Below are 126115 nucleotides of genomic sequence, written 5' to 3'. Positions count from 1 at the left end.
TTGTGTCATTCATATTTTTTTAATTTATTTTATCATGAAGTGACGTGTTTGTTTACCTTTTAATCTTTTTAATTGTCACGAAGTTTACTTCAATACTTTTAAATGTTATGGTCTTTTTTATTTACTTTACTACATATTTTTAAGAGCTACGTGAGTAGTTAATTACTAGATAACATTGGTAAACTAAAAGACTGATAAATGGATTATATAAAAATTACAAAGACCACTATAGCTTAGAGAAGACACTTATTCCTACATTTAATTTATTATTATTAGCTTTCAATTTCTTTTATTTTCTTGATATTTTTTTCACTATCACGTCGACTTGGAATGTGAACAATGTAAAAAATGTTAGCGTGTTGCTACATTATCTATCAACGAATTTAAAACTATCTAGCTAGCAAGCAAAACTTACATATAAAATGTCGGTGGTAAACTAAAGAAATTGATCGCAATTCAAATCAAAATCGTGATAATAGAGTATATTGAGATTTTTTTTATATGGTAGTAGAATTAGAAATTTTTTTTATTATATTATTGATTCATAATATTCATAATTTTTATTTATAATTATATTATTAATGTAAAATATTTATTAATTTTATCGATGATTAATTTTTATTAAAATATTTAATTTATTATTTTTAATAAGAGTTTTTTCTTTGCATTTATATTTTTTTATATCTACAAAGTTGAAATTCAAAATCTTGTTTAAGTGGATGAATGATTTTCTAGTGAATTAGATAAGTATCACTTAGACGAAGTGACTTTTTAGATAGTTTTATATAGGGCTTGGAAGACTAATAATCTTAGATATTGATTTAAGTAAAAAAGAATTTGTAAAGTGTAAAGGCAAAAACATAGAATATTATAGTTTTCTGGTTAACTGCCACCGCCCACGCAATAGGATATCATCACCGACTGGCCCTACTACCCCTACGTAATTAGGGGATTCATTTTGTCCCACCTCATGCTCAGCCACGTCGACCGTTATCGACACGTGTCTTTCTATTAAACGACTGTTCTTAATCAACATCTTAGGTTAAGTGGGTCCACAATTACACTGAGGCCACGTCGACGTTCATTCCACATGGCCACTCTCTTACCCCACGTTATTTTCTTATTAATAGTTTTAATTGCGTATGCTTTATTTTTTGTGGGGTCCATAATATCCATTGCGTGTCTAGCACCCAGTATGTTTCTCTACGGTGGGACACGTGTCAGCATTACCTTGAAGGGGTGCCCTAGTAGCGCCACGTTGCGATTAGTGTACCTCCTTCGACCAACCCTGGCTCGGCGCATAGGCGTTTTTTTCTGGTTTGGTTAGTTTGGTCTAAAAGCTAGACACGCTCAAATATAATTAGGTCATCATCGTACACTTAACCCAATTTTTGAGGATAATGAAAGTGAAATATACCATTAATCTATTCTTTTGTAATATTTAGGATAATGTTTATGAACTTTTCGCCCCCAACCGACCATTAAAATATTTGGATATCTATGCTTTGGTTTTTGTGCTAAAAATGAAAAGTCTACCATTTTTTTTTTCCGGTTATCCTCTTTTGAGTGTAGATTGTATGGTTAAGTTGGACCAACAGAATAACTATATCTGGCTTCGAAAAATTGACTGGTAAGAAAGCAAAAGAATTTGACTAACCGAAAATATTCGTTTGAGAATATTCGTAGTATTTCTTTGTCTTCTCCAATAACTAGCAATCGATAATATATTCCGACAAGTTTCGGTAAATTTTATTCTTTTATTTCCTTTGTTTTTGGGAGCTTTACGGCCCCACTTATATCTTTCTTTGATCTTGGAGTGATTTAGGGAAATTAAAGCAAGATTTTCTTTGTTCTCTTTATAATATGATTACTTTGTTTTGGTCATGATCCGTGATGTAATGACTAAAATCTAATTTACGTATAAAAAATTAAAACAATTTAAATCAATTTTACATATGATAATTAACTTTGTACATGTAAACATTCATGAGTTGTTAAGATGAATATTAGTTCATATTAATATCTATTAATTTGGCGTAAATAGTTGGACACTTTGATTCTTTGATAAGATGAAAATTTGAAGTTGTTGGTTCCAAATTTGACTGATTAGTTGCGAAAATGACTGATTACCAACAAGTGATTTCCTTGTGGGCAGTTGAATTCTATATTTCTGGATTGGATTCCTAGTTTCCTTCAAAATTTTCTTGACACTCAGCGAACTGAAATTCGACTAACTTTTACTATTCCTATGCAATTATAATAAAAAACTGTAACGAAAGCGATAAATAAAATTGTAAACGAAGTAAAGTACTTGAAAATGATAAATTTTATTGAATTTAGTTTGCGGGCCTTGAATACATCATGAAAACTCCAATTTATAAAGGCATACATGTTGGTTAATTTTGAAAATCGAGATAATCCTGGATAAATCTGAAGTCGTGTATAAACACTTTCAGATTGAATCAAATTTCGGGGTTCAACCAAAATTGTTCAATCGGATAAAATCAGAAGATTATAATTCAAGAGTTTTGTTTTGGTCTTGTGAGTTTTTCACATGTTATGCTTTCTGAACCAGGATGATTATTTATAATCAAAGAACAGGTGGTTTTTGGCGGTTGATGGAAGTTATTTATTTTTAAAAAATTGTCGTTAATGGAAGTTTTAGTAACTTCCATGTAACTTCCAACCGTTGATGGAAGTTAGTAACTTCCATGTAACTTCCAACCTTTTGCCTAAACCGAACATCTCGTTATTACATTAAAACAAGCGTGCACTCTTATTTTAACATAATAAAGAGATCAATTACACTAAAATGTCCAACAAACCTCCCCCATTTTAGTGTAATTACCGATCAAATCACCAAAGTCATAACATACCACAAACTACTGCATAGATGAAATATCGTGACGATTGAATTTCATCTTAGCAAATTACACGTTTCAAATATTCGAATATCAGGGTGTCACTAAGGATTGAACCCTTTCTATTCATAATGAATACATGAAGATAATCTGCACAATAGTTTATAACATTACTCTTGCTCGACACTAGTTTTACTAGCCTGTGTCCCTATCCTTCATAAGCATATCAAAGCCAAGTCCCAGCTTCTTGAAGCGGCTAAACTTCATGCTTATATAGGTAGTCCTTTTCTTTCTTGCACCTGTAAATGCAATTTTTCAAAAGAACCATTGAGAAGTTATACTTCAACCTCCTTAACTTACAGAACCGAACACATTCCTTTTGGGATACTTTCGATGATGTGTTCCAATCTCTACATGTTAAGCTTTCCACATTGAATTCAGCACCTAATGTCATATTAGATGGGAATTGGGTATCTTAACATAAGAGATTTCAGATGGACTTTAATCCTAATCCCACAGTCGACCTTTTTACGAGATCTCTACTTAACCCTTTGGTTAAATGATCGGCCAAATTATGCTGAGTTCTCACAAACTCCACTGATATCACACCATGCATGATTAACTCCCGAACCATGTTGTGTCTAACACCCAAGTGTCTAGACTTCCCATTATACACTTGACTATATGCCTTAGCCAAAGTTGCCTGACTATCACACCTGATAGACATGGGAGGTATAGGTTTGGGCCACAATGGAATCTCATAGATTAGATTTCTTAGCCACTCAGCTTCTTTACCAGCTGCTGCTAAAGCTACAAATTCAGATTCCATTGTTGAATTTGTAATGCAGGTCTGTTTCTTGGATGCCCAAGAGATAGCACCTCCTCCAAGGAGGAATACCCAACCACTTGTGGATGAATAATCCTCCATATTGGTTATCCAACTTGCATCAGAGTAACCTTCAATAACCGAAGGAAATCCAGTATATGTCAAACCATAGTCAATGGTTCCCTTTAAGTACTTGAATACTCTATTCATAGCTTGCCAATGATGAGAACTAGGATTACTTGTAAACCTACTGAGTTTAGCAACAGCATAAGCTATATCAGGCCTAGTACTAATCATTGCATACATGAGTGATCCTATCGCCCTTGAGTATTCAAGTTGAGACACTGCTACACCTTTATTAGGTAATAGCTTCAGGTTAGGATCAATGGGAGTACTTACCGGAGAACAATCTTTAAAATTAAATTTCTCCAATATCTTCTCAATATAATGTGATTGAGAGATGGAAATACCATTGTTTCCATGTTTGATCTTTATTCCTAAGATCACATCCGCCTCCCCCATATCTTTCAAGGTTCTATTCTTCCTTTCGGCTACACCATTCTGTTGTGGTGTATAGGGAGCTGTAGTTTGATGTATTATTCCAGTAGATTGAAAATAAACCGGATCATAATACTCACCTCCCCTATCCGTACGAAGAGTTTTGATTAGCCCATTTTGATGAAGTTCTACCTCTTTCTTATAAATTTTAAATTTATCAAGAGCTTCATCTTTTGTATTTAATAAATATACATAACAATACCTTGATGCATCATCAATAAAAGTAACAAGATATTTTTTATGACCTAATGATGGAGTAGCATGCAAATCACACAAATCACTATGAATAAGGTCTAAGACTTTAGTCTCACTTTTAACATCCTTAAAAGGTTTCCTAGTGATCTTGGTCAACATGCAAGTTTTGCATTTTTCAATGTTCATATCAAAAGGAGGAATCATACTTGTTTTTGACATATCTTTTAATCTTTTGTAATGAACATGTCCTAATCTAGCATGCCAAATTTCTGAATTTGTCATATTAGTTATAGAACTACACGAGGCCATACAAACAGATTCATGAACAAAAGGAACATCAATGTTTAATTTAAACATTCCATTACAACGATAACCAAATCCAACAAACGAACCATGTCTTGACAAGATGTACTTGTCACTTTCAATTACTTGCTTGAAACCACAATTATTTAAAACCATACCAGACAATAAGTTCTTACGAATACCAGGTACAAATAAGACATTATCCAAATACAAACTTTTCCCGGAAGTAAAAACTAAATTAACACAACCTAATCCTAGGATTGGTTCAGTTGCAACATTGCCCATCTTCACAATAGAGCCATCATCGATTGGTCTAAATTCCTTGAACCAACGACGATCTTTGCACACATGGCTTGTTGCTCCCGAATCAAACCACCAAGCAACGTCATCATCCTGCACATAGAATGCATCAGATATTAGTGATACATAATTTGAATTCGTATTCGAATTAAAATTATTCACTACAATCTGACCTTGTTGCTTTTCAGGATCATTAGACCCACTTGGACCAGCCTTGTTCTTTCCTTTGAACACCCGGCAATCCCTCTTTAAATGACCAGGTTTCCCACACTTCCAACATGACAATTTTGTCTGTTTGTTTGGACCTTTGTTCTTATTTCCTTGAAATTTTCGTTTGTTACCTTTAGCATTGTAATTTTGCTTAACTGTTCCACTTTCCTCTACAATATTAACGGAAGAGGAACCTGCTACGGTTTTATTATTGACTTTGTCAATTTCCTGAGCCCTCAGCGACTCCTCAATCATGAAATGACTGCCGAGTTGAACCAGAGTCAACTCTTCCTTCATATGTTTCAAGGTATGCTTGAAGTCTTTCCAAGAAGAAGGCAGTTTATCAATTATAGATGAAACTGCAATGGATTCATCCATTTTCAAATCATGTTGAGTAAACTGACCCAAAATCCGCAGCAGTTCATTATATTGCTCCATAACAGGCCTCGAATCAATCATTTTGTAATTAAAGAAATTACTAACTAAGAATTTGTTACTTGAGGCATCTTCTGCCATATACTTGGATTCAAGAGAGTCCCATAATTCCTTAGCAGACTCAACATTTTGATAAATATCAAAGAGAGAGTCAGACATACCGTTCAGAATGTGTCCACGACAAATGTAATCGTCGTTCTCCCATTTCGAACGCTTCCTTGTTTGATCCAGAGTTTCGTCTTCCATATACACCGGCATCGGTGTACTCAGCACATACACCACATTCAATGTTGTCAAGAGAAAGTGCATCTTCTTCTGCCATCTTCTGAAATCCTGCCCTTCAAACTTGTCCAACTTCGCAAACTTGCTTGTCATCTTCGAACTATCGTTCGTCATCTCGAAAGATTTGATTCAATCTTTTGTTGGTTAATTTTGAAAATCGAGATAATCCTGGATAAATCTGAAGTCGTGTATAAACACTTTCAGATTGAATCAAATTTCGGGGTTCAACCAAAATTGTTCAATCGGATAAAATCAGAAGATTATAATTCAAGAGTTTTGTTTTGGTCTTGTGAGTTTTTCACATGTTATGCTTTCTGAACCAGGATGATTATTTATAATCAAAGAACAGGTGGTTTTTGGCGGTTGATGGAAGTTATTTATTTTTAAAAAATTGTCGTTAATGGAAGTTTTAGTAACTTCCATGTAACTTCCAACCGTTGATGGAAGTTAGTAACTTCCATGTAACTTCCAACCTTTTGCCTAAACCGAACATCTCGTTATTACATTAAAACAAGCGTGCACTCTTATTTTAACATAATAAAGAGATCAATTACACTAAAATGTCCAACAATACATTCATCAATCGTTTTTCCTATACAAAACTACTCACTACTACCAACATTTTCAGGAGATCACGGGGACTTGTGGTCTATGCCACTGTAGACCTGAAGCAATTGCCTCTAGCTGCTCCCACCTTCGATTCTTCAGCACATGATTGGGCTTTGTTCAAATTTTGGTCGTTTTGGGGCTCACTTGCATTGGGCACATGTCAGCCATTTTAAAATGGCTATTTTGATCGTCAACCATTTTTAGCGCTAACAAAAAACAGTTAAAGATTTTAATTTACAAAAAAAGTTAATAACAATTAATTACTTATCATATAGAGATTAGTTAAGAACATAATAATATGAACCATCTAATAATTTTTCAGAGGGAGAAGGACATTTTTTGAAAAAAAAGGGAGGATATCAAGATAATGCAAGTTAAATATTTCTCAAGAGTGAAGCACAATTTACCTCGCAAAAAAAAAAAAAACTTTAAATGGAATATGATGAATGGTGAAATGCTGGATGGCTGAAATTGGTTCTTCAAGGTGGCAGAAGCGGCAAGTAGCAGCCGGTGGTATACTTGCAAAGAAACTCTTGAGCTAAAGACAATTTTTGGTAAATATGAATGTGTTGTGAATGGGTTAGATAGTTAGATTCACCTATGAATGAGTTGCCAATTATATTTAGTAGTGGAGTGTGTATAATGGTGAACAGAGTGGCTAAGGATTGTGGATAGTAAGATAAGGACTCAAGCCATGTTGGGGCTGTCGGGTTTTATAATTTATTTTGTTTGAATCCACGGCCCATTTTCCATCATCAGCATAATATAAACTATTTTCTTTTTGGTACATATCAGCATAAGACAATTTATTATATATATATTTTAAAAATACTGAACGAAAAGCTCATGAATATTTCACAACTTCCTAATGTAGAAAATCCGAACAGCTTTTCTACATATAAGTGAAATACTGAAAATTGAAATAGAAAAGTTTATACACTAACAAGACTCTTTCCAAGAATTATGTCATCTGTTGAGAAATCAGCCTCTTTCCGGTATGTTCCTCTACCAAAGTCCAGGTTGTACGAGTCTGCAAGACCCTCTACAAGCCCAAATTCAGGTTCCCACCCAAGCACTCTCTTTGCTTTCTCAATTGATGCAAAGAAATGCTGCACAACAAAGAAAAATAAAATATCAATATTATTCATCATAATTTCACCAATGAAAAAAGAACACGCCATTCAGTTTTTTCTTTTGTTAATTAAATTATTTGGGCAAAGTGGTGTCCCAAACAAAATCACATATGTTTCAATATATCATTAGACTATATAGTATGTACTAGTCAATTTTAATAAACTATAAAAGTTACAAACACTTGCCCCCTCCCCTTTTCTAATTGTATCAGATTTGTGTGGTCGTTTTTATCACCTGGTCACGGAATGGAAATGATTTCTTTTTCCCAAAGTCAAAATCTTTAGGGTTGTAGTGAATGATCTCTGGCTCTGGGAACCCACCAGCCTGGAAAATGCCAAAACAAACAAAAATTACAATACTAAAATACATGTCTCAAATTTAATTGTTTCACTTATTAAGGCATTTTCCCACTGCTCTCTATTGGTCACCTTAAATATGACAAGGCAAGAATGACTTACCTTAGCACATGCTCTTGCTAATCCGTCAAACGTGACATACTTCTCTCCCGAGATGTTGAATACTTCCTTGCTGGCCTTCTCATTACCAAGAACTTGGATAAAAGCTGTCGCCAAATCCTGTCATAATTGAAGAATATTTTAGCCAAAATCACAAAACTCAATAAATGTACTTACTGTTCCATTCACAGGAAATCATTTATTAATCTTCAAAAGCTTCCAAGAAGGCAAGCAATTAAAACTTCCTGTTGATTAAGAAGTAACAGCAAGAAAAGAAGAAAGGTAGCTTTGAATCAAAATATTTCTGCCTCTAAATACTCAAATTACAAGATGGAACATAGTAGGCATGAATATGATACATTACTCTGGTAGAAAAATGAATATGATCCAGCTAAAGAAGAGTAACATTGCAAATTTCATACCTTAACATGACCAAGTTGGGTTATCTGTAGTCCTGAGCTGGGGATAGGAATTGGGCGTCCGGCTTTCAATCTATGGAAGAACCACTCTTCAACAGGGTTGTAGTTCAAGGGTCCATAGATATAGACTGGCCTTATAGAAGTCCAATTAACACCCCTTGCTTGCAGCAAACTCTCTGTCTCAAGCTTTCCCTTGTGTCTGCTCTTAGGATCAACTGCATCTGTCTATCACCAAGAAGCAGGAAGTTAAAAGAAAAGGGAAATTAATTATATAGGAAAGTGAGAAAATTTCAGAAAGGACATATTCATGTGCATAAAATTAATGTCTTCTCTTAGGATCAACTGCATCTGTCTATCACCAAGAAGCAGGAAGTTAAAAGAAAAGGGAAATTAATTATATAGGAAAGTGAGAAAATTTCAGAAAGGACATATTCATGTGCATAAAATTAATGTCTGCTCTTAGGATCAACTGCATCTGTCTATCACCAAGAAGCAGGAAGTTAAAAGAAAAGGGAAATTAATTATATAGGAAAGTGAGAAAATTTCAGAAAGGACATATTCATGTGCATAAAATTAAGTTTGAATAGTGCACCCTTCCCTTCAGTGAAACTATCGAAAGGTTCAAATAACTGAATATGACACTCCAATCACAATATTATGTTTAATGAATTAAATCATACTAATCTTTTGCAAGCACCATAGTAGTAATTTTGTGAAAAAAGTTACATAAATGGCATAATTCTGAAAAACTTAATGATATGAAGGATAGGACCCAATAATTGCATCATAAATACAAAATTCTGAAATCAAAGGAAAATAGGTGTAATAAAATGTAAACTGACCTCTGCATGAGGTAATAGATCAGATTTGAGATAGACACCAGCAGAAGAGCAGTAAATAAACCTGACATTGAGAAAATTATAAACAAGATGGAGATTGAAGGCATAGTACAAAATATTACCAGAGACTTTTTCTTTATATGCAATTAAAATTTTATAATTTAAGTATTTGTGAAGCTAAGATGTTTCACATGCTATGTTACAGAAGTCTTCCCTTTTTAAATGAAAGATTTAATATATAATCTTTTTTTATTAAAGCATCAATCGTCATACACTTTCTGACTAATCTTACCCTTGATACCATTGACTATAATTCCTCTTTGACTTTGAAAACAAAAGCCAATTCAATTTCACATTGATATTCATTTATACGCCTAAGGTCTAACCCTGTCTAATTAATAAAACATTTTAATATCTACATATCAAAGCAGATGAAGGGCAAGGCATAACAGTTGATAGCTTCATCTAGATTTCAAACACTATCTTGTTAAGCCAAGAATTGGAGAACTTTATAAATCATCCCCATTACAAATGATTATCTATATTGAATGTTAAATATGATGAACGAGAATTGTGCAATAATTTTTTTTAAAGAGTAATCAAATTCAATTGACTATGTAACTCATTAATGAATTGAACAATGACAATTTGCTTTTATTTTTTAGCTGATTAGACTTCTAAAATACATCAAAGACAGATTAGGAAGCTTACTGTTCCAGATTAGGCAGCGCATCCAGTATGGGCTCAACTTCATCTGCCTCACGTCCTGAAAAATATATTATGAAGAGAGATATGTTATGAAAAATGGTGATTTGAACCCGAAGAGTAACATATATTATGAAATTGTAGGTGAAAAATAAGCACAGAAGGTGTGAACAAGTAGGAATTTGCACACCATTTATGTCATAAACAACATCAAATCCCTCTGCCGAGAGACTGGATTTTACAAAGTCAAAGTCCTTCCTGTCTCCTTTCAAATGCAAGATCTGGGAAATTAAAAATACTACACAGAGTAAATGCTCCGGTTATAATAGTAACAAAGATGAAAAGTCATACATTCACATCATGCCTTACAAGGTTAGTCCAATGTTTTGTAGTTTACATTTACAATTAACATACCTTGGAAGAAAAATCAGCATAATCATTGTCTGATTCACCTGGCAACTGTTGAGTGACAGGCGCTTTACCTCTTGTGAATAAAGTCACCTGCCAAATTCACATGTTTTATCATCAAAATATTGAAACTATATAAAATTACCAAACATAGGTATAAAAGGTTTTAAAAAATATCACTCCTTGAAAAATTATTCTCCAAACAAACACAGGCATACACAGAGTTAATGAGAAATAAGTAAGTCATACCTGGTGACCCTCTTTAACAAGGAGCCTAGATAAAAACACACCAATAAACCTGGTGCCTCCCATTATTAGGATTTTCTTGGTGCTCGATGCCGAGACGTAGAAAGACCCTTTTGGATGGCATAGTTTTCTCTTGAACTGTACCCAAAATAAGCATGTTGGGAGTTAGGGACGAATATATGATCTCTATTCATCACTTGGATGCATAAATTTTTGTGGTTAACTCCATGTTTGTGGAAAGCATATAATTCAATTCAACTCAACAAGACAAGTACAAGAATTGTTCAAGTGAGATTACCAACCAAGTACTAGTAATAAATACATACATGAACATAGAATGTTGTTCACCATCTACTGCTAAATGCAGACATAGAATTGAATTTGGAATTAAAAAGAGACAAGAACTGCATGTAATGATAGTGATGATGAATATGAGGACCTGAAGTTGAGTTTGAAGTCTGGTTCCACTGAAGTCAGAAAGAGAGGAAGCTAAGGGAGAGAAAGATAGTTGGTTCTGTTGGAGTGCCACCACTCTTGCCATGCTTACTTTCCACACAGTGCAGTGTGTTGCTGTGTGTGTGTGAAATTGGAAGTGGCTTCTCTTTCCCTCACCCAACTAAACTAACTAACTCCCCACCTCTTCTTTGCTTATGATAAGAAAACGTCTCTCCATCCACAGCCTCTCATTTCCCTCCCTCTTTAACATTCATTCATTTTTTAGATAAAAAATTGCACCACTTATATTATTGCTCACCTCTACTCATGTGACGTCAATGTACCTAGACAAAACTTGTGCCTATGCAAGAAAAATTCCTGATTAAGATTCCAAGCCAAGAACAACACACACCAAATCATAATAAATTAGTGCAATAGCTTTCGGGTGCTGGTAAGTGAAGAACAGACCAAGCATTTATAGATGGGCCCGGCCTGTATGCAAGTTATCAGGAAAAATGTAAATTGGGCCTTGCTATTTGCACTCTCGGTTTTACTCTTCGCACTGTATCTTCTTTTGGCAAAAAATCCTTTACAAAAATGAATCTCTTTTTTTTTTTTAATATTGAGCGAAAATAATTTTGAGAAGGGTATTTTTGTGAAAAAAGTTAAAGCGGACATGTAAAATGGAAAAATGGAGGTGTAAATAAAAGGCGTCATTAAAATGGGCTTGCCATATGCATGGCCCAATAAAGCCTATAGAGAGCAGGAAAAAGAAAGGAAAAAAAAAAAAAGAAATACGTATTTGGACAGAAAAAAAAAATGAAAAAAGAACATTTATACGATCAGTTAGTTATGGCGCTCTCTTTCTCTTTCTTTCCGTAGTTAATAGTTTAGTGTGTAAACACTGTTTACCAAGATCTGTCTGTTGATGTGAATAGAAGTTAATAAAAGTTAATAGAAGTTAAGAAGTTAGTGGTAGTTTCTTGTAAATAGGAGTTATGTGAAGTAGTTATATGGAGTAGTTATGTGGAGTCATTTTAAATATATTGTAACTGCAGTAGTCTATATATTGTAACTTTGTAACTGCAGTAGTTGTATTTTTTTGAAGATTAAGAAAAAGAGCATTCTCTCTAAAACTTGTATGTCATTGTTCTTTTTAACAATTGGTATCAGAGCTCCATTGTAGGGGTCTGATATTGAGTGCATGTGAGGAAAACAGTGAGTGTGAGTCAAGAAAGAAACTGCAGTTTTTCTTTCTTTCGAGTAGAACGAGTTGAGAAGAATGGCAGAAGGTGGGAGTAGCAGTTTCGTGTAGCCTGCAATTCCAAGGTTTAATGGTCATTATGATCATTGGGCAATGTTGATGGAGAATTTTCTCCGCTCCAAAGAATATTATTGGGATCTCATTGAGAATGGGATATTAATGGTGGCAGATGGAATAGAGCCTACGGAGGCACAATGCAAATTGATCGAGGAGCAGAAGTTGAAGGACTTAAAGGTAAAGAATTACCTTTTCCAGGCAATAGATCGTGAAGTCCTTGAAACAATCCTCAAGAGGGACACGGCAAAAAATATATGGGATTCAATGAAGCAAAAATTCCAAGGTTCAACCAGGGTCAAAAGGGCTCAACTGCAAGCTTTACGCAAAGATTTTGAGATTCTTCAAATGAAGGAAGGAGAAACAGTGAATGCATATTTTTCTCGTACTTTAACCATAGCCAACAAAATGAAGGCTCATGGTGAAAGTATGAGTGAAACAGTCATTACTGCAAAGATTTTGAGATCAATGATCTCAAAATTTGATTATGTGGTATGCTCAATTGAAGAATCCAACAACTTAGACGTGATGACTATTGATGAGTTGCAAAGTAGTCTTCTTGTTCATGAGCAGAGGATGAGAAGTCGTGGAGAAGAAGAGCAGGTTCTGAAGATCTCCCATGAAGACAAAGCAAGTAGAGGTAGAGGTAGAGGTAATGGTTCATTCAGAGGAGGTCGAGGAAGGGGAAGACAATCATTCAATAAAGCTGTTATTGAATGTTTCAAATGTCACAAGTTAGGACACTATCAATATGAATGTCCTGATTGGGAGAAAAATGCCAATTATGTTGAATTAGAGAAGGAAAAAGATGAAGAATTGTTATTAATGTCTTATGTTGAATTGGAGCAAGACAAAATGGAAGAAGTGTGGTTCCTTGACTCCGGTTGCAGCAATCATATGACTGGAAACAAGGAGTGGTTCTCAGAACTGGATGAAAGCTTTAGCCAAACTGTAAAACTTGGCAATAATACCAGAATGGCTGTTGTGGGAAAAGGTATCATTCGTATGCAAGTGAATGGATTTACTTAGGCAATTTCTGGTGTCTATTATGTTCCTGAACTTAAGAATAATCTATTGAGCATAGGGCAACTCAAGAAAAAGGCTTAACTATTTTGATTCAACATGGGAAGTGTAGGGTATATCATTCTGAGAAAGGATTAATTATGCAGTCAGATATGAGTGGAAATAGAATGTTTTCTGTGTTGGCTACCATGATACCAAAAGCTTCCTCGTGTTTCCAAATTGTATCAGAAAATGAATCTCATCTTTGGCATTGCCGCTTTGGTCACTTAGGCTATAACGGATTGAGGACACTTTTTGATAAGAAGATGGTAATTGGGTTGCCTTCAGTCAAGATTCCAAAGAAGATATGCATAGAATGTTTAACTGGAAAGCAACACAGAAACTCTATGCCTAAGAAGAGTTTATGGAGAGCATCAAACAAGTTACAACTTGTGCATGCAGACATATGCGGGCCTATTAAACCAGAATCAAATAGCAACAAGAGGTACATCCTAAGTTTTATTGATGATTTCACTCGTAAAACTTGGATTTATTTCTTACATGAAAAATCAGAAGCTTTTTCCATGTTTAGAAATTTTAAAGCTCATGTTGAAAAGGAGATTGGTGCATATATTGCTTCTTTGAGAACAGATAGAGGTGGTGAATTTACCTCAAATGAGTTTGTAGAATTTTGCAAAAATCAAGGCATTAGTAGACAATTGACTGCAGCCTATACTCCTCAACAAAACGGAGTTGCAGAGAGGAAAAATAGAACGATAATGAACATGGTGCGTTCTATGTTAGCGGAGAAGCAGGTTCCTAAAATGTTTTGGCCCGAAGCTGTAAAATGGAGTGTGCATATCCTCAATAGATGTCCTACTGTGGCTGTGCAGAACAAAACTCTAGAAGAGGCATGGAGCAATGTGAAGCCAATGGTTGATTATTTTCGAGTTTTTGGGTGTGTAGCTCATGCACATGTCCCAGACCAGAAGAGAAGCAAATTAGATGAAAAAAGCAAGAAGTGTGTTTTCTTGGGAGTAAGTGATGAATCAAAGGCATACAGATTATATGATCCAGTTTCCAAGAAAATCATCATTAGCAAGGATGCGATTTTTCAAGAAGATGAATGCTGGAATTGGGGCAAAAGCAATGAAGAATGCAGATCAGATGTTTTAAAGTGGAACGATGATGGTGATGAGAATAACATGGAAGAAGGAATAGAAAACAATGAAGAAGAAGGTAACATTGAAGGAGAAGGCAGTGATGTTGATACAAGAAACTCAAGTGAAACTGGTGTTTCTTCTAGTGAATCAACTGAAAATGATTCACCAATTTTGAATGAAGGGAGGGTAAGAGGACCACCATCTTGGGCAATAGACTATGTAACAGGTGAAGGTTTGTCAGATGAAGATGGTCTGAATGCTATGATAATGCTCACTGAAGATGACCCACTTACATTTGAACAAGCTGTCAAGAGTAAGAAGTGGAGGGATGCAATGATGGCAGAGATAGAGTCAATAGAAAAGAACAAGACTTGGGAGTTAACTATTCTACCGAAAGGGGTGAAGCCAATTGGAGTTAAGTGGGTTTTCAAAACCAAACTTAATGAGAAAGGAGAGGTAGACAAGTACAAAGCAAGGCTAGTGGCGAAGGGGTATGCACAACAATATGGAGTTAATTATACTGAAGTTTTTGCTCCAGTTGCTAGACTTGACACCATTCGATTAATACTTGCTTTGGCAGCACAAAACAATTGGGATGTTTTTCAACTAGATGTAAAGAGTGCATTTCTTCACGGTGAACTCAATGAAGAAATCTTTGTGCAACAACCATTGAGATATGAGAAGAAAGGTGAAGAAGGCAAAGTTTACAAGCTAAGAAAGGCATTGTATGGCTTGAAGCAAGCACCAAGGGCGTGGTATAGCAAGATAGAGGCTTACTTTGTTCGAGAAGGCTTTGAAAGGTGTTTATGTGAACACACACTGTTCACAAAGTCGAAGGAAGTAGGTAAAATTTTAATAGTAAGTCTTTATGTTGATGATTTAATATATACTGGAAATGATAAAAGTATGTTTGATGATTTTAAGAATTCCATGATGTTGGAATTTGACATGACTGATTTGGGGAGGATGAGATATTTTCTCGGGATTGAAGTAATACAAAGTTTAGATGGGATTTTTGTGTGTCAAAGAAAGTATGCTCATGAAATTCTAGGAAGGTTTGGAATGGATAAAAGCAATCCAGTGAAGAATCCTATTGTTTCAGGCACGAAATTGTCAAAGGATGAAGCAGGAACCAAAGTTGATGAAACTTTGTTCAAACAGGTGGTTGGCAGTCTGATGTACTTGACTGCAACTCGACCTGATTTGATGTATGGAGTGAGTCTTATTAGTAGATTCATGTCTTGTCCAACTGAATCTCATTGGCTTGCAACAAAAAGAATATTAAGGTATTTGAAAGGTACAACTGAGCTTGGAATTTTCTACAAAAAGAATGGTTGCACAAATTTGGTGGCTTACACCGACAGTGATTTTGCTGGTGATTTGGATGATCGTAGGAGCACTTCTGGCTTTGCATTCTTACTTGGTTCTAGAGCAGTTTCATGGTCTTCTAAAAAACAGCCTATAGTGACATTGTCTACTACTGAGGTTGAGTACATAGCTGTTGCGTTTTGTGCCAGTCAATGTATTTGGTTAAGAAGAGTTTTAGAGAAACTTGGTCATAAGGAGGAAAATAGTACTTTGATTCAATGTGACAATAATTCTACTATACAGCTATCAAAGAATTTTGTTTTTCATGGCAGAAGCAAACATATTGATATAAGGTTTCATTTTCTTAGAGATTTGACCAAAGACAAAATTGTGGAGTTGAGTTACTGTAATTCTCAAGAACAAGTTGCAGACATAATGACAAAACCTCTCAAGTTAGAACAATTCTTGAAATTACGGAGTATGCTGGAAATGGTTGATGCGTCAGTTATAAACTAAATGTTTGTTTTTCTTTTTAGTTTAAGGGAGGGAATGTTGATGTGAATAGAAGTTAATAGAAGTTAAGAAGTTAGTGGTAGTTTCTTGTAAATAGGAGTTATGTGAAGTAGTTATATGGAGTAGTTATGTGGAGTCATTTTAAATATATTGTAACTACAGTAGTCTATATATTGTAACTTTGTAACTGCAGTAGTTGTATTTTTTTGAAGATTAAGAAAAAGAGCATTCTCTCTAAAACTTGTATGTCATTGTTCTTTTTAACACTGTCTCAGTCACCTGCTATTTCTCGGCCATGTATGTGTAGTTTCTATCATTTTTTCTGTATTTCGTTCCTATGGAGACTCATCTCTCATTTCGATGATCATAAGATCTAATTTGCTTGTTCAATTTTTTATTTCATTCTCCCGTGCTCTGTTAGTCACATTCTCTTTTTTTATTTTTTTCTCCCATTCATGTTGAAGAACAATGAAATTAAACTGTGGCTGGGCCTAATGAAATTGTGTGCCGGAAATATATTTTTTGTGCTAATTCAGTCTAATGTACGTACGACTAAATCATTTTAGGCTTCTGTTCACTGTCAATATGTGGGAGCAGCAAAGAAAACGGATTTCTTTGTGAATTCAATTTCCATGATGTGAGTATAGAGTTTTTTACATTGTCAAACAATCAGAAATCATCCCAAATATAACTTCTAATTTGTAGATATTATATTAGTGTTCCCTTTTTTTAGATAGCTAATTCATCAAATTGTACTCTACTAGCAGCCTGTAGGTGAAAACTACGCTAATCCAAACACTTGCTTCTTTCATGTTCTCTTCAAGGTTCACTTTATTTTATTCCACTGTTTGAATGTCTCGTATCTTTCTCTATAGGACAATTCTTTGTTCTTAAACGTAATGTTTTTCAGTTTTTGTATCTCGCAGGCTGCGGCTTTGGCATTTTACATTCTCTCCGCCCTCTTCATTAATAACTTTGTCATCATTTTTATGATGACTGTCCTTCTCGCCGCTCTTGATTTTTGGGTAGTCAAAAATCTGAGTGGGAGAATTTTAGTTGGTTTGAGGTGGTGGAATGAAATCAATGATCTGGGTGAGAGTGTTTGGAAATTTGAGTCTCTTGATCAGCAGGTGCAAATTGCTTGTTTTGCTCAGTTGCAACTTGCATGTTGTTATCTTACTTTTTGAATAATCTCTCTCTATCCTGTTATGTCTCTGCTGAGTTACATAAGATTGCAATCCAAATGCTATGAAGGTACTTCCATCTTACATATGGTGTTTGTTTTTCGTCTAGTCATTGGCTCGGATGAACAAGAAAGATTCATGGCTTTTCTGGTGGACGCTTTACCTTACAGTAAGAAAACATCGATTGGTCACACGTTAGAGCATGTGATGGCATTCCAATTTTTTCTTAATATCCTTTGATTATGTATGGTATTTTTTCAAAAATCAAAGAAGGGGATAGTACATAGAATCTGAGTTTTGCCTCTGCTTTACATTTTGCATAACCCCCCACCCAATAATTATGTTCTCTGATAAATCATCATTTTTTTTGTGTATTCTTCTATAGGCAGTTGCATGGACTATGCTGGCAATATTCTCTCTCATAAGGCTTCAAGCTGATTACCTCCTAGTTGTTGGAGTTTGTTTGACCCTCTGTATTGCAAATATTGTTGGTTTTACCGAATGCCAAAAGAGTATGCTAGTTTGTTGATGTTCTTGAAATCGTATTTTCTGATATGGCTAATAATATTGGTTTGATGGGGTCAATTGCTGGAAATAAAGAGATACTGGAATTTTCAGTTCCAAGTGAAGACTTGCTCACTCTAATTTGCCACTACCATTCTCCCAACATAAATTAATTCATTATATTATTAACATACAATAATATGTCATCTTCAAGAGTTGAAATCAAGGCAAATTATCTGATGGCATCTGTTTCTCTTATGGGGATTCTATGCAAATGCAACACATGTTTAGAATTCATTGTTTGTGTCAAACGAAAATTTAAGATTTTTCTTATCAATTCCCGGGCTGGTGCGATGGGCACTATTAGGCCTCAACATGACTTAATCACTTATCTGGTTGGGTTATGGTCAAACGCGGTAGATGCCACTATACCTATGTAGGATTTTATGATTATTGATGCTTTTTAAACTACATTCTTGTTTATTTTGCCTACAAATTACAACCTATAATTTGGGCGTTTTTGGGTTAACAGGGTCATTTCATAAGATCATAAGTATGCTCTCAGTCTATGTTGACCCCCAACCAAAGATATTCTTGTCATTGTCATCGTTAATCTAGTAGAAATGGTATTACACTTGCACTGGCAATGGTTAAATAAAAAGGAAAATTTATTTTGGCATGATTATGTAAATGTGAAAACGGAAAACAGAACGAATAACTTTTTGTAAATTGTAATAATGCCTCGCATTTATTTTTTTTTGTGAGGATGAACTTTCAGTTCTGTATTTATTTTCATCTGTTGCATCAAAGTTTTCTGCATTGCACTCCATGAACACATTTCATTTCAATTGATGTGGTCATGTACTCATGTGCATATGCATGAAACATACATGCCTTGGGAGTTCCTCATAGCCTAGTTTCATCTCATATCCTGGATTTAAATCAAGTTTCCTCAATTCATATCTCCTTCCTTGTAGTCCCTATGGAAAAATGACATACGTAGTTCAATGAAAGAGTTGCATTCTCTTTCTTGTTTGTCTGAGGTATCATTATTCTATTAAGGGAACAAGAAGGGGGACATACCCACGAGACAGATGGTTTTATGTTCCGCATAAATGTTCCTTTTTGTCCGGCAATCTTTTATATTTATTCAATGGACAAACATCTTGCAATGGATAACGCTGCTTAGTTATTTTCAGATGCTAAGAAGCGGATTCAACAATTTGCCTCTAGAACAATTGCCTCACGGGTCTCATCTACATTACAGTCAGCATTCAGTGTTGTCTGAGGTATCTATTACCAACATCAGCTGCAGAAGAAAACTCTGCAAATTAAATCGCTATCCCAAAACCACCTATCCTACATACAAAGAAAGTCTTGAGAAAAAGTTTTATTTTATAGGATATATACATGGATTAAGTGAACTCCCTATTCTAGTATATCTCCGAGGAAAAGTATATTAGACTATTTATAGTATGCAAGACCGAAAGAGGAGAGGCAGCTCTCGCCCAGTTCTGCAATCAGCTAGATGACTCAGCGGGAGAGTATGAGGCAAGTTGCATAGAGTATGAGGAACCACATGCAAAATTTTGTATCTTACAATGTTACTGCTTGAGTAAGACTATTATTCTCAAATTACATGGTAAAATACTTACTTTTTTAAAGTGTAAATCATATTTTTTCTTTGTTGTTTTGTTAGCATTGGAGGTTTAAGAAATCACATTATTCTCTATCCACTCTACCATTTCACATGTTGGATTTTTTTGGCTCTCTTCCTATGTGAAGTAAAGACCTAAATGAGAAGGTTCGTATGTCTTACGTATTTAAGTGGAGAGGGAGTCAAATTAGAGAGCGAGATATAGTGAGAGGGATTCATTTGAGAGAGAAAAACAATTACAAATCATTGAGAGAGAAAGAAGGAGAGAGAAAATCATTGTGATTTTTGCATACACACTAGAACAATTGCCTCACGGGTCTCATCTACATTACAGTCAGCATTCATATGTTTGTGACCCTTTGAAGGTGAAATCTTTTAATGGTGCTGATATGATGACTAAGACATTACTAAGAGGAAAGTTTGAAGCTTGCTCTAAGATTTTCAATTTGGCGATTACCTCCACACAGTTGTGACAGGATATTTGTTGGGTTTGTTGGACTCCCTTCTTATGTGGAGTAAAGGTCCAAATGAGAAGACTTGTATGTTTCACTTATTTAAGTGGAGAGGAGTCAAATTAGAAAGGGAGATAAAGTGAAAGAGACTTATTTGTATGTGATTTTCGTATACCTACTAAAGAACGTTTTTCAGATTGCAACTGCGTATTTGTTCACCGTTGGATTGGGATGATTTTTGGACAGCAGGTTCTACACGTGTGATAATTCAAATTGTTTGGTTGAATCGGGAAAAAGATATTTGTAGAGAGAGATAAGTTTTTCGCATTATTTGCTCTATAGTTTGAGATTTTATCTTCTTGTCTTTATCGTACCAATTGAGGGTTTGTTTTAATTTGACTGTTTGGAGCATGTTTTCCTGCACTTGTTGGAAGTTCTCTTATATCTTCATTGATTATAGTGAAGTTATTTCTTTAATTTGGACGACCCGTGATTTTTATCTTTGCATTGATGGATTTTTTACGTTAATGTCTCTGATTTCTTTAATTTTTATTTTGCGCTATTGATACTCTTGACATGAAAATTTATTTTTGTCGCGCTTATCATTTTATTATAGAGTTTGTTATCGTATTAGGTAATTTCTCATCATTACATGTTAGTGCTTATACTATCATATTGAAAAGTTGAAATTGTGGATAATGATCGACTCATTGACCAAAATTAATGTAAAACTAATAATCAAACGATTGCGATAAATAGTTTTGACTTGAAACAATGCGCGTATATTCATGCGCGTATATTCATCTTGCTAGGTACAGAAAGTTATATTAGAAGAAAACTTATGAAACGTGAGGAGGAGATTAGATAGCTCGTGTTTTTTCTTCAAAATTTATTTTCAAACAATGAGTCATGAAAATCTTGTGTGCATTGAAATTAACTAACACATATTCATTAAATTAACTAAAACATTCACACGAGTTCATGATGTTCCTTAATCCTTATGAACATAGAGGAAAAAAAATACTCTTACTGGTGTATATTAAACCCTTGTGCCTGTGTACTAAAAATCCTTCAACTCGGAGTCAACATGAACAACATGGTGAATTCAGGGAGTAAAAAGTTTTTCAAAACATATAATCTTTTTGTACATAACCAATATTTCGAGAGAAATTCTTAAACCACATTCGGAAAAGATATTAATTCTTTTTAAGTGCATGATTTGGTTGCCTGATTGCTCCCCTTTTGAAATCTTAGGGAAACAAATGCAAGATTATTTTCTGCTGTGCTTAGAGTTTAAGAAGTTCTTGTTGGAAAATCAATTCTTCCACTTTTTAATATATATATATATATATTAATGTAAATTTATAATTAGAATTAATAAAAACACATCTCAATTACGTTGACTGATTTAAAATTATTTTTTTTATCAAATCACAGCAAAAATATATATATTTTTATTATTAGATTATTATAAATGTTTATTATCTGATTAAAAAAGAACATTATTTGATTATAATTATGCATATTTATTTTTTATATAACTTTCACTTTTTTTATCACTTATAATTGAAGTATTTTAGTAGAGAAAATTGGTTTTTGGATGGGCAATGATCAGTGGTGTCTCAACTCCAGGACGAGGAAACTGACGTAGCTTGTATCGACCTTTGTGAATTGATGGAGATTCCATTTTCTTCACGACAAACTTTCACAAACCTTATTAAACATCACTTTCTCCCTTCCCTTCCTTCCCTTGTTTCCCAGCTTTGATTTAGAGAAAGAGAGCGAAAGATGTTGCAGTGCATATTTCTTCTGTCAGATTCCGGGTAAGATTCACGCATTCCCTTACTCTGTCTAGGTCATTCGAATTTCAAATGAACTTCATCCCAATTTACTCAATTCGCGATTCAATTCCCCATTTCCAATTTGAATTTTCATTGACTCTGAAAATTGGATTCCTCAGAGAGGTAATGCTAGAGAAACAGCTTAGTGGGCACCGCGTAGATCGCTCCATATGTGCCTGGTTCTGGGACCAAGCCATTTCTCAACCTGATTCCTTCAAGGTTTTCATTTTCATTCCTAAAAATTTCATTTTTTCTCTACCCTTTACTTTTATTTACCTTCTTCTCTTCTCTCTGTATAGCAACAGCCAGTTATTGCTTCTCCCACACATTATCTATTCCAAGTTTTTCGTGAGGGGATCACTTTTTTGGCCTGCACTCAAGTCGAAATGCCTCCATTGATGGCCATTGAGGTATGTGTGTTCCCAGTTATAATTGCAACTCAATCACCAATGCTACTGTGTTTGTTTTTTTAACCATCTGATTTTTAGTTCCTTTGTAGGGTAGCTGATGTTCTCAATGATTATCTTGGGGGGTTGAATGAAGACTTGATCAAAGACAACTTTGTCATTGTATATGAGGTATTAAGAGTTGCTAAAGTGTTTGTTTCGAGTTTTTGCCCCCATTGATTTGTTGTTTAGAGGCAAAATTTAATTGCGTTGTTTTTGTATTGTAGCTTCTGGATGAGATGATAGACAATGGCTTCCCGCTAACTACGGAACCTAATATCCTGCAAGAGATGATAGCTCCACCAAATATTGTTAGCAAAGTCTTGAGTGTTGTGACTGGAAGCAGCTCCAATGTGAGTGATACCCTTCCAGTTGCTACTGCATCTCTTGTTCCCTGGAGAACGGCAGACACAAAGTATGCCAACAATGAAGTTTATGTAGATCTTGTTGAAGAAATGGATGCAACAATAAACAGGTCTATCTGATCCAATTGTTGTCTTTCACTTCTTAACATTGATAATTTTATGGGTGATTCATTTATCCTTTTTTATTATGGTCCTATTGATTAGTTATAGTGGCAAACTTGAAAAGTTAAAGACTTCAAGCTATGAATCTAAGACTACATGCAAAAGAAATAATTATGTGCTGTACTCGTTTACCTTTAAAGAAGAAATTATTACTATAATTCATTAATGTTGAAAATGTATTAGTGGGATAGGCTATTGTATTACTTAGTAGTGTAGTTTTCTTTTTCTCCCCTCATCTGGGTTGGCACTAACCCAGTCTTCTTTTACCGGATTAGAGTTCATTGTTTCATTGCTTAACTTGCAAACTAAATATTCCTTGAAATAATACAACAACATGTATTACATTTCCAATAAAAATATTAAGCAAAGCGGCTAGATGAAATCATTCATTATGTTTAATGAATAGCTAGGTATCTGGCAGAGAAATGATCATAGGGTAGTGGATAACTCAAATTGATATACTTTTTTAAATTACGTGATCTCCATTTCTAACAAAGAAAGGAGTTGAAGAAACAGAGATCTTTGGATTCTTTTTCATCCCTTTATTGCCTCTCCATTTCCCTCCTTAGCCTTTTGCAACCTTTGTGAACAGCATATTACTGATTGCTGGAAGCCTGAACTTGTGGAACTTTATATGGCTGAACTTTTTCAATGATCCTGAGACTCCTCTATAGTAGTTGGTATCTTATGCACGATTTCTTTCAGCTTCTTTTATACTCATTGCTAAAAATTCTGTTGATTCAGGGATGGAGTTCTGGTGAAATGTGAGATCAATGGTGAGGTTCAAGTGAATTCCCATATCACAGGTCTTCCTGATTTGACTCTTTCATTTGCAAATCCTTCAATCCTTGATGATGTGAGGTTCCATCCCTGTGTTAGATATCAGCCCTGGGAATCCAATCAAATTCTTTCCTTTGTGCCTCCTGATGGACAATTTAAGCTTATGAGTTACAGGTACGGTGTCCGGCTTTTTGTTGATGTCTGAATTAGGATTTGGAACCTTCATTTGAGAAGTCAGTTTAGATAAAGATATAATTGTGAATGTTGAACCTAGTGGGATAAGGCGTTGTTGTTGTTGTTGTTGTTGAATTTCATTCAATAATATTCCCAATTTTCTATTTCTCTAAAAGTTTGAACATTTCACTTTTCTTTATTCAGAATTAGAAAATTGAAGAACACCCCGATATATGTAAAGCCACAATTGACTTCAGATGGTGGAGCATGCCGTGTGAGTATATTGGTTGGCATAAGAAATGATCCTGGAAAGACAATTGATAACGTAACTCTGCAGTTTCAACTTCCTTCTTGCATCTTATCAGCTGATCTGACTTCGAATTATGGAATAGTAAACATCCTTGCTAACAAGGTACCTAATATGCATCAATATCTCTTTTCTTTTCCTTTTTTATCTACTGTAGAAACCAGGGAGTCTAAATAGTCAGATATGAACTTCTTTGTACTACTTTTGCGATGTAATATGAAGCGTTCTTTGTTTCTATTAGACATGCTCTTGGTCAATTGGTCGGATCCCAAAGGATAAAGCCCCTTCAATGTCAGGAACATTGGTGCTGGAGACTGGATTGGATCGCCTTCATGTCTTTCCCACATTTCAAGTGGGTTTTAGGATTATGGGTGTTGCCCTCTCTGGTCTGCAAATAGATAAACTAGATCTGAAGACCGTACCTTACCGTTTTTATAAAGGTTTTCGAGCTCTTACTCGGGCAGGGGAATTTGAAGTCAGGTCATAATTTTGTATTTAACATTGAGTGATCTTAGACTTGTAATGATTCTGGACATGAAATTTTGTTGCATGTACACGGCTAGTTTCATTTGTAAAGAGTTGATAGTGTTCTCTTCTGATTTCAAATTATTTTCTTTTTAGGATTGATAAGTGTTTCGGTATTGGAATTATCCTGGATTTATGAGAGAATCGTGCGAGTTGTATTTTGAATCTGATTTCTTTTATTAACGGTTGGTATTATTGAGAACGATTTGTCGTTTTTAATGATCTTAGATGAATGAGTGATCCCTCACTGCTTCATTTTATCCAACAATCTACTTTGAATGTAGGCTAAATTTTAGTTATGAAGCATTCTCATTGAAGTATCAACTACAAAATGGAATCTATGGTTTCTGTAAAAAAAAAAATATAAAATGGAATTTATGGTACAGAAAACTTTCAGTTCCTTGTGTATAAAAGATCAGATGAATAATTATTATTGAGCACAATGCCAATGTTTGTTACGTATGAAGCACTGGAGTAGGGAGAAAAATAGATAGTCAAATGAAAATTTAAATAAAAAACATTATCATCATAAGTCAATCTTATATGAGCTTATGCCAATTAAACTATAAGCTTGTGGGCTATATTTTCTTATTTTATTTTACCAAAGTTTAATTTGGGTTTTTCTCTATTTCTATTATAATATTCATAGATTTTGCATTATTTTAACGATTCTTATTTTAGACGTGGCTTAAAATTTGATGAGACATGACACAATAGCTCACATGAACAGTTAAAAGTAATGTTATTTAACATGCACACTCACATTAATATGAAAGTGAAAACAATAATGTAACACTGGAGATGATAGTATAGCCAAAATTTAGCTAAAGAAAAAAAAAAGGAATAAATGCAATTAAGGCAAAAAAAAAAAAAAGGTTAGAGAAGGAGATCATTAGAATAAAGATCATTTCAACCATAGAACATCTTCATGTATCCAACATTCTAGTTCTAAGTGGCAATCTTGTTCACTCGAAACGAATCCATGATTCGACGAATATCATTTTCCTCCTCTGAAAACACACCTGCAATCTCAACTCATACAATTGGTTGTTTTCAACCCCAAGAACAGATAGGTACCTCGGATCCCATTCCAGACGTACCACTCGGTCTTCTGGCATAACAGCAAGCTCATTGTTATTGGCATATGACTTTATGTTTACCTTGCAACATAGAGACAACAAATTTAATTAGTCAATTACGTAATTTTGCAATCAGGAGTGAGAAGTTATATGATTTATGAATGCCTTCAAGATGCATTGCATTACTTATCCAGAGTGATTTCATTAGCAATTTTATTTATGTACTTCATTTATAATGGTATCAATTTATGCCAATCCAACCAACTAGTTTCATCTGGCAATACATGCCATGGTCATCATTGTGACTAAAGAAAAACTCATGCAACTGAATATTTGAATGTAATTGTTAGCCAACCTCAATTTGATAGTATAACCTTCCATCATCAGTTACTCTTGAAGATGTGGAAAGAATATTTGATTCACGTCTAACGCCGAGTCTAGTGGACATAAACTCAGTCAGATACTGTTTGAGCACTTTCTTTCCAGCTTCTTGAGGTGCACCCAAGTCTTCAACATTCTTGTATTGGGAAGATGAAGGTCACGAAATTTCAACAGATAGATTTTCATCAAGAACAAAAGGGTCCCTGAAGAATATGTCAGCCCCGGCACCTCGGACTTGAATCCAACTCCCCGGGTACTGGAATGAACAACCATCGAATGCGTCTATGTATTCACGGAACACAGGAGACTGTTGAGCCAATGCTAAACCAACCTCTGATAGAACGTAACTTGATAAGATCAATGACATTGCTTTCCTCCTTGGAACTGCAAAAGCTTTAGCCTGGTTATATATTAGCAGAGGTAGAATCAAAGCCAAGTTGTAGATGGACCATGCCAAGATAGTAAAAAAGAAAAGATTCACTCAGGATGGACTAAGATTCTATGCCAAGGCTCACAGTACTCGTTCTATGGAACATACAAGTTACAAGCACACAAATTATTAGAGTTAATGTGTGTCTGGTAACCCGTTTCAGACATGATTCTCTTTATCAACAGCCAAGTTACTCTCTGCAGCTTCCACATCTTTGATCTTTCTCTAATTTAATGTGAAGATAAGGGTGTATATAAATTGGAAATGCCACTCTAAAAGACACTTATTATTTTTTAGCTAGTTCTTATATTATGCCTTCTGAGTTGCACTCTCTCTTCCATTTGTACTCATTACCAAAAATATGAACCTAATCTCTCCCTCTGCTTTCCTTTGCATTTCAATGGCAGATTAACGTTAATTAACTCTCCTCTATATTTCTGGACTTTCGTGGGTTTGGAGTAACCAGTAAAGATGAGACACACAAGAAACTTAGCTTCTCTGTCCAAAGTAACCTAACCAAACACAAATTGGTTAGAACGTCACCTGGTACAATCCTGTGCTCCACTAACTAGTTAAAATATGTGTAAAGGAAAATGCTTACAAATAAATAAAATTATAAAGCATTGTTTTCATTCCCGTGGTATTGTGCAACCAAAATACTAATTTTAGTTGGAAGCCAAGCCAGGAAATCAACAACAAAATAACCGAATTGAATTCCCAAGGGGTTTTATTTTATTTGCAATGTCAAAATCCAGTGTCAGATGCTACTGTGAGTAAGCTATCATCAATTAAGATAAGACAGAACAATCTTAAAGCGTGAAAAATGAGTAGAATAGGATTACCGATTGGGAATGGGAGCAGCGAGGTGAGTGGAAGGAGTGAATGTGATTGGGCAACTGAAACGGCGTCGTATGGGTAATGGGTCGAAGCAGAAAACCCCATTAGCCATTGCCAAGACAAGAGATCACTCAACTGTAAAACCACACAGACAGTTCGATCCTAGTCCTGTTAGATTCTCTCCTTCATATCTTTAGTCTCTTTTTTTCTTCATAACAAAAACAAAAATATAATGCCTCTGAATTCTGAAATTTCATACTATTATATGATTACTCACTTATTAGTTTATTTTATTTTTAAAAAATATATTTCATCGTTTTTTATGGCATTCAGATGCTTACAAATCAAAATTCATTTTTGGCCATGTATATTAGAAAATACTGACTTTGGTGTCACGTTTTAGTTTAATAACACAAATCTTCAATTAAAGAATACATCACGTAGTTTTTACCATATAGAATATTAAGTAAAAATTATATAGAAAATTATTTTTCATATGTAAGTTTATTATTGTTATTATTATATTTTCAATTTCTCTTTTAGTTCAAGACAATTTAGGAAAATACTTATTTTTCACAAACTTTTTTTTATCATATTTATTATTTTCTCTTTCTCTCTCTCCCCTCTCTTTTTTCCACCTAAATCCATCCTATTTTAAGATGTACGTGTGTGTCTTAGGTAGTATTTGGTTTAATTTTTCTTGGGTAAATTTGAGATGAAAATTTTAAAAATTGATATAATCTCATATCTTTATACTTTACTTTAATTTAAATATTTTTCTTTTTTTATGTGTTTTTTTTTTTTTTTACTTTCACATTTCTCTTCATTCATTTAAACGAAACAGTGCCTTAAATAAGAAGTAATTCCATGCCATGCTATTGTTTAAAGACAATCTATAAGTAAAAATTTATGGAGGAAAACTAGAAAATCAATTCATCATCCATGCAGTAATAATTTATGTATGAGTAGTAGAATAATAAAGACATGTTTGGATAATTTTTTTTTTATAAATATCTATCTTATATGAAAAAAAATAAAAAAAAATTCACAAGATACAATTGTTTTATAAATAATCTTCTAGACCAAGACTTTTCCACCGGGAGGGGGGATGCTCCTTGCTCAATGCTTATCCGAAGACAATGGGGATTTGGAAGTCATAACAAAGTTAGAAGGAATTGTTGATATAAAAAACAATTTAAAAAACTAATTAACTAAATTAAAAATTTAAATTAAACACAGAAAATAAAAAGGTTAATTTTGTATAAATAGTATTTTCACTTACCATGTAAAAGACTTTTATACTATTATCATAATTGTCTTATACTAAATTTATTAGTTTTTATAATAATTATCTTAAAAATTATATATACGAATAATTTTGATTGATTTTTTTTTAAAAAAATTATACTCAGAGAAATTAAACTTTTTGCAAAAATATACTGTTCATACGAATTTGTTTTATTAAAAAATTCTTATATTGGTGGAGTGGCAGAATATTAACTAAACCCGATTTAATATATTTTCTTAAAAATTATGAATACTCCGATTTGCTTAATTTATAAGAAAGAAACAAATTATAATGATTTATAATAAGTTAATCCAAATGCATTAAAAATTGTTCAACAATCATCTTCCATTCCGAAGATAACGGAACTTCCCCAAATATAGCAAAAATGCACAACTTTACACTGATTTCGGAGTAAATACCACGGTTGAGAGTTGCCACTGCAAACTACAAACCCCAATGTTCAGGTTAGAAATAGAGACTAATCTAAATTTTGTAAGCAACTAATAGATCCACTCGCAGATATTTGACCATAAAAATCTAAAATAAGTCGTTTGCTAAAAGGGGATACAGAACCAATCTCTAACAATGGGGATTCTGTGGTGAGAAATATCTTGGTTTCCCAAGGTAGCCTTTTCCTTTCCTATATACTGTGCATAATAAAAAGGCCACATTCACATGAATGATATTCACCATTCTTGTTTCTTTTTCCAATTTTAAGTCGTCGTTTTCTTCAACATCTCTTTTTGCCATTACCAATTGCCGTTACTTCGATAGAATAGAACATTCAAAATCCATTTCACACACTTGCGCATTACCGTTCTTTTGGTATGATCGCCTTCAACCTTATTTGCAACTGCACCATGAAACCATCCCCTAAGATTCTCATTGGTTACAAGAATTCATCTTTGCTTGCAAGATGTCACCATTCTCTTGCCATGTCTATGTCTAACTACTCTAACCCTTGTAGCATCAATCTTGATCACAACACCATGCAGTGCCCTTTTCATACGCGCGAATTTGGACGCATAATGCATGGTAACCAACAAGTTTTTGGGTTACCCTCTTCGAGTTTTGGCCAATCAAGGTCCCTTAGTTTAAGTGCAACAAGAACCGCAAAACGGGGTGCCTCTGCCATTGCCCGAGTTGACTTCAACTTCAAGGCTCGTGACTTCTCGGGCTCGGTCGGGACACGCGCCAGTGGCAACAATGGTGAAATGGCTTACGTTAAGGGTGGCATGAATGTGAAGCCAATAGTGGTGGAAAGTGTTGATAATGTTGAGGAAGAGTCTCGGTTAGAAGTTGGTGAGGAAGACGAGAACACAGAGAATTTGGGTGGTGTAAAGAATGCAGATGATGAGGCTGAGAACGTAGAAGAGGAAACAGAAGTGGAGAAAGAGGCATGGAGGTTACTGCAGGAAGCACTTGTGACATATTTTGACTCCCCCGTGGGGACAGTGGCAGCAAATGATTCAGATAGTGAGCAATCTTTGAATTATGATCAGGTTTTCATTCGGGATTTTATCCCTTCGGCTCTTGCTTTCTTGCTCAAGGGAGAAAAGGAGATTGTCAAGAACTTTCTCCTTCACACCTTGCAACTCCAGGTAAATGTGGTTTGCCATGTTTACTAAGAAGCTAGTAGTTATAGCTTCCACATATCTTACAACAACAACAACAACGCCTTATTTCACTAGGTGGGGTCGGCTACATGGATCAACTTCCGCCATAATGTTCTATCAAGTACCATACTTCTATCCAAATCATTAAGTTCGAGATTCTTGATAACCTCTCTTATAGTCTTTTTGGGTCTTCCTCTGCCTCGAATTGTTTGCCTTCTCTCCATCTGGTCTACTCTCCTCACTACAGAGTCTACCGGTCTTCTCTCTACATGCCCAAACCACCTAAGTCTATTTTCCACCATCTTCTCTACAATAGGCGCTACTCCAACCCTCTCTCTAATAGCTCCGTTTCTAATTTTATCCTGTCGAGTCTTACCACACATCCACCGCAACATCCTCATCTCCGCTACACCTACTTTATTCTCATGTTGGCTCTTGACCGCCCAACATTCTGTTCCGTACAAAATCGCCGGTCTTACCGCAGTCCGATAAAACTTTTCCTTTAGCTTGATCGGTACCTTTGCATCACATAACACCCCCGATGTTTTTCTCCATTTCATCCATCCTGCTTGAATGCGATGATTCACATCCCCTTCAATAAAATTAGATTTGATTTTTTACTTTTCAACAAATTTTCAAACACGCATATACTCTTCAGGGTCTTGTTTGTTGTCTTGGGATGCATTTCATGAAGATGAAGTTGCTTGTTCTTGTTATTGGTCATGGATTTATATCACAAGTTAGATGACTCATTTTAATTAAACAAATAAACCACTAATTTCATCCCCCAAGTATTACCCCCCTGCCTAAGTAATCTCCCAAGTATTGAATATTCATCAGTTTAGTCCCTAAGTTGATATATTTTAGTAAAGTTTAAGGACCAATTTAAATGATTTTTTTAACATTTGGGGAACAACTTAACTTAATTTCTTATACTCGAAGGATTAGTCATATAATTCTTTTACTTTAGGAACTCAACTTCGGAGGGAGCGTAATACTTCAAGGATAAATTGATGATTTATTCTTAATTAAACTGTAAATAAATGTGATACTATTACTTATTTGCCATCATGTCATGCTTTCTTTTTATTGATGCTTAATATCTTGCATCCTTCTCTTGTTCAATTGCAAGAGTTGGGAGAAAACAGTGGACTGCTATAGCCCAGGGCAGGGCTTGATGCCTGCTAGTTTCAAAGTTAAAACAGTGGAATTTGATCAAGGAAAAACAGAAGAAGTTTTAGATCCCGATTTTGGGGAATCAGCTATTGGTCGTGTTGCTCCTGTAGATTCAGGTTAGTGTTTTTCTGTTCTTTATGACGTGCCTGTGAAAGGGTAATTATTTGGGAGATTGCTTGTGCATTGTAAACAATAGTCATTTGAGTAACATCACAAAAAACGTTGGTGTTTGGTTTTCTGATAGGATTGTGGTGGATAACGCTGCTGCGGGCTTATGGAAAGATTACTGGGGACTACAGCTTGCAAGAAAGGTTGGATGTTCAAACAGGCTTAAGAATGATCATTAACTTGTGTTTAACGGATGGCTTCGACATGTTTCCTTCCCTGTTAGTTACTGACGGATCTTGCATGATAGACAGGAGGATGGGTATTCATGGTCACCCTCTTGAGATTCAAGTGAGTGTAAATAAGCAATGTTAGCATTCTTGTGTTTTATATTAGGTGCTATAAGGATTTGGAATTCATGCATTCTTGTTTTACTTCAAGCAGTTGCATTTTCCCTAGTTTATTATATGTATTCCTACTTTTGTTTATATACTCAACATTAATGTATCTATGTTGAACTTTAGAAGAGTAACTCTGGATTCAGGTGGTGTGGTTTTAGAATTCTGTCTCCATTGCTTTTCACTTAGAATCTCTCCATTTTTGTTGAGCTTATATGTGGTAAGCTTTTACTTTGCAGGCTTTATTTTACTCAGCTCTTCGCTCGGCCCGTGAGATGGTTACTGAAGATGAAAAATCCAATAATCTGGTTGGAGAAATTAACAACAGACTCAGTGCACTATTATTCCACATCAGAGAATACTATTGGTTGGATATGCGAAAGTTAAATGAGATATACAGGTACAAAACAGAAGAGTACTCATTGGATGCCACAAACAAGTTCAACATCTATCCAGATCAAATCCCTAAGTGGCTAATGGATTGGATCCCAGAGGAAGGAGGATATCTGCTAGGGAATCTGCAACCAGCTCACATGGATTTCAGGTTTTTCATGCTAGGAAATCTTTGGTCTGTTGTTTCCTCTTTGGGCACCCCAAGACAGAATAATGCTATTTTGAATCTGATAGAAACAAAATGGGGTGATCTCGTTGGGGAAATGCCTCTTAAGATATGTTATCCTGCTTTGGAGCATCATGAATGGCGAATAATTACGGGCAGCGACCCAAAGAATACGTATAAACTCTTCCCTTGATATTTCTCTCGGTTGTTTTGCATGTCTATGAGTTCTTTCCTTAAGAAAAATACTATATTTTTTGTATTCAAAATTGCTTCTATGGTGTACATGTTTTAAGTCTTCAACTAATACCCCAGTCATAATTTATGCAGCCCTTGGTCATATCACAATGGTGGGTCTTGGCCAACCCTTCTGTGGCAGGTAAATTTTTTTCCTTACTGAAAATATTTGTGTTTTGATCTTCACATCTAAACTTTGCTTCAATATGGATGTGGTTCCTCCTAATGCATCATTGTCTTCAGTTCACACTTGCATGCATGAAAATGGAGAGAACTGAACTAGCAGAGAAAGCAGTTGCTTTGGCTGAGAAAAGGCTGCCATGTGATTCATGGCCAGAATATTATGACACACGCTCAGCAAGATTTGTTGGCAAACAGGCCCGGCTTTATCAAACTTGGACTTTAGCTGGGTACCTTGCATCTAAGATGTTTTTGAAGAATCCTAAACTGGTTTCCTTGTTATCCTGGGATGAGGATCTTGAGATTCTTGAGACATGTGTTTGTTTACTTCACAAGAGTGGCAGGATCAAATGCTCCCGTCATGCTGCAAAGTCTCAGATTCTCGTCTGATCAGAGAGAGGCTCTTCTGTACAGTCAAGGGTTTAGGGTATGATATGAGTTTTTGATAGGAAGCAGTAAAAATCACATTGGAAAAACAATATCTTCCATATTGTTTGTGGCTATCATAAATAAAGCTTTCCTTTTGTGAATATGCAAACATGTATATATTGAATTTCTCATTATAGAAAGCTCCTCGGGAGCATTGTTATCTTTGATTACTGTTTATTATTTTCTACTTGCTCTTTGTTATTAGCTTTTGTATAAAATGAAACCTTGTAACATGTGGTTCCTCATTTCAAAGATATGCAAATTGTGAGTTATTTTCAGAAAGCACATGCCCCCAAAGATCAGAAAAATAAATAAAAAGAAGCAGGAAAACCAAACTAAGGAAAGACACCTATACCGAGAAATCCAAAAAAAATTAAATCATTTTTCGATTTGTGTGCGTATCATCCTTGCAGAGGAGTCATGCTGTTAATCATTCTATGAAAGTTCCAATTTTGTCAGATACCCCCACAGGGACTATTCATTGTTACGCCTGGTGCTATATAAAGATAGGGAACTAGTTATATGTAGTAATGCAATTACTAGCTGAAAGGGTCAAGTCTTATTAGATACACATTTAGTTGTTAATGTTAAGTTGGCTGCCTTGAAAATGAACCTACCTCTTCCACGTGCCTTTACACATTTAGTTGTCTTTCCCTGAAAATGACGAGATAGTGGCTTTAAATACATGATGGGTGACGGTAGGAAATTCATATGAAACATCAATGAAATTAGAATATTAGATACAGTTACTCTTTTTCTATTATTGGCTGATGTTATAGATAGACTATGAACTTGTAGGTTGAAAGATTGTGCATGTTTAATCTTTTACTCTTTTTCATAAATAGGTTGATATTACCACCAAAATCAATCTGTGCAGTTATGGTTTGGACTTATAGCCCAATTCTAAGTCTTGGGCTTTATTGGTGCTGTGAGTTTTATAGTAGAAAAATATAATAAACAAAGAAGAAGAGAAACAATATGTATGTGGAGGAAATAAAATAATTTTTTAAAACAATCAGTAGCTAAATTTAATGAGAATAGTTTTTAAACATTTACTATATTTTTCTATTAAAAAAATTACTACCTTTTGTTTAAAAGAAACATATTTTCATAAGGATAGTTTTTAAATAATATTGTTGAAAATAATAAAAAATAATAAAAATTTTGATAATAATAAAAATTTTGAAAATGATAAAATTTCTCCATTACTTAACAAAGAAGCAATAAAGAATTTTGAAAGTTTTGCATATTTATTTTGATATTGTTTATTTAGATCAATGTATTTTAGTTAAATAGTTTAACTTAAATTTTTGAAAGTTTAACTTTAATTAATTATTTCTACTTCTTCATTATTATTATTTTTAATTATATTTTTAGTCCATAATATTTATTTTATCGATAACTAATATTTGTTAAAAAATATAACCGATCACTTTTAATAAATCTGTCACGTAACCATGTTATTGTTTTTACTATGCTGATAAGTATTTTTAAGAAATTTATCCCTACACTACTGAAAGAAGCAGTATTATTAAGAAACTAAAACTGTTACTGTAAAAAAACACTAAAACTTTCAATAATAATATATTATTAATCCATTAATAATCAATATATCCCAGCATGATTTTCAATAGTAATATTTATTAATTCATTAATCAATATTTTTTTGAGATAAATTCATTAATAAATATTATTCTTTATTTAACTTATTATAATTAGCATGATTTTTCGGTATTTAAAGATTTTTAATGTTATTGTTTTATTTCCTAATAATGATATTACTTTGAATCATCTAACACTTTCCCTAAATTTAATTATAATAATAGTAATTAACAATCAGCTCAAAGGAGAGTATTATTTTCTTAATAATGATATTTTAAAAATGTGTGTGCGAGAGTGGCAAGTTTTAAGGAATAATTTAAATTAAATGAAAATATTCTAGTTGACTTAACCAGGGGTTACTAAAGTCTTTAGCAAGGATTTGAGACTAACTTCCATCTTCATACTTTATCTCTCCATATGTACTGTGTATTATTAGCCATTAGGTGACTTGATTGAATTGTTTATTGATCAAAGCCTAAAGTTTTTTTTTTTCTTTTTTTCAAACCGGAAATTTATGGAAAATACAGTAATGGCAATAAAAAATAGAAACCACAAAATTTTAAGTGAAATGTTTTAAATAGATTGTCATAGTAAATTAATGGCTTATAATTTGTTGCTATATAACTTGTTCAGACACAAAATAAGTCTGATAAAAATTATATAAAAAAATCAGTAAAATGTTACCAGCATTAAAAATACAACAAGATATAAATTATCGAGCAAATGACACTAAAAGACTTGACTAACACTTTTGAATAACCGTAAGGGTATTGTTGATTCATATACAGTTATATATGGTCCTTATTTTTATTTTGTTACTTTTAAATTATAAAAGTAATTTCCGTTGTGATTGCTCTCCTAAGTTATCTTTTTTCCAAACTGAAATTTCTTAATAATGAAATTTCTCAAGAAAATCATATTTAAGTATTTAAAAAAAAAAGTTTTAAATGGCTATTCCTTATAATTTTTTTTTTTACTTTCACAATTTCACGTGTATTCTATATAATGTACATGAATTACTTAGTAGTGAAGTTAATAATGATATCGATGAATAGTTCTAATACAGGTCACAAACCAACTAAAAAATATTAAAAATCATCAAGAAAAAAAAGTACACGATTATGTGGATTTTTAGTCTAAACAAAGTTTTGAATTTGTGATATATCAGTGATTATGGGATGGGATGGCTTTGGGCTATTAATTTTCTCAGCCCACGTACTTGCCTGGAGTAGTGGACTTTTGTCAGGTGTAGATATAGACTTTAACTATTGGCTACTGATATGTCAATGACCCTCAACCATTTTCGCATTTCTTCAGTTTCACACTAGCTAGAGACTGATTTGGTAGAGTCTTGTTGTTGATATGCTACTAATTATGAGTTTTGAAAACACAATTCAAGAAATAAATCGAGGGTGCCACAGAATTTCAGATTGATTAACTAGTTTGCATCACTCATTATTACTCCGTGAAATGCAAGCGATATATTTAACATTTCATGGAGCTGTGCCCGTTAAAGGCAAGACATTTAACAAGTAAAACTGACTGTATTATCATGTAACCGGTTAACAACTTTTGGTAATATGCCAAACAAGTATCCCACATTTTCAAGACAAAAAAATAATCCTGAGCCATGCATGGCTGAGTAAACAACAGATAACTGAAAAAATGGAAAAAATATGAAAACCTGGGTTATTAACAGATGTAATCTTTACTAGCTATGATCCCAAATTAAAACCACTTGGGGGGTTGTCACTGGTCAGGTATTGGTTACCTCGAAAGGTAGACTACCATCCAACGGATTCTCGAGTTCATTTTCTTCCAAACCAAGCTCTGGCCAAAACGTCTTCAAAATCCTATGCGCTATCTCAAAAACCTCTAGCTTCTCTTCGTGCTCGTTCTCATCTTCGTTCTCATCATCTTCGTTCTCATCGCATTCCATTGTCAGTGTCAGCAAATTTTGAATCTTATCCAATCCTTCACATCCACAAACCATTTCCTTGGCAGCTTCTCCCACGACCTTCAAAATGTTCTCCAGCCCCTCCAGACTAACTGATACAACCGTTAGGTCTGGACAGGTCAAGATATCACATAGTGCCTTAATGCAACCTTGATCCGCCAGCAACCTACAAAAATGCTCCACATACACCTAAGTTTCATCTTAACATATATATATTGCCGCCAAAGTAAGCATTTTAAACTTAATTAATAAACCACAATTAAAAATCAAGTTAATTTTGCAATAATGCAGGAGTAATAAAACGTTTCCCTGTATACAGGAAAACTGTAGATCCCATCCCACTACATGCATTATTCTTTTCAAGCCATATTGTGTTGCCTTTTCTTTCTTTTTTCCACTGATAAAAGTCATCCATGTAATCCTAAACCTTTAAGTAATAGAATGGGGAAAACTTATGATAAAGGAAAATAAAATATAATGTAATGGTGAACTATACCTGATATTGTCGTGAGATCCTCCAGCAGTGGCATTATAGATCGCCCAGGCAGCCTCCGACTTGATGTCTAACTCATCTTGTTGAAGAATTTGAACCAGTTGAGGTATAATATTGGCCTTAAGGACAGCCTGCAGCAATAATCATGAGTCATAAACGAATGTCTAATGTCAATCACATTCAGCCTCCTTTTAAACTCAAAGGAAAAACACATAAGCTTCTTCACTATTAAGTCACATAATTTCACCCCACAGGATGATCTTGATTCTTTCTAGATATGAAATGAAATTTACGTCAACAAACAAAACATTGCCAACAAAAAAAGGGGTTTCCCTCCTACAGTTATGGAGATGAAAATCTCAAATAGTCAAAGAATAGATTAAACACTGCAGTCGGCATTCATATTTCTACAGATATGACCTTTTCTCTAATAAATCACTCGATGTCAATGATAACTCATGAATATCATGCAGCTAAAACCAAGAATATTATTGGGAAATAGGAGCTAGTTTTAAAACTTCACTAATAAATGAATGTTCAAATTTCAACATGCATATGACACCTAAGCAAGATAGATTATGTGATACATTAACCTTAATTTCTTTACCTCTATTTGAGCTTCGTTCCCAGAAGTGATATTTGAGATTGCCAAACAAGCTTCTATACGGATGCTTTTTCTGTTTCCACGCATAAGAAGTTGGTAAAGACCCGGGAGCACTTGGTTATCAACTACAATCTGAAAATAATTGGCTTATTTAGTAGCAATAGAACTAGGTCGAAAGAGGAAAAATCTACAAAGTTAAAACACAGAAGAAAAAAGAGAAAGGACCCAAAAAAAATGATATTGTCTTCATGGTCAATATGATTCATTGATACCAATATTGTTCTACAATCTCTATAATGGCAAAAATATATAAATAATTAGTCTCCTAGATACACAATCCTACCTTGCCCACATAATATAAAAATCACGGTAAACATGCTTTCACAAGAATCAAAAGATAATTATACATTCTTCTTTCTACCTGTTTCTGAGCATTGTCACCAGTAACAATATTTCCTAGAGTCTGAAGCGCAGGTGAAATTACTGCAACTGATGAATGCCTGATAAAAAGAAACTTAATCATCCCAAATTGTCGAACAACAGAAAAAGAAAATGGTGTTCCAGAAAATGAAAGACACACAAAAGGTACTGGCATCAAATAAATAAATGCAATGAGAGGAAAATCAATAATGTAAGCTTGAAAGAGCTAGCAGAGTAGCATACTGTAGAAGCTCCACAAGTTTTGGGCATACTCCTGCCTCAATAATAGCTTGAATTTGGTCTTCTGGGCCTTCCGAAAGGTGATAGAGAGCCCAGCATGCATCTGATACAACTTCTTCATTGGCCGTGTGGATGAGTTTCTGAAGGACAGGCAAGGCATTCTTTACCTGACAGAGATCAAGTCCATTTCTCACTAACCGAATACAACGGTATCATATGCATATTATTATGGAGCAGAGAGGATGACAATGAATATGCAAATTATCTATATTTATATTTTGATAACTATTTTTACAGCTGATACAGTTCTCAGTCTATATAACAAGGGAACTGGATTCAGTGAAGTCAACTTTGCATGAACACATTCATATAGTCACCATATTTGTAACCATAGAATGAAGATTGTACCACTCAAATTTCAAATGTGTGCTACAACTCTGATTTACCGAAATAAATCATGAATAGTCCAATTTTCATCTGGTTTCCAAATTATTAAATGTGTGAATGCACTGAATCTAAATCAGTCTCACTAGCAAGATTTTAGGAAATGTCCCCACCCGTTGAAAATTCACCGGAGGCTTTCCTTGGACCAAACTACAAAGTGTCCTTGCAATCAACATAGACGATCCTGGAAGTGATTCCACCAGAGATAATAGTGGTCGAAGAGAACCATTGCTAAGAGCACGATCCCTATAGCTCGGGGAATAATCGGCAATGAGCCCTAAAGCGTATATCGCCTGTTCAAGACATGGGAAACCAAAATTGAGTAGGAAAAATGCTTCATACAAGAAGAATATAAAAATTGGAAGACTTTGACCTGTTCTAGGATTTCTACTTCGCTGTTATACTTGAGAATGCTCACAATGCGGGGAATGACACCAACTTCAAGGACAACTTTTGTGTGTTTGGATGATGCTTCCGCAAAATTGGTTAGAACCCATAGAGCTTCTAACTGCACAAGGAACAATAAGCGTTGTTGGGTGAGTGAGGTGAATCAATGAGAAAGAGAAGGGGAATGCAAACCTGAAATTGGGGTTCTTTCTCGTCATCCAAGAACTTGACAAAGCGAGGGAGAACAACATCCTTAAGGACATCATCAATCAGAGGGATTTGATCTTAACATACATAGGTTGAAAATTAGTGTCCCACCAAACAAAGTTTTTGATCAAATGCAATACAAATATGAATTGATACCATCAAGTGCTAACAGAGTATTTAAGTGAGAAGTTATCTGCGATTCTAAGGCAGGGTACTCAGAACATAGAGATTGTAGCAACTTGGGAATAGCTGTCAAAGCCTAAACAAGATTGAAACGTTAAACGTGTAGGAAGAAAATAAAATAAAATGAGAAAGAAGAAAAGATAGGCACCGGATAGCGTAAACGGGCACGTTTTTGTCTTCTGACGCCGATCAGGTTCTCTTCTTTCCTTCTCCGACTCTCGTGTGGCTCAACTCCACTCGTATTGCTTCTCTTCGTCCTGTCAGAACCAGAACCAGAACCAGTTCGCTCAGACATTCTTTCTTTCTTTCTTTCAAGAAACTAACACTCAACCAATTTAACTGAATAACTGAATGCCCCATGGCCCCACATTTATTCAAATCCACGCGCGGCTACCTATACCTTCTTTATTCACTGTGGCAAAAGGAATAAAAGTTATTAATGTTTTGTTTTTTATTTTCATATTTAAAAACTTACTCTCTGATCACCCTAAATGTATCTATTATTATAATTATATTGTATGTTATCTATTACTATAGAAAAAGTAACTATTATCACAATTTATGCTAGAGGAAATAAAAAAGTATTTTCGTTAAAATAGAATACAATATGGTTATACGCAATAAGAAATAGATCCATTAAAAAATAATTGAAAATTCATATAATTATTTATTATATCATTTGCAAACAATAAAATAAGCCAGTGACCTTTTTCACAAGTGATTGAAAATAAAGAGTCAACATATTTTCAAATCTCAGGGCACCATCAACTTATTTCTTAGATATATAATTGAAGACAATGAAAACTTTGATTATTTTACAGTATCAACTAATTATTCAAGTTCAACATCACATAACGAAACATTGTTATGAAAAAAAGTGATTTTCAGCATGTTTGGATCCCCATTCCTCCTTCCTCGCCAACATATGCGCGTCCATTCTACGATCATATATATATATATATATATATATATATATATATATATATATATATATATATATATATATATATATATATATATATATATATATATATATACACACACACGTACGATGGAGACACCGTTAAAACACAGCTTTATTAATCATTATTTTTAGGCAATAATTAAAGAATTAAAAATATATAAAATCTTTTATTAAAAAAATAATAATCAATCCTATTGATACATCGTTAATGCTATTTTAAAGAGTTTAGTTAAATTGACAATACTTTGAGTTCCTAACAGCATGTTTGAATTCCTAATGTATTGATTAAATTTGAATTTAACAAAGATATGTATAATCAATGTTAATTTTTAATTAAAATATTATATACATAAATCATTTAAAACATACATAAAAATTAAAACAACTCGTGAGAACACACGGATAACATAATATTTCCCTTATATAGGATTGACATACTTCAACTGCTAAAAAATCTATATTGTGTTTACTTGAATTATTTTAATGATTTAAAGAGGAAATTAATATTTTTTTTATATTGTCGAAACCCTTAAAAATGGAATTTATACATGAAATTCTAGAAGGCAATTTTAAACTTTCAAACGCTAATATTTTATTTTAGAAAATTAAGAAAACCTTTAAGTTAATCATAAAATCCTTCAATGTTAATAGAAAAAATGAGATTCATAGGAGAGACAGGATTAATCAAATTTTTTGATAAAAATTAATCATTTCCTTAATTGATGAATACTTCAAACCAATATTAGGGTTCAAACCAATATTAGGGTGATAAAATAATAATAATTAGAGTTACACTTGTCTCTAAATATTTATATTTTTTTGGTCATTAAATATCTAAATGTATATTTTATTATCTACGTTTATTATGTAAGCTTTCTTTGATTTCCATCAATGATATCCTCTTCCTAATGGTTGGAGATTAATTCCTCTCAAAGAATAGAAAGTATCTCAACTGACAAAATTTTCTCTGTACACGTGATTAGGAATCAAATCTTTAACAATATATTTATCCTTTCCCTAAAAAAACAAATATGTTCAAATCCTTAATTTCTCTGCAGCATAGAGAAACAAATAAAACTTACTGAAATATGACAGTATTATATTTTATGTAACCGGGTTAACAACTTTTACTAATATGCCATACCACCATTCCCATGTGCCAGAAAAAAATATGGGTTATTAACAGACGTAATCAGGTATTATTACTTTAATTACTATGCTCCAAAAATTAAAAATCAAAAGATAAATCTTGCTCACTACCATCCCCATCATTCTTGTCAACATTCATATCTTCCAAATCATTCTCTCGCCAAAATTTATCCACAATCATCGCAGCTCTCTCAGAAATCTGATTGTTCTGATGAGTCAGCAAATTTTCAATCTTATCCCATCCTTCACATTCATCAACCCTTAGAGCAAAAATATTGCCTTTACCATGCAGTCCCATTTCCTTGTCAGCTTTTCCAACACTTAAAATGTTCTCCAGCCCCTCCAGACAAATTGAATTAATCATTGGGTCTGGATAGCTTAACAGATCACATAGTGCCTTAATGCAACCTTGAGCTGCAAGGTACCTACAATAGTATTGTTCATCATAGACATACACCTAACTTTTAGTACAACATATTGTAGCAAAAGTAAGCATTACAAACTTTATTATATTAACGGTTTGGCTATAATGCAGGAGTAACAAAAGGTTTCCCTATACAGGAAAACCGTAAATCCAACTACATGCATTCTTTTCGAGCCAAGTGGGTTGCCTTTTCTTTCTAAACCTTTGAGTATCAGAACGAGGGACAATTATGATAAAGGGAAATAAAATGTAATGGTGAACCAAACCTGATATTGTCATGAGATCCTCTAGAAGTGACATTGAAGATCGCCCAGGCAACGTCCTCCTTGATGTCAAACTCAGCACGAAGAAGAAAACCAACAAGAGGAGGAATAATATTGGCATCAATGACGGCCTGCGGCAATAATCATAATAAAAGTTGTGTAATTGAGATACACCACCAAACAACACTTTTGGAAAGGTTTCTCTAGTTTTATGTAAATAGATTTCCAGAAATTGTCATGATGATGACTTCATTATGATATCTTATCACCTAATTAAATTGCATTTCAACCCCCAAAGAAATCACTTTCTCTCCACCTCTCAAGTCGGCATATTCAAAAATGATGTCTAATGTCTATCACATTTTCAGCCTCCTTAAGCTCAAAGGAAAAGCACATAAACTTCTTCACTCCAGTCACATATGTTCACCCCCACGTTTGGACCTTGATTCTTTACAGAAAAAAAAGAAGTTTACATCAACATTTTTTAACAAACAAGTTGTATTGCAACTTGCAAGCGGACTTCTAGTAAGAAACGGCTCAGAAGAAAAGCATTGCAAAAGAAAAAAAAAAAAGGGTTTCCCTCCTACAGGTATGGAGATGAAAACATAATCTCGAAGAGTCAGGAAAATACAAGTTTATAAATCAATCAATCGACAGACATGAGACATTACGTTCTCAACAAATACATATCAAATATGGCTATTGTAGTAATTTAAATAGCCAGACATGAGACATTACGTTCTCAACAAAGATGACATTTTCTCTAATAAAATCACTTGAAGCCAACGACAACTCAGCAATATCATGCAACCAAAATAAATAATGGGAAAAAAAGAGCTAGTTTTATCAATAAATGAAAGTTTAAAGTTCAAACTACCTGTATCTGAGCTCTATTCCCAGCTGCGATATTTGAGATTGTCCAACAAGCTTCTTTAATGATGTTTTTTTTGTGTTCTTGTGTAAGAAGTTGGTGAAGACACGGGAGCAGTTGGCTATCAATTACATGCTGAAAAAACGTGACTTTCATTAGAATTGTATTAGATTGAGAGTTGGTAAAATATACAAAGTTTTTTTAGAACGCAAAAGAAAAAAGACAAGGGGCCAAAAAAATTATTTTCTCTTAATTGTCAACATGCTTGTTGATACCAATATGTTCTACAACTTCTATAATGACAAAATATATAAATAATTCGTCTCCTAGATCCACAGTTATACCTTGCCCTTATAATATAAAATATCACGACAAACATGATTTCACAAGAATCAGAAGATAATAATACAATTGTTCTTTCTACCTGAGTCTGAGCATCATCACCATAAACAATATTTCTTAGAGTCCTAAGTGCAGGTTCAATAACTGCATCTGATGGATACCTAGTAAAATGAAATTTAATCATCCTAAATTGTTCAACAATTGAAAAAGAAAATGGTGTAGAGGAAAATGAAAGACACAATGCAATGAGAGGATAAAGTAAGCTGTAAAGGGCAGAGCAACATACAGCAGAAGCTCCACGAGTTTTGGGCAAACTCCTGCTTCAATAATATCTTGAATATTGTTAATTGGGACATCTGAAAGGTAAGAGAGAGCCCAGCATGCATCTGCTACAACCTCTTCATCGGTCGAGTGGATGAGTCGCCGAAGGACAGGCAAGGCAGACTTCACCTGCCAAATATCAGGCTCATTTCTCATTAACATAATACTAATATACAACAGTATATATGCTCATTTCTCACTAACAATAAATGTGCACAATGCTCAGTCTAACTAGGAAATTGTATTCAGTAAAGTCAATTTTGCATGCTCACATTCATAGAGTCCCCACATTTGTAACCATTGAATGAAGATTGGACCAATCAAATTTTAAATGTGTGCTTTAACACCGATTTACTGAAATAAATCATGAATTGTCCGATTTTCATCTGTCATTTCCAAATTATTTAAATGTGTGAATGCATGGAAAATCAAATGTGTGGAATCCAAATCAGTATCATATGCAAGATATTATGCAATGTCCCCAACCTGTTCAAAATTTACCGGAGGGTATCCACAGACCAAGATAGATAAACACCACGTAGCAAGCCTCAACATAGCCCATGCTGAATGTGGTTCCAACTGAAGTAATGACTCTGGTTCCAACTGAGATAATAATGGCGATAGAGCGCCATGGCTAAGAACAAAATCCCTATAGCTTGGGGAATCACCAGCAATGTTCCCTAAAGCGCATATTGTCTGTTCAAGACATGGCAAAACCAAAGTTGATTAAGTAAAAAAAAAATGTTTTTATTTTTTATTTTTTCTTTGGGGGTTGGGGTACAAATAATCAAGAGAAAGATTGAAGAGTTTAAAACGCAATTAGAAGACTTGACCTCTTCTCTGATATCATTATTGCTACTAGAGCTGCTGAGAAGATTCACCAAGGTGGGAACAACACCAAGTTCAACAATAACTCTTTTGTATTCAGATGTTCCGGAAGCTAAATTTGTTAGAACCGATAGAGCTTCAAACTAAGTAGGCAAGGAAGTACAGTAACTATAGTGTGAGTGAGCGAGGTGAACACAAAACTCAAAACAAATTACCTTAAACATATAGGAAAGCATACCTGCAATTGGGGTGCATCGTGCCTTGACAATAACTCCACAAAGAGAGGGAGAATACCTTCCGTAAGGATCTTATCAATAGGAGGGCGTTGATCTAAACATAAATACACCCCAATAATGAATGATATGATTTAGGCATATGAGAGATTGCAAATGAAATTAAATATGAGAAATATGTACCAACAAGTGCTAACAGAGTATTTAAGTGAGAAGTTATCTCCAATTGTGAGTCAGGGTACTGAGAACATAGACGTTGTAACATCACGGGAATAGCTTCCAATTCCAAAAGCTAAACAAGATTGAAAAGTTAACGTGTAGGAACTGAATAATAAAAAGTAATGGTTGAAAATATAGATAGGTACCGTATCGTAGGAAGGGACAGCATGAGTCACCCTTCGTTTGTTGAGGAGAGCGTCTCGACGTTTATTTTTTCTGATGCCGATGAGGTCCTCTTCCCTCCTTCTCCTACCCTCTTCCGCCACAATTGCAGTCTTATAGCCTTTCTTTCTCGTCTCAGAACCAGAACCAGAACCAGAACCAGGTCCAAGAGACATTCTTCACTTCTTTATTTATTTTTTCTTTCTTGCGAAAAACTAACAGTGAGTGAGTCAATCAGTGCAACCAATCCAACTGAAAACTGAAAAACCGAATGGCCACTGTTATGCTTATTCAAACCTACGCGAAAGCGCGCAGCTATATATGTATCTTCTTTTGTTTCCACTTTCCACACTCCACACTCACCCACCTTATTCATGCTTGCCTTTTTTTTTTTTTACTTATTCTTGCCCTCTTTATTAATTAATGAAGAAAAATGTATGCACAACAACTAAAGGGATGAAAATAGAGTATTCAAATTAAATAATTAAGGCTTTATTTTTAATTTTTAAATTTATGAAAATTAAAGACTTATTGACACTCCAGGCAGTGGCAAATTCAGGACTCAGGAATCAATACATTAATATTCTTTATTATTATACATATAAAAATAATTATAAAATAGATAATATGTGTTTTGTGCTTCTAAAACTTTTTCAGTTTAGTTTTAGTCTTTCTAAAAAATTGTTCGTTTTTGTTCGTTAATTTTGAAATGTAACATTTTTGGTCCTGAAAGTGTTATCTAAATCACTTTTGGTCCTCAAAATACTATATATAAAGAAATATCTAAATAATTTTAAGGAGTAAAAGTGATGCATGTCAAAATTTAAAAGGACTAAAATTGAGCTTAATTTTTTTAAAAACACTAAAAACATATTTTATCATTTAAAAGAAAATGAAATGTCTAACCAAATAAGCTTAAAAAACAATAAAACAAAATATACTAAAGAAACTAATCAATAAAAGACAAAAATTGATGACAAATTAAAACTTAAAACCAATGGGGTCAAGTTATAAAAGTAAGGGAGTAAAAAAAATAACAATACTAAATTTGAAGATAATATCAAAAAAGAAAAATACATTTTAATCAAAATTCCACTTTCAAAAAAAAAAATTGGAGAACTCAATTTGAAGCTTTAATTTTCTTTTATTGGGTCCCTTATTGCTACATTGGATCACTCGCTGCCTTTTATTCCAATGGTAAAATCCAACTAATTTTTTTAACTTATTTTTAGTGGATCCTATGTATGTCTCTACACTCACGTAATAACTCTCATTTTAACTTTAATTATTTTTTTTTGTTAATATTAGGTAACCTTGGTGATAGTAGCTTATATAAACAATTTCTATAAGAAATCTTTAAGAACCCATTTACTCCAATGACGTTTTTAAGTTGCTTATTATAGACTATAGTTGTCATGTGGGACTTTAGATTAATAACTCATTCAATTGCCTTTAAACATACATGCGTATTTATTTTTCAATTGAATTTTAAAGTTTATTCTTACCTCTCTAAAAAGTTTCTTAACGTGTCAATTTATTTATTACGAAAAATATTTTAGTTAAACCTCTTCCAATTTATATGGATAGGAGCTTCACATCAAGGATTGTTCTTTTCATTATAATACATTTATAATTCTATAGTATGTTCTTTGGTACCATCCAAAACGCAAACAATGACTAGAGTTCTTTGGTATGTTAGCTGTCATTCTATCAGCTGTGACTTTGTAGTGAAATTGATAATACATTTATAATTCTCTATTATTTATCTGCTCAGAAAGTATTCATTTTACATTGATGAGTGCGTATTCTTATTGTATTGACTGTGATCCAAAATTTAAACCACTTGGGGGGAAGGTCGGGTTGATTAACCCCGAAAGAAAAATGTTGCTGACTACTATCCAGCAGTCTTAATATCCAAAATATCTTCCAAATCATTCTCTGGCCAAAACCTCTTCAAAATCCTCAATGCTCTCATAAAAATGTCATCGTTGTCATGTTTCAGCAATTTTTCAATCTCATCCAGTCCTTCACATTCATCAACCCTTTGAGCAAAAATATTGTGTCTGCCATGCAGTCCCATTAATTTGGCAGCTTCTCCTACCCTCAAAATGTTCTCAGCCCCTTGAGACAAATTGACACAACCTTTAGGTCTGGACAGCTCAATAGTTCACATAGTGCCTTAATGCAACCTTGAGCCACCAGGAACCTGCAATAATGTTCATCATACACTTAAGGTTCGTCACAACATATATTACAGCTAAAGTAAGTGAAAGTATAATGTGAGAAGCATAACTCAACTCCAAAAGTTAACTCAAGGGGTAAGGATTGCCCCTCACTAACAACAAATGGTGGATGCTTGTCATCACAAAGTGAGGGCTAGCAGAAGGGTGAGAGTTGCCCCTCACTTATATATTTTAATGTGGGATTACTTTTAGCCGATGTGGGACTTGGATTATTTCCAACGGTAAGCCATATTATGTATTCTTTTCAAGCCACAAATTCCACTACATGCATTCTTTTCAAGCCATATTATGTAATCCTAGACCTTTAACTTTAAGTAATAGAATGGGGAAAAATTATGATAAAGGCAGATAAAATGTAATGGTGAACCATACTTGATATGGTGATAAGATCCTCCATCAGTTACATTGAAGATCGCCAAGGCAGCTTCCTTCTTGATATCAAACTCAGCATGAAGAAGAATTTGAACAAGAGGAAGAATAATATTTGCATCAATGACAGCCTGCAGCAATAATCATAATAACAGTTGTGATAAGATACAACAACAAACAATAATTTTTTAAAGGTTTCTCCAGTTTTATGTAAATAGATTTCCAGAAATAGTCATGACGATTTGTGATATTTTATCACCTAATTCAACTGCATTTCAGTCCAAAAAGAAAAAAAGAACCACTTTCTCTCCACCTCTCAAGTAGGCATATTCAAAAAACGAATGTCTAATAATGGCTATCACATTCAGCCTCCTTGAACTCAAAGGAAAAGCATATAAGCTTCTTCACTCTTCAGTCACATTCACATATATTCACCCCACAGGTGGGCCTTGATATTTTCAAGATATGAAATTTACATCAACACTTCTCAGCGAACACTTTGTATTGCAGCTTGCAATTGAACTTTGTATGAACCTCTAGTAAGAACCAGCTCAACAGCAAAGCATTGCTAACAAAATAAAAAGGGGTTTCCCCGTTATGGAGATGAAAACAATCTCAAATAGTCAGGAAAACACATATTTGAACTTTGCCTATCTGTATTTGAACTCTATCCCCTGCTGTGATATTTGAGATTATCCAACAAGCTTCTTTAAAGATACCTTTTTTGTATTCATGCGTAAGAATTTGGTGAAGACACGGGAGCAATTGATTACCGATTACAAGCTGAAAATAAATGGCTTATTTAGTACCAGTTGAACAAGGTTGAAAGAAGTCAAATATACAGTTTATCTGCTACAACTTCTTCATCGGTCTCGTGGATGAATCGCTGAAGGACATAGCACTATATACATCAGTATGCATACTATGGAGCAGAGAGGTTATATACTAATATCATATTATGGATCTGGATTAAGTGTAGCCAAATTTGCATGCACACATTCATATAGTCACTATATTTGTATAAACCATTGAATTAAGATTGGAGATTGGATCACTCAAATTTTAAATGCATGCTTTAACTCTGATTTACCGAAATAAATCATGAATAGTCGGGTTTTCATATGGTTTCCAAATTATTAAATGTGTGAATGCATGAGTCCAAATCAGTCTCACTAACAAGATTTTATGAAATGTCCCCAACCTGTTCAAAATCAGCCCCTATAGCTTGGGGAATCACCGGCAATGTTCCCTATAAGTGATTACTGTCTGTTCAAGACATGGGAAACCAAAATTGAGTAAGTAAAAAAGTTTGTTTTTTTTTCTTTGGGGGGTGGTGATATAAATAATCAAGAGAAAGCTGGTATAAGTATCAAGAAGAAAACTTAACAGTTATTTTGGAAAAATGCTTCTTACATGAATAAAAGCAAAAGTAGAAATTGTAAAAAAAAAATCAATTGCAAATACATAGGAAAACGGATAAGGTAAAATGAGTCATTAACACGGAAGGGCAAATAAGAGAAATCAAAGACACATAAGGAAAACTTGATTTTTCCTATGCATGGAAGCTACCCCAACCTTGCTTTGCTTTAAAATCGATTCTAATGGAGTGAATTGTGTCCAGTGGAGAAGCCAAACATCACGGTCAACTGAGTTTTTCTCGTTTGACCACGGAATGCGCGCGTTCAAGGGGTTTCAACGCAATTCCAAACACCCACTAAATATGTGAGAACTGTTATGCATAGATATATTTTGTGATTAAATCATACAAAAATTGTTACATTTTCCCTCTTTTATTGCTCCATTTTGTGTGAAAAATTAGAAATTTAGCACAATCTAAGTTCTTGTCCAGTAGGTATCCAAACTAATAAATTTATATTGTTTTGATGGTGTATTTGTTGTAGAAACACAGAAGAAAATTTGGAAGAGAAGTTGAAGATCTAAAAACTCTCGCTCAGCATGCAGCACTCACTTAGCACACAAAAGTCACATGCAGAAGTTAGATATTACGTGAAGGCGCGCTTAGCGTGAGTTGCGCACTAAGCGCGTGATCACCGTCTCACTCACTAAGCGCGGAAGTCGCGCTTAGTGCGAGGTTGCTTAAATTTTAAGCTAACTATGCCTATAAAAAGAGAAGGAAACAAAAAAAAAAACACACCGAGACACACAACTACACACTACACACTGAATATCCACGATATTAGATCGTTTCAAAGAGGGCAAAGGATAGGATTCGTGCAAGAATAGGGAGAATCAACCATTAGGAGTCATTCCTTCCCCATCTCCAATCTTCTTCTCTTCCCGTCACCCTCTTGCCATTGTAAGGCCCATCATGACAATAAGAGGTTAAACCCCTCATTGTTGGGAGTCTAACAATCAAACGCTTAAATTTCTCCTACTATCTATTTAATGTTATTTTAATTTATTTTTTTTGTGCTTAATTTCATTGATTGTAGTCTGATCTCCCATATTCATGTATGTATTTTAGGATTTTGGCATTAGAAAATATTTATCTTCTAAGAATGGGAAAATAGCATCTAAATGATTCGTATCTAAGGATAGAATGATATTGTTTAGCCTATTTTATATATCTTTGTTCATAATGTAATTTAACTAGTTTATTCTCTTAAGAAATTAGAAGAGAGATATAAATTAAGTTTTTTTACTTGAGGAATCATGATTAGAGTAAATGAGTAGATATAAGTGATAATTGAAATAATATTAAATAGAGAAAAATCATTAACAATTACATAAAGAGTAGTTTTGAAAAGTTAGGTCCCAACATATACGCATTAAATATGCGTAATTCGATTTTGGCCAAATAGAAGATGCATGCTAGTTATAGAAGTTATGCATTAAATATTCCTTGAACAACTTTTCTTTGAAGCATACAGAAATAAGTAAAGCAAACTGATATGACTGTATCATCATGTAACGGGGTTAACAACTTTTAGTAATACGGCATACAACTATATATCCACCTTGCATGTGGCAGAGTAAAATCTGGGTTATTAAGTACAAATGTAATGATCAGGTATTATTACTTCACTAGGCACTAACTATGTTCCCCGAAAGAAAAATCTTACGGACTAGCATCATTCTTCATTTCTTCCACAATCCTCACAGCTCTCAGAGAAATCTCATTGTTCCAATGATTCATAAAAATTTCAATCTTATCCCATCCTTCATATTTATGAACCCTTTGAACAAAAACATTGACACCCATTTCCTTGTCAGCGTCTCCGACCCTCAAAATGTTCTCCAGCCCCTCAAGACAAGTTGACACTACCATTGGGTCTGGACAGCTCAACAGCTCAACATGGATAGGGAAGATATCAAGATGCTTGTGAAGAAGTGGTGGGACATATATGAAGATGAGACACTGGACTACAATAACAACTCTGTCAACGTGGAACGTTTCACATCGGCACTATTGGATGCTGGGGGCTTTCAGTTTGTGCCAGCACCTTCTGCTGCCTAATATGCTTATTATTTACAGCTACAAATTAATGTTAATTAACGACAAAGTATATGTATTGTTATTTGCTTTTTTTCGTTTTTGGGTCTTATATATGAAGGAACAACGTCTATGGTTTTAATTTGGATGACCTTCTTGTATACAAAGCCACATGTGATCTCATACAGCTTTTGATTATTATTAAGAAATTAGAGGACCTTTTATTATGAGTCCTTTACTTAATTTGTTTTCATTGATCAAGAGTTGTGGATATATCTTTAATTTTATTAAATGAAATTTTAAGGCATGTTTACTTTGCTCTTTTTATTTTTCATAAAAACAAAAAATATTGCTAAAAATGTTACTGATGGGTTTTTAAATAAAAACAACCAAATTAAATGAGGTTTAATTATGAAAAAAGAGAAACAGTTATTACTTGGGTTAATTTGGCTTACAGACATCATGTTCTGGTCTCTGTTCAATATTGGATTCATCTCTTGCATATCACTGACTGACATACTCGTAATCAAAGAAAAATATTTCACCTTTTGTTTTATTCACACAAATATATAGGAACTTGTGTTGTATCACTTCTTTAAGAAGCTTCTTCCTCTTGACCGCTTCTATCGTATGCTCTAGTAGTAGTCACCTCATTAGTTTTTTTTTCTTGCTATGCTCATCTCTTTTAATTTGTCAGTCTATGTTTAATTTCTACTTTTTATTAAAATAAAAATTTGGGGATATTTTTGTGTTGAAAATTTTACACAAGATCCACAGAAATTAAATATGTGTAATTCGATTTTGGCCAATAGAAGATGCATGCAAGTTATAGAAGTTACCATAAATGGATTCCTTGCACTCGAGACACATGCTTGAACAACTTTTCTTTAATTTCCTTTCTTTGAAGCATAGAGAAACAAGTAAAGCAATCTGATATGACTGTATCATCATGTAACGGGGTTAACAACTTTTAGTAATATGGCATACAACTATATATATCCACCGTGCATGTGCATGTGCATGTGGAATAGTAAAATCTGGGTTATTAAGTACAAATGTAATGATCAGGTATACTTCACTAGGCACTAGTTATGATCCCCGAAAGAAAAATCTTACGGACTAGCATCATTCTTCATTTCTTCCACAATCCTCACAGCTCTCTGAGAAATCTCATTGTTCCAATGATTCATAAAAATTTCAATCTTATCCCATCCTTCATATTCATGAACCCTTTGAACAAAAACATTGACACCCATTTCCTTGTCAGCTTCTCCGACCCTCAAAATGTTCTCCAGCCCCTCAAGACAAGTTGACACAACCATTGGGTCTGGACAGCTCAACAGATCACATAGTCCCTTAATGCAACCTTCTTCATATGCCAGGTACCTACATCATAGACATACACCTAATTAATAAGTTTCATCAAAGCATATATACTTTGAGTATCATGAAAAAAGGAATATATAATTATATATGTACCTGATATGGTCTTGAGATCCTTCAGAAGTCACGTAGAAGATGGCCCTGGCAGCCGCCTTCTTGACGTCAAACTCAGAATGTTGAAGAATTTGAACAAGAGGAGGAATAACATTGGCATCAAAGACAACCTGCAGCAATAATCATAAAAGAGTTGTTTTAGGACTCCAATTATAAATGAAACCAATCATAAAAATATGTATTTAGTCCTATATTTTTAGTTAAATGTGATCAAGATACCTTTACTTTTCATATGGATGGATTTGGTACTCAAACTTAAAAAAAAATAAAAAATACAGATCTTGTCCCTCTTTATTGTAAAAAAAAATGACTAAATCCACATTTTTTTTATAAACATTGATGACCAAATTTATACATATAGAAATATAGAAACCTTGACTACGTTTTTCCTTGGAAGGTAAGTGTCAACTTATATTCAAAAAATAAAAAGAAAGAGTACCATTAAAATTCACAATTTTTATTCATTTTATTGAAGGGTAAGTGGCAACTTTGAGTGATTCTATTTCTATCAAGCTATATAAAAAGTCTGAGGTGTGGCCAAGAGTGAACTCAGACTTTCATAACAGATTTTGGAGTCTCCCCATTATTGATAATGGTGGTGTGGAAGTAGTGATCTAATGCAAGAATCAGATTCTATTCTGGTTTTAGAACAGAGCATGTTGGAGACTGAGAGTTGTGGCGTAAGGAAAACGTTATATTTAAATTCTAGCAAAGACCATTTGTATCAATATTTTAGCTAGTTCTATAATCTTATAACGAATCGTATTAAAGAAATGGAAATTTTGAAAAGTACCCTACAGTAAGATTCGAATTGAAATCATAGTTTAACATTGATGACACATATTAAAGGAATAACTGATTCCGGGTTTATTAATATATAAATAATAATAATAATAATATTAATACATGTCTTCAATGCAACTGCAAAGAGTTGTGGACCACTTTCAAATGTGACACAAGATTACACATATCAAAATTCAAATTTACTGGTAGGGAGCAAAAATAGAATAAAGACAAATAACCGAAACTTTCTCAATCCTTAGCTACTAGCATCTTGCGAGGAATCTCACTCTGCCGCGTCCCTTCTTCATGCAATAACACGACCATTATTACCATTGGATGGCACATATGATTGCAATTCCATGTCATTCTTCGAATCCTTGACTGCTTCTTTAACTGCATCTTCTTCAATACCGTCTCCCTTATTCACCTCTTCACTCTTTCCCCAGAGAACAGAATAGAGTCCCAAAACTATCAAGAGAGACCCTACGGCACTATATACAAACCAAATAAAAAAAATGAGTCAAATTTAATTATTGGGTCAATCATAGGACACTAAATTAATTAACTATATATGTTGTGAAAGACAGCATATATAGTTTATTTAGTTATAGATAAGTAAGTAAATACTAAAGTGCAGGTGATTTCTTACGTTCCAACATATAATTTCTCCCGAAGCAAAGCCCAGCTCAAAATGGCAGTGAGGACAAGCTGCAAAGGGGTAAATACAGAGACATAAAGAGGACCTTTTCTCTCAATGGTCCACGACATGAGGCAATAGGCTAATCCAGTGCAAAATATTCCCTGGAACCAACATTAGCATATATTTATTATAAGAAATTATTTAATTCTTGGACGAGGTTAATTAAAAATACTAGTAGTAGTAACTAGTAAGTAATGAATTAATGCACATACCGCATAAAGGGCAGAGGAAAGTCTCATAGCATTGTGGAGTGACCAAGCTGAGGCCCTGTGGTCGACACACACGGCAATGATCACGCATTGAAAGCTTGCCATGAAACACATTAAGCCAGTGCTCGTGTAAGGAGCTGGAAATGTCTTGCTTATGTCTTTCTGAAAAACGTAATGATATAATAATGATTCTCTTAAAGAGGAAAATTAAACTAGTTAAGATATATTGATGCTTAATTACTTGAATTATGAACCATGCTGCCCAAACAAGGGTGCTAAGAATTACGACCAAAGGGCCTAGGAACATGTTTCCTTTGCCAGAAGAGCTAGTTCCTTCCATTTTCTCAGCATATCTCCAGTGAATACTTGATTGGCCTAAACCAATGGTTTTTCCATGGTAAAATGACAAAAGCAAGGCTCCACTCACACACAATATTGTCCCGAATACCTTTGCTAGACCAGCCCTCTTCTTGATTCCCAAATTCTCTTGTCTAACCATACAAAATAAAACAATAAAACATAGTCAAATACCAATAACTTTCTTTTTTGGCCATTTGGAAGGCCTGGTGTGGAAATAAACGATAGGTCCAATTTGTTTGCTACCAACCTGAAGAGAACTGCAAGGATGAAAGTGAAAGCTGGGAGCAAATTTGTCAGTGCACATGCAATTGTAGCGGATGAATATTTCAGCCCCACAAAATAAAGCATCTGATTTCCTGTAACTCTGCATATTCAAGCTGAGTTGTGTCATTAAAATGCCAATATATGCTCAAGAAAACGAGATAGTTCATGATCTTCACTATATTATCTACTAGAGGTTTAAAAATAGTGACTTGAAAAAATAATTTAAAAAATTAAAAGTCTAAATAGCTGATTTTCCAATCCCCCTATTACTTTCAGGTGTATACTTTTTCATCTTATTCCACTTCTGTTCATGTTATTTGGAATGGATCTTTGGCAGGAATTCCATGCAGAGTCTTAAATATGGTCTAATTAGTAGATTGAAGAAGTCAGCATGCAGAACAAATTATTATCTGTATACTTCTGCATTTTGATGTTGCTTCGGGTTATTAATTTATTTTTCGAACTAATTGGCTATTCAGTTATCAATGGCTTTATGTTTGTTTGTTTGTTTTTTTTTTTTTGAATTATTTCACACAAAAAAGTAGAAATCTATCGTGAGATAACCAAAATAAATAAATAAAAGATATTACACCAAAAGCTTACCCGGTCAGGGACGAAAATAATATCTGAATCATAAGACGCTGTGTAATCCTGGGAAGCGTATTCCTGAGAGGAAAGGAGAGATTAAAGAAAAGAAAATGAAGTTGACTTATCAAATTCATTCATGCATGATGCATTTACTGATCAGGGTAATTTTGTTGTTCTTTGTCTTGTCTCTATTCACTCACTCTAGTCCTTTGTTGTGTCTTCATAAATAAAGTTAATAATATGCCTGCGGCAACAAGAACCTGACAATTTCCACCGAGATTATTTCTCGTAGAAGTACGAGAAAGCCATAAATGAAACTGCAATATTCAAGTCACGCGCTACTATAAATCTATGACTCTATACCCTTTTATAAGAAACTCCGTGAAACGTGTTGCACTATTTGTCTTAAGAATAGAAAGTTGCTGGCACGTAACATGCCCAGAGACTCATAACGCGTCCTACATGCATGCCGTTAGCGTCTTCATTATTTAATCAAGCTTGAAGTTTAATTTCCCCATTAACTGTGCCACTAATGATTATGGTTGTTGTCTTGTTGCTAACCTTTTTGTGATCTTCTCTCCTTCTCTTCATGCATTTTCTTCTTTTGTAGACTCTCAGCAAGGCAAGAAAAAGCCTCATTCATGAATTTTTATTTTCACCAGTTTCATCAACCGTTAGAAAACGTTTTAGTATGATAGAGTCCAACGACGCTAATCATGTAGAACAACTTCTTTCTTTTTTTTATTTATTTAAGAAGAATGCTAAATATATCCGTTACTGTTTTTCTAATTATTATTTTTGTCTAATATGAATGGAAAGTCCGTTACTTAATCATCAGAACAACATGTAGCATTTTTCTTTTGAGTGTCTCTCTACTCCATTTATATACAGCAAACATATATAAATAGATAGACAGATAAATAACACAATCATGAATCAACCAAAACAAAAGGGACATCGACGGTGACACTCAAAGTGAGAATGTTATAGGTGCTTCAAAGTTGATCAAACCCTTTCATGCATGCATTGTGTATATATATGAAATAAAACAAAACCAGAAAGGGTATATATATATATATATATATAATTACCACTCGAGCCAATAAGCAAAGGGAGCAATGGACACAGTAGCAAAGAGTTGTCGATAAGCAACAAGGACAAGAGGGCTCATTCCAGATTCTATTGCAAGCTTTGAAGTAATGTTCATCACTGCATAGACCAATTGCACAAGAACCATTAAGAGGAACGCAACTAGACCGGCACCCATATCAATTCTCTCTTTCTCACCCCTCAGTCTTAATTTGAACTTTGGAGAGAGTGTTGTATGTGATGAATGAAATGCATGAGAGATAGTACGTGTACATATAAAGAGGAGCCGTGAACAACTTGCGTGAAGTAAGAGACAAATTAAAGAAACGGTGACAACAATAGCTGCAATTGATCTTTTTTTAATTTTATTTTTACACAAAAGAAACGGTTTCCATGTATTTCTTGAGGGGTTTGGTAGCTTTCAATATTCATTAGAGTGATGAAGTAACTTATAACTAGTTGATTCCAGTCATGTGCATGTCAACAAAAGCAATAAATCAAGGGACCCATCACACTTCTCGTTGTAGGGCCATGCATTCTCACAAGTCTCACCCTACCCCAGGCTTGTTATTCCACGTTGCAACACATTGCATATACAGCTTCATGTGCTTCTCTCTTCCTTGAATTAAGCAGCATTTCAAAATAAAAATAGCTAGAGAGAGTGAGGGAAGTTCCACTTTCAGGTACCCTTTAATTTTCAAGGTCTTGGTTAGTTACAATTTATGATATCATTTAACTCTTTGCCTTGGGAAATGTAAGTGAAGTAAATTTTTCCAGGTTACAGTTATGACTGTGCAGATCTCTTTTATTCATACAGCCAAATCTAAGGGCCTATTTGGAGATGGCTTTGAAGTTAAACTAGGCTTATTTTCAAAATGCAAGGTTTTTCTAGATTTTACTCCATCCCTATATTATCATATTCACCTTCACTTGCCCTCCCGATAAGTTTGTTCCTAATTTTGAATAAACGGTTTTTGTAATGCTATCTTAATGCAATATATAGACATTTGCTTTAACCATCTAGATTTCAAACTTTTCTATATATATAGTTAAGAGTCATTAACTATTTTTCTCGTCGCGTCCAATTTGTCACTACATATACGTGGTGAAAGGAGAGAGAAAATTATCCATGCAAAGAGAATGTTAACTAGTGTTGGAACACTGATTAAGAAAAAAATAAAAAGTGTTTCTAATGAAAAAATGTTTATCAATTAACGGGAAATGAATTTAACGATTACTGCTGCTTTTTAAAATAATAAACATGTTTTAATAAAATGTTACATGTACTGCTTAATAATGAAATCATCATCGATACTTGTACTGATTAGCAAAACCCAGTTATCAATCAATATGTAGTATAGATGCAGTTTAATACTGCATATGCTTATTTTAGATCTGTATATGTGGCATATATTCATTTATTACGGCATAATTCGGGGACTTAATTAATTCATACATAAGGTAAGGTAAGGTTTTTGTATTGTAATTGAAAGTCTCACGTAAAAATAAAATAAAAATGAATATTAATTATAAGAAGAAGATCATAAATCTAAATTGATGTATAAATCAAACAAAACGTGTATATAAGAGATGATAAAAGCAAAATATTACTAATATAATTATTATTTTTTGGGCTTGTAAATCCCTTTTAAAATGTAGAGATTACAGGGATAAAATCTGTTTATTTAATAGTATTTTCATTGAATCTTAATTAATTAATATAATTAAGTTTTTTAAATAACGACAATAAATTTCGTATAATCTACTCAAAAATTCACTACCAAACAACCCAAGTGGATTTCAATATAAATAAGTTAGGTTATCTTTGGATAAATTTCTCCAATCATTTCCAAGAGAAAAAAAAAAAAAAAGAAGAAGAAAACAATAATAATCAGCTTCTTCGTTTCATAAGCTAATTTTAGCTTCTTCAAAAACTAATTAATTTTAATTTATACATAAGCCAAATTTAATTTATGTGAGAAACTTATCTCATTTTATTTTATTATTTTCTTCTTATAAGTGTTTATAAACGAAAATTTTTATTCAAACAAGACGTTAGTCATTAGTTATTGTATTCTATATATGTATTACATCAATTTATTTTAATTGGAGTAGAAAATATAAATAGCTTTAATTCTACTAAAAATATAAGTTTAGATTTTAGAAGGTAAAAAGTAAATCTAAAAAATTAAAAATAATAACTTCAAAATATAAATAGTTAATATTTGAAATAAAAAAAGTGTTAATAAAAATGAAAAATATAAAACTAGTAGTAATACTTAAGAATTTGAGATTTTACTATAAAAGTATGGAAATTTTCAAAAAATATATTAAAAAATAATATATAGCAGCGAAGTTAATATATACAAATAAAGATATCATACCTAGTTTAATAAATTTTAATTTTTTTTACAATGACAACAATGGGAATTGAACCTAAATTCTCATTCATCTATTTCAACCCCAACCACTATACCCTCAAGTGAACCGGGTGGCAATAAATTTTGAATTTAGTGTTTCATCTGTGATTTTTTTTTCCAAAAATTAAAACAAAATAGTTATTTTCGTTATATATATATATATATATATATATATATATATATATATATATATATATATAAAAGATAACAAATCAAATTACATTAATATAATTTTGATAATAATTATATTATTTCTATAACTTGATATAAAATATAATTTTTATTGATCTAACTGTTAAATTATATTTAAATATTACTAAGATCTTTTGTGTTAAATTTTGTTAAAATTGTTATTTTTTTAAAACAGTTTTCAAAAACTATTCTTGTTAAGAATTTTTTTTCTTATTTTAAAAATCAGAAAATAAATTTTAAGAGTAGAAAACATATAAGCCGTATGGATCTCATTTAAGTTCTTGTCTTCTTTTGTTTGAATTGGATTTGTTGAATTTTCTTAAACTAGATCTATAATCAAACTGATATCCAGACCAATTTATCGTATTATACGCAGATAGTGTGTGATCTAATTTTATAAAATGCCTCTTTTTTAAAATAAAAAGAAAATTTATTTAATAAATAATTGCCAAAAAGTAATTTTTATATATAAGTTAATTGGACGAATTTTAGTTTTAAAGAAAAGGAAAACTTAAGTAAAGTAAGCCAATAATATATTCACGTTTTTAAAATACTTTTTATAAAAATTAAATTATTTATTCATGAAAAATAGTCATAATAAATCAAATCAAAATGAAGAAAAGGTGTGAAAACATTAGAGTTTGAGATGAATTCAATTAGTATGCAAAAGTATTAATATAATAGGTATATCAAAATGTTTGATTTTTTCACAATAATTATTCAATAATAAGAACTTGTTATTAAATAAAAAAAACATTGGAATAACAAAACTAATATTTTTTTTTCTAAAAAAGAAAAGTAAACAATTGATTGAAGCATAGTTGGACAAATTTATTTATTTTTTAAAAAAGATTGGGGCATGGTAGCCCATTGGGTCCAGCTAATCAATGCAGATCTAGATGGCAGACACGATTTATCAGACTTCAATAAGATTATTTATTTGTATAATGAATAATGAAAAATAACATAATATTTTTTTATATTATACTATTATATTGTCTTACAACTATATAATTATGTTTGTAAAATATATTATAGAAAGACTTAACTTCCACACAGAGAGAGGAACAATGCATGTATCATAATTTTTTAATTTAATATTTAAAAATCTATTTTAATTTATAAAAAACTGCATATCTATTCTTGCATTTATGTTTTCTTAATAATTTCGGGTAGAACATATCACGTTGCGTTTACTTTATTTTCATTCTTTCTAAACAATATGCACCAAACAGTAAAACATTGCGAGTTGATTCGATTTTAAAAAATTATTAACAAGATACCTTTTTTTGGGTACAGTATTAACAAGATAACTAAAATGGAAGTAAGAAACATATTTTTATCCTTCTCGAGCGGATTACTACCCTTATTGGTGACAAAAGTGTATGGTTAAAGTGAACGAATTATATTCTAAAAAAGAGAGAGAGAGAGAGAAGTGAACGAATTATGCGACAATATAAATGTAAGAAGAATAAAAATGTAATAATTAGGCGGTAACAGTGGTTGGAGTTTATTCAAAGAAAATAAAATAGTGGTGGGAGACAAAAAAAAAAAAAAAAAGTTATGATTATGAGTGTGTAAAAATTTAGAACTACTAGTACTTATCTTCAATTATATTAAGTTTTGTAATTCTTAAATTAGTAAAACTAAATTAAACAGTACATATATATATATATATATATATATATGCAACACAAAGTAAAAAATAATATGTTCCAATACTAAAACTTTGTTAAACAAAATTGTTTATTTTAAGAAATTCATTGGAAATGCTCTAAGAAACGGTTATATAGAAGGATAGGACAAAGATAAGTAAGTGGGAAGTGGTAACCGACACAGCAGAAATGATATGATGGGTTGTGGCGGTGCATTCTCAGTGTGGCTGCCAGTGTTTGTGTCTTGTTTTACAGCAATAGCATTGGCTGGGACTGGGTGCGATAAGGCACCGGTGGTGTTCGTGTTCGGCGATTCGAACTCGGACACGGGTGGACTCGCTTCCGGTCTGGGTTTCCCTATCAATCTTCCCAATGGCCGCAATTTCTTTCACAGATCCACTGGCCGCTTGTCCGATGGACGCCTCGTCATCGACCTACTCTGTGAGTCTTAGTTCCCTTGGCATTTTCATTATCAATAAGTCAAACTACTATTCAAATGTTTGCAATTAATTAATAGTACTATATACTCCAAGAGGCAAGAGTAGATCGTAATAATGAATAATGATAACAAACATTCTTGTCATGTATTGAGGAATGATAATCCATCCATCTCCGCCGCCTAAGGGCTTAGCTGCTTTCATTTCACAATACGAAGCACTATGCCGTGGATCCGACGCTGTTGGGCCGGTCTTTGGGATCCGAACCGAACCCATCACCGCCGGGTTTTTTTTCAAACTCAAACAAACGGCTCATTTAAGTTATTCTTCCTCAATCCTGAATTTTTTCTACATCCAACATATTTTAAAAAAATTCAACTTTACTTTTTTTTACTTCTTTTTCCCTAAGTTCAATCCGATATCCATGCATTGAAGTCTCAAATATGTGACTTTCGCCGACACTTTAACCAACTAAACTAACAGTTCAATTATGTTAAAAAATAATTAACGTCAATATATATAACACTAAAATTTCTATTGAATATTTAACCCACGTATAAGTTTACGTTGGTAAATTTTGAAATAATTAATTTTTATCTAATAATGTATTTTTTTATATATATAAATTTTTATTAAATCTATATTTAAACTTATATTTAAAATTTAAGGGTATTTTCGTATGTGTCATATATAAGGTATTTTTGGTTTTTTCTTTTTATTGTTGGGTGTATTAGAAAAATTGTTGAGTGCGGAAAAAAAATCCCTCATTTAAAACCCATATGTCCACTCACCAACAAGGAAAATGACTAAGGGAAAGAAGAAGAAAACAGAAGAATGAGCCAAATTTAGTGATGATTCTCGTTGATGACCATCAAATCAAGAATTTTTGTCAATATTACAACTACACTCGTATGTGTTTCTGAAGAAATAGATTTCAATTTTCAACAATTTTTGTGTTTGTTTAAATCAAATTAGTAAGAGAAACTAAAATAATAGGGAAGAAACATGCATGCTCAGTTTAAAAGTTTTTACGCTCTTAATTACTAATAGTCAACAAACTTATTGTTATTAACAGTTTGTGATTAAGCAAAACCAACAATATGATTTTTGGGTTTATACTACAATATTTTAGCCTTTTCACCTGTTGACGTGAGACTTGTGTATTATAAAGGTCTAATAAGTAAAAGACCTTTATGCTATTATTGCATGTATTATGTATTCTTTCAGTATATTAAAAGTAACTTTTACTGGCAAGTGACAAATGGAGGCAATGAGAAAATACTGCCAGTGAAACTGTGAAGGCTGAGTGATGGGGAATTAGGATGCTAGTTTCATGTTTTATATCAAAATACTTTTCAATCTGAAAATGTTTTCTTTCCAACACATTTGCAGGCCAAAGTTTGAATGCAAGTTTGTTGGTACCATATTTGGACGCCTTGTCTGGAACCTCATTCACAAATGGAGCAAACTTTGCAGTGGTGGGGTCCTCTACTCTCCCAAAATATGTTCCTTTCTCCCTCAATATACAGGTCATGCAGTTCCGGCGTTTCAAAGCTCGTTCCCTTGAACTTGTTACCACAGGTACATTTCCTTTGCTACTTTATTTCCTTAACTTTGAAAATATTGATAAAATAAATTTTCTGAACAGTTTTTATAGCCCTTGTCTTCATGTTTCTCTTCCTTTGAATGGCATGCATATCCAACAGTCAACACTGATTTTAGACACTCGGTATTAAGTAAAGCTTTAACCTGTCATATTTTTCTCTGAACTCTGATACTTGTTGAGTTCTGGCCCAGTGGCCCCTATTAATGTACCAAAATTAGACTTTTCTTGTTCAAAGAAAGTGTTGTTCATATACATCAATTTGAGTTGAGGTATTACATTATTGTTATGCTAGTAAAACTATTCAATAGTAATTCATTAACCAGGGAAAAAAATTATATATTCATTTATGAATTTGGAATTAAGAAGGAACTGATTGCACTGCAAACTTACAAAGGTACAAGAAATTTGATCAATGATGAAGGCTTCCACGGTGCACTCTACTTGATTGATATTGGGCAAAACGACCTTGCTGATTCATTTGCCAAAAATCTGTCATATGTGCAAGTCATCAAGAAGATCCCAGTAGTTATAACTGAAATTGAGAATGCTGTTAAGGTCAGTCCAGTGTTCTTCAAAATGTTTTAGTAAACTTGCTCTTATCGACGAATCTGACTAATTTTCTTTGTTTAGTATTGGTGATTGGTGATTTAGGTTGGTAGAAGGGGCTGTGTGTATTCATAAAAGATCACTTTTATTGAGTGCATTCTCTGCATAGGCAAATTTTTCTTTGTGTTTATATTGTGTGCTTTGAAATTCTTTATCAGAATTCAATAGATTATAGATAACAGTGACAAGAAATTTGTACGTGAGTGACGTGACTACTAAATTTCCCTTTATTGCAGTAAGCTGCAACAATGATGTTGGATGGGTGGTGTACATTGATTTTATTATTATTTCTTCATTGTTTTTTTTTTATTTCTTCTAGTGTGATGTTTGTCTTCTCCATCTGTATGCAGAGTTTATATAATGAAGGTGCCAGGAAATTTTGGGTTCACAATACTGGGCCGTTGGGCTGTCTTCCAAAAGTACTTGCACTGGCTCAGAAGAAGGATCTAGATTCATTGGGATGTCTTTCTAGTTATAACTCTGCAGCAAGATTGTTTAATGAAGCCCTGCTTCATTCAAGTCAGAAACTAAGATCTGAACTTAAGGATGCTACTTTAGTCTATGTTGATATTTATGCCATTAAGTATGATCTCATCACAAATGCCGCGAAATATGGTAACCCAAGCAACCACTGTTCTCATTTAAGTATTGATTATTATTTGACTCACTCTTGTGTTACTAATCTGAATCAAGTTTTCCTGCTTTCACTCCATATATTATGATGGCATAATTCGCACATTTAGATGACTATATATATATCTGGATAGAAAAATGCTAGCAACAACATACTTTCTGATGCACTCTTTTGAACACCTTATTTGTCGAAATTTGTTAGATATCACAAAATTTTATAGGTCTCACTTCTTCTTTAACCTGTCACACTTATAATTTTGTAATTTCTGATAAATTTTAACCAATAATAAAAAGTATATTTGAAGGAGGGCATTGCTACTTGCTAGCAATCCTCAATGGGGTTAACTTGTAAATGGTTCAAGTTATTGGATTACGCTTATTAGTATCATAATTTTGATGGTGTTTGTTGTGAATGCATTATTGATTAGGTTTCTCAAATCCGTTGATGGTATGTTGCGGTTATGGAGGACCACCTTACAATTTTGATGTAAGGGTGACATGTGGTCAACCTGGTTATCAGGTTTGTGATGAAGGGGCTCGGTATGTGAGCTGGGATGGAATTCATCAAACTGAGGCTGCAAATACATTGATAGCTTCTAAGATACTTTCCATGGCTTATTCCACACCACGGATTCCTTTTGATTTCTTCTGCCACCACTGATTATGCACGGTTAGTTCATTAGTTGTTGGTTTACCATCAATATGTAGTTCTCCAAGAACAGAGTTTGTCATGTAGTAACACCCATGCTGAAGTTCTAAAAAATTAGGGGGTCCTATGTTGCCAGAAATTGTATTTTTCTTTGCCAATGGGGATGTATGTTGTATTATGTAAACAATTGATGACTCAAACGAATGCATTTTTGGCCTGTTTTAGAAATTTGGACTGGTAATGGAATAACTGCTGTGAAAGTACTTGCTTACATGTTACTGGTTTATTTGCAGTTGAATCTTGAACCATAATAATGAAATTTATATTTATTAATATTGTATAATATTTTAAATAATAAAATAATATAAAATTATAAGAAATTAAGATAAAGAAAATGTAAATTAATATAAATAATTAAATTTTATGTTTTACTCAATCATAATATAAAGTTATGATTAAGGTATAATATATACATTTTTTTGGGAATTCCATCATAATCCTAGTGTTCACTTCACTTAATTTTCTATTTTTAACTTTAACATTTTTTCATTGAGTGACCCAACTATACATTGAACCTCTTTGGATACAAAGTTAGAAGTTTTTAAGAATTTGTTACGGAGTCCTTACTTTAACTATTGTATATGAAGTTATAATTAAGGTATAATATATACAATTTTTTCCCCAAAGATTTCATCATAATCTTAGTGTTTACTTCTCTCAATTTTCTCTTTTTAACTCAACATTTTCCATTGAGTTATTCAACTATAAATTAGACCTGTTTGAATACAAAGTTAGAAAAGTTCATACTATAAAAAATTATAATAGAAAAACTCTTTAAAAACTCCTAATTTGCATTCATATTAAGTTTCAAACAGGCTCATTGAAGGTGCAGTATTAAATCTTTAGGAATAACAAATCTCAATTGTGATAAATTTTCAAAAGGAAATTTCATGTTTCAATTTAATTAAAATAACAAATCTTTTGAAAGGTTAGGATTTGTGCAATTGAAAACATAACTGCAGAATATCTCAATCCGTAGGGTTCCAACCCCCAAGCTTTGTCCCCACAATATTTTCCTAGGATGTGGCATGGCTGTGCATAATAGATGCCATGCACTTATAAAGTTGTCATTATTCAATTCATTAAATGTAAGACTCATGCTGTGAAATATGTGGACCTGATTATCCTCGTTTATTACTATTGTAACTTGTCAAATTAGCATTTGACCAAAACACAAAATCGATATAATTAGGAAAAAAAAAAGAAGAAAATAATTTTGCAGTTAATTTTATTGTCCCCACAAATTCAAAATATAAAAATAAAAATTATCATGACATCTAATATTGCTTTCAGAAGAAATATTTTTATCACTGAATCATTTGTTTTTAGATGTTAAACTAGCCGCGCGTTCAAATTTGTAATAAATCACAATTAGTTTTAGGTAATTATTTTTAGAAAATGCTTTTTGCTTTTTGGTACGAACAAATTTTATTAAAAACAACACGAATTCGTAACAAATGTTTCTTATTTAACAGCACTACTCTTTATTTTTTACCACCTCCTATATTTTGGAAATTAATTTTCAGAATTATTTTTATATTTTAAAAATTAATTTTTAGAATAAAAAGGAATGTAAAATTTTTATGTTCTGTTAATATAAGAAGTGCACTATCGAATCAATATCAATCCAAAACTACGATAAATATGATGTTTATAATAATTATTATAAAAGTTAATAAATTTATTATAAATATTAATTTTTAATTGGATGATAATATAAATTTTTTAAAATTATTAGTGGATGAACTATTTACTCTAAAAAAATTAGGCTTAACTAAGATTTTATTTCTTGTAATTTATTATTTTTTTAATTTTCTGTCCTTACAAAAAAATTAAATCATTCTTATAAGTTTCAAATTTTTTATTTAGTCTTTACCGTTGAATCCATTAAAAAAATTAAATTATTGATGTCATGTTAATTTTAATTAAAAATAAATAAATTATTGACGTCATGTTAATTTTAATTAAAAAAAATTAAATTATTAATGTCATGTTAATGCATGTCATTAGTATCACATTATCTTCATAATAGAGAGACTATATATATATAGAAAATTAAGTACAAAAGGTGAAAAAAAGACACAAGATAAAAGAGAAAGTGACATATTTGCAGGAAAAAATAACTTAAATATAATATATAAGCTTAATTAAAAATTAAATAAAACTAATAACCATGCTTTTTTTATCTTTTTTACTTTTTTTTAGTGCATATACATTATTTATTCCTTCTCTAACACATACCTTAAAAAGAAAATGCACACTGTACGTACTTTCGGCATGGGCATACAACAGAAAATAATCAATTCATAATTTATTTTCTCTTTTTGTTTTCTTTACTCAACACTCTCATACATTCACTTTTTCTACACTTTCTCCCATTTCTTTTATCATTCTTCTCACTAAATAGGGATGTGAAAATAGGCAAGATGATGTTTTGAGGGCTTATCACCTAAATTTTACATTTTTAATAAACTGACTAGATCATATATATTAAACCTTACACGGTCGTAAGCCCCCCGACAGGTTCTTTCTTACTTATGAAAAAATATAAATATTTCAGAATTAAATTCAAAAGTATAATAAAAAAGACAACACTTTAAAAAAGATAAATAAATGAATACGAACAAAACTTTTTTTGCCGACTAAACAGAGTAATTAACTATTCCTTTCCTTTCTGATTAAAAGATTCTTTTAACTAATTCATAATTTTTAAAAAATAATTAATTTAGTTAGTTACATTAAATTTATTAATTATTTATATTATCATTCAAAAGTTATTTTTTTATTTCTTTATCCATTTAATTACTTTTTTTATTATTGTTTGAAGAAATAATAATTAAGTAAGGATATCTAAGAAAAAAATAATTAATATATCTAAAACTTAAAAAATCATCTTACAAAAGAAACAAATAAATTTTTAAAAATAATATTATGATTAGAAAGAAAGGGAGTAGTTAATGAAAATTGGGTGACCACAGTTTAAGAAGCATGACAGCTTCTTTTCAATGAACAACAACTACTGTAGGGTCAAAATCACGATCAAGTAGCAACGAAGACAGTAAGGTTAGCAAATCATAGTCATATAGTATAGGCCATAGCCAGTTCATCAGATATAAATGCATATACTTCTTATAATTTTATAAAGAAAGTTTTAAGTCTAAAAAATGTTCACTTGCTTTGTCTTTCTCTTCATTATCTTGGGCTGCTGCTGGTGTTGCTTCTTGTAAATCCTGTTTCTTTTCTATCATCAACTCTTTCTCTGAAGGACTTGCATGATCATGGCCATGACCTGAAACAATATTAATATTGTTTCTCTTTGCCATTTCTCCAGAATCAATGAAGTCTTCTGGTTGAAACTTTGGGTTCCAAATAGTACTAGTACCCCCTGCAGCTGCCTTTTCTCCATCAATCTTCTTAGTATCTGTTAATTTCTCCTTGTAGAAGCGATCGCGAACATCCTTTGTCCTCTTTATCAAGGCAAAGAACTTTTCCATCTTCTGCTCCTCATTTTCTTCTTCATTCTCTATTTTTCTCTTCCTTCTTTCTTCACCCTCCATGCTCCTTAACTAACGTATTAGTTGACGCAAAATTAAGCTGCAGGTTAGTACTATATGTGAGCCGTTTAGAGAAAGAAAAAAAAAACAAGAATTAATATTGAGAGGGCTATGATGCTAGTTCAATTCCCTATACTATAGAGATACACAAACAAAAAAGAAAATGAAAGTTTGAGAACGTCATGGCAGCTGTGATGTGAACACCATGTATATGAATAAGGGTTGAACCCAAAATAATTAATAGGCTTCATTCACCATGAGTTGAGATCTGACATGAACTTGCTGTAGTCAAAATAATGAACGATGGAAATTGCTTATCAGTTCAATGAACTCAAACCGTGTTAATTGACTAGCAAAACATGTCAATACCGCGTGTTATTTTATTTACTAGCCACATTATTGGATTGACAAGAATGCCCTTGACCTTGAGTACTCCATACATGAGAATTTATTAGGTAGTCATCACATGACATGCATTCAAGTTTTTTAATTTATGAGAAAAAAAATTAATATCATTTGATTACATATGTTATGTAGAAATTAATCAGGATCATGTGATGCAGAACCATCTAATAATTTTTCTATGAAACAGATTTATTTTTTTCTATTTAACTTGAAATTTTGATATAGCTATTTATTTTATTTTAAATTTAACTCAATATCAAGATTTGACAATGTATAAATCAAGACTAGGTGAACTCGATCATTAGCATAATATATTGATATTAATATTATGTATAGTTAAATTATGTAATAAAAAAATATAATACATTAAAGTATATATTTGATAATATATATTTTAAAGTAAATAATATCATTATTAATATAATATTGTATCATGATATAATAAAATATTATTTATTAGATAATTTTTTAATATTAAAACATAATTATTTAAAATTTCATATTTAAAATATATATACAACATCAAATTGGATTGAAATGACCAGATATATGATTTAAACTTATTGTCAAAAATATATTAAGTTAATTAATTTCTAAGAATGAATCAGTCAAAATTAACTTCAAACCAAACCAAATAAATGACGAATGATACAGACCCCTGCTCATGAAATTGAATGAGTCACAAAAGTGAGGATAGGAAGTAGGAACCATCCTACCCCTCACATTTAAGCATGTAGATGCATCTTTCGAATGTCATCCCGTAACGTAATATTTTCACCTTCACAATAGTTTTTTTTGTTTTTTTTGTCATGGCTGCTTTATGACACATGATGCGGGAATTTAAGGAAAAGTTATCATATTTGAACCTTTTTTTGTCATGGCTACTTTCACAGTATACATTATTGTATTTTTAATTTATAAAAACGAATTTATAACATAGTAGATAAAAATAAAAATGAGGCTTAATTAAGTTTTTTGTCCTTTAATTTTAATTTTTAGTCTCTTAAAAAATTTTATACAACTTCTAGCCTCTTGTTAATTTTTTTTGTCAACAAATTTGATCCTTCTAAATATTTTACCAATTTTTTTATTTTCTTGTTTATTTTTATTACTTAAAATTAGTTTTTATTTTGTCAATTTTTAATTTCTTATTTATTTTATATTTGAGATTATTTTTGAACAATAGAAATAAATGAAAGGTTAATAATGAACAAAAAAATTTAAAAGAACTAAAAATGATAATGAGAAATTAACGAAAAGACTAAAAGTTATAAAAATATTTTGAGAAATAAAAAACTATAATATGAAAAAGTTAGAGAAATTAAAAACTTAATTAGTTCTAAAAATAGTATATAGATATGGATTATCAAGACAGTATACCTCAATTTGTTGAATGATTTAAAATTGTTGATACTTTTTTTATTCATTAGAATAAAAAAAATATAAATATAAAGTATGCAATATTTTCTCCATCTTAAAGTGAGATAGATTCCATCGAGAATACTAACTTTAGGTTGGTCAACATATATAGAGATGGATGGACCCCATAATAAACATATCATGGAATAATTATCCTGAATTAACGGTGCGTGTCTGGACCCAACAAGAATACTTAGCATCATCACATTTCAAATCAGTTTCTATATACTAGTATTTCCTAATAGAGTAGCAATCTTGCCCCATCGTCCAACTACTTCATCCTTGTAACGTTTTGCAAGTGTGATCATGTCATCACATTATCGTATTATGATTATAGTGAGTGTTTAATTAAAATTTTTTTTTTTAATATTATTCTTTTATTAGTGTCAATTAGTTAAGCAACAGTTAATTATTTAACTAATTTACTTAAGCAAAATATTGTCAAATCATTTTTCTAACAAAAATTTTTGTTAAGTAATATTGTTGAACTTTAAGCAACTAATATAATCACATACACTAAAGATACTTACAAAAGATGTTAACAGTATCTTGAGGATACTTACAAAAGATTTCAATAAAGATTTCAATTCTTTATACGAGCAACTTGAGCCTTTGTCCATAGTTTTTTTTTTTTTAAGGAATGATCTACATTAGGTTTAATCTGACTTAACTCATTAATTTAACTAAAATCATTTGAGAGGATTAGTAACATATTTTTTAATATATTCTCGTTAACATTTTTTATTATTGATTAAAATTTATTAAAAATTTAAAATCATAATTAAATCTAAAAAAATTTATGATTTTAAATCAATTTCATATATTCAATAGTAAAATGTGGGTAGAGTATTGTTAGTATTTCTTAAAATGGTAGGTGTGAACTACATACTAGTATAATATATTCGTCATTGTAGTGAGAGATGAAGACAAAATAGCACTATACTTTTGTCAAACTTGTAAGGATGCTGGTGAATGCAACGCCTACTCATGATCTAAATTGCCGTGGCCCCTATAGTGGAATGCAAGCAAGGATAATCCATGTGCCATTTTGAGAAGGAATTCTCGTAAGATTATGTTTAAATTTAATATTTATATCTCCTTTTAGACGTTAAATAAGCTCGATTCATTTGTTCTTAATTTTCTAAAATTCAGACCCAGGACAATTCAACCTCAATCAAATGTCTCGTGAAATTAGCAAACAACTCTATCATCTTGAATAACATGAGTACATCATGGGAAGTTATCAAAGATTATGTATCCTCCATGGACATTATGACTAAATTGGGATCTCACGAGTTTTTTCATATTATGATTCAAGTACTAAAGGATCCAATAATTCAGTAAGAATATCAAGTTGGGTAACCTGACAAGAGTGAGATTGATTGGTGGCTCAGTGGGAGAATCATTTTTTTTATGGATAAATGTTAATTTTGTTAGTAAGAGGGACTGAACATGTAACTTTCTCTCCTTTTCTTCCCTCTTAATCACTCAACTCTCCTTATATCTCTCCCCATGAAAGAATATTGTTTAATATCTATTGAAAAAAGATAGACAAAATTTGTTAATATGATTTTGTTATATTAAAAGTTGACATAAAAGGATTCATTTTAGGTGACATATCCCCTGTTATTAAAGCGTAGAAGATGGGGTGTCTCATTCTAATTCCATGAGCAATATGTAGCATGTTTGGATTACAGTTGACAAGCCATGATTAGACCTAATGAAAACAAAATTAACTTTTATCCAGACCATGATTAAGGACTCAAAATCATGTTTGAATGCAACTCAACCACAATTTTGTCGAACACGATGATATTTGTGGATAAAACATAAGTTACACCAGTCTCCAAACTAAGATTTGGAGTGTGCAAACCATAATTCAATATCCACTTTCATTTTGTTGTCTCGATTGCAAAGTGTTGATGCGGAAGTCCCACATCGGTGGGCTCTCATTTTGTGTCTTCCGGTTTTGTTATCAAAGCAAGGCTTGTGGCTCCATTTTTGCCTCCCAAACTTTCCCTTGTTTTTTATTTATGAAGTTGTTTTTTATTTATCAAGTTACCGAGGGATAAATTAAGAGAGAAATTAGTTTTTCTTTTTAAGTTCTTATTCTCATCTCTTATTTTAATTGAGTTATTATTTTGTTAGAATGGTATTCAACACAAAGTGGTCTTCATCTGAGATAGTCTTTACTCTTTCGATAGACTTGATTACCTTACTTGTTTTAATTGTAATGCTGCAAGTGGAGCAACATGACCTCATCACGCATACATTAGGGGGAAATTCCCCATTTATGTAGATGTAGATGAATATATGAGGGACCATAACTTGTTTGTACATCAAATCAAACTCTTTTTTGGAAAATATAGAGTGGTGTATGTTTGATTTAGATTTTAGAAGGAAATATCAACAAAAATTTTAGAATATGATGTTGTTATAATTATAAAACCAAGCCATTTAAGCTTTTAGGATAAATAACCATCTCTACTTTTCTAATAATAAATAAATAAATTTTAACACAATACAAAGTTATTTTTTTATTCATAAGAATCAAAAACAAGTGCTAAAGAGTTTATAACTATTCATCCTATTCAATTAACTAAGTTAAATTTGATTGGTATAAAAAAAAAAAAAGAATGGATAAATCAAATTTATATTTCTTAAAAAATGCTTATATTATAGTGTCATCTCTGATTTTAAAAATTACACTATCTTCCCACAAGAGATAATTAATGTTGATTCTGCTGCTTGGGGATGGCTAGCAGGTAATATCAAGGATTTTCATTACTTTTTAAAGCAATGGCTAGTTAATCCAGGGGAGTGTCTTTAAATTTGTCTCGGACATGACTAAATTATGCTTGCTGTTAACATTTTGTGTCATTGAATGGTTGGTGTTTCATGGGGAGGCAATCTGATGTGGTTGGGTGAGCTGATTGGAGAGTGGGTTGGGTGCAGGGTACCTCGGATCCCGCAGGAAAAGGGTCCTCTAATGGCTGGATGTTTTTGTAGGCTGGGTATTAGCTAAAGTTGTGGTTTCTTTATATATAGGTGATCATCATTCATAAATATTCCGGAACCACTTCCTTTCTTTCCGATATGAATTCTGGATATGGTTCTTTGGTTCTTCACATATAGGGTATCTCTTATACCCGTTCATATATATATATATATATATATATATATATATATATATATATATATATATATATATATATATATATATATATATATATATATATTAATTTGCCTATAAAAAGTTCAAATAACCCCCTATCAGGAAAGAGTTGGGATATTTTTATATTTTAAGCACTCCTATTATCAACTTTGAAACTTCATCCAAAGATAAAATATTTTATTTCATTTTCAAAATTAATTGATAAAAGCAGATCAATGCTGAAAATATATGGTTGCTCAATTGCTCTCCTTTCTTTGTTTTCCATCTCTTTATTTTTCTTGGATTTCTTTAATTCTTCTTTTCCACCTAAATTCAATAATAATAAAAAAAGCTACAGTTTTCAAGAATATATGCAATTGTCAACAAGACAAAAACGAGGCTAATCAGCAGTTGAAGTTTATTGCAGAATACTTAACACAGAGCCTAGGTAGTCCTTAAGGGGGGTAGGTAACACAGTATAAACACAGAAGTAACGTGATATAGAAGAAAGACATACAAGGATGGAAGTTCTAATCCTCCACCCAACGGACACCATGTTTCGCCCAGAGGTAGTATGCCCCAACAGGACCGCGACCCCCCATCTCATAAAGCTCCACTGACATATTGTCTTTGTCTATCTCATTCAGAATTGGAGTTAGAATATTCCACGCTGCTGCCAACTCATCACTTCTCATAAACAAATGGCTGTCCCCATCAATGACATCGAGAAGAAGATGCTCGTATGAATCCGGCACCTCCATGTTGTACCTTCAACATTATGCAGGCATGGTTGGTTAGCATCATTTGGTCAAAATATGGTGCAAACAAATAGTCCAACATTTAAGTGCTTACTTGTCCTTGTAAAGCAAATTTAATTCTGAAGAGTCCAGTTGTAGGCCTAGTCCTGGAACCTTATTGTTGACTCTCACTAAAATAGCTTCATCAGGAACATCGCGAAGAATGAGCTCATTTACAGCGCGGTCCATATTATGCCCGATGCACTCGTGGTACACATTCCCCGGTACATTGCGAAATTGAATCCGTATCTCCATTCTGCATTACATATTTTCTACCCTGGGTCAGCAAATAACATTACAATTGAACCAATAAATTATACTTTTAAAGGAATTGTTGCATTCAAACATAGCCATAAGCAACTCTTAGATCTCCATTCTCCAATATTTCTCAAGAGTATAAATTTAAGACATGGGGGCAGGGGAGGAAGGAAGAAAATTCATTGTACTATTCAGCCTTTCCCAGACTGGCCTTCAAATAACAAGACATCTTAATACCACTATCCTTTTCCCTCTTATTAGACCACTTTACAGAATTGAAACAGGGATAGTCATGCCAAAGAATCTAAATATGTAATCTAGAACATAAAAAGTACATATCTAAAGAAAATTCACACAAAAGATGATGATTTTACTGGTGTTTGATGAGCCCCAAGCCTGTTTTAATCAGAAATGGCACGCCATCCCATCGTGCATTGTCAATGTATAGTGCAGCAGCAAAATAAGTAGGTGTCAGACCATTTAGGCACGCATCAACTTTGGCTCCACCACTTGTTTTATATTGGCCGAGAATGACATCCTTTGGCTCCAATTTGCGAATTGACCTCAAAACCTTAAGCTGAAAAAGAAGGCAGCAACTAATGGTACTAGGTGATAATGAGGAAAAAAAGCATCTTTCAAGTTGCCATTTGTAACAAACAACCCTAATATCTTAAGAAAAAGTTGTCCATAACAAATATTAATATAGTATTAGTGTATTTGTTGTTTTGAGTATTGTTAAGTATGTTTTAGAGTCACTACTTTATATTTTAGCCTTTTCTGCATGTCAATTAGGTAAGTTTTCTTACTCAGTTGCTTCTTTGTCTTTAAGTTAATGAATGAAGGGAAGAAGTACAAGGCATGAATAAGTGGAAGAAGAACTCAAGTTTCACGGGAAAAGTAAGCTGTGGTTCTAGCACCTAAGCACCAGAAGACTAGTGCCTGTGTGCGCACTGGGAAAATGCCCACTACTCACAGCATAGCCAGCATCAAGTGCTGGTTAGTCAGCACTGTCTTGCACCTGAGCGCTGACACACATCTGAGCAACCAATGTGCAGCACTAAGCATGCATGCATGCTTCAAAGTACCCAATGTGACCATCAGAGCCCGAAAACTGGAATGTTACCGCCTAGGAGGAAGTGATAGTTATTTTTTTGAGAAGAGAAAAGACAGACCAGATCAGAGGGTGAAAAGAGAAAGAAGCAAGAACAGGTTATCTTAATTGGAAAGGAGGAAATTCTTACGATTGGAAGAAAGATGAACTTTCAATTCCTCATTCAATTTTACCAAGGAGTTCACCTAGTCTCCTGTTTTCTTTCTTTAATCATGCTTAGCTGAATTTCTCTAGCTAGGGTCAAGATGCATCTTAGTTCTGAATTAGATGTAACCCATATTTGGATTTAACTCAAACTTATTGTTCTGATTTAGATGTAATCGCCTTGGGAATTCTGAGGAATCAAAGTGTGTTTGAGAGTGTATTGTTAGCATTCCTCAGAATAAGAATTACTTTCAAATGTTCACTTTGATTTCAATAGAATTCCCTTCAATCCATTTACCATTTATCCAAGTAGCTTCAATACAGAGAATTGGTGATTATTCTTTATTGCTTAGTTGACTTGGTACACTTGCTAAGGCATATCATAAGGTTTGTTTACTTTGTTAGAGTTTATAATCCATAATTTGCATGTGTACCTTTTCATTTCGAATATCTTCTCCATCAAGGCTTATTGGTGGTTCCATGGCAAGCAATGCAATTGTTTGGAGCACATGACTGTGTACAATATCACGGATAATTCCATAGCCACTGAAATATCTGCATGGGTATTGGGTAAACAAAGGACTAAGCTGGTATCATATAACAAACAACTACTTGGGAGGAAAAATTCTTTATACATATTCAGTACAGAATGAAGCATTGCATTATATTTACTCAAATGACATAATAGTCACTAAGATTACCTTCCAGGATGCACAGCCAAGTCCTCTGATAAAATGACCTACGGCAATTTAATTAAACAATCTGATGACAAACATTAATATGCAAAAGAGACATTTGAATTTTCATAAATTCCAGAAATTAAGGCACGCTAATCGGATTAAAAAGGGGGCTAACCTGTACATTATCTATATAAGTACGACTCCAAAGTGGCTCAAAAACTAGATTTGAAAACCTTAAAACTGTAAGATTTTCAATGAGATTCCTTCCTAGTAGATGATCAATTCTAGCAACAGATGAACATGAATCATCAATTTAAGTAACAGTATTTCTGTGTGCGCCCAAGTGGTTCATCCATCTGTGTCTTTGGGTGCATGAGCTGAAAGGTGAGAAGGGGAGAGGAAGTAATAAATACCTATATATTTGCTTTTCCTGAAAGTTTGAAAGAAGATATTGTGTCAGCCTATGGGAAGAAAGTGCATCAAAGCCAAATGGCTTCTCAAATATTATGCGATTCCATCCCTTCTGGGTCTGAGCACTGCTTGCAAGACATGACGCAACATCCAAAAGTGCTTCTTGTGGCACAGAAAGGTAGAATATCCTGTTGGTTTTGGATCCTCCCTGAGGTAGATAATAAGCTGTGATAGAATCAGATACCAAAGGGAATACAGCTTGTGAAAGAGTTTACAGGAACACATTTGAGACAAAAAGAACTTTAATATATTCTGGTGAGATTTTGCCATAGTTACCTCAATTTGCTCCATTCGAGCATTCAGCATGGACATCCCATATTTATTGTCATAGCCTCCATTAATGTAATATGTTCTACTAAGGAAAGCATTTAATTTGTCGTCACAGTTTTCTCTGAAAGTTTTTGCATTTCACATTAGCCACCAAGCTAGAATATTGTACAATACTGACTAAGCACAAGGGGAAAAAATGGAACAGGACATTATTCTTTTATTCTCAGGCCAGAAAGACATATAACTTTCTGTTTCAAATGAATAATTAGACACATATAAATGTTTACATGAAAAACAAATTTCCATGAGATTTTATCTGCTATAGGTTGGGAGTAAGTTTTCATAAAACATGACTCAGCAAGCAGTTTCCCAAGTTTCTGAGTGTAAACTTCAGTGCTAAAGATTTGTCCATGAACAGGAAGCAATACATAGAAGGTAACAATTTGGGAACTGGTAAGAAAATCATACTGATGATCAACTCGGCATGTTAACGTTGAAGCTATAATAGATTGCAGGTCTTCATCAGTTATATCCTTCCTTGAATAACCAAAAATGCCTACATTCTGAAGACATGGCAATGTAACAATTGGAAAAGGTAAGATTCACTAGAAACAAGCACTCTTGATATGTTCCAATTTATTTATCATAGTAAAAAATAATCGGAATAAAATATCATGCCAAAATCCAATTGATTATGCATCCACAACAAAGGAATTCGAGGTGGAAAAAGAGCAAAGCTACAAATTAATTTACATAAAAGGCTCATTAGGTGGGTGATGAACTTGATTATGGTCTCATAGCGAATCCCAAGGCCAGCTAAAGAACAAGGATTGTGCTAAACTCTAGACTGATTCAATCTGTACAGACAATGGTGTGTTGTTGTTTTTGTTGCTCGTTAGGTGGATGATTTAATCCAATGCAATTTTAGTATATTTGAATTGGGTTGAAGATCCAACATTGACTAGCAGCCAGTGGTACGGCAAAAATAGTGTATATTAGTGGAATGCAATTATAATTTTATGAACTAACTTTTGGGGCTGAGTAAGGTCCAAGCCCAAAATCTAATATGGTATCAAAACTTATGCTAAGCGTTGTTATTAGGCCTATCAAGCTACTCATCATCGGACCACTCACATGCGTCCAATCTTGCAAATTTCACGTTCAAGATGATCAGTTCTTAGCGTGAGGAAGGTGTGTTGGAGATCGTCGTTAACTAATGATATGGTCAAAAATAGTGTATATAAGTAGGGGGTAATCCTCACTTTATGAGCTATCGGGATGAGTTATGCCCAAATCTGCTAAGAATTTTGAGTCTCAAGGTATGAATTGAGGCTTTTGAAATGCATGTACCAGAACTTTCAAGTTGAAAGAACAAAGGTGCACATGCAATAAAAGGTGTTGTACCTCGGGAAGGAAGCCACTGTAGTAGAGGGCAAATAAAGCAGGGAAAATCTTCCTCTTTGCCAGCTCGCCAGTGGCCCCTATGACTGCAATACAAAGAGAGGGCTTTCTGCTAACATCCATGGGAGCACCAGACAAACCTGTCTGCAGCAAAGATGGAGACTCCATGGGAGTGACCTTATCTGTGTGATTGAATATCATGAGAAACATGTTGCAAGTTTGAAGACAATTAATCACATGGAAGCCTAAACAATTAAGATAAGTGAATAGCGGTCAATTAAAAGTGAACACACCATCAGGAACATGAAGAATTGAGGATGAATCAGAAACCGATCCCTTTTCATTTTCCAAATTATTTTTGAAGTGATGATTTCTATTCTTAGGTTGCTTTGGTGGCTGGAATTGGAAGTTGAGTCTCTCAAGTACCCACAGTTTCAAGCCACGAAACCTTCGACACAAGCTGGTGCTTCTAACATTCAGCACAAGACGACCGAGTCCACCTGGTACCGAATCAAAGTTGTTGGATGCAACCTGCAACAATTAACAACTCATGGAGCAGTGAGTGCACTTGGAGCAACAAATTTAGAATAAGAAAAGAGAAAAAGAAGCATACGGTGAGTGAATTTGAGCAAAGATGTGCTGGTCTTTGGAATGCGAATGAGGTTGAAGAGAAAGACACAGACATTCCTACGAGTTTGTGTGTTCCCGTATTCGGACAGACATCAACTTGTCCGAGGTAGTGAGTGAAGAAAGGGAGGACGGTTGCCGTAGTTTCGGATGCACTGGAATATAGACACTCTCCCGAACCAAAAGTGAGCTCATGTGTGAATTTGGTTTCCAATATTAGTTGATCCTTGGATGCATAATAGAAATATCCATCTTAATTATGCTTAAGGGTTAATTGGTTGGAGAGAAGAGAAAAAACAAAGAAAAAAAAAGTTTTATTTGAATTAAAATAAAAAATGATAAATAGTCATCTTTTCTTTAAATGTGTAATTTACTCACAAATATATCCTTGAAAGATAGACGATCAAAATATCAAATTTAATTTTCGAAAGTATAAAAAGTGCGACAAATATATCTTACGATTAACTTTCGTATCTCACAATTAATAAAATAGCTTATATATGTGACACACAGAGACAAATTTGTTTGTCAACATGGTCATGCTGACTAGATTGGACAAAAATGTCAATAAGATACTATTTTTGGACATAAATGTCAATAATTTTTTGTTGGACAAAAATGTTATTAATTTTTTTTAGACTTAAACGTCAGTACGTTCCATTGGACCAAAATGTTAATAAATTATCATTATTGGACGAAAATGTCATTAATTTTATATTGGATCTAAATATCAAGTGTGTTTCTATTGAACTAATTTGTTAGATCCAAAATTTCATTTTATTTAAGGGTAAAATATAATTTTATGGTAAATTTTTGTCATTTTTATCATTAAAAACACAAGATTACAATAATCAATTAAAAAAATACATTGACAAACATAATTTGAAACAAACATAATAATAACAATAATAATGATTATAAATCATAATTTGTATGTCATAATATAAATTATCCAAAATAAGAATAGTACTGTTTTACCAAAATAAACATTGTAAAGTGTATCAATTATTATAATTTTTTCAAATTATAATAATTAGTCACAATCTACTATAAATAAAAGATAAATATATTTCATATTTCACTTTTTCGAATCTTGACTATTTTATTAACGGTGACGGACGAAAGTTAATGATCGGATATATTTGTCGCATTTTTTACACTTTCGGAGACTAAATTTTTTATTTTCATCTTTCAATGACACATTTATCAGCGAATTACATATTCATGAACAAAAATAACTATTTTACCCTATTCTTATTCCCAGAGATTGGGAAGACAAAAAGTCAAGAAAAAAACATTATATGAAAAATGTGTTCTTATGTTGACAATTAGAGATGAACACGTCGACAATCATTTCAGTGACAAATTCATCCATATGTGTCACGTAAACTATTTTATTAACGATGACGGATGAAAGTTAACGGTCGGATATATTTGTCACACTTTATACTCTTTTGAAGACTAAATTTTATATTTTCATCTTTCGTATTTGTAAGTGAATTACACATTTAGATACAAAAGTGATTATTTACCAAAAAATAAATAAAGATATGAGATTCACATTAAAATTAAAAAAATATTCTTTTTCTTATTTGATTTCTATCAAATAACTTCTTATCTTTTAAAAAAGATTAATCACTCCTTCCTACTAAGATAACTTTATACTAATATAATAATAATAATAAAAGTAAACTCATTGAAAAGCCGTGAGATTTGTATTGGTCGAAAATCTTTAAATTATTGGTAAATATTTTTTTATGTATTACAGCAAAAAAAATTATATGGATATTTTTCAAGTTTAGATAAAACATATAAATATAAAAAAAAACCAAATTCATAAAAACATGTATATATATATTCACAAATCTAAGACACTATTCATATCACTCCAAAAAAAGACAAAAAATAATTATAGGAGGATATTCTGGTTAAATAGGCATGATATTAGTCTTGATCACACCAGGTCATACATTATTAAATTCGTTAGATTTTTTAATTCACTCTAAACTTTAAGAGCCTTAAGCGGATATTCTTTTTAACATGAACAATAATAACCCATATGTAGAAATAAATATTATTTTTTTAGAAAATTAGAAATAAATTGCACTATTTTTTAGGAAATTAAATTATTTTGCTAATACAAGTAAGTGAACGTAATTTTATAGTTAGTTATTAAAGTCAAAACAATAATTATCCGCTTGAATTTTCCTTATTAAAGTCAAGACAAACACTGCGGGCACGAATTCACGAAGATGGTGTAGGTGAAAGCCGCTGTCAAACATTGCAACACCATTTATCAATCCATTTTTTTCAATAAAATTATTATTTAGAATTTCAGCCACCTACCAAACCTTAACGGCACAGTTAAGATTAATGTTTAGGTGATTTTTTTTTCCCGGTGAATTGAAGGGGCAACGCACCCCAACAAATATCAATTAAAACACACGAGGGAAAATAGTTAGAAGAAATATCAGCCTCAACAGCCAAGCAATAAAAGGCAAAATAACATCAAAAACTCTCAAGTTCTCAAAAGAGACATCCCATAATTTGCTAGCTTGTTTGCAACTTGGTTAGCTTCACGAAGCACCACCTGTGAAACACCACCTGCAGCATAAAATGACTTGATGCTTTGAACCAAACTGAAGCAAGGATGGTAAAAAAAGGGAGGCGGGTGGTTAATAACTGAAAAATAAGATTCTAAAGAAGATTATTTGAATACTAAAATTAGGTATTGAATTTGGATTCTTATATTCATAATTCAAAAAGGTTTTATAATTATTGTCAAAGAATTGAAATAAAAGATAGAGTCATGATAGTTATTAAATGAAATCTACCTAATGCTAAATGCAAAAGCACTTAATATAGATCAATATGATAGCATTATAAGTTATCTCGTAATAAACTCGGTTGTTGCTAATATTTTCTACTCGATCCCTTCTTCCACAAGTCTAGCTCGTCATCCCTTCCATAGCAAATTAATCACGACAATAGAGCCAGATTCAATAAGAATTCCCCCGAATCTCATATTCTAAGCAATTGACAGTACTCTAATGTAAATGGTAAATGAAGCACAGAGCAGAAGCCAATGTTGGCAACAAACTACCTGCTATCAGAATCCATGTCTGCCATGGATGCAAGAAAACTTGCAAAGGAAGCTTAAAGGAGAAAGAAGATAGAGGAAACTAAAATTAGTAGAGAATGAGAATTAGCTTACAAGAGAGTTGGTTATTATAGTTTTATATAATTGGTTGCAAGAATAACTAACTTGTAACTAACTAAGCTATCTCTTGTAACAAAGTGATCAATCTGAATTAACCATGATCAAACTATATCTATGTTAAGATCCCCCTTCAAGCTAGGAATGGATATTGGATATTCCTAACTTGGAATACAAAAATTGAAAAGAATCAGGCAGCATGGCCTTAGTGTATATGTCTGCAAGCTCATTAGCAAAGGTGATAGGAAGTAATTTCACAATTCTTTTATGCATCTTCTCCCAAACTAGATGACAATCAATCTTAATATGTTTTGTTCTCTCATGAAAAACATGATTTGTTGTTATATGAAGGACAGATCGATTATCACAATACAAAACAACAGGTTGCTGAAAATTTGTTTTAAACTCTTTAAGCAAGAAAGTAAGTCATTGTAGCTCACAAGTAGCACTAGCCAATGCTCTATATTCAGCTTCTGAGGAGCTTTAGACACACTAGCATGTTTCTTAGACTTCCAGGAAATCAAAGAATTCCAAGATATATGGCATAATCAGTAATAGATATTTTGGTATCAATGCAACGAGTCCAATCTGAATCACTAAAATCTTTTAAATGAATGTTACTATTAGCAGAAAGAAAAATCCCTACACATGGAGAACCTTTGATGTATCGAAGAATTCTGAAAGCAACTTATTGATGAGCTGAGATAGGTTTAGCAACAAACTGACTTAAATGTTGCACAACATATTCAATATTTGGTCTAGCATTGGTAAGATAAATCAGTTTGCCCATGAGTCTCCTATATGAAGAAGCATCCACAGCTGAAAGAGGAGAACCTGAATGCTGATGTATCATTCGACTAAAAATAAAGTCAAGTTAGAATATATAAATGAGGAGCAACCCTTATTCTTTGAGCTAACTTTTGATGTTGAGTTAGGTCTAAACTCACATTCTAAAAATCTAAGATGTATAAGAGTATATTCAAGATTAATCAAAAGAGTCATCCATCATTTTTATCTACGCATCAAGCCCAACAAGTGCTGAGCATGGGAAAATGTATCAGGAAAAACCCAAATCTCACATCAGATAAAAATAAAGTCAAGTTAGAATATACAAGTGAAGGACAATCCTCACTCCTTGAGCTATCTTTTGAAATTGAGTTAAGTCTAAACTCACATTTTAAAAATCTAAGGCCGGAAAACATCATGCAAGTTCGAGAGCAACCAACTCGAAGAAGTTTGATTAAGAAACACTTAATGTTTCGCCGCACACAAGAAACTGAGAACTCACCATTTGGAGCTCCCTTCCACGACCCAGAATTTGATCCTCTCCTCACGTTTAGGGGAGGAATAGCTCGAATGGTATCCAGGCTAGATGCTGGCAAGTAAGGAGTGATCAACTTAAATTTCCAGTAGTAACATCGATTAAATTTCCATGACCAAGAATCCAAGAATAATTCTAGAAACCAACCGAATTTCCATCACCAATGTTCCAAGATATCATGTTCTGAACTTGGACCCAGCTTCTGCAAATAGTGTTAAATATTTTAATTTCAGTCATGAGTTTTAAACGTTTTATGCATCATCGACGCAAAAAAAAAAACGTTTTATGCATCATTAATATAAAAAAGTCCTTTATATTTGAATAAAAACTACATGTGATTTCCATTAAATTGCATAAAATAGAATGAAATGTGTTTGAATTAAACGTATTTTGAGTACAAAACCCATTATGATGATTTCAATATGACACTTTCTTGAAAATTATGAACACCTTTTATTATTTGGAGTATTTATGAATATACATTTACTTTCTCTTTCTTTTTTTATTTTTTTTTTCCTATCTCTTTCTACAATGTGTTGGTTTAACCATTGTAGAATGTACAATGTACAATGTACAAAGGTGTGTTATTCATATTCCTCTATTAAATTGTTACGCATGTTTTTTTATTTTTCAAAAGTCTAACTGAATTAGATTCCGAAAACTCACCAACACCTAGGATAGTGGAATTCGAACCTTCTGTGAGATATGATATCTATCCTTGCCACCAATCTTTTTTTTTGCCGTTACACACGTTCTTTAAAGTTAAAACTCTGACAAAAAAAGAGAGGTTAAATCTCCACAAACGACAAATTTGTTACCTAAATAGATAAAAGAAAAAAATTGGAACAGCAACGTTTGTTGTTTGAAGATGACAGTGACAGCCGCACCCACATACATGTACTTGTATTATTTTGGTATTCGTATAAATGTTTTCCTCTTTCTCTCTTCTAAATCTAATTCGACTCTTGGCCAGTTAATAGAAACAAACTTTGGGTAGATAAGACTGCTGAATGTCTCATCTCTAATTATTGTAAGACCCTCTCTCTCTCTCTCTCTCAATCAAACTTCCGTTGCGTTTTCTCCTTCAATTTTGTTATTTTATGCCTCCTTGATCATTTGGGTGCGTGATCATCATCTTTTTCTTAATTTAATGTTGATGGGTTCTTGTGTTTACGGTTCTACTAGAATTCAGCAATGAACAAAGTGCTTTGCTTCCACCGCAACTGCTATTTATCTGAAAAGTTAAAAACTTTGGTCTCATATACGATTCTTCTTCTTTGCATCACACTTTTTTTTTGACAAACTTCTTTGCATCACACTTGAAACAGATTTTTGTGGTGTTGGTGGTTACTCGTATCTTAGATTAGTGAATTATGATTATGTAAAGACCCGTTTCTTCTGATTCTAGCTTCCCTTTTTTTAGCCGTTTTTTGTTGAAATGGTTGCACTGTTTTCTTTCACTGCCTCATGCTTTGAAAATTTCCGAAGTGAACTTCTTTTCTGATACTTTATGCAATTCATCAATGATAATATTAATATCTGAACTCTATGTTGATTCAAAGTTTGGTTGATGTGTTTCTAAATGATTGAGGGCTTTTAAATTTTTGAAAGGTGATTGATTAAGGACTGTGATGTAATTTCTTTGGATATGATCCACCATGTAGGAAAATGTTTCAATTTTTCTGTCCCATAATATGCTCAAAAGTTCTCATCTATCGATGCAGGTATTTGGAAAATAGTTTTGAGTTGAGGATCTAATCATTACCAGATTTAATATATTTGACAAATGGGGTCTGAAGGTCCTACGACACCGACGACAACAATTCATGTGACAGGATTTAAGAAATTCCATGGAGTTTCAGAGAATCCAACAGAAACAATTGCCAATAATTTGACAGAGTACATGAATAAGAAGGGTTTGCCAAAGAGATTAGTTATTGGGAGCTCCAGCATTCTTGAGACTGCTGGTCAAGGAGCACTTGTGCCACTGTACCAGAGATTACAATCCGCGGTTAATGCCAAGGACTCTGAATCTTCAAATTCCAATAAAATTATTTGGGTGAGTTGCCCCTGTACTTGATATATGCCTTCACTGTTTGTGCTCAATACTCATAGCTTTGTGTATTCATTCTTCAATGCTGGTCATTTATGTAATTAAATCCTAATTTGTTCCTGTCAATTAATTTCCCACTGAACCTGGATATGTTATGTTATTCAAGCTGAATTATCTTTTGCAAAAAAGAAATAAAAAATCAAGAAGGAGAATAACATTATCATCCAACATGGTAGATAGCACAATCCAAGACTGTCAGTCACATTCCTTGTGTATTTCTGTACACACCAATTAAAGTCTGCAGGAACTGCAGAGGAAACACTGCTCCAATAACTTAAATAAGCATGTTGACTGTAACATGGATTGAGTCTTTGTGACTACTATAGTAATTACTCTATTAAAATCTGCTCATTAAATACTGTGAAGACTGAAGATCATATTGTTAACTATTTCTTTGTGATTAAATCTCAATGGACTTTAAACTAAAGTTTCTTAAAATAAATAGCACAAAGCTAGAAGGAAACTTATATTGGACTTCAGAGTTACACATTAATTCAAAGGCTGAACTAAAAAGCTTGAGCATCTGAATAGTGAACTGTGAATATCATGTTATAGGCATAAGAAGCCTTGGAAATGAAAAGTGAGAAAGTAACTAGTTGACTGGGATTTTGCCTTGGTTAGACTCAGATATCTCATTATTAAGTTGAATATATTTTCATTTCTTCACCCCTGCAAGTTCTGGCAGCTTCTGATTTTTGTTTATTCAGCTGCATTTTGGGGTTAACAGTGGTGCGACAAGGTTTGCTATAGAGAAACAAGCTGTCAACGAGGCTAATTTTCGATGCCCTGATGAAATGGGATGGAAGCCCCAGGTGAGATTGGAGTATTGGATTGATTTCAAATTTGCTTTAATCAACAAACCTTTAGAACTGATGTCCAGCGAGCTTCTTCACCGAAATTTGCATAATTTTATGTTGCAGAAAGTCCCCATAGTTCCTTCGGATGGTGGAATTTCACGAACAAGGGAGGTAAAATGGATCACTTATATTTCACATACACTTGATTCGTAAACTAATGTGTACTCTTGGGCTTGGTGTTTAGTCCTAAGTCCTAACACTGTAAAATAATGATTACTATTTTAACATAGAATATTAATTTTTTGGGTACCATTTTAATTACTTTAAGGTGCTATTTGTTTTGATGGCACTGAAGCTGCTGCTTACTCCTGACACTGTAGCCAATTTTCTTATGTTATTGTAAAAATCATTAGCAAATTACATTTTTGAGTTCCTCATTTTGTCAAAAATTAAAAGTAAGGAGGTATAGAGGAATTTAGTTTTGTGGGTTCTGCCCCTTCCCCTTGATGGGGAGAAATTATTACATGGTTAGAGACTACTGTGGTCTCAATCAATCTCCACCTGACATATGATTGAATGTTATTAATTGTCTTGTAAATTGAAAAACTCAATTATGTTTCACTTAGAGATTGGTTAGTACCATGGACACGTGATGTAATAATTTTTCCTTGATGGGGGAGGCCTACACAGGTAGAAAATTATTCGTGTACATAGACGACATGATGAAGAAAACCACTTCATAAAACATGGTTGGTTCTGCTTAATAATGAGAATTCTACCTAATTTTGTGCAGACTACACTTCCTGTTGTGGAGATCACCAAAGCCTTGACAGAGAAGGGATATGAAGTTATGGTATCAGATGATGCAGGCAGGTTTGTGTGCAATTATGTTTACTATCATTCCCTTCGCTTTGCCGAGCAAAACGGGATCAAATCCCTTTTCGTGCACGTGCCACTCTTCGTGACAATAAATGAAGAGACTCAAATGCAATTCGCAGCTTCCTTGTTAGAGGTGCTTGCCTCTATACCTCAGTAGTACCATTACACTTAGACCCTCAAAAGTGGGAGCCCCTATATCTCTGTTCTGGTGTGATTATGCTTATGAAAGTGGATGAATGTACCTTGAATAAAATATTTATTATAATAAAAATATTGTATTTAAATGGAAACGGTTTAATGAAAATGGCATATGTAGTAGAGGGGCATTTGCTCTCATTGGTAAATGTTTCTGATTAAAGGTTCCAGCACATTGTGATGACAGTTTGATATCTTCAGTGGTTTACCTTGTGAATAAATGTTCATTTTCTTCATTCATCAATAAAGCAGCTTATATTTAAGCATTACAACTCAACGTTTTACCACCAAACTTGGCACTCATTTGAACATGCAAAACAGGAAATAAAGACATATTGCAACATACTAAGACCCGGTTAATAACAATAAATCACATCTTGCAACAATAAAAGAAATTGAAGAAACAATTCCTAAAGATTAGAACAAGAATAACGGACCCACGTGATGACATTTTTAACATAGGCATGGTAGAATCGATCAACTCATCATCCCTCACCTATCATTGACTTCTCAAAATCGAGACAAGATGGGTTGAATAATTTTTTTAAGTTGGTTAAAAATTCTAACCTTTACTAGAATTTATATTTTTAATCACATTTTTTCCTAATATTTTTTAGATAAAAAAAGAAGAAAAGTATTCTACTTTTTTTTCTCCTTTTTCACAAGTTGTTTTCTAAACTTACACTACAAATAGTTTGAAATAGGATTTTCTGGTACTCTTAAATCGTAATTTTTATTTTCACTCCTTGTTATACCTAAAATTTCAAGAAATTCTTATGGTAAGATTTTCTCCTCCACTTCTTTCACTTCATTTTTGCTCATAGTAGGTAAATAAGTGTAAGAATCACGACTTGGTGAATGATGATTTTCTTTTGGCCAATATTATACATTTTAATCCTCTAATTTGTTCTCTTTCTTTTTCGCTTTATCTTTTTAGAAACATGAATGAAATCATGAAAGAGAAAAGACAAAGATTTATCTCTCCTTCTCTAGTTTTTTAATTTTTTTATCATATAAAAGGTTGGTGTAAGAAGAGAGCATAACAAGATAAAACAATATTTTTATTTTTTCCTAAGTATGTGCTTAAATTAATTTTTTAATCTAAATAATTTATAATATTATATTTTAAAAAATATCTAAAAACAAAATATTGAATTATTTATTTTCCTTAAAATAATTGAAACCAAATATACCATGTTAGTAAATTTGATATCATAACAAGCGAAAGTGACATAAGTGACGCCCAGAATTTACCCCATACTTTTTATACCAATTTACATAATTTATTACTTCAATTATTAATTTGTAATTGCAAAGAACGTATAGGCTATAACAATACAAAGCATTTTTAGGCATCAGGCATCATATATCGAAATTGCAGCGGGTGTGTATATATATAGTATTTACATGTTGTTTAACAATTTTGAATGATAATATATATATATATATATTAATGTGAAAGGAGGATATAAATAAAATGTGTGAGTTATTATAAATCATTATAAATCTTTGACATTATCTTTGATTTTCCCTTATAAAAAAGTATAAATATATATTATCATTCGAAATTGTTAAACAACATGTAAATACTTATTAGAAGATAGAATTGGAGAAATATAAGTATATGTAGTCGTCCATAAAACATCATTTAGGGGTACCCTTCAACCCTAACACGATATTTGTCATTATCTAAAACTTGACATAGCCACATGCTGACGGGCCTAATTCATTATCAAGAAGATCAATGGGCCTAAGCTTAATGGCCCCCAAAAAATATCATTTCCATCCATTTTTATTTTCGCATTCAAATTAGTTTTTTTTTACTTGGTCTTTTTATAATTTTTCTGTTTTTCATGTACTTAATAAATATTATCCTATTTTAATACACACACGTCCTACATAAATACAATTTTTTATGTCCTTCTTCAATTCAACTTATATTTGTTATTATATTAGTGAATAGTGATTATATATTGTTAAATGAAATATAGATATTTGATTTGTTATCGGTGTAAAATAATTTTATATTACTCATGTATAATCATTAATTCCATTTGTTACTATAATTATTATTATTTTATTTTTTCTCTTTTATTTAGATCTCACCAATCCAATATTTGTGTTGAAAAAGTGGTAGTTTTACTAAGTCAAATTCATTTAAAATAAGTTCACTCTTATATCCATAAATACCTATTTACCTTTTAATTATCTTAATGTTTCTATCTATGGTCATGGCACACACATATAATGCTTTAATTAATCTCTTATATCAATTTTCTTCTTATCTAGTTTTTTTTTTTCGTTGACAATTATACTTACAATTTCCATGACATGCAATGCGATTCAAACCACTTCAATATTGGACACCTAATGAACCGCAAGGAAAAAAATGCATATTGTAAAAGAATAAAATAATGAGACAAATTTTTTATCAGTTACATGGGTGTCTTTTTTTATTGTTTTTAATCAAAAATAGAATTTCAACTTAGTCATTTATATAATAAAAGCTTGCATTAAAAATTAATATACATATATTACTACGAAAAATTAGTTTTGATAAATAAAAAATAATACTAAAAAATTAAAAGAATTTAACTCAATTGATTGAGTAAAGTGCATGAGTTATTATAAATTTTTGATACCTATCCTTAATATTTATGAATGAAAAAAATATGTAATTACATATTTAACATCCAACTTTTATTATTTTGTGAATAATATCCTTTAAATTTTATTTTTGTGAATTTTATTATCTAAATTTTTTATTTTTCATTCATTTTACTGATGTTAATGTGACACTAAAAAAATTATTTTGTATAAAATAGTGTCTTTTATTACCAACAACATGATAATAAAATGTGTAAAATTAAGAACTTAGAATAATAAAATTCACTGAAAAAGAACTTGGATGATGAAATTCATAACATGATGAAAATTGAGTGATAAAATATGAAATTAAACCTAAAAAAACTATTTACAAGTTTTCTTGGTATAATATTCTACAAAAACAAGAAATAAAGATTAGCAAAGGGTTCTTAATGGTTAATATCATTGCTAAACTAGAAGACGATCTTAGTGGAGCACCTAACAAAGATTAGCACACACTCTTAGTTACGATGAGACAAATAGATAAAATTCACAGGCAGACAGAAGCTTCTGGTGTGTCTCCACATTTTCCATTATAACACCAACAGAATCACAGAAAAACAACCCTAAGACATAATTTTCAGCTTCAAAATCAAGTGGACAGGCAATTCGTGGCTTCAACTTCTCAACTTGTCTCTTTGTGCTTCTGACCTTCAACTCATCCTATGATATTACTCCAAAATGGATGCTAATTTGTCAAACCCATTAAGGCAATTGAAGCATCACGCCAAACCATTATAAAATGCATTACTTGAGCTAACACAAACACTTGTGGTACAAGAATTGACACTTTGGCGAAGTTCGTTCACAGGTAGCCACATGTTTTGTAGTAGTTTTTATCTCTCGTTCGGTGGGTTCGTGGCCTCTAGCTCTAATGCTCTATAAGTATTTCAGGTCAAGGAAATAATTTACTTTAGTCTCAATACACTGTTTACACAGTGAGATGCAACACAAGGCGTGAAGAAGGGAAATAAAATATTTTTTATGTGCAACTCAAATCAATTACAAAACTCTATTATAAAAAGGAAAACTTTAATTATTATTTTTTATAAATAGCTCCACAAACACTCTCAATCCAGATACTTATTCTAATTTACATAGAGAATTTAATTTTAGATAAAACATTTTCAATAACAAAGACATAATGCAATTTTATTTTGATTTATTTCCTTACAAATAAAAAAACTATGTATTTTGATATATTTAATTTGATTTTTTATGTATGCTTTGGTTGTTTAAAACCTATAAAAATGTATTATTTTTAGTTTAGTACCATCCAAATTCCAAACACATTGTTATTGTTATGTGTGTGCATGAGTTCATATGTGTATGTATATATGTATTACTTATTAATAATATATTTCCTATTTTTTAAGAGTATATTAATAGGTTACAGTGTTAAATTTGTTAATAGACTACAGTTAAAGAAGAAATAAGAATATAACATCTAGAATTAGCTACTTGGTTTGCAATAATCATCTTTTCATTTATTAATATGATACATATATACACGTACGTAAAATTGATATGCATAAGCATAACTTCGTGGCCACTAGCCTAGTAATCCTGTATCTAGTTTCGTTTTTGACAAGGGCAATTTTTTTTCTGGTAGTCATAAATATCCTTTGTTTGATCATTTTTGTCTAACACCAAACAACATCTCGAGGCTTTAAGGTTAATTGATTTCCCTCTAAGAGGCATAAAACGTGTGGTGTTGTGAGTGTCTGCACAGTTCCATAAACCTTCCAACAAAACGGGTTGGTCAAAATCTTGCCCTGTGAGTGCGCAGCTGGAAGCAGTTCCACTTCAGATAGCGTGAGGTTTGTGCATGGAACAGAATCACTGCAAGCAAAACGCATAGGTGGGGACCTCGCATCATAAGTACCCTTTATGTTTGAGTATGAAACATTGGAAACTGAAACCGCATAGCTTTGGTTGTGGCAGTTCTTGGAGGGGCAGTAGTATTGGTCTATGATGATTGGGTTGCGGACAGTGTCCATTTGAATATTGTTGAAGACTACCTTAGACACTGCTCCTCTTCCACCCTGCCATGTTTTGATCCGAACCCCATTATCAGAATGCTTAATAATTGAATCACTCACTGTTATGTTGGAAACGCAAGCTCGCGAATTGTAATTTCCTAGGCTGCCAATGCTGCAACAAAGCATGAGACAGCTCAATTAATATAATCTATGGTCATAACATCTAGAAATTATTGTATAATCTAAGACCATTAGCCAAAACCATAAACATGTAGCGGTTTCAGATTATACAATAATTTCTTGTATTATATAGTGAGAGGAAGCTGTTAGTAAATATTTGTTTTATAATTTAAAATTTATATATTAAACAATTTGTTCAGAAGGTTTAGAGATTTTTTTGCTGGATACACCTACCAGTGCATAGTGGAGGCGTTTCCTCTCTAAGGATAGCGTTTGTATGCTTCGACTCATGTTAACAAAATTTCTTCCTTGAATTATTTTCCTTTGTATTTATTGTATGATATATTGCATTGTTGATTTATGTTCTATCAATTGAAGTTATTTTGCTATTGTTGTTTGTTATTTAGTTTAAGACATTGCATTTTCTTCTCATTTATTTCTTTTATTTTATTTTAATATTTCTAACAGAAGCACCTTACCTTATTCCATGACTTGGACCGCATGTTATATTCCTTATGTCCACATTGTAACAACCGGCACCAACGGACACACAGTCATCACCTGCATGCAGGAATGCCAGGGTAGAAAAACGGAGGGCATAATAGACCACATAGGAAAAACATAGTATAATTTATAGAATTACCATTTGAAATGACTGAATTGTGAATATTGACATTAGTTGTGTTTTCAATGTGAATTCCATCGGTGTTGGGACTTAGAGCAGGTGACTTTATGATAAGCTTTTCCACATGGACATTTTGACATTCATCAAATCGGAAATGGAATTTAGGACTGTTCTTGATTTTCAGTCCTTCCACTCTCAAATTGGAGCTCTCAAAGAACCTGATGGCCTGCACCAGAGAATTCAAAATTCAAATGACAAATTTTCAAGTTACGTGCAGTAAAATTCAATCACAATAATATTTTAAAAACAGGTCTGCAAATGCGATTTTGGACTCAACATCAAGGTTTATGGAGTTTCTGCGAATTCAATTGGGAGTTGCGAGTTGCGACCATACCAGCCACATTTATCCACAATATCAAGGATTGCGATAAAATCACAACTACAACCACAATAAATTTAAAACCTTGCTTGGCAAGTTTCAATTTGAACTATACATGTGACTTACCACTGGACGATCACCTGGTCCAAGCTGTTTTGCCCCATTAGCTCCCTGTTAAATCTAAATATCAGTAATTGAACACCAGCGGGAGTGGCATAAAAAAGTAAGAGACATAAGAAAATGTTTACTTTGTGTGATTTGTAAGAGAGATTCCACCATTTCTCTCCTCTTCCATCAATAAGACCACTTCCCTGCATTAGCATTCCATTTATTCTATAGAAAACCAGCCATTGTCTCTTTCTGCTACTCAATGGCCATGAATCCGGTCCATCCGGGGGCCAAATAGTACCATCAACCTTTCAGTAAGTCCAACAAGAAAATAGGAACAAATCAACATACATGCATAATACTAGTATTATTTAGTTCAATGGCATATAGTAGCATGGAACCATTACCTTAAAAGTGAGTTTAGAATTACAAGGTCCTGTGAATGTAGTTGATTGTATCATGAAGATATGACCCTTTGGAACAAAAAGAGTTCCTGATTCTTCGGCGTGACATGCTGCATCCCAGGCCAACTTAAATGCTTCTGTATCATCAGAGACACCATCCCCAACAGCACCAAAGGATTTTACATTGAAAACAAAAGGTCCATTGGCATTTGGGCTAACAACCTCAGGTGAAGGAGAAGGTGGTAACCAAATACGTGACATTGGAAGCCATTGCTTCCCGTTTGCATGACTGTGAAGTTTGCCACGAATTGTGGGAAAGAACAAACATGTGATGAAAATTAAGAAAAGAGTAATTCTCTGCAAAAACATCACGTTTAGTCAAGCTCCTGGGTTCTAGCTATCTAAGGTGAGAAGCACTTGGAGTGGGAATATATTTGGCTATTTATAGTACAATATGAAATTTTAAAGTGCTCCTACCTCGCTAGGCATGCAAACTGAAGTAACACAACATTTGGTCATTTATAGGTCACTATGATTGGCTAGACATAGTGATGATAATCATGGCATGGAGAATCAAGGCACATAGACATTGAAACAAGGTCAAGCAGTAAATTGTGTGACCACTTTGATCACTACTGCAACTTGCAAGAGATCACAAGTGTCCAGCAGAGAATATTGTAGATTGAAGTCACTTATAAACTAACTAGCAATTAGAGAGCTTAGTGGAACCAACTTTTCTTGTGGTTGTGTTTGAGTCTGACATTATAAATTATAATAATGACGCAAAACCGACCAATTACATTTAGGGGAATGAGAGTGGCACTCTGATGCATCATGTTGAGTCCACAGATGTGGAAATTGTGACACCAGGTCGAGAGGAAAAGAGGAATAGCATGGTGTGATAGGTGCTTTGTTTTTCTTCCTGTTGTTTCACTCACTCACTCTCAGGTTCAGCACATTGAAGAAACTAAATACAACAGTTTTCGCACCAACAATAGCAAAAGCATCATCGTAAGAACCTATAGTTTCCCCCAGGATATCAAAAGCTTAAAGAAAATACTACATAAACATATTGCAAGTGTATTTTAGTCTCCTCATATTAAGATGATTTGGCACAAAAAACAATTTTTCCATTTGATGATAGAATGGATTACACTTTATATGTTATATCACTCGCACATTTATTTACATTTTCCCTCTTCTTTCCCAAAATATATACTAATATGCACTCCAATGGTGTGAAAATATCTTCTTTTTTTCCAGCAAAACACCGCATTATCAATTATGCTTTTAAGTTGAGGCCCTGCTTTTTGTGCTTGTGATGATATTATTTGGTGCCCACTCTAGTTTATTTTACCTAAACTGGGCTTAACTACATTGTTGAGCTTTAGCCATTCCTTAACCATTGGCATAAGCTTAAAAACCAACAGCGTTGTGGTCTGTGGAGAGAAAATCAGTAGGTAATTATGTCTAGAATTTTGGGGTGGTAAACAATTGTGTTCTGAAGTGACCGTGGAGTGGTGCATCATAGAGAACACACCAGTCGACTAGTATAAGATCGGCAGCTCAATAACCGAATAACAGAGGACAAACACCTTGCTTTCTCTTTTAAATGTACTATTTGTTATCAATCAAGTATTCAAGTTCAATTCAAAATTGAATTACTGACGCTCATGTTTTGTCAAGTGCTAAATGAACTTTGAATTAGGGATATTAAACTAAAAAATAAGACAAATTAAGTACTTTGTTAAAAGGGGGGAGGGGGGAAATAAGGACAACTGAGATCAAGTGAGCTTTCTTCATGATTCTTCCAATACAGAATAAAGACTCCACATTACAAAAAGAAAAGCGAGAGACACTTCTTGAATATAGCTGCCATTTCTTCTGAAGCTATCTGCTTTGACTGCAAGCACCTCTCAGCCACGGCAGATGCTAACCATGTTCTCGTATAATACGCATACCTCGTTGAAATAGTAAAAATCAAACTGAGTACGTAAAAAATACAGTAGATAAGATAACAAAAAAATAAAATAAAATGCTAGTTAAGACAGACTTGCAAACTGCACTCTCGTTGACTATGTCTCGTTATTTCGCTAAAGATTAGCCACAAAGACAATTGAGTTTCCAATGCAGAGCAAAACTAAATTAGCCAACCACCCATCATTGTATTCACAAACACCAACACCGGTTTAACATGACACTTGTCTTCTATTCGATGTTTACAACCTTCTGTTAAACAGGAAACACGGCTTTTTTCTGAATACCCATCGAGTGTTGGGTAATATTGAGTAACCATATATCTCTAAATCAGTTTTTACTAGGCACCGAAATACAAGAAGGATACATAACGGAACATTCATATGGGAACGACACTATTGCAGTTTTGTTACATTTTTCACAATATCACAAGCCAAGAAACGGGCACTGCTTCCTTGCATGTTCTGGAATCAATTTCAGCAAAATCTCAACTGGGACTCCCTTCAATTCTGGTACACAGGCAGCAAGAACATCAGCCAGAACTAATAAACTAGTAGAGCAAAGTTAAATAAACAGAACAGCTTATTCAAAAACTATCATACCATGAGATTTAAAATTGAACAATGGTGGAAGGAAACGACCATTTGGCAAGCGAGTGTTTGGGTCACGAAGTTCATCAAAGAAAGGATGGGTCAAGGCATCTAACTGCACAAGATATTGAAGATAAAGTAAAAACCCATTATATAAAACTTCAAAGGAGGAGAAACAATCATTACATGAAAAAGCAGAGCAGTACAGCTCCATTTTACAAATTAGGCGGATTGAAATTAGAGTTAGAAAGGCCTGCTAAAAAGTCAAATATACTCACAGCTGTGCACCGCAAGTTAGGGGAGTATTGTAGTAGTCTTGATACTAAATCAACAGCTTCTGGAGGCATGCGCTTGTGAAAGATCTAGAAGGACCAAATCAACAAATTTATCAGTGTGGTGCACTAAACAAGGCAAATTACTAGATATATTAGTATTTTCACTATGGTGAATAGAGTATAAAACACGAAAGGTTATTAAATTTATTTGTGATACCTTGTGCCATGGATGTGCTTTAATCTGTGGGAATTTAAATTCTGTATAGTTAGGATTCATGCACTTTATCTCTTCCCTTGTTGGAGTTCCCAGAACCTACCAAAGCAAAAAGTGGATGTGCTTACACGTTAAAGATACTGACATTGTGACAAGCAAGCCTATCTATCAAATTGATCAGAGAATCAGTGATTCAAACAAGGAATTACCCAAGTAAGTTAATTCAGCCTAAAAGATAAAACGTTGAAGCAAAATAAATGACCCACAATTCATCATCCATTGCATTATGGTGTTACAAATTACAATTGAGTTAATTGAACTATCCAAACATGAAAGATAGATTCAATGGAAACTAGAACACTAACCTGTGCTAATGCATGGGAAAACATGAAATTTCTTTCAAATGATCCCTTTTTTAAGAAATTACAAAAAATCCCACAGTTGTAAAAATTGACAAATGTCTCAGTTTCAAGAAAATAACTGAACTAACAGAAATGCCACTGGACAAGAAAAAAAAAAGTGACAGAACTATAACACTAGGCATTGGAGCTAAACAGATTTAATATATTTCTAAGGCAGACATAGCAGTAACAACAAAGAAAATAATCAGAAAGATTACCTTGATGATCTCAACAAGCTGATCAACTCCACTCTCACCAGGGAACAAGGGCTGGAAAACAAAAACAAATTTCATTTTTACATATATTAAACCACAGAATCAACGGAGCTCCCATCAACAACCACCTACCTGTCCAAGCATAAGCTCAGCCAATACACAACCAACTGACCAAACGTCAATAGCTGTAGTATATTCAGTTGCTCCAAATATAAGCTCAGGTGCTCTATAATATCTAGAGCATATGTACGATATATTTGGTTCGCCTTTTACCTGTCAAAGGTCAAGAGCAAACAAGGTGAAACCACCCAGACAACTGGAGTTTCAAGAGCAATGGTTGAAGGTAGAAAATACAGAAAAACAAACACACATACATAAAACATACCAAGACTTTTGCACTTCCAAAGTCGCATATTTTGACCTGGTGAGTATGTGGATTAACCTGCATAGAAACACTTTCAGTAAGTAGTTGCTGCCTAACAGTCATGAATCTCCAGGGTTTGAACTAAGCAGTTTTTTACCAGATAAGTAAAATAGAAAACATACTAATAGATTTTGAGGCTTGATATCCCGATGGCAGACTCCAATGCAACGATGAATATAAGAGAGTGCCCTAAAGATCTGCAGTATATCAAGAAAACAGATACAACCTCAGTAAGATAAGAAAATAATCCAAAACATTAACAAAGCCATTTTCCAAAATAAAACTGACAAAAGGATCATGACAAAACCAAACTGACATGATTAAGCATACCTGGTATGTATAGAGTTTTACATATATCAGAGGCATCCGTTGGTTCAACTTGTTATAATGTTTGATCACACGATTAACTGTTTCGGGAACATACTCCAGTACCAAATTAAGGTATAGTTCATCCTTTTCGGTGGTTGAAAAGAAACAATGCTTCAAACAGACAACATTTGGGTGGTCAAGAAGGCGCATTGTTTGCAGCTCCCGGTTTTTATACCTCTTGTCTTGAAGAACTTTTTTGATAGCCACAGTTTCACCAGTCTCCAAGCATTTAGCCTACAATTATACAAAAATGACAGCATCATATGTCACTCTGTTTGAAAGGCTAAACTAATACATCATTCAGTGGATAAGAATTCATACCTGGAAGACAACCCCAAATGATCCATGTCCAACAATCCGCTCTGCCATATAGCTTATAGTCTGAAATATTTAAAAAATAAAATAAAAAAGGTCTATTATTATGGAGACATAAGCATATTTAATGGAGAAAATGAATTATGAAATATGGTTTAAAGTAAGATGTAGACAAGGATTACATTATACTATATGATATTGCATATCCCATTAAGTTCCACCAATCAGTAAGTATTTGGTGGGGATATTTACCAATAATAAGGCACAACACAAACATGTTGAAGACAGAAAATAGTTGAGCGACCCACTGTATCAAGATTCAAGTTATCAGGCAGTACAGCTGACATAATACCCAACACATACTGATGGTGGGGGGGATGACTTCGAGGACAAATACAATAAATCTCATTTCAATACTGAGTACTCACATTCATAGCAGCATTATTTATGAAAGACAGGAAAAAAGACATTTACACCCAATTAATAACACCAAACTAAAGCATTAATTGCTTATCAACTTCCAAGCACCAAGATATCAGCAGAGAGAAAATGAGACAGTACAGTAGTCAAATTATTTCGAACTACATTCCAGTCACAGTACAGTATATGTTAGTGGAAAAAGAAGGGAAGGTATACCTGCTTCGGTTGACCATTTCTACCCCCAATGGTAGTAACAATAATATGTCCGGTCTCTGTTCCGTTACCATCGACAACGGTGGCTTCCATTTCCTACACGATAAGGCAAGCCGTAAGCAACAATGTCTCAAACTTAAAAAATCAAACAACAAAAAATTATCCCACAAAAAAAAACGATATTGTATTGAGAATTAACAGTGTGTGACATACTTTATCATCCCTAATTCTCATATCATTCATCTCCTCTGGCAACCTATCAACACCACTGGATTCTCTCAAGCCTGATGATGTTGGTGCCACACCAACTGAAGCCATTTTGCACCTTCCTTGCTATTTTAACAGCTTAAAACCCAATCACTTACCTCCTGGAATTAATAATAGCACAAAATCAGAAGAGAAAAAATTGTTGGAATATTATGGTGAAATAAAATTGAAATTAATCGAAATGGAAGCCAAAACAGGAAAGTTGCATCTTCCACACAAAGAAATATAATAAAAACAGATAAAGAAAAAGTAAAAATGTAAATGCCTTTTATTTGCGGAAATTACTCAAGAACATCAGAGATCCATCTATCGAGCATCACAAATCCAACGGGAAACTCATCGTTGCATCAGTAATCCCACGGTTAAAAACAGAGAAAAAAAATCTCAAACAAACGGACCTAAAGTTCCTTGTAAATCAATATAGCAAAATAGAACGCGAAATAGAAGTTCCGATCTAAATACATAAAACTAAATTAACAAAAGCTAGTGTGAGGAAAAATGAACAGCAGTTAAATCTGAGAGACAATGAAAAAAAATTAAGAAAATGGAAGAAATGGGAAAAAAATGAAAAATAGAGGAATAAGAGGAGAACGTACCTTTGGCATGAATGTATGTAAGAAAAAGTAAAGGAAAAGGAAGGAGGATTGTGAGTTGTGAGGATGAGGAAGTTGAAGTTAGATGGATGTGTGTGAGTTTGAGAGGTTATTCTTTATGGAATTGTGTGAGAAAACAGTGCTTCTACTTTTTTGTGTGGTGAGCTTGTGACTGTCAAAGAAGAACACTGTTTTATGTTTTTTTAATGTTGGCTGTAAATTACAATTTTAATATTCTTTAATCCCTATTTAGAGTAAACACTGTGGCTGTTAAGAGAAGGGAAAACTTCCAAAACAAAGGATGATCCTGTTATTCTATTTTAATTTAAATATTTTTTTTAATTTTATTTCTTTTTATTCTATCAAACTAGAAATTTATCTAATGATATAATTTAACACATGTTAGGTTTGTAAGAGACAATCTGAATTTGATTCTCACATCATATATTTTTGAAAAAGAACAAAAAAATTTAAGTGTGATTAAATTTCATATAAAAAATTAGTCTCTTAGTTAATTAAAAGGATTAAAACTTATAAAAATATCTCAAATGATAGTGTGTATAACTTTTTTTCTCAAAAACAAAGTCTTAATTGAATTTTGTGTGCTAGTAATGTGGTATTTTTTTCATTTTTCTAAATATCTTTTTCAAAATCATCCTTTGTAAGTTTTAAACTAATCAATTTTAATGTATGCATTCAAATTTATTAAAAATGTTAAATAGTTTATATCAATATGTGTCACGTCAATAAAAATAATGTTCATATGTATCATGTTAGTGTCAATAACATATCAATAAAAAATGAAGGACTAAAAATAAAAATAATAATAATAATTTACAAAGACTGAAAATGAATGAAAAAATGTAAGGACGAAAAATGAAAAAAAAATACATAGTCCCTCTAGTGTAATTTTTTTAATTACTATGTATTTTTTTGTTTTTTCCTTTACATCATTATTGTGTAAAAATATCATTTTTTATTATTCTTGTAATTTTTTTTTCCTTTTTTAGTCTTTGTAAAAAAAAATAATCCCTCAATTACAACAATGATATAACATTGATGACATAACACTATCCTTTGACATGATTCTTTTTTTACATGAAATTATATTCATGTGATATATGTTACCAATATTTTTTGTAGATGTGATGTTAGCATGATGTCATTAATTTGACTTTTTTAATGAGAGTTGACTGCATGGACTAAAAATAAACTATTTGAATCTGATAATAATAATTTTGAAAACAAAAATACAAGACAAAAATGAAAAAGGAAATGCTATATTATAAGGGTGGAAAGTTTAATTAATTAAGCATAAAATACATTAGAAAAATCACTCATCACGTGGATTACATCAACTTTATTATCGTTATAGATTATAGATGATAGATTATATTATCCCATGTTGCCATTTAGATGGCTAATTAGAAAGGCTAAAATGTTTGGTTAAAGGGAAACAAAATGCTTTTATAAAATATAACTATCCAAGACTTGGCATCTCCTTAGATTGTTGGGTAACCATATTGGCAGTTGAAGGACTATCATAGAAAATGATTTCATAGTCATCACATAAGTCATCCATTCCTTGGGTCAATGATTGCCAAAATAGCCCTCCCGCACATGGCCCCCTATTACTAGTGCTATTTTATATCAAATTGTATTGTTTCCCAAAAAAAACTATTCTCCACGCTATATCCTAAAATCTTTGAAGACAACCCAAACTCACTAAGAAGAATGGATTTTCGTAAAATATCATTTGATTATTGCATATGAACTTGGACCCATTTGCTAATAAAGACATATTGAGTTGTTTCGTTAAACTTTGACATCTTGCATCCAGATTCACCTTATATATTAGCACCCATTGATTTACACAATTGGTGATATGATTTATATTATATAGATTGGGCTTATATTGTCTATAGTTAATAAATGAAAAGAATTTTAGAGGGTTAACACTGAGGGTATAGATGAATGGTGGCAAAATTGATTTCTGGAACTTGGTTGTTAGAAATGAAATCGGTTCTTATTTAGTATCTAGGATTGAATTGTTTTTTTTGTGACATAGATTCACCATAAAATCCTTCAAGTCTTATTTTCAGTAAAAGATTGCTATCAATGGGCTTTAGATAAGCAACCATCTCCCTCACCCAATCTTGTAAGTTATATATATATAATGACTTTATTTTTATGATGACCGGTGAGAAGCATGCATGCAACTAAGGTATTTTGTAAGAAGAAAAAGTATCTAAATTTGTTTTCCAAATTGCTCTAAAGAACTAGGTTCATTCACAAGCTTCCATACAAAAATGGTTGGATCATCTTTATATATTAATCCAATTATAATATTTTTTTTTCTCTTGTTAATATAGTTTTCATCACAACCAAATTTACAAAAGTTAAGTTGCTAAACAAAAATATATCATACTAATTAATTCATGGTTACTTTATTAGCTTGAGTTTCATGAACAATATAATACTCAGTAAAGTAACCAAGGCAAAGCAACAAATAGTTGGTTCTATTTTTTTTTCCTTGTATCACCATGATTTTATGTAATAAAATTGATTCTTATGTATTATTTAAATACACTATAAAGCTTTGAGTTATAGTTTTCCAATTTACCCAGTGATCTCCAATAATTATTTTATATAAATTTATGCCTAGATATTTGAATGCTTAAATTTGTTACGGTTTAATTATTTTTAGAATATAATTATTTTTTTAAAAATAATATACTATAAATTTATGCATGTTCAGATATTTAAGTGAATATCTGTTACATTTTAAATGTATTTTTTTATGAAGTTGTAAAAAATGATTATTTCATAAAAAAACTCGAAATACTCACCGAATTAGGTTACTAATTAAACTTAAATATAATATAATATAGGTACAAATTATGCATATCAACCAATTATATATAAGAAATGACAACATTTACTTATAATCATTAAACCGGTTAATAATTTAAATTATATATTTAATTATAAATTTCATGTGATCTTTAATTTAAAAAGTTAAATAAAATTTATAGTTAAAGCACAATATAAATCTTTATTTCTAGTCTAATAATTATAATTAAACATTGTCAATACAATACTACGTGAGAAAAATGGCAGCTTTTGCTTATTCGTCATTCTTAACTTGACGTGATTTTTGTAGTATTGCTTAACACGGGGTGTGAGAAGAAGTCATCCTCGTTGTTTAATCTTTGGCCATGTTGTTTTGCCCATTGAACATACTGATTTTTCCCACCATCATCTTTTCAATTATTTACTAGGCTTAGTATTAGTCGTACCCCATTTTTTCCTGCTTTTGATATCACAAAATCCAATCCTTGCGTTCACCAAAAGAACCAAATTAGTTGATTTAGTTAATTTTTTAATCTTTGTTATTGGTAGAAAATATCTAATAACTTTGTCAATAATATTTTTTTGTTAGAAGTGACATTTATGCATGTGGTAAAACTTTTATCAAAAGGTAACATTATAAATGTTTTATCAAAAGATAGATCCTTAATTATTTACTTAGAAAAATTAGGATGATATGATCCATATTTATGTTTACTCTGTCTATATATGGGACAATTTTATATATTAACAACAGATTAAAATAGAATGAAATAGAGAGGTTTCCTCATGCATCAACCTTAGTATTCGCTAAAATCAATAAGTTGTTGACTAGTTTTACGCTACTTAAACTTTTAAGTGAAACAATAAATTGAATAAAGACACAAAAATGACTTAATTTCCCTCGTTCTAAGCAAGAAAAAATATCACAAATCTTATTACATTTATACATATGGTACTAACAGTAGTCCTTCTACTTCCAGTAAAAAAAAAACAGTAATCCTTTTACTGGTGCGATGCACAAGGTCTTTTATGTTTGATGTAAATTATAGTTGTTGGTCAAATTAAAATATATATGTGAGCTTCTTTTACAATTGTGTTTGATAAAACTTTTGAGAAGTGTATATACTCATTTGCCTGATTTATAAGTTTTTTTTTTAGCAAAATTTGAATGAGACCATAGAATATGATAATATAATCACAAAATTAAGGATACAAAATGATATTCGATGCCTATTAGTAAACATATTTTCTTTTAAATAATCGATCATATTAAGGCAACTATGATTTCCATTTATATTGCATTAAGTAAATAGTGCTTTTGACAATGTTTAACAATTAGATTAAATGTTGTTTCTAATTAAGAAAAAGTTTAATAGAAAGAAAATTGTTTTTCTATAAAACCTTTTCTTTAAATTAGGAGAATTCTTTTTAATAAAAGACAATTTTTTCTTTCTATTAAAAATTTTCTTTAAATTACGATCAACATTTTATTTAATTGTTAAACATAGTCAACAACACTGTCTAGTTGCAGTAAAAAAAACAAAAAAAAAAAAAACTATCTACTTAATACAATATTAGTACATGTTCCCATGCGATGCATGGAAAGTTATCTTTTTATTATTATTTTGAAAATTTAAATTTAAATTTTTTAAAATAATAATAAATAAATATATTTTTATAAAAGATGATACGACATTGCAACATACATTTGTTTGAACTTCTCACGGTCTAACAATCTCGAAGTATATTTAAGGTAATATTTAAATAAACAATATATAATGACAGTGGAGATAAAAAATGATTCAATTTAGTGTTTTTGCACACCCTTAATTATAACTTAGGGTGCTCAATAAAGCATGATAAATTGTACTATCTCCAAAGACACATTTATTGATCCAAAGTGTTATTTTGACTTTCCCTTCTTATTAGTTATTATGATAATATATCATCTCACACCACCATTGTGATAGTTAGTGAGAATGAATATTTTGATTACAAGAGAAGTTTTTTACATATAATTATCCTAGATTTGACATCTTTTTAGATTGTTGAGTGATGACATTGGCAGTTGAAGGATTCTCATCACAGATGATTTCATTGCCATCATGCAAGTCATCCATTCCCTGTGTCATTAGTTGCCAAAAAAGTCCACCTGCACATGGTCCCCCATTGCTAGCACTGTTGAATATGAAATTGTATATTTTTTCAAAGTAATTGTCCCTTTTATCAACACTGTATCCTAAAGACTTTGAAGACTTTCCAAACTCAGTAAAAAGAATGGGTTTTCCTAAAATGTCGTTTGAGTCCTGGATATGGGCTTGGACCCATTTGCTAACAAAATCATCTTTAGCACTTTCATTAGAGTTTGATACCCTGCATCCAAACATATTGCATGGATTTATATTTATATAAATCATCTTTAGCACTTTCGTTAGAGTTCGATACCCCCACCATTGACTCACATCACTAGCAATATACACTATATTGCATGGATTTATATTTAATATATAGAGAATAAATGAAAACATTTATAGAGGATTTACCATTGATCAGGGTAGAGATGGATGGTGGTGAAATCGATTTCAGGAACTTGGTTGTTAGAAATGAAATCAGTTCCTACTTGATATCCAGGATTGAATTGTTTCTTATCCGGCATTGATTCACCATAAAATCCTTCAAGTCCTACTTCAAGTAAATGATTGTTATCAATAGACTTCACATAGGCAGCCATCTCCCTCACCCAATCCTGTAGTATTTAACAAATTTTTTGTATATATCTCAACAACTTTATTTTTATGACATCAAGTAAGAGATATGGAACTATGACACTCTGTAATTGATTACACGTTCAAAAGGAAGAAAAGAAAAAGACCCTTATAAAAAGAAGACCTGAATTGATTTTCCAGAATAGTCATTTTGGGAACGAGGTTCATTCATAAGTTCCCATGCAAAAATTGTTGGATCATTCTGATATGTCAATCCAGTTATAGTATTCTTTCTTGTCAGCATAGTCTGCATTACAATCCAAATTTACAAAAGGTTAAGTAATTGAACAAATATATCATACTAATTAATTAATGATTACTTTGTTAGCTTAGTTTGTATGGACAATAAAATATTAGTAAAGAATATATGCATATAACTATTCCTCCATATTTAATTTTTTTACCAAAGGTTGAACATGTTGCATCATGGACAAATTTTGGCCGACGGACCCATCAATGTATTATAAAATTAAAGATAAATATTAATCAATGTTCCTAAGATATTAAGTAACTAAAAATATAATTTTTTTTTATTGAGATACATAAAATTGCACAAATTTTCTGACATAAGTGAGCTATCAGTAAATTAAAGCTTGAAATTGTGATAACTTTTGTAGTTATAGCTCGAAAATAATTTTTCTTTTTGAAAGAAACATATAATTGATCACTTGTGAGAGTTTATTGAGATTTTATCCATCAGAAGGCCAATTTTGCTAAAGATTTATAAAAACTCTTGAGCAAGCCCAATTTGAGCTCCATAACTATTTTACATAAATTTATGTATTCTCACATATTTAAATGCATATTTGGTACAGTTTTTTAATATAAATATTTTTCATTTTCTTAATATATAGGACGTAAAAATGATTATTTCATCAAAATAAATTAAACTAAATACACATCATTTTTTTTTTGTCTTAATCATTTGGTTTATTAGGAAAAATGGACCTCATTAATCTGAAGTTTAGTTGAAAAATAAATAAAGTTTGACTAAAAATTATTTTGATGAATAATCAAACTGTATGAAAAAGTACATATTAGTTCAGAGTTTTTGGTTATTATGTAAATAAAAACATTCAATCACAATTATTATATTAATTAACAATTGATATTACGTATTTAATTACAGATCTCATGTAATCTTTGAGGGAAAAAAACATGTAAAATTTATAATTAAATACGTAATGTAAATAATTAATTTTAATCTAATAGTTATAATTAAATATTCTCAACTCATATAATTAATTTTTACCTTGACGTGATTTTTGTAGTATTCCTTAACAATGGGGTGTGAGAAGAAGTCATCGTCGTTGTTTACATATTGACCACGTTCTCTTGCCCATTGAACATACTGACTCTTTCCACCATAATCATTCCAGTTATTTACTAGACTTAGTATCAGTCGTACCCCATTTTTTCCTGCTTCTGAAATTACAAAATCCAATCCCTACAAAACATGCATAGAGTTCATCAAAGAACACCAAATTAATTGAAATACCATTTAAATAAACACACAAATTTGTAAAACAAACAGTAAAATTGTATATAATAAAGTTTCGTATATCATCATTCCACTTCGCCCAAAGAATTAGTACGTCAATACAAAATATATTCTTTATTTTTTTTGTCTCCCATTGATAGACGTACTATGCATAATACATTTTCATAAACGAGACAAATTATTTTTGAAGAACTAAAAACAAATATTACTGTATTAGTAAGTATTAAAAACACATTTAACCATGAAATATGATATAATTTTTACATTGTTTTCATGACTTTTTTTAAGAAAGGGATACAGGACAATTTCATATATACGTGGCTTAAAAAAAACAATTTCATTAAAAAAAAAAAGTTAAAGGAGGTTAATTGCAAGTAAGACAATAAGTTTTGATTATCAAACTAATAATTGGAAAAAATATTTTCATAATATTCTTTTTTTCACTCGTTGAATACCTTTCATATAATTGTCTTCAAAGTAATATAATTAATATCATTCTTTTATTGAGATATAAAATTAATACATTTAATTATATCTGGAAAAAAAAACACTACACACGCGTGCACACAAAAAAAAAAAACATGCATTTATTTAATTAGGTAGTAAATTAATTGAGATACCTTGAAGACATTCTCGTTGTAAGAACCAGGAGAAATTTGAAGGGCATTGTAACCTCCATCGTTGAATGCCCAAGTTCTTGCTACATTCAAACCATGTTGGGAAGCTTCTTGAAAAGTTATACTGACCTTAGAACTTGTAGATGGATCGGATGCTACATTCATTAACCAATACGAATTGAATCCATTTAAGTAGTGTGGTTTTCCATTGAGATAAAAATGGGTGTTACTTCGTTCAATGAAACCACCATGAAGTTTTTTGGTGGTTAAGTTTTTGTGTGAGTGATGATGAAAATGAAGACGACCAGTAGCCATGCAATGTTCGTATTGACCAATAACAATCAATGTCATCATAAAAGCCATCAACACCAAGTTTTGGAATCCCATGGCTTAGTCCCACAATTCACAAATCCCAAAAGTTTCTCCTTTTTTTTCCACGAGACTTTAACTTATATTAGGGAATCAGGCAAAAATTAAAGAGAACAAAGAGGGAAGAGAGAACAAAAGTTTCAAGAGACGATGAGTTTTCAGTTGGATGGAAAAATAGACAACTATGATGGAGTTTATATAGAGATGGAATATCATCAACAACGTTAGTTGCATTGAAGTGTAGGAAACAATTATGAGTATCATGCTTCATGCCATGCCATGCCATGCCGTGCAGAGGTCCCACCATAAACTGAAAAATGTGATTGGTGGAATTCAATAAAAAAAAAAAAATATTTCAATTGTACCCCCATTTAAAGATAAGTCTCGTCGCGTTAAGTTATATTTTTGTGATAACACAACTACTTGTTTTAAGGATATATAAACATAAGTAAATGAATAAATAGTTAAGAGAGTCAAAATTTCCTGTTTAGCTAATTTTTCTTTCAAACAAAGGAGTAATTAAATAAAATCACAATTAGTTTGTACCTTTAGTTAAGGATACCATCTTTTTTAAATAGATGTTGTAAGGTACGGATATTTTCTAATGTGTGCTTGATTTTCATATAATCCAAAAACTAGATTCTCAAGTAATTCAAAAAACTGGCTTAAAGAAATCATTTGTTTTAAAATATTTTTTTAATGTTTTCCTTTTAAATAAACTTTGTTTGGTGGTTTACCACAAAATTTTGAAAAATGTTAACAACATATTATGTGACACTCTTGTATTACACATCTTTATATTAGTTAAAATTTACTATAAGTTATAAAATTAAATTATAAAATTTTATGAATTTCACGTCATATTTAATATATTTAACGAACATCTCTTTTACTTTTGTAGTTTTTAACATATTTTAACTAATTAAAAAAACTGTATTAGAAAAAATATGTTAAAGTCAAATTAAATAATAATAGTATATTAGAGTGTATTGTTAGTACTCCTCAAACTGTTTGATGTCAATTCATTTTTCATTAATTTGTTTGAAATATTAGATTTTCTGTCACTCTCTCTATTTCGTTAATGGGTTATGGCCTTACGGGTCATTAAAGTTTGTTGTTAGTTATAAAAAAAAAGAGTTTGTTGTTTCTTTCTTTTTATTTTGACATTTAAAATTACAAGTTAAAAATATAATTAATATTTCTTAATATATCATTATTTATTTTATTTCTATTTGATGATATTGTATATATTATTCAAGTTTTAGTTAATAAATAAATAAAAACATTTTTTCTTCAAAATGAAAAATAAAAAAAAGAGTAACAACTATACTAAAATAAAACAAACAAAAATACAACGTGTTAATTAACTGAAGATTTGAGTTAATTTTTTATGTGCACACTAGAATCCAAATTGGAGATAGCACTGTAGAAATCGCGATTTGATATTATGTTTTTAAAATTTTAACTAATTTTATCATGTAGGAATTATATCTAAAAGAAAACCATGCATGGATTATGAATTTATGATAGGGTGCCGTCCTTTTTTAAGCTTAGTCCATACTCCATAGTGTCGTTGCCGTGAATTCGTGCAATACCGAAATTCATGAGCGTTTATTCAGTCACGTTAGAGAACAGAATCGCTTCTATTCTTTTTCTTCTTCTCCATAAAATGTTGAGGTTAACAATATATCAACCAAACACGTAACTTAACTACTTCTTTCCAGACATGCATCTACGTACAACGCTAGAATTGACAAACTACTAGTTGTTGTCGTCGTTATCAGGTTGATGATATGATATTCATCAATGCCCCCTCTCTTATCAATTTATCAGTCATGTTCATTAAGTCTATTAAAAATATTTGGTAACAAATTAAAATTAAAAATATTTTAATCAAGATATAGTAACATTAATATATGTTAAGAGTTTAATATTTCAAAATTATTTACAAGTACTCTAAACATATATACGTCTTAATATAATTAACGCTTTCGGCTTTATTGCTACTTGTGTCCTTAAGCTTTCTCGTTGCTTGTTCTCACGGGAGACAAATATATTTTATTTATTCAATCGGAAGAAAGTCATGAGATAATTGCCTTTGTCATATCATTGGTAGTTACAGTATGAGAATGTAGGGAAAGTTTTTTGTTAAGATATATTATTAATTTATCTTTTACATATACACATATCTTAAGAATATACTCAATCAAAAAATAATATTTTTATCTAAATTGTGTATCTAAATAGTAAATACTAGTCCAAAGCTTCAATGAGCCCATTCTTCATGGACTATCAATATCAGATCACGTTCTTCAAGAAAAAAAAATCACTAGCAGATTATTGGTTTGAAGTCAAAAGAATCTTGCTTCAAAAGACGAAAAACTCAAAAGGATCAGATGTAGTTCAGCAGTTTCTAATTAGGGAAATCTATTTTTTTTTTAAATATATAACTTTTTTGTTCGAATAAAACAAGAAAATATACATTTTCAACAAAAATGAATTTCCATAGCTTCAGCTTTGTAGTAAACTAGAGCAGTGAGCCCGCACTCTGCAGGACAGCAGAAACAAAACATGACCCATTTTCTTTGAAATGCAAAAGGAAAAAAAAAATCCAACAGTTTTTGACACATGTAACCTTTGAGCTTTGACCGGGGAAATTACTTAATAGACCCTATTTTTGCTTGTTGCCACCCCATAAAATAATGAGCAAGAATGGTATTATGTCCCTTGGTAGTATTTTACTCCACCATATTGCCACCAGAGACAAGAGGTGGCAAAAGGGAGACGCATGACGTGAAGGACTCGAAGAGAGTAACCAAAATGATACATAATGGACCAAAATGTTAGTCTAATGTTCACTTTTAAATTTGATAAAATGATCAAAATTATACATTTTAAAAACATAAAGGACTCAAATAAAACTTTTAAAATTTAATGTATCAAAACGAAATAATTATGAAAGATAATGAATCAAAAGTGACATTATTTTTTTTTAAATAATTAACTTTACATAGTGACCGCTAAAACCTGCCACTATCTTTATTTTATTTTTAAAAAATAAACAACTAAAAACATACCATATCCTCTAGCCTTTGTCAAATCTGAAAAAAGTAAAAAATATAATATTACACATATCGAACAATGTTAACACATAATTTCACTGGAATCACTGAATATTCTGGTTGTGTAGGGAGGTTGCGGCGGAGACTGAAGCGAGAACGGGACAACGATCTTTTTAGGTTGACGATGGAAGGAGAAAGAACCCTTATCCATCGTAATTGAAAATAATTTATTAATGAAATTATTATCGTTATTAAATGACTAAACTGAATAAAGAAAATACTACTAAAAATAATGAGAGTGAAAATTATTATTGTTTGTGGTTTCAAATCCATATATTCTTCATTTATTTGGTCATTTTTCATTTTTAAAATAAAAAAAGATAGTGATAATTTTTAAGTGTCAGTATATTAATTTAACTATTCTAAAATTTTAAAACATAGACGGACATCAAGTTTCTAAGGAAAAATTGAAAAAATGACCAAAATGATATGTTTAAAAAACATAAAAGATCAAAATAAAACTTTTAAAATATAATATATCAAAGCAAATATTTGTAAAACATAATAAAGGAAAGTGACATTAAACCATTTTAAAGTTTAAAAGTTAATAGAATGCTAACATTTCTAATGAAAAAATAAAAAAAAATTAAAATGATATATTTTAAAAACATAAAAGACCAAAATAAAACTTTAAAATTTAATATATCAAAACCAAACGTATGCAAAATAAAACAGATTAAAAGTGAAATTAAGCAAAGAAGCTAAGACTGTCACACAATAAAAGACAAAAAAGGTCAAAACCGGAAGAACGCTGTTAATTCTATAGTAAAAAGAACTTGGATTGTTTCTGGGCGACTGTATTGTTATAGATAGATAGATATAACCTTTTGCTTCATTTTATATAATTGTGCCACTGAATTTGGTTTGATCGCAAAGTATTAGGCTTTAATGTAAATTCAGGGATTGAATTGGGATTTTTAATATTTATTAAGATTATAAAAAAATAAAATATGATAACAAAATTCAATGATATTTAATTACTTTTCTTATAACAATTTTTTTTTTGTATTAAAAAGATGTACAAATTTTGATGAATTATTATGATGAAAATTTTATGTGGCTAATATTTTTTATGACGGGTTTCATGTGTTCTAATTATTTAGTCAATTTTTTTAACAACATTTTGCAAAACCTCCCAAATTAATTATTTATTTAACATAATTTATCACACCACCAAAATTAGGTATTTTATAATCAAGATTATTAGTGGTAGCCACGTTGGAGGCTGGGTTGTTTGGGATGATCTTTCTATTGTTTGGGATGGTTTAAGTTGTAAGTTTTAAAAACAATAACCAATTTTTATATTTTAAATGGGTTGAACCGCATTTTCACTTTTTAAAAAAAACATTAATGCTCATGAACGTCAAATTACACGAGCATAGCAAAAAACTTGAAAGTACAATATTACGGCCACAATGTGCACAATTTAAAACTTAATTGGCTAACTTTTTTGGTTAAGGATACACACATCGTATTCAAACTTGATAGAGTTGAGCACAGTTTACCACAAAATTCAATTGGGTGTTCCGGGTACTAGCATATAGATCCATGCAACCTAGGTCTTGATCGACAACTAGTTGACAAATTTGGAGATTAATTAATTTTTGGAAAAATCATTATGTTCAGAAATACTCAGAAAGTTAACAGAAACACAAAATATTTATCTAAAATAAGCTAAAACCAAATTGTAATGGCAATTTAAAGCCAGGGAATTGATCAAGACTTTAGTCTCGCATCTCAGTGAGGCACCATCTTTTCCTATAATTTTATGTACCAAAAAAATAAATTAAATTTCAAGTTGAAAGAAAACAAAGTTTCAACATTAAATACCAGAATAAATAATTGTCAACAAACAAAATCTAAGATTTTGCAAGACCAATTTGACATGCCATCTCTTCTTAGTTCTCTGTCTACTTTTTCTACAATGAAAGAATCAACCATAAGACGACGACAAAAGGAAATATAAGACAGAAAGTGACAACTTATCTCACAAGGTAAAGTAACCAAAAAAGTGTTTCTTTCTTCCCTCTATATCAAAAACATGAACACACGTTTAAATTCAATCTGTGGTAGAATTCACCTAACGGATATATCCCAGGATGAATCAACAATCTCTCAAAAGCATGCTTCTCACAGGTCACGATCAATTAGCCAGGTCAAGAATGCTTCTCCAAGCACCCCAAAGGACAGATTTAATATACCTCCAATGCAGAAAGAAATGGTCGTCACTTGTGAGACAAATAGCAGATCTGACTTGCTTATTTAGCCAGGGAAGCTGCCAAAAGGGAATCAATATACAAAGTTGATAAGTGATTATGTTCAGATCACTGTATAAATAGGAATTTAAAACAAACTCTGCCTTCTTGGCACTAAAATAGAATTTCAAGGGCAACATTACAGTAGTCAAAGTCAAAGATACTAGATATTCATAACAAAAAATTCAGTGTCCATTGATAATCCTTGAAAAACCACCAGATTCAACTTAGATTTCCTAAAGAGGATCACAAGCCATGCATACCTATATATTATGATTGCTGCACTTGTCGAGATATCTGCAGCATCCATTCAGCATACCCACTGTTACCACCCATCTGGTCCTCAACAAGGTTTGCAAGAAGGAGGAATCCCTCTTTGGGCTGTTCACCTTGCCTCACAAGGTGGCACAACTGGTAATATGCACGATCTGTATTTCTCAACTTCTCAAGTACCTTCACCAGCCTCCTTGACATTTCATTATCATGCTCACTGAGAGTAGTCTGCTTAAAGAAATAAAGCATACACACAGCATCGGATTTGTTCAATTAGATAAATAAAAGAGGAATACCCAAACATATCTACTCTACTGTGATTTGATGCTACGAATTGGCATATAAGAAGTTATTCAATGAGTTAAGAATAATATCCATCAATATCAGTGCATCAAAAAGTCGATCCTTATCAAAAAAACTTGTATAGGATAAATCATAGTTATCAAACTCAAATAGCGACATTTATCAGCTGACCCCCAAAAATGTTATAGCAGGATGGCTACTATTTTGAAATTTTTAAACAAATTAAATAATTTATTCCATGTACATATAAATGCTCAAAAACAAAAATACTCAATTCATGACATCCATATTTAACAATAAAAAGTCATAGGTCTTATTCTTAAGCAAAACAGAGAAGCAAATAACAACAAAATAGAATAGAAATGAATTTGGTCAAGAGACTAAAAAAAAAAGAACTCACACTAGAGAGACAAAATTAAAAAAAAAAAAAAATCAAAAGTCACAAATCACACTCTTCCTATCATTTATTGATATTTTTCAAACTACTCCATTTCATCCTAGGCTTCACCAGTGCACATGAGGAGGTTAAGAAAGCAGCACTCTATTAAATCAGTCCTTGAGATAATGGCATGGCCGTTGCACGGAGAAAAGAACAGAGATGGTTCAGGGAGTGCTTCAGAGTTTAAAACAGAGAAAAGAATGGTGGTTGGGTGTTGCCAGAAATACTGCCAGAAGTGAGCGGGTGTTGTTCAGATCAGACAGAACCCATAGAAGGGTAATCTGGGTAGACAGGTGTTTGGTCACACAGGAGAGAGAAGCATGGAAACTATATCCAATTAATTTCTTTTTGTTTTTAAGTTTTGAAAAGGGAGGAGGAAAATCTCTACTTTGCCCCCAAGAAACCCCCAAAACTTCAAAGCATTGCAAAATGGGATTTCAAAATGCCTCCTTGTAGCACCACAATAGCCGGCTATTTTCACCGTGATTGCAACTACAGTAACCATTCAAAAATGCACCATGATTCAAACTTTGTAGCAGCCCAAGGCAGCACATCACCGCTACACCACTATAGCACACTATCAATGAATGTCACACAAAAACTGGCCATTGAATTAAGTGTTCAATCATGAAGATGATGCTCATCATAGAATTTCATAGTTTATTATAACTATTGTATACTTAAATGAAATCACATGGGTAACCTACACTATTCCTTTTCAATTCTAATATAAAAATATCAAATATTAAAAATCCTTATCCCATTCAGTGAGGTTGGCTACAGTGATCACACAACACCATTCGGCTACATGCGTGCAAGATCAATGTGAACAAGAGATAAAAGTTAGAGAGAAAAAAAAAAAGAGGATGTATCTGCTCAATGTGACAACCTATAATAAACTCTCTGCCTTGAAAAATACCTATTATGAACCTATTTTTGTATAGCAAGAATATAAAATACCTTTGATAATTCTGCAGCAAAGTCTGCCCCAAGTAAATTCTTTGCTATATCAGGCGAAATCACCCTACCAAACCATATAATGAACCGGATGCCATCATCATAAATATAAAGACCTCTAGAGTCTAAGCTCTCCCCAGTCAAAGGTAACCTTCTCTCAACACTTTTTAAGTCATTAGCCTGTACAGATGCCTAGAACACAGGAGGAATTAATAATTCATGCATCTGACAGTTTAACCACATTATTGGTATCTTTTTAAGGTAAGCAATGTATACCTTCAGAAGATATTCATCAAGTCGAATCAAGCTAGGATAGAGAAGTTTCAACAGTCTTCTTATTGATACAGTCATCATTATGTGTCCTGCTGCACATCGTTCATCCAGTGGAACATCACCATACCCTCCACGTAAAGCTGTTGATCTACAAAGGGCTAATCCATACAACATTAAGAACTTTAAAGACTCAGGATATATCATTCTGTTTGCCAAGCGATGTTGCACAGCATAAAGATTTCGATATTCCCTGAGGGCTTTTACAACTCTTAGTTGAACAGCACTCCGTGCATCTTCCAGTTTTTGGGACAATGTTTTCTCAATTGCTGCAATTATGAAGGAACTCTTTAAGATAAAAAGCAACTATCATCCATCACATATGATGTCACTAGACCAGAAGTCCAGTTTACCTACCTAGCCTACTTAACAGTGATACAATTGCACCAGTATCAGCCAGCCGATATATATCTGCTAACTCTGTAACTACTGGAACTGCCATTGTGTGTACTCTTATTCGCCTTTCACCACAAGATGCAGTATATCTATTTTTTTGTTAGGGATGAAACTTGCTTTGAAACAATTTCACATCCTAAATATCCTGACTAAAAATGAATATCAAGCATAACAAACATCCAGATAAATGTTAAACAGTGGATGAGAAATAGTAAAAACAAAGCATGATAAGATGAGCTGAATGTCCTACAAAAAATGAAAAAGAGAAATAAGATTAAATTTATTTTTTTGTACTTCCCAAGGAAACAAACTCTTGAAAAATATAACTGAATGTCTAAGTACAACATCTCAAATAGAGATAGTCATTCCTTTGGGGAAAGAATAACTTAAAAATATTTCAATGCATAAAAAGTGAATGAATCTCTTAACGTTAAAATATACCATGAAGACAACAATTTCAACAAGTAACATAAATGGATAAAGTACAGGAATGAATAAAAGAGGATAGCATTAGGTAGTCAATAGCCAACATAATTTGACAAATATCAATCATACGCTTTATGATAATACTTTTCAGATAAGAAAACATGTTATTCTTACATTACAATATAGCCATCTAGTATCATAAACATTAGATTAAAAATTATGATTATATTATAACTCATCTCAAAAGTTATCAAAGAAAGGATACAGCAATGCTACTTGTAAATACATTGTCTGAGTTGTCAACAATGTCTCTTCAAGTGATAACTGCATGGCAAAGGCTTTATCACAATCTACAGCAGGAAGTGCTAACAAATCGGTGGACCTCAGCATGAAGTTTCCATGATAAGTTGTGAAGCGAACACCTAAAAATATAGGCAATTATCAGCAATTTTATGCATGTTGCATGGAACAGCAGATAAACAAAAGGAGGCAATGAAGAAATGTATTTTCAATATATAAAATGGATGCACAGACCTTTTGCACATCTAATGCGCATTACAGCTTCCCATGCAGTTTCTCTGGTAAGGTCTCTCCTCAATTCATGTCTCAATTTCTCCCCGTGAATGGCTGATTGGAAAGCTGGATAGTAATACACTTGACCAGCAGTATACTTTGCCAGAGTTCCTAAACAGCCAGTAAATTATAAATACATAATTCACTTTGTCAAGTATAGGATCATTAACATACCCAGGATATGTGCTTAGAAGAACACATATGCTGACCCTGGGAGTGGAATCAAATCTAACAGAATTGAGGAGGGAGGGGGCGCATTATTTACAGAATAACTAAACATCATGCATAATTTGCTAATTCAATTGAGCATTTGCAGGCAAGTAATTTTGGCAACACATCCATGGATGACAGTACATGTTGATATTCCACACTTCTATAACCACAATACCATCAAGGGAAAATATGGCAATCATTCAATTCCACACATCTTTAATAACAACACCATCAAGGGAAAATATGGAAGTCATTCAATGGTCAAAATAAAGTGATGAACTAACTCTGTAGAACTCTTAACTGTATACCAAAGTCATGCTGTCAAGTATCAAAGGGCAGAGTGCAATCATTTGTGTACAATACAAGGTATGTCTTTGCTATACTCCAAAAGCATTTTAAAATGAAGATGAGACAAAAGCAGATTTTAACATACTTCATAAACGCCTATAAAATCATGGGATTAAGACATCATAAAACATTGTTAAAATAGTTGTTTATTATCTGTTGTACAGCTTTATAAAGCTGATTTTTGTTGTATCTTTTTTATATATTAGTTGTCATAGGCTGTAGCCTTTTTCTCTTTTCTGTCCCTCTGATTGTCCTCTGTTCAGAACCCTCTTTTTATATATATTATACATCAGCTGAGAGAATACTCAGTGATTTTGTGCCAATTTTCACATCTCAAGTCTCTCAAGTAACATTTTTTACCCATAAAGAACCATCCATTAGATTTATCAATTAGAAGCCTTCCTATCCGAATTGAAAGGTGTGGCTCTTTTATTTTAGAGAATAAGAGTGTTGCATAATTTAGAAGAAACTGTAAAAACTTACCTAAGGAGGCTATGTCAGTGTACTTATCACTGAATGCATACACATTTGTTGAGATTTGGTACTTGGAAAACTCAGCAGCCATTTGTTTATAGAATGGATCTTCAGGCAGTCTCAGTCCATGCTCTTTGTCTGTCCCGTAAACACGAGAATCATCTCCACGTAACTTCAAGCGGCCAACACCAAGAGATGGGAGTGTGTTTTGAAATATTAACAATTTTCCTCCAAGTTGACTCTGCATACACATGCATGAAAAGACCACAACAAAGTAAGGATAAGAAAAATGACATTGTTAAATTTAGTTCTCAGTGGATGTAGTTCTCTTAAATTTAGCGAACTAGAGGGCCCACCATTCTGCATAGAATGTAACTTGCTTCTCTATGGTTCATCTGATTTTATTGAGTGACCTTTTGATAATGCAGTGTGCCCAGCAGTGTCCCAAGGCCACTTTTGGAGTTAGGAATTGAGCAAGGAATTAAATCTTAAAATATGTAATCTAACAGTAATTGTGTCAATTAATACCAGATTTATCCAATGTATTAAGTTCACTGCCTATTGAAAACAGGAAAAACAAACAAACAAACAAAAAATAGCAACAGATATTACGATAAGAAAAAACACCATTGAAGGTTGAAAAGAGACTAACATACCATAACCATAAACGCAGCCTTGAGAGCAGGACCAAAAGCTGATTCCAAGTTAACATTGTCCTGAAACATGGTTGGCAAACTATCTAGGAAGGTTTCTACCACACTTCTTGATTCAGACAAGTTAACAAGAAGATCATCTGGCAGTGGAATAAATATATCATCGAGATCTGACACTACCAACATCTGTGGTTGAGTCAAGGAAGACTGCAAAAGCATAAGACAGAATAATTAGTATAAATTGAGAAAAGGCAGAGATATATTAATTGTGATAATACTAATAACACAGCAAACCTTCATGTTATAAAAATGTATTGTGCTGTCAAAAGTTGCAAACCCTATTTGCGTACGTGGAAAGCCGGGCAGCTCATCTAAGCATGACTTAATTGTATTGGCCACAACCTTCATTTAGGACAGTACCATCATCAGCACTCAAAATAATGTGCACTAAACACCTCAGAAATAGTTGGGACTTCGAATGAATTGTTAATTTTAGTAACCTCAAATGCAAAAAGCATTCAACAACCCAAAGTTGCCCAAAAATGTTTGTGAAGAAGTAAATGACTAACTGTTACTTCCAGGCAAATTTCTTTTTTAACACTTGCCCTTTATGTATAATAGGACAATTTTGGTCATGCAATATCCAAAAAAAACCCATTTCTAGAAAACTCATTTTCAGTAAATATTCCCAAAATAAAACTTAATACTCCAGAAGTAATTCTTTTAGAATTCATTCAATATGAAAGCAATCATGCACAAATTACTCAGACATGCTCATGAAGCATAATAAACAGAGGTTAATACGCAATCCTCAAATACACATTAGAAATAAACTCAACCAATTATTGTGAGTTTCAGCAGTAAATAAATTACTCAAAGGAAATAAAATTGAACAATTAAGATAATCTAAAAGCTATGATGCATAAAACTATAAATTTTAGTGAAAATGAAAACCATATTAACATGTTTTCTGGTGAGCAGACCATTTTCTTATCTAAATAAACTAATCTAAGACAAAATATGATAGCTCTTTTTTTATGGTAGCCGAAATCAAAATTTATCTGTAACTAGTACTAATCATGACTCTTTTAACTCACAAAAATAAGGCCATATGTTAACCAACAGTACAATTTATTATTTTTTCAAAAAAAAAAAACTGTAAAATCTATTAAAATGCCGTACAAGGTACACATTGGGCTAAAAGTAAAGAACATACCTCAATCATGCCACTTCTAACAGCAGATATGGAAACATCGATGAGGAAGAAATACACTGGTGGCATAGGAGGCCTCACCATGTACTCAGCAGGGGCAACAAATTCTACAGTCCCCTTTGTAAGTTCAGGTCGTTGATTTATGTCAACTCTTTTTCCAGTTGCATCTAATTGTGCATAATACTCACTAGGCACTGTACATAACACTCTATATTAACATCATTACAAAGATAATGTTCAAGTGTTCAACCAATTACAATATGCATAATATAATATATTTCACATAAATAAGTAATTTTCCGTGCAGAAATTCTTAATCATGCAAGAAGGTTAACTGTATAGTTTAACATGATAGCATAGCTATGGTCCATTTATCACGATGGTAATAAACACACAGTACAACTGACATGAACATATAGAGTCAGAAAAATCATAGAGCAAGTTTAGTCCCTCATGAAACTGAAACCTTAATCCACCTTGCAAAGGTAAACAAGTATGTGATTATGAAATGCCCCTTTCGGCACATCCAATACAATAATCATTATAATGCAAATGATACCAACAGAAATAAATGAATTTTCAGAGCTACCAAGAAAACAGTTTCTCGTGATAAAAAGGTGCTGGCCTGTTGGGACTAAATTCCAACTATTCTCTTCTTTTGACTTTCTTTATCTTCAAAAGCAAAGGATGAGGTTATGAAAGTAAAAAGTACCATCATTAAGCAAGGTACAGACGTTGCAACGAAACTTTCTTCCAGCTTCCGTAAATGTCATATAAGGATTCACATATGTGCGACATCTTCTGCAGCGGACAACACTAGCTGGAGCAAAATTAACTATAGGCACCTCTTCCTGAAAATAAAAAACAGTGAATAATTGAAAATTACATGACCTAGTATGTTTCTGCTCATCAAACAGGGTAAAGAAGCACTAACCCCATCAGGAGGCTCAGCAAGCGGACATACAACTGCTCCAAGAGGAAGATGCCACCTTGAAGCCAAGGACTGAGAGCTAGGAACTGCACTGGTTGTGAGTCGTAGATACCGGGGATTGCAGTTCATGGGATACATGTCAACCAAATTCTTTGGTTCAATATCACCTTCTAATGGCCGTGGAAGTTCCTTGGCATCAAATAACGGATCCATTGTTCCAGGACGAGTTTGCAATGTGAGTGCGTTGAAGTCTTCTGCCAAGCCCTGAACAGCACCCATTGGGGGCACAGATCCTGGCTGCTGCATTGGCTGGATACCTAGCGGGGGAGCCATTGGAGGCGGTGGAACATAGCCTCCTGGATGAGACAAAAAAGGAGAAGCCGCTGCAGGTGGGACAGGCCCAAAATTTCCTTGATTAGCAGGGAATGAGGAATGCATAGGTGGAGCTTGCATTTCAGGACCAGCCTGCTTACTCGGGTACCCAGGAAAAGATGGCTGAATTGTAGGTGGCGGAGGAAAATTTGAACCTAAATGTGCAGGAGCAGCACTTTGTGGCGGGGGAGAGCCCATTGGAACAGAAGGCATCTGTGGCTGAGCTGGAAGAGACGTGGGAAAAGGCTGTGCTTGACTAGGTGGAGATTGAATTGATGGTGGTCCCATTGGCAGCGGAGGACCACGTGGTTGCATTGTTGGGGGAAAGGACGGTGCCGGCGGAAACTGCTGAAAAGGCCCAGCAGCCGGTGAGGCATTTGATGGTCGCACGGGAAGCGGTACCGATGGATCATTGAACCTCCCTGGTGGTGCAGGTCTAAAACTGGGTGCCCCAGGTCTAACTGCAGCAGGTCCAGCCGACGAAAACGGCGTGGCGGCTTGCGGCGGAGGAGCTGGAGGACTAGGCCGAAAAGAAGGAGGCTCTGATCCAGCAACGGGACCGCTTGACGAAAAAGGTGATACTGTCTGTGCAGCGGCAAAAGGCGATGAAGCAGGTCTTGAAGGAGGGAAGGTTGGACGACCAGGATTTTCGGTCCCCATAGATTATTATAGAACAAACCAAATCAATTCTTCGCTCTAATTTAATCAAAACTTAAAACCTCTGTTCCATCACCAAGCCTGTAATTCGATGCACGCAATGTTCAATACATAAAAGTAACCAAACACAACACAGTGCAAATCAACAATAATTATAACAATTGGAAGCACTTTGGCACGGTCAACTAGTAAGATGAATGAGAATTGAACATAGTTTAACTTAGATGAAGAAAGATTATAGGAGAAGGATGCAGCGACGGAAGTGTTAGGGTTCTGAGAAGAATAGTATGAAGCGTAATGGGTGATTTGGATTTAAGTGGATTGTGATGTGACAGATCGAGAAAAAGAAGGGAGGGGAAGGAGAAGAAGTTGAAAATTGAGATCGAGAGAGGGTGACTCACCGAGTTGACAATTCCGATCGGAGACGCAGAGGGTGATCCGCACTGCACGATTGAGAAGTGATGGCTATTGAACTAAACTCAGGTAAGGAGCCTCTCTTCTGATACACCCAAAGGAAACGTGGTGAGAGCACCTTCCCTGCAAGGACTACGACTCTGCCAATTTCACCGTTCTTTCCTCTCTCTTTTTTCAGTTGATTGGCACCGCTCCTCGGATGTGGCTGTCGTTTGGGCTCGTGGTCCAACTTTTGGGCTGGACTATAATTCTGCAATTGTGATTCCGTTTTGCAAATCATTGGCAACTGGTAGGGGCACCCATCAATTTTACTGCTACACCCGGCATAATACGCGGAATTCCGTTTTTACCATTTTGTAAGCCTAATACAGATTGGCAATCAGTATTGGACTTATGGATTATCAATCCGTAAGTGGTCCATAGAATTTTTTTAATTTTTTTTTCAAAAATATAATTTATGAATTAATTTAAAATTAATGGTCCAAACAAAAATATCTGTGACTTTCGCGTTATTAGCACAATATTCTAACCAACTAAGTTAATAGACTAATTATATTATAAAATAATTAATGTTGCTATAGATAACACTAAAATTTCTAATGTATATTTAATACACATGTAAATTTACATAATAAATTTTGTAATGACTAATTTTTATCTAATAATTAATTTGTTTACATATATAAATTGTAAATAAAAATCATAGGTTTCATAAGAATTTACATATGTAAAAAAATACCAAATTTATTTAATTATTAACTATTGTAATAAACATCTAAACACATCATTCAATTAAATACCATATTTTTTAATTTTCAATCACTATAATAAACATCCAAATACATCATTCAATCAAATACCAAATTTGTTTAACTATTAATTACTATAATAAACATCTAAATACAACATTCAGTTAAATATAAAATTTGTTTAATTATAAAATTTTCTAAATAAATTAAATGTATAAAAAAATTCTAAAAAAAAATTATAATTTTTAAAAAAATTCAACACATATGTGGTTCATAGGGATTCTTAATCTGTATGTTTTGAATATTTTTAATATGCAACTCTTCATCTCCAGCAACGAAAAATCACTGAACTTCACCGTATATCCGTAAACAACACACGTACACCATCGACGACAACAAACACTCACAAAAAGAACGCTAAAGGAAGCAAGTTACACTAAGGGAGTGCGATTTTACGAAAAAAGGGCACAGTAAAAATGAAAAAAATAATCTGCTATTTATAACTAAAAATATTCATAAGGGCATTTTTGGTATTTTGAAAAACTACTGGGTATACCAGCAAAAATTTTGGGTGCCCCAAGCAGTTCCCAAAACCATTTAACAACTACAATTGGGGTGAAAAAAATTAACAACGTGTGGTACTATTGTTAATTTTTTTTTCACCCCAATTGTAGGCCCATTTCTATTTTTGCACCTCAAATAACGGAATTGCTATTACCATTACCTACTTTTGCGATTAGCACTATCCATGTGGGTGCCTTTACGTGGTATCTCGAAATTGTTCCCTGATATAAACCAAAATGTAAATGTAGTTTTCTTTTGCAAATGAGGGTAAAAAAAACATTTAACAATAAAATCATGATTTCATTGTATAAGTGTATAATAGAATTACGATTTCGTTGTTAATTTTTTCACCCTCACCCCCAATTGCACAACGAAATTCGTTGTACATTGATAATTACACAACATAAGTGTTTCCATTGTGATTTTTTTATCCACCCCCACTTGCGTAACAGAAACACGCTTTTGTTGTGTAACTATCAACGTACAACAAAAATGTATTTATGTTGTTATATTTTTTCTAATGCACTTTACAAAACAAAAACATGTTTTCATTGTAGACCTGTACAACGTAAATATGTTTTCATTTTGTAAAAGTTTTTGCGTTAAAAAACAACAACAAAAACATGTTTTTGTTATTATGTTTTGTTTGTCAACCATAATTCACTTGTCAAGGACCCCATTAAATGAATTTTCACACAATATGCATAGCTTACAACAATTAGAAAACTTTATATTCCACACTAACTGAATAATAACATTGGCTAGAGTTTTATAGAAGGATCAAATGAATACACATAACAGTACTTAATATAAGAAGAGTTAACTAAAACAACTAATAATCAATGATATCTATTACATATTGAGATCCTACAGTTGAAACATCAACCAGTTGAATTCTTTTATGCGTCACAAGTAGAGTCTCTGCCATGAATGAGGTTCACATGTGCAATATGTATTCCATTGTGGTGCAATAGAAGGTAGTGAACAACCTTCTTCAAAAAATCTATATTATGACCAAAAAAATGGTATAAAGAGTTAGTTAACAAATTAATTAATATTTACAATACAAAAAAGCTCTACAAAGTAGATGTTGTATATCTACACAAAGTGACTCACGTTAACAAATCCAATTGTAATAAGGCATTCCTTTGCCATAAATGATGTATAACTCCTAAGTA

At 32.6% G+C, this 126115-nt stretch overlaps 14 protein-coding genes and 1 pseudogene across 20 annotated transcripts; 5 read left to right on the top strand and 10 right to left on the bottom strand.

Annotated features, from left to right (window-relative positions):
- Positions 1 to 7368: 7368 nt before the first annotated feature.
- LOC114400574 (chloroplast stem-loop binding protein of 41 kDa b, chloroplastic) lies at positions 7369 to 11454 on the bottom strand. Its single transcript, XM_028363086.1, has 10 exons — positions 11225 to 11454; positions 10789 to 10923; positions 10546 to 10632; positions 10322 to 10412; positions 10138 to 10192; positions 9430 to 9490; positions 8591 to 8812; positions 8172 to 8288; positions 7948 to 8037; positions 7369 to 7688 (listed from the first exon to the last, which is right to left on the bottom strand). The coding sequence occupies exons 1-10, from the start codon at positions 11324 to 11326 to the stop codon at positions 7512 to 7514; spliced, it is 1137 nt and encodes a 378-aa protein (XP_028218887.1). The 5' UTR covers positions 11327 to 11454; the 3' UTR covers positions 7369 to 7511.
- A 5315-nt stretch (positions 11455 to 16769) lies between these two features.
- LOC114398896 (Golgi apparatus membrane protein-like protein ECHIDNA) lies at positions 16770 to 18277 on the top strand. Its single transcript, XM_028360998.1, has 6 exons — positions 16770 to 16821; positions 17091 to 17161; positions 17292 to 17348; positions 17451 to 17654; positions 17818 to 17877; positions 18094 to 18277. Exons 1-6 carry the CDS (start codon positions 16770 to 16772, stop codon positions 18235 to 18237), a joined length of 588 nt encoding a protein of 195 aa, XP_028216799.1. The 3' UTR covers positions 18238 to 18277.
- Positions 18278 to 21908: 3631 nt separating this feature from the next.
- On the top strand, positions 21909 to 25148 carry LOC114398337 (AP-3 complex subunit mu-like). Of its 2 annotated transcripts, none has more exons than XM_028360522.1 (8): positions 21909 to 22144; positions 22282 to 22381; positions 22462 to 22572; positions 22651 to 22740; positions 22836 to 23083; positions 23880 to 24089; positions 24294 to 24501; positions 24638 to 25148. In XM_028360522.1, exons 1-8 carry the CDS (start codon positions 22110 to 22112, stop codon positions 24881 to 24883), a joined length of 1248 nt encoding a protein of 415 aa, XP_028216323.1. In that variant the 5' UTR covers positions 21909 to 22109; the 3' UTR covers positions 24884 to 25148. The 2 variants fall into 2 exon arrangements, with proteins under 2 accessions (XP_028216323.1, XP_028216324.1); XM_028360523.1 differs by having other exon boundaries at positions 22468 to 22572; positions 24638 to 25126.
- A 496-nt stretch (positions 25149 to 25644) lies between these two features.
- On the bottom strand, positions 25645 to 27866 carry LOC114399866 (annotated as a pseudogene).
- A 1788-nt stretch (positions 27867 to 29654) lies between these two features.
- LOC114398143 (alkaline/neutral invertase A, mitochondrial-like) lies at positions 29655 to 33739 on the top strand. Its single transcript, XM_028360300.1, has 6 exons — positions 29655 to 30537; positions 31685 to 31844; positions 31973 to 32184; positions 32471 to 32964; positions 33118 to 33166; positions 33268 to 33739. Exons 1-6 carry the CDS (start codon positions 29764 to 29766, stop codon positions 33592 to 33594), a joined length of 2016 nt encoding a protein of 671 aa, XP_028216101.1. The 5' UTR covers positions 29655 to 29763; the 3' UTR covers positions 33595 to 33739.
- A 3018-nt stretch (positions 33740 to 36757) lies between these two features.
- On the bottom strand, positions 36758 to 40465 carry LOC114398895 (importin subunit alpha-4-like). The gene is made up of 10 exons (XM_028360997.1): positions 40319 to 40465; positions 40144 to 40246; positions 39973 to 40064; positions 39767 to 39901; positions 39507 to 39686; positions 38953 to 39116; positions 38711 to 38789; positions 38293 to 38421; positions 37689 to 37816; positions 36758 to 37358 (listed from the first exon to the last, which is right to left on the bottom strand). The coding sequence occupies exons 1-10, from the start codon at positions 40463 to 40465 to the stop codon at positions 36992 to 36994; spliced, it is 1524 nt and encodes a 507-aa protein (XP_028216798.1). The 3' UTR covers positions 36758 to 36991.
- Positions 40466 to 42360: 1895 nt separating this feature from the next.
- LOC114398281 (importin subunit alpha-4-like) lies at positions 42361 to 46128 on the bottom strand. Of its 2 annotated transcripts, none has more exons than XM_028360466.1 (10): positions 45931 to 46128; positions 45749 to 45857; positions 45571 to 45662; positions 45338 to 45475; positions 44991 to 45200; positions 44470 to 44633; positions 44266 to 44344; positions 43848 to 43976; positions 42974 to 43101; positions 42361 to 42708 (listed from the first exon to the last, which is right to left on the bottom strand). In XM_028360466.1, the coding sequence occupies exons 1-10, from the start codon at positions 46120 to 46122 to the stop codon at positions 42363 to 42365; spliced, it is 1587 nt and encodes a 528-aa protein (XP_028216267.1). In that variant the 5' UTR covers positions 46123 to 46128; the 3' UTR covers positions 42361 to 42362. The 2 variants fall into 2 exon arrangements, with proteins under 2 accessions (XP_028216267.1, XP_028216268.1); XM_028360467.1 differs by having other exon boundaries at positions 45949 to 46128.
- Positions 46129 to 54352: 8224 nt separating this feature from the next.
- Positions 54353 to 57857, bottom strand: LOC114399414 (WAT1-related protein At1g09380-like). 2 transcript variants are annotated; one of them, XM_028361600.1, is made up of 7 exons: positions 57505 to 57857; positions 56429 to 56491; positions 55809 to 55925; positions 55443 to 55692; positions 55205 to 55363; positions 54942 to 55093; positions 54353 to 54783 (listed from the first exon to the last, which is right to left on the bottom strand). In XM_028361600.1, exons 1-7 carry the CDS (start codon positions 57678 to 57680, stop codon positions 54597 to 54599), a joined length of 1104 nt encoding a protein of 367 aa, XP_028217401.1. In that variant the 5' UTR covers positions 57681 to 57857; the 3' UTR covers positions 54353 to 54596. The 2 variants fall into 2 exon arrangements, with proteins under 2 accessions (XP_028217401.1, XP_028217402.1); XM_028361601.1 differs by lacking the exon at positions 57505 to 57857 and adding an exon at positions 56614 to 56748.
- Positions 57858 to 61897: 4040 nt separating this feature from the next.
- On the top strand, positions 61898 to 65973 carry LOC114397919 (GDSL esterase/lipase At1g09390-like). The gene is made up of 5 exons (XM_028359976.1): positions 61898 to 62210; positions 63599 to 63787; positions 64207 to 64367; positions 64769 to 65033; positions 65480 to 65973. Exons 1-5 carry the CDS (start codon positions 61964 to 61966, stop codon positions 65710 to 65712), a joined length of 1095 nt encoding a protein of 364 aa, XP_028215777.1. The 5' UTR covers positions 61898 to 61963; the 3' UTR covers positions 65713 to 65973.
- A 2831-nt stretch (positions 65974 to 68804) lies between these two features.
- On the bottom strand, positions 68805 to 69677 carry LOC114399553 (protein NIM1-INTERACTING 1-like). The gene is made up of 2 exons (XM_028361757.1): positions 69570 to 69677; positions 68805 to 69354 (listed from the first exon to the last, which is right to left on the bottom strand). The coding sequence occupies exon 2, from the start codon at positions 69315 to 69317 to the stop codon at positions 68898 to 68900; it is 420 nt and encodes a 139-aa protein (XP_028217558.1). The 5' UTR covers positions 69318 to 69354; positions 69570 to 69677; the 3' UTR covers positions 68805 to 68897.
- A 4952-nt stretch (positions 69678 to 74629) lies between these two features.
- Positions 74630 to 80276, bottom strand: LOC114400453 (inactive glucose-6-phosphate 1-dehydrogenase 4, chloroplastic-like). The gene is made up of 12 exons (XM_028362904.1): positions 80038 to 80276; positions 79718 to 79955; positions 79428 to 79606; positions 78492 to 78586; positions 78030 to 78144; positions 77696 to 77901; positions 77458 to 77566; positions 77304 to 77341; positions 77037 to 77157; positions 75722 to 75924; positions 75145 to 75345; positions 74630 to 75060 (listed from the first exon to the last, which is right to left on the bottom strand). Exons 1-12 carry the CDS (start codon positions 80107 to 80109, stop codon positions 74823 to 74825), a joined length of 1815 nt encoding a protein of 604 aa, XP_028218705.1. The 5' UTR covers positions 80110 to 80276; the 3' UTR covers positions 74630 to 74822.
- Positions 80277 to 85499: 5223 nt separating this feature from the next.
- Positions 85500 to 88813, top strand: LOC114400843 (pyrrolidone-carboxylate peptidase-like). 3 transcript variants are annotated; one of them, XM_028363488.1, is made up of 5 exons: positions 85500 to 85619; positions 86314 to 86648; positions 87410 to 87514; positions 87623 to 87670; positions 88293 to 88813. In XM_028363488.1, exons 2-5 carry the CDS (start codon positions 86376 to 86378, stop codon positions 88533 to 88535), a joined length of 669 nt encoding a protein of 222 aa, XP_028219289.1. In that variant the 5' UTR covers positions 85500 to 85619; positions 86314 to 86375; the 3' UTR covers positions 88536 to 88813. The 3 variants fall into 3 exon arrangements, with proteins under 3 accessions (XP_028219289.1, XP_028219290.1, XP_028219291.1); XM_028363489.1 differs by having other exon boundaries at positions 85617 to 85709; XM_028363490.1 differs by lacking the exon at positions 85500 to 85619 and adding an exon at positions 85743 to 85830.
- Positions 88814 to 92684: 3871 nt separating this feature from the next.
- LOC114399833 (polygalacturonase At1g48100-like) lies at positions 92685 to 95546 on the bottom strand. The gene is made up of 6 exons (XM_028362050.1): positions 94901 to 95546; positions 94634 to 94801; positions 94512 to 94556; positions 94025 to 94232; positions 93861 to 93942; positions 92685 to 93373 (listed from the first exon to the last, which is right to left on the bottom strand). The coding sequence occupies exons 1-6, from the start codon at positions 95264 to 95266 to the stop codon at positions 92863 to 92865; spliced, it is 1380 nt and encodes a 459-aa protein (XP_028217851.1). The 5' UTR covers positions 95267 to 95546; the 3' UTR covers positions 92685 to 92862.
- Positions 95547 to 96947: 1401 nt separating this feature from the next.
- LOC114400606 (shaggy-related protein kinase alpha-like) lies at positions 96948 to 101354 on the bottom strand. Its single transcript, XM_028363133.1, has 13 exons — positions 101174 to 101354; positions 100524 to 100678; positions 100314 to 100406; positions 99684 to 99743; positions 99324 to 99596; positions 99116 to 99190; positions 98955 to 99011; positions 98702 to 98842; positions 98573 to 98623; positions 97957 to 98052; positions 97743 to 97826; positions 97477 to 97579; positions 96948 to 97383 (listed from the first exon to the last, which is right to left on the bottom strand). The coding sequence occupies exons 2-13, from the start codon at positions 100626 to 100628 to the stop codon at positions 97301 to 97303; spliced, it is 1221 nt and encodes a 406-aa protein (XP_028218934.1). The 5' UTR covers positions 100629 to 100678; positions 101174 to 101354; the 3' UTR covers positions 96948 to 97300.
- A 12841-nt stretch (positions 101355 to 114195) lies between these two features.
- On the bottom strand, positions 114196 to 123835 carry LOC114400480 (protein transport protein Sec24-like At3g07100). Of its 2 annotated transcripts, none has more exons than XM_028362950.1 (14): positions 123612 to 123835; positions 122185 to 123291; positions 121963 to 122101; positions 121254 to 121444; positions 120332 to 120439; positions 120041 to 120244; positions 119394 to 119625; positions 118311 to 118460; positions 118042 to 118198; positions 117312 to 117439; positions 116901 to 117223; positions 116628 to 116816; positions 114916 to 115156; positions 114196 to 114672 (listed from the first exon to the last, which is right to left on the bottom strand). In XM_028362950.1, the coding sequence occupies exons 2-13, from the start codon at positions 123211 to 123213 to the stop codon at positions 114923 to 114925; spliced, it is 3084 nt and encodes a 1027-aa protein (XP_028218751.1). In that variant the 5' UTR covers positions 123214 to 123291; positions 123612 to 123835; the 3' UTR covers positions 114196 to 114672; positions 114916 to 114922. The 2 variants fall into 2 exon arrangements, with proteins under 2 accessions (XP_028218751.1, XP_028218752.1); XM_028362951.1 differs by having other exon boundaries at positions 114916 to 115153; positions 123612 to 123832.
- Between the last annotated feature and the right edge of the window lie 2280 nt (positions 123836 to 126115).

The sequence above is a fragment of the Glycine soja genome, chromosome 19 (genome assembly GCF_004193775.1).
Source record: "Glycine soja cultivar W05 chromosome 19, ASM419377v2, whole genome shotgun sequence".
Classification (NCBI taxonomy): domain Eukaryota; kingdom Viridiplantae; phylum Streptophyta; class Magnoliopsida; order Fabales; family Fabaceae; genus Glycine; species Glycine soja.
This window is presented reverse-complemented; position numbering and strand designations above follow the sequence as displayed.

What these genes read in the sequence shown, in the direction of transcription:
- LOC114400574 (XM_028363086.1), bottom strand. Translation starts at nt 11,326, where the DNA reads ATGGCAAGAGTGGTGGCACTCCAACAGAACCAACTATCTTTCTCTCCC. An exon ending in GACTTCAAACTCAACTTCAG is followed by an intron (nt 10,924 to 11,224) that starts GTCCTCATATTC and finishes TTTTGGGTACAG; the next exon opens with TTCAAGAGAAAACTATGCCA. An exon ending in ATGCTGATTTTTCTTCCAAG is followed by an intron (nt 10,413 to 10,545) that starts GTATGTTAATTG and finishes TTAATTTCCCAG; the next exon opens with ATCTTGCATTTGAAAGGAGA.
- LOC114398896 (XM_028360998.1), top strand. Translation starts at nt 16,770, where the DNA reads ATGTCATTGTTCTTTTTAACACTGTCTCAGTCACCTGCTATTTCTCGG. An exon ending in GTGAATTCAATTTCCATGAT is followed by an intron (nt 17,162 to 17,291) that starts GTGAGTATAGAG and finishes CTCTACTAGCAG; the next exon opens with CCTGTAGGTGAAAACTACGC. An exon ending in TCTTTCATGTTCTCTTCAAG is followed by an intron (nt 17,349 to 17,450) that starts GTTCACTTTATT and finishes TGTATCTCGCAG; the next exon opens with GCTGCGGCTTTGGCATTTTA.
- LOC114398337 (XM_028360522.1), top strand. Translation starts at nt 22,110, where the DNA reads ATGTTGCAGTGCATATTTCTTCTGTCAGATTCCGG. An exon ending in ACTTTGTCATTGTATATGAG is followed by an intron (nt 22,741 to 22,835) that starts GTATTAAGAGTT and finishes TTTGTATTGTAG; the next exon opens with CTTCTGGATGAGATGATAGA. An exon ending in TAAACATCCTTGCTAACAAG is followed by an intron (nt 24,502 to 24,637) that starts GTACCTAATATG and finishes TGTTTCTATTAG; the next exon opens with ACATGCTCTTGGTCAATTGG.
- LOC114398143 (XM_028360300.1), top strand. Translation starts at nt 29,764, where the DNA reads ATGATCGCCTTCAACCTTATTTGCAACTGCACCATGAAACCATCCCCT. An exon ending in GTCACCCTCTTGAGATTCAA is followed by an intron (nt 32,185 to 32,470) that starts GTGAGTGTAAAT and finishes TTTACTTTGCAG; the next exon opens with GCTTTATTTTACTCAGCTCT. An exon ending in GGCCAACCCTTCTGTGGCAG is followed by an intron (nt 33,167 to 33,267) that starts GTAAATTTTTTT and finishes CATTGTCTTCAG; the next exon opens with TTCACACTTGCATGCATGAA.
- LOC114398895 (XM_028360997.1), bottom strand. Translation starts at nt 40,465, where the DNA reads ATGTCTGAGCGAACTGGTTCTGGTTCTGGTTCTGACAGGACGAAGAGA. An exon ending in GTGCCCGTTTACGCTATCCG is followed by an intron (nt 40,247 to 40,318) that starts GTGCCTATCTTT and finishes AATCTTGTTTAG; the next exon opens with GCTTTGACAGCTATTCCCAA. An exon ending in CTCCGGTGAATTTTCAACGG is followed by an intron (nt 39,117 to 39,506) that starts GTGGGGACATTT and finishes GATCTCTGTCAG; the next exon opens with GTAAAGAATGCCTTGCCTGT.
- LOC114398281 (XM_028360466.1), bottom strand. Translation starts at nt 46,122, where the DNA reads ATGTCTCTTGGACCTGGTTCTGGTTCTGGTTCTGGTTCTGAGACGAGA. An exon ending in ACGATGCACCCCAATTGCAG is followed by an intron (nt 45,476 to 45,570) that starts GTATGCTTTCCT and finishes TTGCCTACTTAG; the next exon opens with TTTGAAGCTCTATCGGTTCT. An exon ending in AAACTCGTGGAGCTTCTGCT is followed by an intron (nt 44,345 to 44,469) that starts GTATGTTGCTCT and finishes TCATTTTACTAG; the next exon opens with GTATCCATCAGATGCAGTTA.
- LOC114399414 (XM_028361600.1), bottom strand. Translation starts at nt 57,680, where the DNA reads ATGGGTGCCGGTCTAGTTGCGTTCCTCTTAATGGTTCTTGTGCAATTG. An exon ending in ATCCTTGCAGTTCTCTTCAG is followed by an intron (nt 55,693 to 55,808) that starts GTTGGTAGCAAA and finishes TTGTATGGTTAG; the next exon opens with ACAAGAGAATTTGGGAATCA. An exon ending in TTTCCTCTGCCCTTTATGCG is followed by an intron (nt 55,094 to 55,204) that starts GTATGTGCATTA and finishes TGTTGGTTCCAG; the next exon opens with GGAATATTTTGCACTGGATT.
- LOC114397919 (XM_028359976.1), top strand. Translation starts at nt 61,964, where the DNA reads ATGATGGGTTGTGGCGGTGCATTCTCAGTGTGGCTGCCAGTGTTTGTG. An exon ending in CCTCGTCATCGACCTACTCT is followed by an intron (nt 62,211 to 63,598) that starts GTGAGTCTTAGT and finishes ACACATTTGCAG; the next exon opens with GCCAAAGTTTGAATGCAAGT. An exon ending in AAATTGAGAATGCTGTTAAG is followed by an intron (nt 64,368 to 64,768) that starts GTCAGTCCAGTG and finishes ATCTGTATGCAG; the next exon opens with AGTTTATATAATGAAGGTGC.
- LOC114399553 (XM_028361757.1), bottom strand. Translation starts at nt 69,317, where the DNA reads ATGGAGGGTGAAGAAAGAAGGAAGAGAAAAATAGAGAATGAAGAAGAA.
- LOC114400453 (XM_028362904.1), bottom strand. Translation starts at nt 80,109, where the DNA reads ATGTCTGTGTCTTTCTCTTCAACCTCATTCGCATTCCAAAGACCAGCA. An exon ending in CAGGAAAAGCAAATATATAG is followed by an intron (nt 77,567 to 77,695) that starts GTATTTATTACT and finishes ATCTGTTGCTAG; the next exon opens with AATTGATCATCTACTAGGAA. An exon ending in TTGGGGCTCATCAAACACCA is followed by an intron (nt 75,346 to 75,721) that starts GTAAAATCATCA and finishes TATGTAATGCAG; the next exon opens with AATGGAGATACGGATTCAAT.
- LOC114400843 (XM_028363488.1), top strand. Translation starts at nt 86,376, where the DNA reads ATGGGGTCTGAAGGTCCTACGACACCGACGACAACAATTCATGTGACA. An exon ending in ATTCCAATAAAATTATTTGG is followed by an intron (nt 86,649 to 87,409) that starts GTGAGTTGCCCC and finishes TTGTTTATTCAG; the next exon opens with CTGCATTTTGGGGTTAACAG. An exon ending in GAATTTCACGAACAAGGGAG is followed by an intron (nt 87,671 to 88,292) that starts GTAAAATGGATC and finishes AATTTTGTGCAG; the next exon opens with ACTACACTTCCTGTTGTGGA.
- LOC114399833 (XM_028362050.1), bottom strand. Translation starts at nt 95,266, where the DNA reads ATGTTTTTGCAGAGAATTACTCTTTTCTTAATTTTCATCACATGTTTG. An exon ending in TCTCTTACAAATCACACAAA is followed by an intron (nt 94,557 to 94,633) that starts GTAAACATTTTC and finishes TAGATTTAACAG; the next exon opens with GGAGCTAATGGGGCAAAACA. An exon ending in GGTCCAAGTCATGGAATAAG is followed by an intron (nt 93,374 to 93,860) that starts GTAAGGTGCTTC and finishes GCTTTGTTGCAG; the next exon opens with CATTGGCAGCCTAGGAAATT.
- LOC114400606 (XM_028363133.1), bottom strand. Translation starts at nt 100,628, where the DNA reads ATGGCTTCAGTTGGTGTGGCACCAACATCATCAGGCTTGAGAGAATCC. An exon ending in TTGGAAGTGCAAAAGTCTTG is followed by an intron (nt 98,843 to 98,954) that starts GTATGTTTTATG and finishes GACCTTTGACAG; the next exon opens with GTAAAAGGCGAACCAAATAT. An exon ending in AAGCACATCCATGGCACAAG is followed by an intron (nt 97,827 to 97,956) that starts GTATCACAAATA and finishes TGGTCCTTCTAG; the next exon opens with ATCTTTCACAAGCGCATGCC.
- LOC114400480 (XM_028362950.1), bottom strand. Translation starts at nt 123,213, where the DNA reads ATGGGGACCGAAAATCCTGGTCGTCCAACCTTCCCTCCTTCAAGACCT. An exon ending in CACTGACATAGCCTCCTTAG is followed by an intron (nt 118,461 to 119,393) that starts GTAAGTTTTTAC and finishes CTGGCTGTTTAG; the next exon opens with GAACTCTGGCAAAGTATACT. An exon ending in TATTTACAAGTAGCATTGCT is followed by an intron (nt 117,440 to 118,041) that starts GTATCCTTTCTT and finishes ACAAAAAAATAG; the next exon opens with ATATACTGCATCTTGTGGTG.